The sequence below is a fragment of the Aedes aegypti genome, chromosome 1 (assembly GCF_002204515.2).
Source record: "Aedes aegypti strain LVP_AGWG chromosome 1, AaegL5.0 Primary Assembly, whole genome shotgun sequence".
In the NCBI taxonomy this organism is placed as follows: Eukaryota; Metazoa; Arthropoda; class Insecta; order Diptera; family Culicidae; genus Aedes; species Aedes aegypti.
In genome coordinates, this window is record NC_035107.1 from 91,535,179 (window position 1) to 91,669,843 (window position 134,665).

Here is a 134,665-nt window from a genome sequence, read left to right on the forward strand (position 1 = left end):
TGAGGTCTATACTAAAGATCTGAGAGGGTTTCGTCAAAATTTTATCGTGCAGTTTTTGCCAAACGACGAATAAAGATGGCAATTTTTAACAACCATTTTTAATTTTTTTCATCAATTTTGAAAATTTCCATAAAATAAAGTCTCAGCCGTCGCCTCTCAATTTCCCAATTGAGGGTCAATTTGAGGTCTATACTAAAGATCTGAGAGGGTTTCGTCAAAATTTTATCGTGCAGTTTTTGCCAAACGACGAATAAAGATGGCAATTTTTAACAACCATTTTTAATTTTTTTCATCAATTTTGAAAATTTCCATAAAATAAAGTCTCAGCCGTCGCCTCTCAATTTCCCAATTGAGGGTCAATTTGAGGTCTATACTAAAGATCTGAGAGGGTTTCGTCAAAATTTTATCGTGCAGTTTTTGCCAAACGACGAATAAAGATGGCAATTTTTAACAACCATTTTTAATTTTTTTCATCAATTTTGAAAATTTCCATAAAATAAAGTCTCAGCCGTCGCCTCTCAATTTCCCAATTGAGGGTCAATTTGAGGTCTATACTAAAGATCTGAGAGGGTTTCGTCAAAATTTTATCGTGCAGTTTTTGCCAAACGACGAATAAAGATGGCAATTTTTTAACAACCATTTTTAATTTTTTTCATCAATTTTGAAAATTTCCATAAAATAAAGTCTCAGCCGTCGCCTCTCAATTTCCCAATTGAGGGTCAATTTGAGGTCTATACTAAAGATCTGAGAGGGTTTCGTCAAAATTTTATCGTGCAGTTTTTGCCAAACGACGAATAAAAGATGGCAATTTTTAACAACCATTTTTAATTTTTTTCATCAATTTTGAAAATTTCCATAAAATAAAGTCTCAGCCGTCGCCTCTCAATTTCCCAATTGAGGGTCAATTTGAGGTCTATACTAAAGATCTGAGAGGGTTTCGTCAAAATTTTATCGTGCAGTTTTTGCCAAACGACGAATAAAGATGGCAATTTTTAACAACCATTTTTAATTTTTTTCATCAATTTTGAAAATTTCCATAAAATAAAGTCTCAGCCGTCGCCTCTCAATTTCCCAATTGAGGGTCAATTTGAGGTCTATACTAAAGATCTGAGAGGGTTTCGTCAAAATTTTATCGTGCAGTTTTTGCCAAACGACGAATAAAGATGGCAATTTTAACAACCATTTTTAATTTTTTTTCATCAATTTTGAAAATTTCCATAAAATAAAGTCTCAGCCGTCGCCTCTCAATTTCCCAATTGAGGGTCAATTTGAGGTCTATACTAAAGATCTGAGAGGGTTTCGTCAAAATTTTATCGTGCAGTTTTTGCCAAACGACGAATAAAGATGGCAATTTTTAACAACCATTTTTAATTTTTTTCATCAATTTGAAAATTTCCATAAAATAAAGTCTCAGCCGTCGCCTCTCAATTTCCCAATTGAGGGTCAATTTGAGGTCTATACTAAAGATCTGAGAGGGTTTCGTCAAAATTTTATCGTGCAGTTTTTGCCAAACGACGAATAAAGATGGCAATTTTTAACAACCATTTTTAATTTTTTTCATCAATTTTGAAAATTTCCATAAAATAAAGTCTCAGCCGTCGCCTCTCAATTTCCCAATTGAGGGTCAATTTGAGGTCTATACTAAAGATCTGAGAGGGTTTCGTCAAAATTTTATCGTGCAGTTTTTGCCAAACGACGAATAAAGATGGCAATTTTTAACAACCATTTTTAATTTTTTCATCAATTTTGAAAATTTCCATAAAATAAAGTCTCAGCCGTCGCCTCTCAATTTCCCAATTGAGGGTCAATTTGAGGTCTATACTAAAGATCTGAGAGGGTTTCGTCAAAATTTTATCGTGCAGTTTTTGCCAAACGACGAATAAAGATGGCAATTTTTAACAACCATTTTTAATTTTTTTCATCAATTTTGAAAATTTTCCATAAAATAAAGTCTCAGCCGTCGCCTCTCAATTTCCCAATTGAGGGTCAATTTGAGGTCTATACTAAAGATCTGAGAGGGTTTCGTCAAAATTTTATCGTGCAGTTTTTGCCAAACGACGAATAAAGATGGCAATTTTTAACAACCATTTTTAATTTTTTTCATCAATTTTGAAAATTTCCATAAAATAAAGTCTCAGCCGTCGCCTCTCAATTTCCCAATTGAGGGTCAATTTGAGGTCTATACTAAAGATCTGAGAGGGTTTCGTCAAAATTTTATCGTGCAGTTTTTGCCAAACGACGAATAAAGATGGCAATTTTTAACAACCATTTTTAATTTTTTTCATCAATTTTGAAAATTTCCATAAAATAAAGTCTCAGCCGTCGCCTCTCAATTTCCCAATTGAGGGTCAATTTGAGGTCTATACTAAAGATCTGAGAGGGTTTCGTCAAAATTTTATCGTGCAGTTTTTGCCAAACGACGAATAAAGATGGCAATTTTTAACAACCATTTTTAATTTTTTTCATCAATTTTGAAAATTTCCATAAAATAAAGTCTCAGCCGTCGCCTCTCAATTCCCAATTGAGGGTCAATTTGAGTCTATACTAAAGATCTGAGAGGGTTTCGTCAAAATTTTATCGTGCAGTTTTTGCCAAACGACGAATAAAGATGGCAATTTTTAACAACCATTTTTAATTTTTTTCATCAATTTTGAAAATTTCCATAAAATAAAGTCTCAGCCGTCGCCTCTCAATTTCCCAATTTGAGGGTCAATTTGAGGTCTATACTAAAGATCTGAGAGGGTTTCGTCAAAATTTTATCGTGCAGTTTTTGCCAAACGACGAATAAAGATGGCAATTTTTAACAACCATTTTTAATTTTTTTCATCAATTTTGAAAATTTCCATAAAATAAAGTCTCAGCCGTCGCCTCTCAATTTCCAATTGAGGGTCAATTTGAGGTCTATACTAAAGATCTGAGAGGGTTTCGTCAAAATTTTATCGTGCAGTTTTTGCCAAACGACGAATAAAGATGGCAATTTTTAACAACCATTTTTAATTTTTTTCATCAATTTTGAAAATTTCCATAAAATAAAGTCTCAGCCGTCGCCTCTCAATTTCCCAATTGAGGGTCAATTTGAGGTCTATACTAAAGATCTGAGAGGTTTCGTCAAAATTTTATCGTGCAGTTTTTGCCAAACGACGAATAAAGATGGCAATTTTTAACAACCATTTTTAATTTTTTTCATCAATTTTGAAAATTTCCATAAAATAAAGTCTCAGCCGTCGCCTCTCAATTTCCCAATTGAGGGTCAATTTGAGGTCTATACTAAAGATCTGAGAGGGTTTCGTCAAAATTTATCGTGCAGTTTTTGCCAAACGACGAATAAAGATGGCAATTTTTAACAACCATTTTTAATTTTTTTCATCAATTTTGAAAAATTTCCATAAAATAAAGTCTCAGCCGTCGCCTCTCAATTTCCCAATTGAGGGTCAATTTGAGGTCTATACTAAAGATCTGAGAGGGTTTCGTCAAAATTTTATCGTGCAGTTTTTGCCAAACGACGAATAAAGATGGGCAATTTTTAACAACCATTTTTAATTTTTTTCATCAATTTTGAAAATTTCCATAAAATAAAGTCTCAGCCGTCGCCTCTCAATTTCCCAATTGAGGGTCAATTTGAGGTCTATACTAAAGATCTGAGAGGGTTTCGTCAAAATTTTATCGTGCAGTTTTGCCAAACGACGAATAAAGATGGCAATTTTTAACAACCATTTTTAATTTTTTTCATCAATTTTGAAAATTTCCATAAAATAAAGTCTCAGCCGTCGCCTCTCAATTTCCCAATTGAGGGTCAATTTGAGGTCTATACTAAAGATCTGAGAGGGTTTCGTCAAAATTTTATCGTGCAGTTTTGCCAAACGACGAATAAAGATGGCAATTTTTAACAACCATTTTTTAATTTTTTTCATCAATTTTGAAAATTTCCATAAAATAAAGTCTCAGCCGTCGCCTCTCAATTTCCCAATTGAGGGTCAATTTGAGGTCTATACTAAAGATCTGAGAGGGTTTCGTCAAAATTTTATCGTGCAGTTTTTGCCAAACGACGAATAAAGATGGCAATTTTTAACAACCATTTTTAATTTTTTCATCAATTTTGAAAATTTCCATAAATAAAGTCTCAGCCGTCGCCTCTCAATTTCCCAATTGAGGTCAATTTGAGGTCTATACTAAAGATCTGAGAGGGTTTTCGTCAAAATTTTATCGTGCAGTTTTTGCCAAACGACGAATAAAGATGGCAATTTTAACAACCATTTTTAATTTTTTTCATCAATTTTGAAAATTTCCATAAAATAAAGTCTCAGCCGTCGCCTCTCAATTTCCCAATTGAGGGTCAATTTGAGGTCTATACTAAAAGATCTGAGAGGGTTTCGTCAAAATTTTATCGTGCAGTTTTTGCCAAACGACGAACAAAGATGGCAATTTTTAACAACCATTTTTAATTTTTTTTCATCATTTTGAAAATTTCCATAAAATAAAGTCTCAGCCGTCGCCTCTCAATTTCCCAATTGAGGGTCAATTTGAGGTCTATACTAAGAACTGAGAGGGTTTCGTCAAAATTTTATCGTGCAGTTTTTGCCAAACGACGAATAAAGATGGTTTTTTAAGATACTCCGGATTTGAAAACGACAATCCGAAATGGCTATACAGTTTTACCCTTATGCTATTTTTCCATGTATCGCGCCTAATCTTACTGTTCGCCAATAAAAAAAACTTTAAACATTTTTTCCCATTGAAAAATGTTATTCTGTACAAAGTCACTCCATTTTTTAACACCGTAAAAAACTGGGTGTTAGATTCCCACCAACACGGAAAATAAAAAAAAGGTGATGAAAAATGGGTGTTAGATTCACAGTATTGTCCTCATATTGATTCCTCATCAAAGGAATTCAACAACGCAGACGTCTACGACTTCTTGGAAATCGGAACGCTGAATCAGAAAAGTTGACCGCAAGTTTAAATTATTTGGTGAAAACTGCAGATAAACAGCTTAAAAATGGTTGAAGCAAACGGAATTGAGCTGACCGAACAGGAAGCTGAGTTGTACGATCGCCAAATTTCGTCTGTGGGGATTGATTCCAGAAAAGGTGAGGATGTTTCCATTGTTTTGTTCATAACCTGACTTTTCTCATGTATTGCAGATTGCGAGCCGCTCGTATTTTGATTGCCGGTGTCAATGGTTTTGGGAGCGGAAATAGCCAAGAATGTGATTTTATCCGGTGTGAAAGCCGTGACGTTGTTGGACGATCAGGTTGTGAAGGAAGCTGACTTCTGTTTCGCAATTTTTGGCTTCCCCAGGATTCTTTGGGAACGAACCGTGCGGAAGCTTCTTTGTCTCGGGCTCAGCAGCTGAATCCAATGGTGGAGCTGAAGGCGGATACCGATGAAACTGCCCAAGAAGACGGACGATTTCTCAAGGGATTCGATGTGGTGTGCGTTATCGGTGCTAATACGGAACAGTTACTTCGCATTGGACGGTGTATGCGAGAAGCCGGTATCAAATTCTTTGCAGCTGATCTGTGGGGAATGTTCGGATTCAGTTTTGCCGATCTACAGGAGCACAACTTTGCTGAGGAATGTCGTAAAGCATAGATAGTGTCCAAACCACACGAAAAGACCAAGACTGAGTTGGTTACTTCCACGGTAAAGCGGACGCTATCTTACCCGGCCTATCAAGTCCTGTTGGACTTTGACTACAAGGCCCAATCGTATGCCAGGAACTGAAACGCTCAGGACCGGCACTGCCTTTGCTGCGCGTATTGCAAAAGTTCCGCGATGAACGAGAAACGTGACCCACTGTACTCGAGCGGGAAGCCAGATCTACAGAAGTTGCTGAAGATTCGCGACGAAGTGGCTGCCGATTTGGTCCCGGAACAATGCCTTCTTGCACGTTTTCGCCCAAAATCTCGCCAGCTGCGGCCATCGTCGGTGGAGCAGTGGCGCATGAGATCATCAAAACCGTCTCGCAAAAGGAAGCCCCACATCACAATGTGTTTTTGTTCGATCCGGAAAGCTGCTGTGGTTTCATCGAGTCGATTGGCGTGGATGCCTTAAAAGGCGCTTCACTGTAATCCGCAACGGAAATAAACTTTTAAGCCGTAATATACTTTAATATCTATCAGTAATCTATTCAATAAACATAATGATCTTATTTTCACGGAACATTCTTAACCAAACCGAAACTTTTTGCTGTTTTCATTAGTATTATGATTTTTCAACTCAACTTTATTGATATCTCTGTTTGTTTAGAGACTTTGACCACTATTTTAATGCAAGTCTAAAATGTCTAAGTCTCTCTTTTAACCAAAATAATCCCTAAACTAATTTCTCACAGTCGTTAGCTACTAAGTGTAAACATTCTTGAGGCTCATGGCGAAAAAACTTTCAGAAACTCTTTGATTACACATTTTTATGCGCAGACTATTCTTCAGATTATTCGGACATTTCTGCTTATTGATTTTTCAGGACTTGGGTGGTTGTCAAAGAAGAGAAGAAACAATTTTAGTCAGTAGTAACAAGCTATACGTGTAACACCGCGTGAAAATTGCTCACGTAAAAATTAAAATTTCCGAGAGTTTTTCGCGTATACGTTTTATTGTCTCCATTTAATATTCGGCGCACCCTTCGCTGCGAGTCTTCAATCCAGCACTAAACATTTCTCAACCAATCCTTCGAGGAATTCATCAGAAATTCTCGGATGCTCAAAAAATTCTTAGGTACTCCGATTGCTACTACTTTAATAATTTTCACAATGAATTCCTTAAAAAAATTTCCAGGGAATATTTCAGTATTTCTTCTTCCAAGATATGCTTCACCGAATTATCCCATTGTTCTTGAAATAGGGGGAGCCGGATCCTATTCTTTGGCACTTTTGATTACTTCGGGCAGTGGGGTTTTTGGAAGCTACTAGAGTTCATATTTGAAAAAAAACTATGCGCCGTGTGAAATCGCCTCTTTTCCGTAATGTTTCATACTGTTCGGCCGAGAAAATCCCCCCATTCCAAAGTGGGAAGTGAAGTGCCCGCAAGTAGCTCTGCATCCCTATTTTCTCAAAATTCTTTCCAGAAAAAATCCTAGTTATTCCAGTGTTTTTTGAAGAATCTCTTCCTGATTGTAAATTTGAATAAAGATGGTATTTTAGTAGCAAAAACCGAACCTTTGAAGAATAAAGAAAAACATCACTATTTCAACACCATAGTAAAAAATGATCAAACAAGATTACAATAATTTCAATATAATACGTGGATAATTCGTTTAGTTGTCCATATCTATGTTGTTCTTTAAATATGTTTCAAGTTTTCAACAATGCGAATGTCCTTAAGCGCAAAATGTTTGAAATAGAAAATTAATTGGCAACTATTGTTACAGCCGGTCGAAGCAAACCAGATTGCCATACTCACTTCCAGTGGACAGCATAACTTTCTCATGTTAAGAATCACCAAACCAGAGAATCGTAGTCTATAAGTCAAAACGAATTAAACATTTTTTCAAATAAGACCACAAATTTTGTTTTTTGTATGATTTTCGTAATCTGATTGATTAAATACTGTCATTCAGGATCAACAGCCGCAAATCTGATAATTGTTGAAAACTCCTGATCTAATACTTTAAATCTTTAAAAATCCAAAGAATTACTTCTACGTAAATTTATATGCTTTAAAATAGTTAAAAAAATAATTAAAAATACTGAGCTAACTGACACATTTGTAATGCTTCGGATGCTACATCTTATGTTAACTTGACGGTTGACATTGCCAAAAGCACCTCGCTGGTGCTGAGTACCTCGCGTTTTGTAACCCGGTGTTGTACACATTGATAAGAAAGCACACTATGAATTGTTAAAGAGTTCCCCGATATATCTAAAATTTGACCCAAACTTTCTCACACAAAGCTCAATTTATAAATTAGAAAATGCAAGGTATATGTCGTTATTTATGACTTTTTTTTTTCCGATCAGACTCTTCAGGGTCTGAGATTGAAATAAAAAACAACCTTTGAAAAATGTAACTGTAAAAACATCTGAAACTCTTACTGATAAGAAATGAACCTAATCTAATTTTACTGCTGCGTTAGTTGAAGTAAGATGTGTAATAATGGTTTCTCCAATAAATAATGCTTTGGTTATCCTTAATTTTTTTCGGTCGCTTTGGGGGGGGGAGGGGTTTGACCCCCAAATCCCCCCTGGTTGCGCCCATCTTGCCTCCGAAGGATCGAAGGATACATGGTTTTTAAGGCTCACGTTTCGATGTTTTCAAAAGAAATTCCCCTCAAATGAAAATCATGCTAGGGTATTGTTCAGGGAATCGATTGAATAATTCCTCAATTTTTTAAATAAATATCCTTCAAGATTTTCAAGTGTCCAGGAGTTTTTTTTTTCAGAAATTACTTCAAGGATTTTGTTTTACACATATGTTTTTTTTAAATATTAGAAAACAATCTTTATAATTTGACAGTTCCTCGCAGATATTTCTGAAGAATACCTAGATAAATTTATTTGATTTTGTGTCTTTTTCATACCACTGTTTTGTAGTTTGTAAAAAATGTTATCAGAAATTTTCTTGGAAACATTTAAAAAAAAAACACATTATTTTGTGTGTAGTTTTAACGGCAAAAATGCCTCACTGGACAGTTCAATCTATCACGATTCCAGACTTAATTTACGAACATTGAGCAATCAAACTATATTAAATTGCATTGCAAACTGGACATTCTATAAGTGGAAATCCGCAAAATAGAAGTCGCGGGATTAACATTGGATCGGCTGGGGTATCTTCAACCTGCACTTATACGTCATCTTAATGTGAAATAAGTCGATCGATCGAACGTGGTTGTCCGACATTCGCGTTTGATCATTTGCGGATTACCGTCTGCGGTTAGTACCATTCGCAGTATGCGTTTCGCGGTGTGGTTTTTCCTACGAGTTGCACTGAAAATTGTTCACTATAATATTGTTCATCGGTGGATTTACCCTTCTTTTGAAACAGGCGTCCTTCAAATTGCTCTGTTAGGGATAGATGAAACTTCTCGGTCCAAACCGCGAAATGGTACGACCGCGAATTGACATGCCAAACCAAATGGTCTAACCGCGAAATTCGTACGCGAATGAACAAACCGCGAAATGGGTAATACCGGAAGTGGATTACCGGAAATGTTATACAATCGAATCTCAATTTCGTAATCCAAACATGAAAATATATTGTAAGTTAAAGTTGTCTGGGACTACTTGTGTTTATTGAAGTGTTTGTGACTGCATAAAGTGAATGACTACAAAGTTTTAAGAGATACATAAAAATTGCTCTCCAACGCTGTCTCTAGTATGGGCCTCTTTAGTCTTATGAGAGGTTTAGGATTGGATAGTGGTAGAATTGCTACTTAGTTTTGTTGCTGCTTTATAGAATTGGTGTTAGAAAACTCTTAAAAATAGCATAAAATTAACTTTGCTACTGGGATACAAGTCCCATATAAAAATTGAAAAAAAAAAAAATGTGATCGGCTGCTGCGCCGGAAAATATGAATCATAGACTGATGCAAATTTTGCAGTTTTTGCTCTCCTATGCTTAAACGGTGTTTAATTTAAATGATGAAAATAAATTCTTCCAAAATATGAAGTGATTTGGAAGAAATTTGATTGTGCATACGCCCATTTGAAGTTTACATGGAAATTACTATAGAAAAGGCAAATTCTTTTTGTCAGTCCTCTAACTTCTTTCTATAATTATCTATGGATAAGTCAACACATATTCTCCTTATGTGAAATCTCTCAGCTAGCAACTTTGCGGAAAGGACCACATTTTGTTAGGGCGTGAGGTATAATTTGGTTAATATTTGATAACAAGTCAAATCATGCTGAGATGATCATTAATTAACTTTCAGAGCAACCTGCACTTTGCTGTAAGAACATAGTAACCTGATTACTTTGATCTTATTATCCCCGGATAAAAATAAAGTGCCTAATTTCAGCGCAGTTAAAAATGCTTGTGGGTGGATCTTGTTAACGGAATTCCAATTAAAATTAGAAAATATAGGTAATCAAAGAAATGTCTGGTCGGTTTTTTGACCAAATCCTTCTGAATTTATCTCTCTCCTGATTCTTTTACTTATCGGTTTCTTTTCTCAGGAATATTATACTTTTAAAGTTCCTGATTTTTTAAAAATTGCATTTCAGGCTTTGACGTTGAATATTCACCAAATAAAATCTGATGATGTAACACGGGTGACGCCAGATAGCACTACCTGATTAGCCTTTGAGCAGAAATTAAATGTCTGGCAGCACCAGGTCTAGACGCTACGCATTCTTCGTTGCAGACGTGTGAGTGCAACGAAAGTTTATTTTTGTCGCGTGAAGTGGAACCGTTTTCCAAGCGTTTCGCTTACCTCCCGGCATAGGCCAGGGGAAGTGTTCACCTAGAGTGAATTTCTGTCAAAGAAAAAAGTTAGATTTTGTATGAGATTTTGACAGAAAAATGAATGACAAGTTCAATCCACTTCTCCTGCCCTATGAACTGATTCCTCGTGGTTTGTGTGGGTGTGAAGAAGAAAGTTCAATTTATGTTGAAGCGCTGATCCATCTTTTAAACCCCCCAGTCAGGTACAGCGAGTGGCTTTCTTTCGAGGAGGCCCCTCTGCCGCGAATTTGGTTTCCGTAGTTTATGTGCTAAAATTTTACGTTGCTGGTAAAGTTTTTGGTGATAATTAAACAAGTTAAGTTTTGTTGGCGTCGTTCCGCCTGAATGTGCTAGGTCGGTGATCTAATCGCTTATTCGTAAGTGAAATCAAGCCAGTGAAAATTTTGGTTTGGAAGAAGCACGCGACGCAGTTGCGGCATTTATTTTGATAAACGAAACCATCACACGCAGAAACTTAAATGACGAGATTGCTGAATAAGTTTGCTATCTTCGTCGCCCTGCGATTGGCGGTCCGTTTTTCGTGCGAACTCTGGTAATGTCCCGGACGAGTAATTGGCCAGATGTTTGGAAAGTTGCTCAATCGGCCTTGCATTTGGGTAAGTTTTTGAAGATGGGTTGCATCGGGCGATGCCATAGTAAACGCGTCGAGCGAACGCGTCGCGCGTGTGCGAGCCCGCAAAGCAAAGAATATCAACAACAGGAAATCCTTTGATCGCATCGCGTTTTCGCGGACCCAGACGCGTTACTATGGCCTCACCGTCAGACGAAAAAAGATGTACAGGGGGAAGTGGCGGTGGGTGGGTGGCGTCCAGCGGGCGACGTGGAAGGAAGATTTCAAAAATTCTGGCGAAACGGTGTTTATTTGTGGTAAAGGGCAAAACGCTTGGTGATGAACCGCGATGAACTCAAATCACGTGGGGTTCGTGTCTTGGATTAGGTTTGATAAAGGTTTTTTTGAACCAAGGGGCTCTTTCAATGTGCCTGATTTAAAAAAAATATAAAGTAATCGAAAACTCATGTGTATTAATTGGTTTAGTGATTTCTAAATACTGAAGCGGGAAATTAGGGGACATAATGAACTTACGGACCGAAGTTGGACATCCTCTTATTTTTCTGAAATATGATAGAGATCCCCAAGCAATACCACGAACCACCAAACGCCTCAATGCTTTACACAAGTCGAATTTCCTCCAAATGAAAACGCATCGATGTTGTTTGACGTCATTGAGCTTTCGGTCAACGGCAGGCCAACAAAGGAAGTGGTTGTTTTGCAGCATTTCTGTTTATATCTGGGATTTCTCACAGCAAACAAAAGCCAATGTTGGGACAGTTCTCACAGCAAACAAAGAAAAATGTTGTCACATTGCACTACTATACGCAGGCAACTGGATGGGTCTATATATGATTGAAAACCGATTTAGTACTATCCAGGAGGCCAGGAGAAGTGGATAAACTTGTATTCATTTTCTCCTGTCAATTTTTCAAACAAATCTACTTTTCCTCTGCTTTAAAATTCACTCTAGGTGACCAACTTCTCCTGGACTTGGACCTTTTGCACGAGTTCACTAATTTGACATTTGAGCGGTGCCGTATTCACTAGCTAACCAATGGTAACGTAAATAACCATGGAAACCGCTCAAACGTCAACTGAGCTGAAACTCGTACATGTCCATTCCACTAGAGTTTGTAAATCCTTGACAAGATAACGCGTATATCGACCTAACTGTAAGGCCGTTTCGTGTCGTATACCTAGACACGAACACTGTAAGACGGACTTCCAATTGAGGTCGAAATACGCGTATTCTTCAACTAATGATACAAACTCTAGTGGAATTAAATGGCATAAGTACTAATTCGGTTTTTCATCTACTTATAGGTATTTGCACTAAACAGCTCGAAGATTTATATCATGCAAATTCATCTACAATTCCATCACTGTTTTAAAATCTGTATTATACACGAACTGTTTGACCACGTCTTTTGCTCTACTGCATTATAATTGAGAATAATGAAGTAGTAACAAGTGAGCGCACTGAATTATTGAGTTGCGTCCTTGCGGTATTAGGTTTTGCTGTTATAGCGAGCTTCAGTCACGAAAAAGAATAATATGCGTGTTTAACCTTTTTGAGAGAGAGAGGCGAGGGAACTCGCGCTCTTATTCTGGTTCGTGGCCCTAGAGCTGGAAGAATTGAAGAGTGATCACACATGTTTGAGAGCATATGTGAGCATCGGGTACTTTGTATAGGCCTAAGCCGGTGTATTAATTAATTTATGGCTATGTAGTGGAGTTATGGCTAAAGAGAGGCGAGTCGAGCTTTAATTATGCTCTATTCAAGGTTCCGAAGTCGTTTTTTACACGTTGTACAACCGTCAACTCCGACATTTTGGCTTTCTTACTCAGATCTTTAGTATAGACCTCAAATTGACCCTCAATTGGGAAATTGAGAGGCGACGGCTGAGACTTTATTTTATGGAAATTTTCAAAATTGATGGAAAAAAATTTAAAAATGGTTGTTAAAAAATTGCCATCTTTATTCGTCGTTGGCAAAAACGCACGATAAATTTTGACGAAACCCTCTCAGATCTTTAGTATAGACCTCAAAATTGACCTCAATTGGGAAAATTGAGAGGCGACGGCTGAGACTTTATTTTATGGAAATTTTCAAAATTGGATGAAAAAAATTAAAAAATGGTTGTTAAAAATTGCCATCTTTGTTCGTCGTTTGGCAAAAACTGCACGATAAAATTTTGACGAAACCCTCTCAGATCTTTAGTATAGACCTCAAATTGACCCTCAATTGGGAAATTGAGAGGCGACGGCTGAGACTTTATTTTATGGAAATTTTCAAAATTGATGAAAAAAATAAAAATGGTTGTTAAAAATTGCCATCTTTATTCGTCGTTTGGCAAAAACTGCACGATAAAATTTTGACGAAACCCTCTCAGATCTTTAGTATAGACCTCAAATTGACCCTCAATTGGGAAATTGAGAGGCGACGGCTGAGACTTTATTTTATGGAAATTTTCAAAATTGATGAAAAAAATTAAAAATGGTTGTTAAAAAATTGCCATCTTTATTCGTCGTTTGGCAAAAACTGCACGATAAAATTTTGACGAAACCCTCTCAGATCTTTAGTATAGACCTCAAATTGACCCTCAATTGGGAAATTGAGAGGCGACGGCTGAGACTTTATTTTATGGAAATTTTCAAAATTGATGAAAAAAATTAAAAATGGTTGTTAAAATTGCCATCTTTATTCGTCGTTTGGCAAAAACTGCACGATAAAATTTTGACGAAACCCTCTCAGATCTTTAGTATAGACCTCAAATTGACCCTCAATTGGGAAATTGAGAGGCGACGGCTGAGACTTTATTTTATGGAAATTTTCAAAATTGATGAAAAAAATTAAAAATGGTTGTTAAAAATTGCCATCTTTATTCGTCGTTTGGCAAAAACTGCACGATAAAATTTTGACGAAACCCTCTCAGATCTTTAGTATAGACCTCAAATTGACCCTCAATTGGGAAATTGAGAGGCGACGGCTGAGACTTTATTTTATGGAAATTTTCAAAATTGATGAAAAAAATTAAAAATGGTTGTTAAAAATTGCCATCTTTATTCGTCGTTTGGCAAAAACTGCACGATAAAATTTTGACGAAACCCTCTCAGATCTTTAGTATAGACCTCAAATTGACCCTCAATTGGGAAATTGAGAGGCGACGGCTGAGACTTTATTTTATGGAAATTTTCAAAATTGATGAAAAAAATTAAAAATGGTTGTTAAAAATTGCCATCTTTATTCGTCGTTTGGCAAAAACTGCACGATAAAATTTTGACGAAACCCTCTCAGATCTTTAGTATAGACCTCAAATTGACCCTCAATTGGGAAATTGAGAGGCGACGGCTGAGACTTTATTTTATGGAAATTTTCAAAATTGATGAAAAAAATTAAAAATGGTTGTTAAAAATTGCCATCTTTATTCGTCGTTTGGCAAAAACTGCACGATAAAATTTTGACGAAACCCTCTCAGATCTTTAGTATAGACCTCAAATTGACCCTCAATTGGGAAATTGAGAGGCGACGGCTGAGACTTTATTTTATGGAAATTTTCAAATTGATGAAAAAAATTAAAAATGGTTGTTAAAAATTGCCATCTTTATTCGTCGTTTGGCAAAAAACTGCACGATAAAATTTTGACGAAACCCTCTCAGATCTTTAGTATAGACCTCAAATTGACCCTCAATTGGGAAATTGAGAGGCGACGGCTGAGACTTTATTTTATGGAAATTTTCAAAATTGATGAAAAAAATTAAAAATGGTTGTTAAAAATTGCCATCTTTATTCGTCGTTTGGCAAAAACTGCACGATAAAATTTTGACGAAACCCTCTCAGATCTTTAGTATAGACCTCAAATTGACCCTCAATTGGGAAATTGAGAGGCGACGGCTGAGACTTTATTTTATGGAAATTTTCAAAATTGATGAAAAAAATTAAAAATGGTTGTTAAAAATTGCCATCTTTATTCGTCGTTTGGCAAAAACTGCACGATAAAATTTTGACGAAACCCTCTCAGATCTTTAGTATAGACCTCAAATTGACCCTCAATTGGGAAATTGAGAGGCGACGGCTGAGACTTTATTTTATGGAAATTTTCAAATTGATGAAAAAAATTAAAAATGGTTGTTAAAAATTGCCATCTTTATTCGTCGTTTGGCAAAAACTGCACGATAAAATTTTGACGAAACCCTCTCAGATCTTTAGTATAGACCTCAAATTGACCCTCAATTGGGAAATTGAGAGGCGACGGCTGAGACTTTATTTTATGGAAATTTTCAAAATTGATGAAAAAAATTAAAAATGGTTGTTAAAAATTGCCATCTTTATTCGTCGTTTGGCAAAAACTGCACGATAAAATTTTGACGAAACCCTCTCAGATCTTTAGTATAGACCTCAAATTGACCCTCAATTGGGAAATTGAGAGGCGACGGCTGAGACTTTATTTTATGGAAATTTTCAAAATTGATGAAAAAAATTAAAAATGGTTGTTAAAAATTGCCATCTTTATTCGTCGTTTGGCAAAAACTGCACGATAAAATTTTGACGAAACCCTCTCAGATCTTTAGTATAGACCTCAAATTGACCCTCAATTGGGAAATTGAGAGGCGACGGCTGAGACTTTATTTTATGGAAATTTTCAAAATTGATGAAAAAAATTAAAAATGGTTGTTAAAAAATTGCCATCTTTATTCGTCGTTTGGCAAAAACTGCACGATAAAATTTTGACGAAACCCTCTCAGATCTTTAGTATAGACCTCAAATTGACCCTCAATTGGGAAATTGAGAGGCGACGGCTGAGACTTTATTTTATGGAAATTTTCAAAATTGATGAAAAAAATTAAAAATGGTTGTTAAAAATTGCCATCTTTATTCGTCGTTTGGCAAAAACTGCACGATAAAATTTTGACGAAACCCTCTCAGATCTTTAGTATAGACCTCAAATTGACCCTCAATTGGGAAATTGAGAGGCGACGGCTGAGACTTTATTTTATGGAAATTTTCAAAATTGATGAAAAAAATTAAAAATGGTTGTTAAAAATTGCCATCTTTATTCGTCGTTTGGCAAAAACTGCACGATAAAATTTTGACGAAACCCTCTCAGATCTTTAGTATAGACCTCAAATTGACCCTCAATTGGGAAATTGAGAGGCGACGGCTGAGACTTTATTTTATGGAAATTTTCAAAATTGATGAAAAAAATTAAAAATGGTTGTTAAAAATTGCCATCTTTATTCGTCGTTTGGCAAAAACTGCACGATAAAATTTTGACGAAACCCTCTCAGATCTTTAGTATAGACCTCAAATTGACCCTCAATTGGGAAATTGAGAGGCGACGGCTGAGACTTTATTTTATGGAAATTTTCAAAATTGATGAAAAAAATTAAAAATGGTTGTTAAAAAATTGCCATCTTTATTCGTCGTTTGGCAAAAACTGCACGATAAAATTTTGACGAAACCCTCTCAGATCTTTAGTATAGACCTCAAATTGACCCTCAATTGGGAAATTGAGAGGCGACGGCTGAGACTTTATTTTATGGAAATTTTCGAAATTGATGAAAAAAATTAAAAATGGTTGTTAAAAATTGCCATCTTTATTCGTCGTTTGGCAAAAACTGCACGATAAAATTTTGACGAAACCCTCTCAGATCTTTAGTATAGACCTCAAATTGACCCTCAATTGGGAAATTGAGAGGCGACGGCTGAGACTTTATTTTATGGAAATTTTCAAAATTGATGAAAAAAATTAAAAATGGTTGTAAAAATTGCCATCTTTATTCGTCGTTTGGCAAAAACTGCACGATAAAATTTTGACGAAACCCTCTCAGATCTTTAGTATAGACCTCAAATTGACCCTCAATTGGGAAATTGAGAGGCGACGGCTGAGACTTTATTTTATGGAAATTTTCAAAATTGATGAAAAAAATTAAAAATGGTTGTTAAAAATTGCCATCTTTATTCGTCGTTTGGCAAAAACTGCACGATAAAATTTTGACGAAACCCTCTCAGATCTTTAGTATAGACCTCAAATTGACCCTCAATTGGGAAATTGAGAGGCGACGGCTGAGACTTTATTTTATGGAAATTTTCAAAATTGATGAAAAAAATTAAAAATGGTTGTTAAAAATTGCCATCTTTATTCGTCGTTTGGCAAAAACTGCACGATAAAATTTTGACGAAACCCTCTCAGATCTTTAGTATAGACCTCAAATTGACCCTCAATTGGGAAATTGAGAGGCGACGGCTGAGACTTTATTTTATGGAAATTTTCGAAAATTGATGAAAAAAATTAAAAATGGTTGTTAAAAATTGCCATCTTTATTCGTCGTTTGGCAAAAACTGCACGATAAAATTTTGACGAAACCCTCTCAGATCTTTAGTATAGACCTCAAATTGACCCTCAATTGGGAAATTGAGAGGCGACGGCTGAGACTTTATTTTATGGAAATTTTCGAAAATTGATGAAAAAAATTAAAAATGGTTGTTAAAAATTGCCATCTTTATTCGTCGTTTGGCAAAAACTGCACGATAAAATTTTGACGAAACCCTCTCAGATCTTTAGTATAGACCTCAAATTGACCCTCAATTGGGAAATTGAGAGGCGACGGCTGAGACTTTATTTTATGGAAATTTTCGAAATTGATGAAAAAAATTAAAAATGGTTGTTAAAAATTGCCATCTTTATTCGTCGTTTGGCAAAAACTGCACGATAAAATTTTGACGAAACCCTCTCAGATCTTTAGTATAGACCTCAAATTGACCCTCAATTGGGAAATTGAGAGGCGACGGCTGAGACTTTATTTTATGGAAATTTTCGAAATTGATGAAAAAAATTAAAAATGGTTGTTAAAAATTGCCATCTTTATTCGTCGTTTGGCAAAAACTGCACGATAAAATTTTGACGAAACCCTCTCAGATCTTTAGTATAGACCTCAAATTGACCCTCAATTGGGAAATTGAGAGGCGACGGCTGAGACTTTATTTTATGGAAATTTTCGAAATTGATGAAAAAAATTAAAAATGGTTGTTAAAAATTGCCATCTTTATTCGTCGTTTGGCAAAAACTGCACGATAAAATTTTGACGAAACCCTCTCAGATCTTTAGTATAGACCTCAAATTGACCCTCAATTGGGAAATTGAGAGGCGACGGCTGAGACTTTATTTTATGGAAATTTTCGAAATTGATGAAAAAAATTAAAAATGGTTGTTAAAAATTGCCATCTTTATTCGTCGTTTGGCAAAAACTGCACGATAAAATTTTGACGAAACCCTCTCAGATCTTTAGTATAGACCTCAAATTGACCCTCAATTGGGAAATTGAGAGGCGACGGCTGAGACTTTATTTTATGGAAATTTTCGAAATTGATGAAAAAAATTAAAAATGGTTGTTAAAAATTGCCATCTTTATTCGTCGTTTGGCAAAAACTGCACGATAAAATTTTGACGAAACCCTCTCAGATCTTTAGTATAGACCTCAAATTGACCCTCAATTGGGAAATTGAGAGGCGACGGCTGAGACTTTATTTTATGGAAATTTTCGAAATTGATGAAAAAAATTAAAAATGGTTGTTAAAAATTGCCATCTTTATTCGTCGTTTGGCAAAAACTGCACGATAAAATTTTGACGAAACCCTCTCAGATCTTTAGTATAGACCTCAAATTGACCCTCAATTGGGAAATTGAGAGGCGACGGCTGAGACTTTATTTTATGGAAATTTTCAAAATTGATGAAAAAAATTAAAAATGGTTGTTAAAAATTGCCATCTTTATTCGTCGTTTGGCAAAAACTGCACGATAAAATTTTGACGAAACCCTCTCAGATCTTTAGTATAGACCTCAAATTGACCCTCAATTGGGAAATTGAGAGGCGACGGCTGAGACTTTATTTTATGGAAATTTTCAAAATTGATGAAAAAAATTAAAAATGGTTGTTAAAAATTGCCATCTTTATTCGTCGTTTGGCAAAAACTGCACGATAAAATTTTGACGAAACCCTCTCAGATCTTTAGTATAGACCTCAAATTGACCCTCAATTGGGAAATTGAGAGGCGACGGCTGAGACTTTATTTTATGGAAATTTTCGAAATTGATGAAAAAAATTAAAAATGGTTGTTAAAAATTGCCATCTTTATTCGTCGTTTGGCAAAAACTGCACGATAAAATTTTGACGAAACCCTCTCAGATCTTTAGTATAGACCTCAAATTGACCCTCAATTGGGAAATTGAGAGGCGACGGCTGAGACTTTATTTTATGGAAATTTTCAAAATTGATGAAAAAAATTAAAAATGGTTGTTAAAAATTGCCATCTTTATTCGTCGTTTGGCAAAAACTGCACGATAAAATTTTGACGAAACCCTCTCAGATCTTTAGTATAGACCTCAAATTGACCCTCAATTGGGAAATTGAGAGGCGACGGCTGAGACTTTATTTTATGGAAATTTTCCAAATTGATGAAAAAAATTAAAAATGGTTGTTAAAAATTGCCATCTTTATTCGTCGTTTGGCAAAAACTGCACGATAAAATTTTGACGAAACCCTCTCAGATCTTTAGTATAGACCTCAAATTGACCCTCAATTGGGAAATTGAGAGGCGACGGCTGAGACTTTATTTTATGGAAATTTTCAAAATTGATGAAAAAAATTAAAAATGGTTGTAAAAATTGCCATCTTTATTCGTCGTTTGGCAAAAACTGCACGATAAAATTTTGACGAAACCCTCTCAGATCTTTAGTATAGACCTCAAATTGACCCTTAATTGGGAAATTGAGAGGCGACGGCTGAGACTTTATTTTATGGAAATTTTCAAAATTGATGAAAAAAATTAAAAATGGTTGTTAAAAATTGCCATCTTTATTCGTCGTTTGGCAAAAACTGCACGATAAAATTTTGACGAAACCCTCTCAGATCTTTAGTATAGACCTCAAATTGACCCTCAATTGGGAAATTGAGAGGCGACGGCTGAGACTTTATTTTATGGAAATTTTCGAAATTGATGAAAAAAATTAAAAATGGTTGTTAAAAATTGCCATCTTTATTCGTCGTTTGGCAAAAACTGCACGATAAAATTTTGACGAAACCCTCTCAGATCTTTAGTATAGACCTCAAATTGACCCTTAATTGGGAAATTGAGAGGCGACGGCTGAGACTTTATTTTATGGAAATTTTCAAAATTGATGAAAAAAATTAAAAATGGTTGTTAAAAATTGCCATCTTTATTCGTCGTTTGGCAAAAACTGCACGATAAAATTTTGACGAAACCCTCTCAGATCTTTAGTATAGACCTCAAATTGACCCTCAATTGGGAAATTGAGAGGCGACGGCTGAGACTTTATTTTATGGAAATTTTCGAAATTGATGAAAAAAATTAAAAATGGTTGTTAAAAATTGCCATCTTTATTCGTCGTTTGGCAAAAACTGCACGATAAAATTTTGACGAAACCCTCTCAGATCTTTAGTATAGACCTCAAATTGACCCTCAATTGGGAAATTGAGAGGCGACGGCTAAGACTTTATTTTATGGAAATTTTCAAAATTGATGAAAAAAATTAAAAATGGTTGTTAAAAATTGCCATCTTTATTCGTCGTTTGGCAAAAACTGCACGATAAAATTTTGACGAAACCCTCTCAGATCTTTAGTATAGACCTCAAATTGACCCTTAATTGGGAAATTGAGAGGCGACGGCTGAGACTTTATTTTATGGAAATTTTCGAAATTGATGAAAAAAATTAAAAATGGTTGTTAAAAATTGCCATCTTTATTCGTCGTTTGGCAAAAACTGCACGATAAAATTTTGACGAAACCCTCTCAGATCTTTAGTATAGACCTCAAATTGACCCTCAATTGGGAAATTGAGAGGCGACGGCTGAGACTTTATTTTATGGAAATTTTCAAAATTGATGAAAAAAATTAAAAATGGTTGTTAAAAATTGCCATCTTTATTCGTCGTTTGGCAAAAACTGCACGATAAAATTTTGACGAAACCCTCTCAGATCTTTAGTATAGACCTCAAATTGACCCTCAATTGGGAAATTGAGAGGCGACGGCTGAGACTTTATTTTATGGAAATTTTCAAAATTGATGAAAAAAATTAAAAATGGTTGTTAAAAATTGCCATCTTTATTCGTCGTTTGGCAAAAACTGCACGATAAAATTTTGACGAAACCCTCTCAGATCTTTAGTATAGACCTCAAATTGACCCTCAATTGGGAAATTGAGAGGCGACGGCTGAGACTTTATTTTATGGAAATTTTCAAAATTGATGAAAAAAATTAAAAATGGTTGTTAAAAATTGCCATCTTTATTCGTCGTTTGGCAAAAACTGCACGATAAAATTTTGACGAAACCCTCTCAGATCTTTAGTATAGACCTCAAATTGACCCTTAATTGGGAAATTGAGAGGCGACGGCTGAGACTTTATTTTATGGAAATTTTCGAAATTGATGAAAAAAATTAAAAATGGTTGTAAAAAATTGCCATCTTTATTCGTCGTTTGGCAAAAACTGCACGATAAAATTTTGACGAAACCCTCTCAGATCTTTAGTATAGACCTCAAATTGACCCTCAATTGGGAAATTGAGAGGCGACGGCTGAGACTTTATTTTATGGAAATTTTCGAAATTGATGAAAAAAATTAAAAATGGTTGTTAAAAATTGCCATCTTTATTCGTCGTTTGGCAAAAACTGCACGATAAAATTTTGACGAAACCCTCTCAGATCTTTAGTATAGACCTCAAATTGACCCTTAATTGGGAAATTGAGAGGCGACGGCTGAGACTTTATTTTATTAAAATTTTCAAAATTGATGAAAAAAATTAAAAATGGTTGTTAAAAATTGCCATCTTTATTCGTCGTTTGGCAAAAACTGCACGATAAAATTTTGACGAAACCCTCTCAGATCTTTAGTATAGACCTCAAATTGACCCTTAATTGGGAAATTGAGAGGCGACGGCTGAGACTTTATTTTATGGAAATTTTCGAAATTGATGAAAAAAATTAAAAATGGTTGTTAAAAATTGCCATCTTTATTCGTCGTTTGGCAAAAACTGCACGATAAAATTTTGACGAAACCCTCTCAGATCTTTAGTATAGATCTCAAATTGACCCTCAATTGGGAAATTGAGAGGCGACGGCTGAGACTTTATTTTATGGAAATTTTCGAAATTGATGAAAAAAATTAAAAATGGTTGTTAAAAATTGCCATCTTTATTCGTCGTTTGGCAAAAACTGCACGATAAAATTTTGACGAAACCCTCTCAGATCTTTAGTATAGACCTCAAATTGACCCTTAATTGGGAAATTGAGAGGCGACGGCTGAGACTTTATTTTATGGAAATTTTCGAAATTGATGAAAAAAATTAAAAATGGTTGTTAAAAATTGCCATCTTTATTCGTCGTTTGGCAAAAACTGCACGATAAAATTTTGACGAAACCCTCTCAGATCTTTAGTATAGATCTCAAATTGACCCTCAATTGGGAAATTGAGAGGCGACGGCTGAGACTTTATTTTATGGAAATTTTCGAAATTGATGAAAAAAATTAAAAATGGTTGTTAAAAATTGCCATCTTTATTCGTCGTTTGGCAAAAACTGCACGATAAAATTTTGACGAAACCCTCTCAGATCTTTAGTATAGACCTCAAATTGACCCTCAATTGGGAAATTGAGAGGCGACGGCTGAGACTTTATTTTATGGAAATTTTCAAAATTGATGAAAAAAATTAAAAATGGTTGTAAAAAATTGCCATCTTTATTCGTCGTTTGGCAAAAACTGCACGATAAAATTTTGACGAAACCCTCTCAGATCTTTAGTATAGACCTCAAATTGACCCTCAATTGGGAAATTGAGAGGCGACGGCTGAGACTTTATTTTATGGAAATTTTCAAAATTGATGAAAAAAATTAAAAATGGTTGTTAAAAATTGCCATCTTTATTCGTCGTTTGGCAAAAACTGCACGATAAAATTTTGACGAAACCCTCTCAGATCTTTAGTATAGACCTCAAATTGACCCTCAATTGGGAAATTGAGAGGCGACGGCTGATACTTTATTTTATGGAAATTTTCAAAATTGATGAAAAAAATTAAAAATGGTTGTTAAAAATTGCCATCTTTATTCGTCGTTTGGCAAAAACTGCACGATAAAATTTTGACGAAACCCTCTCAGATCTTTAGTATAGACCTCAAATTGACCCTTAATTGGGAAATTGAGAGGCGACGGCTGAGACTTTATTTTATGGAAATTTTCGAAATTGATGAAAAAAATTAAAAATGGTTGTTAAAAATTGCCATCTTTATTCGTCGTTTGGCAAAAACTGCACGATAAAATTTTGACGAAACCCTCTCAGATCTTTAGTATAGATCTCAAATTGACCCTCAATTGGGAAATTGAGAGGCGACGGCTGAGACTTTATTTTATGGAAATTTTCGAAATTGATGAAAAAAATTAAAAATGGTTGTTAAAAATTGCCATCTTTATTCGTCGTTTGGCAAAAACTGCACGATAAAATTTTGACGAAACCCTCTCAGATCTTTAGTATAGACCTCAAATTGACCCTCAATTGGGAAATTGAGAGGCGACGGCTGAGACTTTATTTTATGGAAATTTTCAAAATTGATGAAAAAAATTAAAAATGGTTGTAAAAAATTGCCATCTTTATTCGTCGTTTGGCAAAAACTGCACGATAAAATTTTGACGAAACCCTCTCAGATCTTTAGTATAGACCTCAAATTGACCCTCAATTGGGAAATTGAGAGGCGACGGCTGAGACTTTATTTTATGGAAATTTTCAAAATTGATGAAAAAAATTAAAAATGGTTGTTAAAAATTGCCATCTTTATTCGTCGTTTGGCAAAAACTGCACGATAAAATTTTGACGAAACCCTCTCAGATCTTTAGTATAGACCTCAAATTGACCCTCAATTGGGAAATTGAGAGGCGACGGCTGATACTTTATTTTATGGAAATTTTCAAAATTGATGAAAAAAATTAAAAATGGTTGTTAAAAATTGCCATCTTTATTCGTCGTTTGGCAAAAACTGCACGATAAAATTTTGACGAAACCCTCTCAGATCTTTAGTATAGATCTCAAATTGACCCTCAATTGGGAAATTGAGAGGCGACGGCTGAGACTTTATTTTATGGAAATTTTCGAAATTGATGAAAAAAATTAAAAATGGTTGTTAAAAATTGCCATCTTTATTCGTCGTTTGGCAAAAACTGCACGATAAAATTTTGACGAAACCCTCTCAGATCTTTAGTATAGACCTCAAATTGACCCTCAATTGGGAAATTGAGAGGCGACGGCTGAGACTTTATTTTATGGAAATTTTCAAAATTGATGAAAAAAATTAAAAATGGTTGTTAAAAATTGCCATCTTTATTCGTCGTTTGGCAAAAACTGCACGATAAAATTTTGACGAAACCCTCTCAGATCTTTAGTATAGACCTCAAATTGACCCTCAATTGGGAAATTGAGAGGCGACGGCTGAGACTTTATTTTATGGAAATTTTCAAAATTGATGAAAAAAATTAAAAATGGTTGTTAAAAATTGCCATCTTTATTCGTCGTTTGGCAAAAACTGCACGATAAAATTTTGACGAAACCCTCTCAGATCTTTAGTATAGACCTCAAATTGACCCTTAATTGGGAAATTGAGAGGCGACGGCTGAGACTTTATTTTATGGAAATTTTCGAAATTGATGAAAAAAATTAAAAATGGTTGTTAAAAATTGCCATCTTTATTCGTCGTTTGGCAAAAACTGCACGATAAAATTTTGACGAAACCCTCTCAGATCTTTAGTATAGACCTCAAATTGACCCTTAATTGGGAAATTGAGAGGCGACGGCTGAGGGTTGCCTCCTTTCCGTCCGTTACCAAAGTCAGGGATTTGGGATTAACCTCTAACTCTTAGACAAGATTGACGCATCCTCCAATAATCGAGAGCTGTCCTGGCCACGTCCTTGCGAAAGCTGGGGAATGGGAAAGGATGATTGATTGAACACCTACTTAAGAAAGATGCAGAGAACTCTACGACCTCTCATAGGTATTATTTCACGTAAAAAATATATCTACAATCAAAACTAAAAAAAGCTTAAACAACTCTAAAACTCGCATTACCAATATTATTGAACACACCCTACCACTGTATAAGCCATCCTATTGAAATTTATTTTAATTCGCCTGATAAATCTGGAATGATAATTTCGGACATCCAAATACACATTTAAACAAACGTCAGTACCGAAAAGCTATGCAGTCATTTATTGAACTAATTATAAATATATTTTACCTGCAAAATACAGAAATAGGTATAGGTGTCGGTGGTATTTTTTTTTTAAATTCAGTCGGTGTATGATAAAATAGACGATGTTCGAGCCACACTGAGCTCATGTCGCACCTCCTCACTCTAGCTGATGTCAGAAGGACAACAGTGCCCAGGCTGTACTACCAGCTAAGTACGCAACCCTTAGCTGGCGGTCTTTATCTTCTTGACCCGTGGAAGCATGAGGTAGGGGCTTGTGAGGACCAGAGCTATGTTGGACGCTCTTTCCAGTTTGTCGACTCACCATTTTGCAGTCTATTTTTTTTATTAACGTGATTTTAGCCCTGGGCTAGTTCATCTCGGGACCAACGGCTTTACTTCCCTTCCGAAGGAAGTCGTCACTTGATTTTTTTTAGTGACTATCTCGGAGATGGGATTCGATCCCAGGTCCTCGGCGTGAGAGGCGTGTGTTCTAACCATTACACCAGGTCCGTCTCCATCAGCCTAGTTTGTTATTGCACAAAAGATAAATAAGTAATAAATAAATAAAACAATGAATAATAAATAAATAAATAAATAAATTAATAAATTAATAAATAAATAAATAAATAAATATATATATAAAATAAATAAATAACGAAAAAATAATAAATTAATAAACAATAAAAAATATATTATACAATATTAGATGTATTTACAATTATGCTATGTACATATATTTAAGCATTTGTAATGTATGTTTTTTACATTTCAAGCGTGTGCTAGAATAAGGGCGTAAGTCGCATGATCGATTTCTCTTCGTAGATCCTCTCTTCTGTGAATAAAGGTGACAAGATGCGGGTTTGTTGTCATTTTTTCACTTCAGGACGCTAGGCAGTAATGCTATCTTGCCTCCTGAGGTAAAAAACTGCTGACAAAATTGCGTGTTGTCACCTTTATTAACAGAAGAGAGGATCGATGAAGAGAAATCGATCATGCAACTTACGCCCTTATTCTAGCACACGCTTGATTTATTTATTGTGCATGTATTTAAAATTATTCAATGCGCAAATCAAAATCAATTGATTCAATGCACACTCAATTGATGTCTTCAATTATTTAATTTGCATGCAGACACATTATGCACACAAACTCTTCTAGTGAATTATTTGGTATATTATGTTCAAAGTATTTTTCAGCACATTTTGTGTGCCACCATCTAGTGCAGCGATCACAACGAATCCAGTTTATAACTCGACTATTATTGGAGTTTGCGGTAACTGCCGCGCATGAGTCTTCTTTGCGAAAGCATTTGGGACACGTGTTCTTTACGGGATCCGTAGTCTCAATCAAAAATTTTATGAAATGCTTGCGACATTCGATAGCATCAAATTCTTGATCAAACAGTATGTCGTTACTGAGATATCGTTGAACATTGTTAATAACATGGATCCCACAATTGTCATTATCATTTTAATGATTTACTTCTCTATGTTCCACTTTGAATTTGCACACAAATTTCACCAAACGTTGAAATTGTTTGTTTTTACATGTTATGCACTCTTTCTTTAAAACATTTTTTAGCTTGTCAAACATGTACTCTGGTGTATGTTTCATTTGAGAATCAAAATAGACAAATTTCTCATTTTCTGTATCTATTATGGCGACGGAATAATGAGCATTTCTTAATATTGGACAGATAATCTGTGAGTGATTGAAATTCGTTATAACTATATTCTCAATATTATCATTAGTGTATGATGGTTTACGGAATCCAAACAATGATCCACTTTGATGACACTCTAATCGTGCGGCTGATGGTTTATATTTGTGACATAGTACATAAAGACTATATTCGACAAGGAAATTGGTTAACCAACTTTTATAGTCATTCATCCATAACGATGCCATGTCCCCATATTCCAATAATTGTTCTCCTTTTTGTAATATTTTTATTGTATTACAATAATTAGGACGTACTCGAGTGTAATAAACTGTTTCATTTAAAATATCATTTATGCTGGTTGTAGATGATGTATTGTTGGTCAAATTAATTGTGGATGGTTCGTTGAAAACGTCAATTTGATCACATGAGGCTTGTTCTTTCGCAGTAGCAAAACTATTATTTATTTCAGACGATAAACACGACTCTTCCACAATTGTTGATAACCTATTTTTTGTTTCCTCAAAAAAGTCTAACAAAATCATTTTAGTTTTTTGAGGAGACTTGTTTGTGATACCGTGGTTTATTTGTGTAACATCAGAGGTGACCCCATTTAAATCTGAAGGCACTTGACGTTCTGGTGTTTGGTCCAAAGTCTTCAGGAAAATGAAGAATAATAAGAAGAAGAGTATACGTAACCTTGTTTTTATTGGTAACCTCTAAATTCAACATGTTGAGTGTTATCAAGGTGAAAACTCATTCTACTACTTAAAACCAAGATGGCGTCAAAATCCAAGATGGCCGCCAGATTTTTTTACTCAAAATAATACTCCTATTCTTCATCTGACTCGAAAAATACACCAACTATTGAAAACTTGTATCTTTGTTGTACCAAAAATGATGTTTGCATTGATTGCACTCGCCATATACGTCAAAATCGTGGAACATGTTTTAGAAAATCGTTCATTTCATAGGGTAAATACCATTGCACACCTAGTTTCTGTAGCCTATCTTACGCAATTTTCCCTCAGCTTTCTGATGGTGATCTCAGAATTCAAAACGAGCGGTGCGCTAATGGTGAAAAAACGATTTTTCTAACAAAATTCAAGATGGCGGCCAAATTCAAAATGGCCGCCGGATTTTTTTTAACTTCAAATGAAAGCTATATCCTTTCTCTATACGATGCCATTAAGTTTGGTATGTGTTCCAAGGGAAATATGAGACATATCACGTGAAGAAATACCCAAGATTTATCAAAAAATGGGCTTTTTTGCAAACTGTTTAGCTAGCTGGCGTACGAGGGGTCCACCAATTTGAGAAAACAAAAAGGACCACCCTTAAGTTTTATCGAAAGCTAGCGATCAGTGACATAAAATTGGAATTCTAACGATGGGTGCCGATGGCGGCCTGGTTTCAGCGAGAATTGCTCACTTGTAGAAGCATTGCAAACTTCATCGTTCATATCATTTTTTTGTTTTTGTTGAGTGTAATAGTGTTCCATACTCTCAATCGGAAATAGTTCTCGGTCTAAAGGCCCTAACGCAATGATAGCGGAACGGCAACGGAATGCGGAACCGGTTCGCCAGCATGAATCACAACATCTCGACTGAGCTGACAACGAATGAAATTGGATCAACACTGAGTCGATAAGCTGATTATAGTTCATGCTGGCGAACCGGTTCCGCATTCCGTTGCCGTTCCGCTATCATTGCGTTTGGGCCTTAACTTTCTCTTCTTAGATTTTGGTGTCACATTTTCATATTTCAATGACCTTTTTTTATAAGTTTCTTTTGATTTTTTCAAATCCGAGATACGCATATTGGTTAGAGATTTTTTCTCTTTTGTAGAATTCAACGGTGAACATGTAATAGAGCTTGGGTTGCTTATTGAGGAAGGGGTAGCTTTAATAGTTTTGTGGTTAGAAATGCTGTTCCTTTTTTTTATGTTCCGTGTTACTCTTGAATTGGGAATAGAGAGGTTGAACTTTTTTATTTTAGTTTCCACATCTTTTTTGAATATGTGATTGATGTGATCATCCAGTCTTATAGGCGGATTGCCAACAATGACTGAATTTCTAATATCTGTTTTCGTGTCCTTGTGGTGTGCCTCTATTAGTCCATTGTTTGCTCTAATGGCCACTTTTTGTGATTTTTCTTGCAACGATACAGATGTTTTATAAGAAAGAACGGGGGAGAGCATTACAATATACGTTATGTATTTTTGTAGTATATTATGAATGAAGTCCGACAGTTTTGGATTATGTTTAGCAAACTCGTCGATACTTGAATTGCTCTTGTGAAGTAAAGCCTCAAAATCGTTATATGCTATTCTGTAGAATGGGCTTGCTTCATAAATAGTTTTCAATTCCGAAACATCTTCGTTCATCAATTCTTTCTTAAAGCCATCTTCACTGTATGTTTCTGGCTCACAAATATCGTTATCCATATTAGTTCCATATTTGTCCACGATTGTTTTTAATAATGTGTATGAAGATGTGTTGTCATGGATCATGAAGCTCCATAATGCTTCTAAAAGACTATATACATCATCTATTTCGTACACATCAAACAATGTGGACAATGCTATTTTGCAAATTAAACTTTGTCGGTTTTTTTGTTTGGAATAATATTTATCAACATCGTCATATATGGCTTTTGACAAGTGCGACGTGCATAAGCGAATGATAACGATATTGATCGGTGTATTCGGATTTTCTTTCCGTCTTTGTAAAAGTCGGTGACATTCAAGTAAATAGTTTACTAATGTTAATAAATTTACTGCCTCTGATATAGCTTTCATGTAGGCGGCAGAGAAATCTATCACTATGGTATGAAAGATGGAATTCAGTGGTCTTCTGGTAAACGTTTTGACAAAGTTTACAACTTCTGAAAGAAAAATTTGAATGTTAGCAGAATGCTGATCAGACGTGAAGAATTCTGCCAATGGAAAACTCGTCATTTTAATATCAGAAGCATGGCATGGAAATCTAGTTATTATGCTGTGCATCAAAAAAGTTCCTTGTTTACCGAATTCTCGCGGATCGGACCAGGCTCCTCCTGTTGCATCTAAATGGAAATCTAATGGGCCATATTTTTTGCTCGCTTGCAATATTACGTCAACTTGCGGCCTCGTAATCAGTATCATGTTGAATGGTTTATATGATAAACGATGAATATAAGTATCTGGTTCAATTGACATCAATATCAATGATTTAAATTGATCTTTATCTTTTCTTAAATCTGATCGAGCTTCCGCAGCTATTTTACGTATCGTATCCACAGATGTACATTTACCAAGATCATTTAGTTTTTTTAAACGATCTGATGGAAGTTTAGTCACTTGTTCTTGGCGAAAATCCTTATGCCTTTTACCAAGTAAATCATTTTTTATTTCCACCCTCTCTTTACCACGAATTTGAGCCGCCATACGATCAGTATGGTTGATGTTTTTTATATCTTGCATTATTCGGAATTCGATGTCAGCAGCATCTTTTATTTTAAAAGTGCTAATTATTATGAACCGTTTGCACGCTTCATGCATGCATACTGCATGTATCTTAATAGTGCGATATTGTTTCTTCAACGGTAGAGAATCTTTTTTATTTACAACGTACATAACGCACTCAGGGTTAATACGTCTTATCAAATCTTGATATCCTGTGATTTGTCTCTTGTCATTTGTATTATTTGTAAATTTCCTGCAATGATGTAATTTTTTATATGATATTAGACGTTTAGTGACAGGATCAATCAGATCATTAAATTGTTCTCGAGTGATACAGAATTTGAGGCCAGAACCATGGAAGTCTTTAATGCAAAATTTCATTTTTCTGTTGTTACGGCAAGACAAATTTTCATCTTTAGACGTATGTCCAATTGATTTGTCAAGCTTACCCTCAGCATCATGCAAACAAAATTCTCTGATTATTTGGCTATTCAACAAGAAATCATCACTGCTGTCCTTAATCTGAAGATTGTTTTTTGTTTCTGTATGTTTTTGATCAATTTGAATGCAGGATAACTCTCCTGTTGACTCGTTGAGTGCGTAATCTGAGCCATGTAAATTAAATTCTTCAATTACATTACTATTGAGAACTAGGTCCTCAATGCTAATCAATGTTTTATGTAATGATACGTCCTCGTTTGATTGATTTATTTGGGAAACTTTCTGAGCATGATTTTTGTCAAGCCTAGATTTACTAGTGTTTTGTTCCGACATACAGTCAAACAATTCGTTATTTTCAAAAACGTTATTCTCGTTGGTTTGATTGATCTCAAGAACTGGTGCAATATTAATTTGCAATTTGTCAGTGCACTGCATCTGCGGATTTAGATCGATCTGAAGATAACAATCTGAAGACTGTTTGTTCTCAATTGATGTATATTCATTGCATTCCATTACATCCGTATCATCAATCAGTTTGTTATAAGAAACTAACCGTTGAAAATGGCGATTGATTAGTCTTAATTGTTTTTTTTTTCATCTGTTCTTTCATGTTCATTCCCAATTTTAGTCGACATTCTACGAATATGGTGGAATTCATTTTTAGCGGCAACACTATTGTATTTCGGTATTTTTCGTAAATCATATGTAAAATCTGTTTGCCTTCTGTACAATTTAAATTAACCTGTTTTTTTGCAATTTTTGTTGGGTTCCAACTGTTAGGAGCAGTTGGCACTCCATAATTTTTTTTGTTAAGAGAATTCATATTTCATAGCCGGTACTTTTCGACATCCTTTACAGAAGCGAATTGTACCAATTTAAAACGCAAGGGAAAAAACGGTCCACCACACCAGAGCCCCGCTTGGCGCGGTAAGAGCATTGCTCAATATGTTCTGCTCGCGGCTGAGAATTTATTAAACCCCCTCCACCAGCCATCAGGCCCATCCCTCGGCACAGAACTAACCATATGTTGGATGTGGGGTTTCCTTCTTAGTCGCCTTTTACGACAAGGTCAGGATTCCTGTGGCACTATTCTTTATTAGTAATCTAAAGTTGCTTGAAGAAAAGAAGAAGACGATGCGAGATGATGCTTTAAAAATCATCAAAGGCATGGTAATTGAAGTGATATTTAAAATGCTTATGCACAATTTGAAACAACATTTCATTAAACACGTATTGCTCTTCGAGACACGACGTTAAAAGTTTCGCATATTTTAATCATTGTCAATTATATGCTTCTTAAAAATCATGTCCCGGACAGCAACCCGTTTTTAATTGAATGTTGTTTTAAATTTTATACAAGCAGTTTAAACATCACTCCCATTGTTTAGCTATGGTGGATTTTAAACTATAACCTCTCGCCGTGTTCTTCATCATGTAACGTTAGATTGCCAACACGCCGATACCACACGGCTTGAAAGATAGATCAGTCCACGGATAGATAGATAGACGATCGTACAATTCGTTGAAAAATGGGTTAACCAACGTGCGAAGTTCGATTTTTGATCAACTTTGCCACGTCGCAGCTCGGATTCGACTTTTGGCATTTTATTTTCGATAGGTATTTCACACTCAATAGAGATAAATTCGTTGCACTTACCCTCTCGGGAGCACCGACGACTTACCTCGTGATCGAGCGCGAGTCACCAACAGCCGTGCACGTCACAGCCACCAGCTGAACGAAGGGATGGAATGCCGACAGCTGTACATGCCAAAGCTACCAGCCGCACAAACTCGATGCCGACAACCAACGTCACCAGCGCAGGAATACTGCCAGTAGCCGTGCACACCTCAGCCATCAACGAAAACTCGTCTCGAACGCCGATAATCGCGCACGTCGCGATCACCAACGCAGGATTTCACTCTGGGCCTGGATTTAAAATAAAAGCATGAAACGAGCTCACCAATTGATGAGTTAAAGCATATTCTTAGGTTACTTGGCGACATTGTTAAGTCTATTGATTCGCAATGTTGATTGTATGAACTCATCATTCGATTTAGAGAAGAAAATTTTGCATAGGGTCAGGCGGGGCAAGATGAGCACCCTAAGGATAAGCGCGATTTAAGCCTACTTAAACGTTCTTACTTTGGTAAAATTGGTAACCATTAGGGTGCCAATGAAAATCGATTTTTCGAATTTCAAAAAAAGGTAGGGCTCAAAAGTTTTGTCTCCTCGAAAAAAGTCCCCATGCAAAATTTGAGCTCAATCGGACTTCATTAAGTGGACCCCCAAAGCGGTCAAAGTTTGGCTTTTTTGACCCATGAAAAATCTCCAAAGGGGGGGGTACATGAAATTTCCGAAATCGAAATTTTTTTTTTGATGCCAGATGTCTTAGAAATGCATGAAACGTCGAGATCTGGTGTTATTTGGAAAATTTTTTTTTTTTGAAAAAATCGACCTTTTGGGACTTAGTAAATTTTTGAGTTGGGGGAGTGAATTGAATTTGAAATGAACGATTTGAATTCAATTGCTGAGAAATTCAAGGCAATAGTATTGAAACTTATCCTATATGATTGTTGGCTACTGAAAGCATATGATATGTGATATTTCATTAGGGTGGTTCATTTACTTTGCATTAGAGTGGTCCTTTTTGTTAAAAAATAAAAAAAAATAAAAAATAGAATTTTAATTGAATATTGAAGACAATAGTATTGGAACATCTCTCACATTATCGTAAGCCATTTTCTACATTTAATATGTGGTATTTTATTAGGGTGGTTCACTTATTTTCCATTCGGGTGGGCTTTTCTGTCGAAAAATCATAATTTGAATGGGATATTAAAAACAATAGTATTTTATCACCTCTTTCATCATCGTAGGGCATTTCCTTCATTAGATTCGTGATATTTTTGTTTAGAGAGGCTTTAAATTCCTCTGAATTCACGCGCCTCTAGTTCTATTTGATATGCGACATCATCGTAAGATACTGTTAACATATTTCATTAGGGAGTTTCTCTTATTTTCCATTAGGGTGCATCATTTTTCGTATAGTTTGAAACCATGATTTCTCGAAAAAGTCTCGCCCACTTTCCTTTATTATAGTATCATTGTAAAAATTTCAACCTTAATATCTACAGACCGAAAGATTATGGTGTGGACTACTACATAATATTTGCGTAATGTTCGACGAAAAATGTAAAGGTAACTTAGTTAACAACAAAAGAGTTTTCTAGAAAGCCTCTCATTGTTAGAAAGGTCTTTTGAAAAGTTTTGCGTGATTTTCATTCGGAATGCAACACTTCACTAAGCTGAACCAGTTTGGAGTCCTCGTCTCATACAAAATCCGCTTGCTACTTCGTGATTTCAGATGCACTCATCTCAGAGATCAAGCATTGAGCCTCGTGACCTTTCCAATTTAGTTTTGCGAATTCCAAAGGAAATTCTACAGAAAATTCTGAAGGAAATTCTAGAGGAAATACTGAAGGAAATTCCAACGGAAATTCCAAAGGAAATTCCAACGGAAATTCCAAAGGAAATTCCAACGGAAATTCCAGAGGGAATTACGAAGGAAATTCCAGTGGAAATTCCGAAGGAAATTCCAGTGGAAATTCCGAAAGAAATTCTAGAGAAAGTTCCGAAGGAAATTCCAGACGAAATTTCTCAGGAAATTCCAGAGGAAATTTCGCAGGAAATTCTAGAGGAAATTCCGAAGAAAATTCCAGAGGAAATTCTGAAAGAAATTCTAGAGAAAATTCTGAAGGAAATTCCAGAGAAAATCCCGAAAGAAATTCCAGAGATAATTTCGAAGAATATTCTAGGGGAAATACGGAAGGAAATTCCAAAGTAATTTCCGAATGAAATTCCAGAGGAAATTCCGAAGGAAATTGCAGAGAAAATTCCGAAGGAAATACCGAAGAAAATTCCAGAGGAAACGAAAATTATAGAGGTACTTCCGAAGAAAATTCCGAAATAATTTCAAAGCTTCAAAAGAAATTCCAAATCAAATTCCGAATCAAATTTAGCATGAAACTCCAAAAGGAATTCCGAAGAAAACTCTAGAAGAAATTCCGAAGCAAATTGCAAAGTAAATTTCGACGAAAATAACGTAGAAAATTCCAAATCAAATCCCGAAGGTAGCTCCAAATGAAATTCCAAAGCAAATCCCGAAAGAAATTCCAAAGCAAATTCAAAAGGAAATTCCAGAAAAATAAATCCGAATGGATTTTTGAAGGATGTTCCGAAGCAAATTCCAAAGAAAACTCGGACGAAAATTGCGCAGAAAATTCCAAATGAAATTCCGAAGCCAGCTCTAAAAGAAATTGCAAAGGAAATTCCATAAGAAATTTCAAAGGAACTTCCGAAGCGAACTCCAAAGGAAATTCCGAAGGCAATTCCAGAAGAAATTCCAAAGGAAACGCCGAAGAAAATTTTGAAGAACTGAAGAAGGAAATTCCGAAAGTAATTCCAAAGAAATCCAAAATAACTTCCTGAAGCAACTTACTGAAAGAAATTCATGAAGAAATTCCAAAGGAAATTCTGAAGTAAATGAGATATGAAGTTCCGAAGAATACAAAGAAATTTTAAAGGATACTCCTAAGAAAATTCCGAAAAAACAATACGAAGGAAATTCCAAAGTAAATTCCGCGAAAATTCAACGGAAAACAGTCCAAAGGAAAAAATTCCAATCAATACTTCTAAATAAAATTTCGAAATCTCCATAGGAAATTCCAAAGGTTATTCCAAAGGAAATTCCGAGGAAACTCTATAACAAATTTGGAAGTAAACTTCAAACGAAATTCCGAAAGAAATTTCAAAGAGAATTTTGAAGGAAGTAATAAAGGAATTCCTAAGAAAATTCTGAAGAAAATTTGATAAGTAGCCCCAAAGAAAACTGCAAAGGAATTTTAAAGGATACTCCTAAGGGAATTTCGACGGAAATTCCAAAGTTAATTCCGAAGGAAACTAAGAAAAATCCAACGGAATTTCCGAAGCAAATTTCAGAAGAAATTCTGACGAAAATTGCGTAGAAAATTCCAAAGGAAATTCTGAAAAAAAACCCAAGGAAATTCCGAAGAAAAATCCGTGGAAAATTCCAAAGGAATTTCCGAAAACTCCATAGGAAATTCCATAAAAAAATTCAAAACAAATTCCGAATGAAATTCAAAAAGGAATTTCTAAGGAAATTTCGAAGAAAAGATCACAGCTCCAAAAGAAATTCCAAAGGAAACTTCGATGGAATCTTTCGAAAATACAAGGGAAATCCCGAAAAAAAAATTTAAAAAAAAAAAATGAATAAAATTGCAAAAGAAATTCTGAAGCACATTCCAAAGGACATTCCGACGACAATTCTGAAAAATATCCAAAGCATATTCAAAAGGGAATTTCTAAGGAAATTCCAAAGAAAATTCCAAAGCAAATCCCGAAGCAAATTGCAATGAAAAAAGGAAGTTAATGGAAATTTCGTAGAAAATGTTTAAGGAATTTTCTATGGAATATCCAAAGCAAATTTGTAAGGAAATTCTCAAGAAAACTCTGTGGAAATTCCAAAGAAAATTGTAAAGGAAATTTCTAAGAATATTCCGCAGTAAATTTCAAAGGTCCAAAAGAAATCCCAAATGAAATTCCGAAGAAAGCTCCAAAGAAAATTTCGAAGGAATTTCCAAAGTAAATTCCAATGCTTCGAAAGAAATTCCAAATAATATTTCGAATACAATTCTGAAGGAAGCTCCAAAGATAATAACACAGGAAATTCCGAAACAAACTCTAGAAGAAATTCGGAAGGAAACTCCAAAGCAAATTTCGAAGGAAACTCAAAAAGAAACTCCGAAGTAAATTTCGAAGAAAATTCCAATGAAAAGTTCAGAATGAAATTCCGGAGGACACTTCATAGGAAATTTCGAAGGAAATACCACAGAAAATTCAAAAGGACACTTCTAAAGATACCGAAGAAAATTACACAGGATATTCCGAAGCAAATTCAGGATAAATTTCCGATTTTGATAAAAATTCCGTAGAAAAAAAAGAAAATTTCGTAGAAAAGTCAAATAAAAATTTTTAAAAGGAATTTCGAAGGAAATTCCGATTAAAATTCAAAAGGAAACTCCAAAGAAAATTCCGTTGAAAACTCCAACGAAAAAATTCATATGAAATTCCGACGAAATTTCTTGAAGGAACTTTGTTACATCTTTGAAGAATAAACGAGAACTGATTGTCAAAACTTGAATTACCTACGTTGTCACAACCGAATCGCGTGTACTATAGCAAGCAGAAGGCAACGTACTTTTGTTTCGGGAATGAAGGAGCCCAAGGCTGAGAATCTCTTTTGAAAATATAAACTAAACACTTTTGTTGCCCTTCATCGTCGCTCATCAAGCTATTGTCATAATTTGTATACGTCAAAAATTATTTCATTCCTTTTTTATCTGTATTTTGATTATGGCAGTTAGAATTGTGCTTCACTGAATTCACTGATGATTGGAACGTTTTATTTTAACTATTCAAAAGAAACCCTTAATGAAAATAGCTTAACGAAGAGTTGCATGCCAATAAAGAATCATGATTCAAAACTATACAAACAAAGTTGATTTGTTAGATCTATTGAGAATATTTTACAAATTAAATGATCACCCTTATGCAAAACTGAGGACAATAGCCCCAATGAAATATCACATATTATACATTAACAGTGGCCTACGATGACATAGGAGATGTTTAATTACTCTTGTATTTACTATTCCATTCAAATACTCAATTTTTTTTAAAGAATCACCGTAATTGAATATAAGTGAGCCTTCCCAATGAAATATCACGAATCTAATGAAGGAAATGGCCTACGATGATGAAAGAGGTGATAAAATACTATTGTTTTTAATATCCCATTCAAATTATGATTTTTCGACAGAAAGGCCCACCGTAATGGAAAATAAGTGAACCACCCTAATAAAATACCACATATTAAATGTAGAAAATGGCTGACGATAATGTGAGAGATGTTCCAATACTATTGTCTTCAATATTCAATTAAAATTATATTTTTTATTTTTTTTTTATTTTTTAACAAAAAGGACCACCCTAATGGAAAGTAAATGAACCACCCTAATGAAATATCACATATCATATGCTTTCAGTGGCCAACAATCATATAGGATATGTTTCAATACTATTGCCTTGAATTTCTTAGCAATTGAATTCAAATCGTTCATTTCAAATTCAATTCTCTCCCCCAACTCAAAAATTTACTAAATCCCAAAAGGTCGATTTTTTCAAAAAAAAAATTTTCCAAATAACACCAGATCTCGACGTTTCATGCATTTCTAAGACATCTGGCATCAAAAAAAAAAATTTCGATTTCGGAAATTTCATGTACCCCCCCCTTTGGAGATTTTTCATGGGTCAAAAAAGCCAAACTTTGACCGCTTTGGGGGTCCACTTAATGAAGTCCGATTGAGCTCAAATTTTGCATGGGGACTTTTTTCGAGGAGACAAAACTTTTGAGCCCTACCTTTTTTTGAAATTCGATGGCAAAATTTTTTCCATACATTCCATTGGCACCCTAGTAACCATCCTTAGCTTTTATATTATTACTTTAGCCTCCAACCATTAAAAGTTTCAAAAATTAATAAATAGTTTTCTAAATAACATGTTAAAAAATAGCTTTTTTATCATCGGCCGAAAATACTCCGGGGCAAAATGGGAACCTCAATAAAAAGATGAAATTTATTAAAAAAAACTATTATTTTTTTTTGTACAAAGCGGATACCGTAAGTCAAACCCACAACTAAATGTGGTTCAATAATTTATCACTTTTACTTAATTTTGAACATGGTGCTAATCTTGCCCCAAGGGTGCAAACTATTTTAATATAATCAAAACAATTGAAACATTTTTGTAATCTGATAAAAGTTTTGCTCCAGATGATCTACAGAAGATTGTTCTACAGTGAAACCTCCATGAGTCGATATTGAAGGGACCATCGACTCATGGAAACATCGAGTCATGGAACAGCAATCCTTTGGAAAGCTGCTTCTAGGGACCATCATAGTAACCATGAAAATTTGTTTTTAGTATGGTTCCATGAGTCGATATCGAGTCATGGAACATCGACTCATGGAGGTATCACTGTATAACTATACGGCCAAAAACATATGAATAAATTTGCTTACACAACTAAAATATCACTTTTAAATGATCAAATCTTATATTAAAGGATAAATTTTTGGACAACGATGTATTTTTGACAATATATTTACGTTGTGTTGTTGATTTTTTGGTTGAAATGTATGGCCGTCATACCAATTTAATGATATTCATCAGAAGCTCAAATATTTGTTTGAAAACTTCGGTAAGAACGACACAAATAAGGGGTGCTCATCTTGCCCCACGTTCCCCTAAGTAGTTCGACGGTGACTAATTGAAAACATCAAACAAAACAACAGGGTGTCGATTCAATTTGAAAAATAAATTTCCCTGACTATCCCTGACCTTTCAGTCGTTTTTCGGGAAAATTCCAGACCACTGAATTGGTACTGAAGCTTAAGCATAACTCACCAAAAAGAGTCAAACATTAGATAGATACATCAAATAAAGATGAATCAGTCTGTGAATTAAGACACCATTCATTTGTTACGTAACGCTAAAATTAGTTATTTAGAGGGGTCTACCCTCCGTAACGCTTTTTCCATGGACAACCATTTTTAATTTTTTTCATCAATTTTGAAAATTTCCATAAAATAAAGTCTCAGCCGTCGCCTCTCAATTTCCCAATTGAGGGTCAATTTGAGGTCTATACTAAAGATCTGAGAGGGTTTCGTCAAAATTTTATCGTGCAGTTTTTGCCAAACGACGAATAAAGATGGCAATTTTTAACAACCATTTTTAATTTTTTTCATCAATTTTGAAAATTTCCATAAAATAAAGTCTCAGCCGTCGCCTCTCAATTTCCCAATTGAGGGTCAATTTGAGGTCTATACTAAAGATCTGAGAGGGTTTCGTCAAAATTTTATCGTGCAGTTTTTGCCAAACGACGAATAAAGATGGCAATTTTTAACAACCATTTTTAATTTTTTTCATCAATTTTGAAAATTTCCATAAAATAAAGTCTCGGCCGTCGCCTCTCAATTTCCCAATTAAGGGTCAATTTGAGGTCTATACTAAAGATCTGAGAGGGTTTCGTCAAAATTTTATCGTGCAGTTTTTGCCAAACGACGAATAAAGATGGCAATTTTTTACAACCATTTTCAATTTTTTTCATCAATTTTGAAAATTTCCATAAAATAAAGTCTCAGCCGTCGCCTCTCAATTTCCCAATTGAGGGTCAATTTGAGGTCTATACTAAAGATCTGAGAGGGTTTCGTCAAAATTTTATCGTGCAGTTTTTGCCAAACGACGAATAAAGATGGCAATTTTTAACAACCATTTTTAATTTTTTTCATCAATTTTGAAAATTTCCATAAAATAAAGTCTCAGCCGTCGCCTCTCAATTTCCCAATTGAGGGTCAATTTGAGGTCTATACTAAAGATCTGAGAGGGTTTCGTCAAAATTTTATCGTGCAGTTTTTGCCAAACGACGAATAAAGATGGCAATTTTTAACAACCATTTTTAATTTTTTTCATCAATTTCGAAAATTTCCATAAAATAAAGTCTCAGCCGTCGCCTCTCAATTTCCCAATTAAGGGTCAATTTGAGGTCTATACTAAAGATCTGAGAGGGTTTCGTCAAAATTTTATCGTGCAGTTTTTGCCAAACGACGAATAAAGATGGCAATTTTTAACAACCATTTTTAATTTTTTTCATCAATTTCGAAAATTTCCATAAAATAAAGTCTCAGCCGTCGCCTCTCAATTTCCCAATTGAGGGTCAATTTGAGATCTATACTAAAGATCTGAGAGGGTTTCGTCAAAATTTTATCGTGCAGTTTTTGCCAAACGACGAATAAAGATGGCAATTTTTAACAACCATTTTTAATTTTTTTCATCAATTTCGAAAATTTCCATAAAATAAAGTCTCAGCCGTCGCCTCTCAATTTCCCAATTAAGGGTCAATTTGAGGTCTATACTAAAGATCTGAGAGGGTTTCGTCAAAATTTTATCGTGCAGTTTTTGCCAAACGACGAATAAAGATGGCAATTTTTAACAACCATTTTTAATTTTTTTCATCAATTTCGAAAATTTCCATAAAATAAAGTCTCAGCCGTCGCCTCTCAATTTCCCAATTGAGGGTCAATTTGAGATCTATACTAAAGATCTGAGAGGGTTTCGTCAAAATTTTATCGTGCAGTTTTTGCCAAACGACGAATAAAGATGGCAATTTTTAACAACCATTTTTAATTTTTTTCATCAATTTTGAAAATTTCCATAAAATAAAGTCTCAGCCGTCGCCTCTCAATTTCCCAATTGAGGGTCAATTTGAGGTCTATACTAAAGATCTGAGAGGGTTTCGTCAAAATTTTATCGTGCAGTTTTTGCCAAACGACGAATAAAGATGGCAATTTTTAACAACCATTTTTAATTTTTTTCATCAATTTTGAAAATTTCCATAAAATAAAGTCTCAGCCGTCGCCTCTCAATTTCCCAATTAAGGGTCAATTTGAGGTCTATACTAAAGATCTGAGAGGGTTTCGTCAAAATTTTATCGTGCAGTTTTTGCCAAACGACGAATAAAGATGGCAATTTTTAACAACCATTTTTAATTATTTTCATCAATTTCGAAAATTTCCATAAAATAAAGTCTCAGCCGTCGCCTCTCAATTTCCCAATTGAGGGTCAATTTGAGGTCTATACTAAAGATCTGAGAGGGTTTCGTCAAAATTTTATCGTGCAGTTTTTGCCAAACGACGAATAAAGGTGGCAATTTTTTACAACCATTTTTAATTTTTTTCATCAATTTCGAAAATTTCCATAAAATAAAGTCTCAGCCGTCGCCTCTCAATTTCCCAATTGAGGGTCAATTTGAGGTCTATACTAAAGATCTGAGAGGGTTTCGTCAAAATTTTATCGTGCAGTTTTTGCCAAACGACGAATAAAGATGGCAATTTTTAACAACCATTTTTAAGTTTTTTCATCAATTTGGAAAATTTCCATAAAATAAAGTCTCAGCCGTCGCCTCTCAATTTCCCAATTAAGGGTCAATTTGAGGTCTATACTAAAGATCTGAGAGGGTTTCGTCAAAATTTTATCGTGCAGTTTTTGCCAAACGACGAATAAAGATGGCAATTTTTAACAACCATTTTTAATTTTTTTCATCAATTTTGAAAATTTCCATAAAATAAAGTCTCAGCCGTCGCCTCTCAATTTCCCAATTGAGGGTCAATTTGAGGTCTATACTAAAGATCTGAGAGGGTTTCGTCAAAATTTTATCGTGCAGTTTTTGCCAAACGACGAATAAAGATGGCAATTTTTAACAACCATTTTTAATTTTTTTCATCAATTTCGAAAATTTCCATAAAATAAAGTCTCAGCCGTCGCCTCTCAATTTCCCAATTGAGGGTCAATTTGAGGTCTATACTAAAGATCTGAGAGGGTTTCGTCAAAATTTTATCGTGCAGTTTTTGCCAAACGACGAATAAAGATGGCAATTTTTAACAACCATTTTTAAGTTTTTTCATCAATTTGGAAAATTTCCATAAAATAAAGTCTCAGCCGTCGCCTCTCAATTTCCCAATTAAGGGTCAATTTGAGGTCTATACTAAAGATCTGAGAGGGTTTCGTCAAAATTTTATCGTGCAGTTTTTGCCAAACGACGAATAAAGATGGCAATTTTTAACAACCATTTTTAAGTTTTTTCATCAATTTGGAAAATTTCCATAAAATAAAGTCTCAGCCGTCGCCTCTCAATTTCCCAATTAAGGGTCAATTTGAGGTCTATACTAAAGATCTGAGAGGGTTTCGTCAAAATTTTATCGTGCAGTTTTTGCCAAACGACGAATAAAGATGGCAATTTTTAACAACCATTTTTAATTTTTTTCATCAATTTTGAAAATTTCCATAAAATAAAGTCTCAGCCGTCGCCTCTCAATTTCCCAATTGAGGGTCAATTTGAGGTCTATACTAAAGATCTGAGAGGGTTTCGTCAAAATTTTATCGTGCAGTTTTTGCCAAACGACGAATAAAGATGGCAATTTTTAACAACCATTTTTAATTTTTTTCATCAATTTCGAAAATTTCCATAAAATAAAGTCTCAGCCGTCGCCTCTCAATTTCCCAATTAAGGGTCAATTTGAGGTCTATACTAAAGATCTGAGAGGGTTTCGTCAAAATTTTATCGTGCAGTTTTTGCCAAACGACGAATAAAGATGGCAATTTTTAACAACCATTTTTAATTTTTTTCATCAATTTCGAAAATTTCCATAAAATAAAGTCTCAGCCGTCGCCTCTCAATTTCCCAATTGAGGGTCAATTTGAGATCTATACTAAAGATCTGAGAGGGTTTCGTCAAAATTTTATCGTGCAGTTTTTGCCAAACGACGAATAAAGATGGCAATTTTTAACAACCATTTTTAATTTTTTTCATCAATTTCGAAAATTTCCATAAAATAAAGTCTCAGCCGTCGCCTCTCAATTTCCCAATTAAGGGTCAATTTGAGGTCTATACTAAAGATCTGAGAGGGTTTCGTCAAAATTTTATCGTGCAGTTTTTGCCAAACGACGAATAAAGATGGCAATTTTTAACAACCATTTTTAATTTTTTTCATCAATTTCGAAAATTTCCATAAAATAAAGTCTCAGCCGTCGCCTCTCAATTTCCCAATTGAGGGTCAATTTGAGATCTATACTAAAGATCTGAGAGGGTTTCGTCAAAATTTTATCGTGCAGTTTTTGCCAAACGACGAATAAAGGTGGCAATTTTTTACAACCATTTTTAATTTTTTTCATCAATTTTGAAAATTTCCATAAAATAAAGTCTTAGCCGTCGCCTCTCAATTTCCCAATTAAGGGTCAATTTGAGGTCTATACTAAAGATCTGAGAGGGTTTCGTCAAAATTTAATCGTGCAGTTTTTGCCAAACGACGAATAAAGATGGCAATTTTTTACAACCATTTTTAATTTTTTTCATCAATTTTGAAAATTTCCATAAAATAAAGTCTTAGCCGTCGCCTCTCAATTTCCCAATTGAGGGTCAATTTGAGGTCTATACTAAAGATCTGAGAGGGTTTCGTCAAAATTTTATCGTGCAGTTTTTGCCAAACGACGAATAAAGATGGCAATTTTTAACAACCATTTTTAATTTTTTTCATCAATTTCGAAAATTTCCATAAAATAAAGTCTCAGCCGTCGCCTCTCAATTTCCCAATTGAGGGTCAATTTGAGGTCTATACTAAAGATCTGAGAGGGTTTCGTCAAAATTTTATCGTGCAGTTTTTGCCAAACGACGAATAAAGATGGCAATTTTTAACAACCATTTTTAATTTTTTTCATCAATTTCAAAAATTTCCATAAAATAAAGTCTCAGCCGTCGCCTCTCAATTTCCCAATTGAGGGTCAATTTGAGGTCTATACTAAAGATCTGAGAGGGTTTCGTCAAAATTTTATCGTGCAGTTTTTGCCAATCGACGAATAAAGATGGCAATTTTTTACAACCATTTTTAATTTTTTTCATCAATTTTGAAAATTTCCATAAAATAAAGTCTCAGCCGTCGCCTCTCAATTTCCCAATTAAGGGTCAATTTGAGGTCTATACTAAAGATCTGAGAGGGTTTCGTCAAAATTTTATCGTGCAGTTTTTGCCAAACGACGAATAAAGATGGCAATTTTTTACAACCATTTTTAATTTTTTTCATCAATTTTGAAAATTTCCATAAAATAAAGTCTCAGCCGTCGCCTCTCAATTTCCCAATTAAGGGTCAATTTGAGGTCTATACTAAAGATCTGAGAGGGTTTCGTCAAAATTTTATCGTGCAGTTTTTGCCAAACGACGAATAAAGATGGCAATTTTTTACAACCATTTTTAATTTTTTTCATCAATTTTGAAAATTTCCATAAAATAAAGTCTCAGCCGTCGCCTCTCAATTTCCCAATTAAGGGTCAATTTGAGGTCTATACTAAAGATCTGAGAGGGTTTCGTCAAAATTTTATCGTGCAGTTTTTGCCAAACGACGAATAAAGATGGCAATTTTTTACAACCATTTTTAATTTTTTTCATCAATTTTGAAAATTTCCATAAAATAAAGTCTCAGCCGTCGCCTCTCAATTTCCCAATTGAGGGTCAATTTGAGGTCTATACTAAAGATCTGAGAGGGTTTCGTCAAAATTTTATCGTGCAGTTTTTGCCAAACGACGAATAAAGATGGCAATTTTTAACAACCATTTTTAATTTTTTTCATCAATTTCGAAAATTTCCATAAAATAAAGTCTCAGCCGTCGCCTCTCAATTTCCCAATTGAGGGTCAATTTGAGGTCTATACTAAAGATCTGAGAGGGTTTCGTCAAAATTTTATCGTGCAGTTTTTGCCAAACGACGAATAAAGATGGCAATTTTTAACAACCATTTTTAATTTTTTTCATCAATTTTGAAAATTTCCATAAAATAAAGTCTCAGCCGTCGCCTCTCAATTTCCCAATTGAGGGTCAATTTGAGATCTATACTAAAGATCTGAGAGGGTTTCGTCAAAATTTTATCGTGCAGTTTTTGCCAAACGACGAATAAAGATGGCAATTTTTAACAACCATTTTTAATTTTTTTCATCAATTTTGAAAATTTCCATAAAATAAAGTCTCAGCCGTCGCCTCTCAATTTCCCAATTAAGGGTCAATTTGAGGTCTATACTAAAGATCTGAGAGGGTTTCGTCAAAATTTTATCGTGCAGTTTTTGCCAAACGACGAATAAAGATGGCAATTTTTTACAACCATTTTTAATTTTTTTCATCAATTTTGAAAATTTCCATAAAATAAAGTCTTAGCCGTCGCCTCTCAATTTCCCAATTGAGGGTCAATTTGAGGTCTATACTAAAGATCTGAGAGGGTTTCGTCAAAATTTTATCGTGCAGTTTTTGCCAAACGACGAATAAAGATGGCAATTTTTAACAACCATTTTTAATTTTTTTCATCAATTTCGAAAATTTCCATAAAATAAAGTCTCAGCCGTCGCCTCTCAATTTCCCAATTGAGGGTCAATTTGAGGTCTATACTAAAGATCTGAGAGGGTTTCGTCAAAATTTTATCGTGCAGTTTTTGCCAAACGACGAATAAAGATGGCAATTTTTAACAACCATTTTTAATTTTTTTCATCAATTTTGAAAATTTCCATAAAATAAAGTCTCAGCCGTCGCCTCTCAATTTCCCAATTAAGGGTCAATTTGAGGTCTATACTAAAGATCTGAGAGGGTTTCGTCAAAATTTTATCGTGCAGTTTTTGCCAAACGACGAATAAAGATGGCAATTTTTAACAACCATTTTTAATTTTTATCATCAATTTCGAAAATTTCCATAAAATAAAGTCTCAGCCGTCGCCTCTCAATTTCCCAATTGAGGGTCAATTTGAGATCTATACTAAAGATCTGAGAGGGTTTCGTCAAAATTTTATCGTGCAGTTTTTGCCAAACGACGAATAAAGATGGCAATTTTTAACAACCATTTTTAATTTTTTTCATCAATTTCGAAAATTTCCATAAAATAAAGTCTCAGCCGTCGCCTCTCAATTTCCCAATTAAGGGTCAATTTGAGGTCTATACTAAAGATCTGAGAGGGTTTCGTCAAAATTTTATCGTGCAGTTTTTGCCAAACGACGAATAAAGATGGCAATTTTTAACAACCATTTTTAATTTTTTTCATCAATTTCGAAAATTTCCATAAAATAAAGTCTCAGCCGTCGCCTCTCAATTTCCCAATTAAGGGTCAATTTGAGGTCTATACTAAAGATCTGAGAGGGTTTCGTCAAAATTTTATCGTGCAGTTTTTGCCAAACGACGAATAAAGATGGCAATTTTTAACAACCATTTTTAATTTTTTTCATCAATTTCGAAAATTTCCATAAAATAAAGTCTCAGCCGTCGCCTCTCAATTTCCCAATTGAGTGTCAATTTGAGATCTATACTAAAGATCTGAGAGGGTTTCGTCAAAATTTTATCGTGCAGTTTTTGCCAAACGACGAATAAAGATGGCAATTTTTAACAACCATTTTTAATTTTTTTCATCAATTTCGAAAATTTCCATAAAATAAAGTCTCAGCCGTCGCCTCTCAATTACCCTATTGAGGGTCAATTTGAGGTCTATACTAAAGATCTGAGAGGGTTTCGTCAAAATTTTATCGTGCAGTTTTTGCCAAACGACGAATAAAGATGGCAATTTTTAACAACCATTTTTAATTTTTTTCATCAATTTCGAAAATTTCCATAAAATAAAGTCTCAGCCGTCGCCTCTCAATTTCCCAATTGAGGGTCAATTTGAGGTCTATACTAAAGATCTGAGAGGGTTTCGTCAAAATTTTATCGTGCAGTTTTTGCCAAACGACGAATAAAGATGGCAATTTTTAACAACCATTTTTAATTTTTTTCATCAATTTCGAAAATTTCCATAAAATAAAGTCTCAGCCGTCGCCTCTCAATTTCCCAATTAAGGGTCAATTTGAGGTCTATACTAAAGATCTGAGAGGGTTTCGTCAAAATTTTATCGTGCAGTTTTTGCCAAACGACGAATAAAGATGGCAATTTTTAACAACCATTTTTAATTTTTTTCATCAATTTCGAAAATTTCCATAAAATAAAGTCTCAGCCGTCGCCTCTCAATTTCCCAATTAAGGGTCAATTTGAGGTCTATACTAAAGATCTGAGAGGGTTTCGTCAAAATTTTATCGTGCAGTTTTTGCCAAACGACGAATAAAGATGGCAATTTTTAACAACCATTTTTAATTTTTTTCATCAATTTCGAAAATTTCCATAAAATAAAGTCTCAGCCGTCGCCTCTCAATTTCCCAATTGAGGGTCAATTTGAGATCTATACTAAAGATCTGAGAGGGTTTCGTCAAAATTTTATCGTGCAGTTTTTGCCAAACGACGAATAAAGATGGCAATTTTTTACAACCATTTTTAATTTTTTTCATCAATTTTGAAAATTTCCATAAAATAAAGTCTTAGCCGTCGCCTCTCAATTTCCCAATTGAGGGTCAATTTGAGGTCTATACTAAAGATCTGAGAGGGTTTCGTCAAAATTTTATCGTGCAGTTTTTGCCAAACGACGAATAAAGATGGCAATTTTTAACAACCATTTTTAATTTTTTTCATCAATTTTGAAAATTTCCATAAAATAAAGTCTCAGCCGTCGCCTCTCAATTTCCCAATTGAGGGTCAATTTGAGATCTATACTAAAGATCTGAGAGGGTTTCGTCAAAATTTTATCGTGCAGTTTTTGCCAAACGACGAATAAAGATGGCAATTTTTAACAACCATTTTTAATTTTTTTCATCAATTTTGAAAATTTCCATAAAATAAAGTCTTAGCCGTCGCCTCTCAATTTCCCAATTGAGGGTCAATTTGAGGTCTATACTAAAGATCTGAGAGGGTTTCGTCAAAATTTTATCGTGCAGTTTTTGCCAAACGACGAATAAAGATGGCAATTTTTAACAACCATTTTTAATTTTTTTCATCAATTTCGAAAATTTCCATAAAATAAAGTCTCAGCCGTCGCCTCTCAATTTCCCAATTAAGGGTCAATTTGAGGTCTATACTAAAGATCTGAGAGGGTTTCGTCAAAATTTTATCGTGCAGTTTTTGCCAAACGACGAATAAAGATGGCAATTTTTAACAACCATTTTTAATTTTTTTCATCAATTTCGAAAATTTCCATAAAATAAAGTCTCAGCCGTCGCCTCTCAATTTCCCAATTGAGGGTCAATTTGAGATCTATACTAAAGATCTGAGAGGGTTTCGTCAAAATTTTATCGTGCAGTTTTTGCCAAACGACGAATAAAGATGGCAATTTTTAACAACCATTTTTAATTTTTTTCATCAATTTCGAAAATTTCCATAAAATAAAGTCTCAGCCGTCGCCTCTCAATTTCCCAATTAAGGGTCAATTTGAGGTCTATACTAAAGATCTGAGAGGGTTTCGTCAAAATTTTATCGTGCAGTTTTTGCCAAACGACGAATAAAGATGGCAATTTTTAACAACCATTTTTAATTTTTTTCATCAATTTCGAAAATTTCCATAAAATAAAGTCTCAGCCGTCGCCTCTCAATTTCCCAATTGAGGGTCAATTTGAGATCTATACTAAAGATCTGAGAGGGTTTCGTCAAAATTTTATCGTGCAGTTTTTGCCAAACGACGAATAAAGATGGCAATTTTTAACAACCATTTTTAATTTTTTTCATCAATTTCGAAAATTTCCATAAAATAAAGTCTCAGCCGTCGCCTCTCAATTTCCCTATTGAGGGTCAATTTGAGGTCTATACTAAAGATCTGAGAGGGTTTCGTCAAAATTTTATCGTGCAGTTTTTGCCAAACGACGAATAAAGATGGCAATTTTTAACAACCATTTTTAATTTTTTTCATCAATTTCGAAAATTTCCATAAAATAAAGTCTCAGCCGTCGCCTCTCAATTTCCCAATTGAGGGTCAATTTGAGGTCTATACTAAAGATCTGAGAGGGTTTCGTCAAAATTTTATCGTGCAGTTTTTGCCAAACGACGAATAAAGATGGCAATTTTTAACAACCATTTTTAATTTTTTTCATCAATTTTGAAAATTTCCATAAAATAAAGTCTCAGCCGTCGCCTCTCAATTTCCCAATTAAGGGTCAATTTGAGGTCTATACTAAAGATCTGAGAGGGTTTCGTCAAAATTTTATCGTGCAGTTTTTGCCAAACGACGAATAAAGATGGCAATTTTTAACAACCATTTTTAATTTTTTTCATCAATTTCGAAAATTTCCATAAAATAAAGTCTCAGCCGTCGCCTCTCAATTTCCCAATTAAGGGTCAATTTGAGGTCTATACTAGAGATCTGAGAGGGTTTCGTCAAAATTTTATCGTGCAGTTTTTGCCAAACGACGAATAAAGATGGCAATTTTTAACAACCATTTTTAATTTTTTTCATCAATTTCGAAAATTTCCATAAAATAAAGTCTCAGCCGTCGCCTCTCAATTTCCCAATTGAGGGTCAATTTGAGATCTATACTAAAGATCTGAGAGGGTTTCGTCAAAATTTTATCGTGCAGTTTTTGCCAAACGACGAATAAAGATGGCAATTTTTAACAACCATTTTTAATTTTTTTCATCAATTTCGAAAATTTCCATAAAATAAAGTCTCAGCCGTCGCCTCTCAATTTCCCTATTGAGGGTCAATTTGAGGTCTATACTAAAGATCTGAGAGGGTTTCGTCAAAATTTTATCGTGCAGTTTTTGCCAAACGACGAATAAAGATGGCAATTTTAAACAACCATTTTTAATTTTTTTCATCAATTTCGAAAATTTCCATAAAATAAAGTCTCAGCCGTCGCCTCTCAATTTCCCAATTGAGGGTCAATTTGAGGTCTATACCTGGGAGGGAGAAACCGATACAAAATTTATGTACGTCATAGTGAGCCGAGATTCTGCTGTCACGAACTGTCACTGTGAGCCCAGATCTTAGAGAATGGACAAACTTGATAAAAGCGCGTAATGGATCAAAACATTTTTTTGCATTTCAACAAAGTTGACAACAATCGGTTGAAAATCAATTCCTGCACACCCAAAAGCAATGCTACGATAGCACCTTATAATTTGATCAAATATAAAGTATTGAAACACGTATCTTTTTACTCTTTCTCAATCAAAATTAAAATTAAGTACACATAAAACTATGGCCCTTTTTCCAAGTTTGTCCAGAAAGATCGAAGGTACACAATAAAAGAAAAGTAGCGATTCTTCCAAAGCCTGCCTTGATTGTCATTGGTGAGCGGGAGTTATCTTGCAGTTTGGAAAAGTGTTGAGTCATATTTCGTGTGTAGTATCTGTGCCTCCCTCCCAGGTCTATACTAAAGATCTGAGAGGGTTTCGTCAAAATTTTATCGTGCAGTTTTTGCCAAACGACGAATAAAGATGGCAATTTTTTACAACCATTTTTAATTTTTTTCATCAATTTTGAAAATTTCCATAAAATAAAGTCTTAGCCGTCGCCTCTCAATTTCCCAATTGAGGGTCAATTTGAGGTCTATACTAAAGATCTGAGAGGGTTTCGTCAAAATTTTATCGTGCAGTTTTTGCCAAACGACGAATAAAGATGGCAATTTTTAACAACCATTTTTAATTTTTTTCATCAATTTTGAAAATTTCCATAAAATAAAGTCTCAGCCGTCGCCTCTCAATTTCCCTATTGAGGGTCAATTTGAGGTCTATACTAAAGATCTGAGAGGGTTTCGTCAAAATTTTATCGTGCAGTTTTTGCCAAACGACGAATAAAGATGGTTATTTTAGATACTCCGGATTGAAAACGACAATCCGAAATGGCTATACAGTTTTACCCTTATGCTATCTTTTCCATGTATCGCGCCTAATCTTACCTGTTCGCCAATAAAAAAAACTTTATAACATTGTTTCCCATTGGAAAATGTTATTCTGTAGGGTAGAAGTACCAATTATGGCTATAGTACCAATTATGGCAATAGTGGGAACAAAAAGAGATTTTTCTTATTGTTTCACTAGACTATAATGGCTTATATTCACAGGAATGATTAAACTATTTGTTTTTGATGGTAACTAAACCTTGAAAAGAACATTCGTGCAATAATCATCGAAAAATGAACATTTGAAAATTTTGCCTCACATATATGTCACCTTCTTAGCAGTTGGCTAAGGGACCTCCGTTACGAAATGTATGTTTTCATCCGGATAAACTGTTTCAACCGATGAATGTATGTTACCTAGTGAGAACAAATGAATAAATTTAGCTGGTATGCAATCAATTCTACTGTTTTAAGTTGGAAATCGTGTTATTTCCACTATGTCGATAACTGGTACAAAGAGTGTATGAGAGCCCAATTATGGCAGTACTCTGGAGGCGGTTTGTTTACATTTTTTGATCAGTAAAATAAAAGAATTTAAACTATTTTACGGGTGACTTCCACGACGGGACGGTTCGGTAAGGCATTATCTTCATGTTTTGTACTCAATTACTAAGATTTTTCAATCACACGTTCGAAAACGTTCGCGAGCGGAAGATGCTAATTTCATGATAGAGAGGGGTTTTCAGCGACACTCGATTTTTGAATTTTTCCTCTTTTTTCGTTAAAAATTGGCACTGGAAAGGTAATGTGAGATCATTAATGCTGTTTTGTATCATAATTTGCATTTACACTACATTTTTACTTCTTTTTCGAAAATTAATTTTCTCCCATGAACCCATTGCAAAAAAATGATTTAACATCTATTTAACCCAAATTTTTTGGAAAATTTTATGAACGATATCTTCATCACATATTAGCGTTGCATTATCATTCGCTCTTCATGGCGTTTGAGTTCATTTCGTGCAAATATTCGATAGTCCATAATTGGTACACTTTTATGTCGAATGCTAGGAACGCTATTGCCATAATGGGTACAAAGACAACACTTTTTAAAATCCATTTTTAGAAGCTTAAAGTCAATTTAGTACTAAAACTGTTTAAATCAACAGATTCGCAAGGCTTTAAACTAGTAATTGACACCAAAAAGTCATGCTTGCGTTTTAGAAACGCGGTTACAACTTGATTTTTATTACTACTGTTGACATATTGCATCCATAATTGGTACACCTACCCTACAAAGTCACTCCATTTTTTAACACCGGTACAAAAACTGGGTGTTAGATTCCCACCAACACGGAAAATAAAAAAAAGGTGATGAAAAATGGGTGTTAGATTCACAGTAGTCAGTGTAACCGGTTCTGAACATCTACGGGGCATCAGCTCAATGTGATGGATTTTACTAGTAAAATCCATCACATTGGCATCAGCTTAGCTGTCATCATCATCATCATTGTGCATTTTCACTTACGTTCCTATTTACTTAATTGCGGAACGCGCTGAAACAGCACCATAAATAGAAAATAATCTGAAACTGTTGGCGATACGTTTCGAATATCAATCGGGGTTTTGTGCATAAATTAAGAATATTAGATGTAAAAAAGTGTGTTTTCTAGTGAAAGTGGCTTGATTGAGTAGTGTTCTGTAGTACCAACGAATCGGATCCGGAAATGAGCGAACAGTTGCTCTGCCGAACCTGCTGCAAGCAGCAGGAACCGGGCCGCTCGATCTACGTGCCGGTCATAGCCTGTGGCCAGAGCGGAGTGGCCATCTCCGAGATGATCTACGAAGTGTCCGACATCCTGGTGACGCTGGATCCGCTCCTGCCGCAGCAAATCTGTCCGGACTGCCTGGTGAAGCTGGTGGCGGCCCACGGTTTCCGGCAGATGGTCATCAGCTCCAATACCAGGCTGCAGCGGGAGCACCTGGTGGGGATGCCCCAGGAAGAGGGGGATGGGTAAGTTTTTCAGGGTTTCAATTGGATTCAGGATTAATGTATTCGCTCCCACCGGAAAAAGGTTACAAACAACCTGTTCTCGCTGAACTTCTTCAAACTACCTAGGCACAGTGTTTTATATTATCCATCTCGTGCGCTTTTTTAATACCGCTCAAACTTTTGATGTTCAAGGAAAAGCTTTAGAATATGTTCTAATGATTTCTCTAGACATTTCTACTGGAATACTTTCAGGGACTCCTCCAGCCATCCCTCAGAAATTTCTAAAGAATTATATCAGAAATTCGACCATAGATATTCCAAGACATGCTAAGAGGAATTTCTTCAAAATTTTCTTCGGGAAATGCTTTGAAAATCCAACACAACGACCTTCAATAAATTTCATAAAGATTTCATTCAAATATCTTCCAGCATTTACTCTAGCAGATCTTCCAAAGAGTCAAATACAAGAAGTTAATACCGTGCACCCCCGCTAATTTGAACGGTACCTCATGCAAACCATCGGGAATCATTTTTAATTTGAACATCTAATCACCCTAAAACCGTGTTTCTGGTTACCTCTTTCACTGTTTTGTTTTGATTCTGCGTACCGATCCACAGCGTTCCATTTCACTTTACTCCGTTCCATGAGCTAGATGACGTTTGAACAATTTTCAATCTGAACGATGTGCAAATTAGCGGGGTACAAATTAGAAAGTGTCCAGATTAAAAGTGGTCAAACCAACGGGGGTACCCGGTATATATTATAATTCTCAATACTTCTAACATTCATAATGTGTAGTTTTTTGAAAATGTTGTTTGATTTCTTCACCTTCAATTGGTGCATCTCCCTCAGTGAACAAACCGTTTGATTCTCCCCCTCATGGTCTTGCTCAACCAGCAAGCGAAAACAGCCAAGCAAACAAAACAAACTGCCATGCGTCTCCATCGTATTGCAGAGAATGTTCATTTCAGCCGTGCACTCTTTCTTGTGCACGAAAATAGCGTGTATGGACACAGCAGGAATGTGCATTTGTATAGTGGTTATCACGCCCAAATGGTATGGGTGCCCTAGTGTAGAAGTAGTTGTGAACCTTAGAGGAAAACAATATGCACTCTGTCTCAAAAAACACCCAGAATCCGGGTGTAAATCTTTCAAATTGGGTAATATTTCTATATGCATTTTGATGAGTCTGAAAAGCGTGTGCAAGTTTCTTTGAGGAAAACAAAAACAAACTGTGTATGACGAGCGTATGCTAGTCTACGTGTGTTCAAATGTCACTAAGGCTGTGAACCGTTTCACCAGTTTGTTTAACTTTTAGTTAAAATTTGACATTTCGTTAGTTATTTTCCCCTCAAATGGTTAAATTGAACATCGCGGTCGACCCATTTGAGCTTAGACAGTCGAGTACTTATTTCAGAACTAAGTTGACAGATGGTTAGTTATTCTCAAATTCACAAGAGCAGAAAATAACTTTCGAACTGTCAAGTTTAACCATGCTCCAGAGCAGGGTTATTTGTAACCGGAGGGGAAATAACTACCGAGCTGTCAAATTTTAACTAAAAGTTAAACGAACTGGTGAAACGGTTCACAGCCTAAGCTCTATTGGCATTTCTAGAGCAACAGTGGCGTTGTATAGGTAAAATCTGGTTCACTCAAATTTGTGCACCCGAGAGAGAAATTGCCCATGACGCTCGCATTGGTTTCGGGTCGTCCATTAATTACGTAAGGGCTTATGGGGGGAGGGGGGGTTTGAGATTTCTTACGCACCATACAATTTATTTTTGATTTTTATACAAAAAATCTTACCATGGGGGGAGGGGGGGTTGAAAAATCCCAAAAAATGTCTTACGTAATTAATGGATCGCCCCTTTGCAAGAATTGAGAAAGCGCGTGCAACTGGCGTCACGACGTCTGCTGTTGGAAGAGAAAGCGTCAACGCGATACATGCTTTGTGTGTATGTATGTTGCATGGAGCTTCCAGGTGTCGCGCGATAGTAGGCGCAATTTTTGGAATTTTGGAATTTTGGATTGGAAGCAAAACTAGATGTTATAAACATATTGGCCAAATTGATTATGTTTTATCTTATTAAATACACAAAATTTATGTGGCTTTGAATTGATTTATAAACTATGTGTGAATATAGTTTTTCTTGCTCAATAGACCGACAACTGATAAATTGCGGTGGGCGTAAAGTGGGTCTCAGCGTTCAACAGTCAGTCATCATTTCACTTAAAAGCTGTGATGTATCAACAAAAGTATACAAAGAGATGTACCAGTGCTGGACATCGTCGAAAAGCTAAGATATCGTGATACGATTGACAAGCTGTAAATAATAAGAATTATTATATAGAATAACAACGTTAGGAATAATGGAGATTCGGAATTTCGCGAAAGCCACGAAATCCACGGAATTTATCCTTCATCGCGAAACATGGAAAATAACGCGTAAATAGTTGAATTCTGAAGGGTAATATGATAATCTCAGAAAAGTTCAGATTTTTGCTCATAAGAATGGTTTATTTATTTGTAAGCCGAGTTTCATATAAAAAAATGTGCTAATCTTTTAGTTTTAAGTTAAACGTCTTTCTTCTTGCTTTAAATTTTGTATTGTTAATATGATATTAAACTTATTATCTCAGTTCGCAAAATACGAAAAATGCTTGAATTTTACGCATATAAAAGTCATTTTTACTGTAAATATACATTTTTATGTCAAATATTATCAAACTATGGGACCGCGTTTAATACGCAAAATTTTTCTTTCATCGCCTTGATATCAGCGAAATTTTGAGAATTTTTCTTGTCCCTAAACATTGTATATTGGAATCATCCAAAATTCTTAAAACTTACAACTAGTGATTGAAACGAAGAAAACAAACAAAAAATACGTCCAATGAGCAACAAATATAATAGCTTCCAGACACTTCAAGATTGCATACAGTATTGGAAATTATATTTTAAGCTGTTAATAATAAGATATTACATTTTAAGCTGAAATACATTTTAAAAAATCAATTGAAAAATTCGTATTCATAATTCAAAATGAACGGTTTGTGCGAGTCAGTGCACAGGTAATCAAATTCCTCACGGAACGCCTCTGAATCCAGGGCAATTACCGTGCACCCCTGCTAATTTGAACGGTACCTCATGCAAACCATCGGGGTTCATTTTTATTTTGAACATCTAGTCACCCTAGAAACGTGTGTCTGGTTACCCTTTTGGATGTTTTGTTTTGATTCTGCGTTTCGTTTCGCTGAGTTCCTTTTCACTTCACTCCGTTCCAATAGCTAAATGACGTTTGAACCATTTTTAATCTGAACGATGTGCAAATTAGCGGGGTACAAATTAAAAAGTGTTCAGATTAAATGTGGTCAAACCAACGGGGGTACCCTGTAATAAACATGTTCGCTTAACTAGCATTTTATAATAGCCACATCAGTTGAATAAGAGTATGTGTTGTATAATGTGACGATCAAACGTTGCATATAACCTTGACATCGCTTCAGTTCCTCATTTGTATGTGTTTTTGAAAGTTGATTGAATAAGAGTTTAAACAACGTTGGTTATGAATACACATTATCAAGATTTTGGTTATCTTACAGCCTCTTGATATTAATAGAAGAAGAGTCGTTACAAACAAATTAGATTTTGTTGTTCCATATGAGACACATAGTTGATTAACAAACTTATACCGGGTACCCCCGTTGGTTTGACCACATTTAATCTGAACACTTTTTAATTTGTACCCCGCTAATTTGCACATCGTTCAGATTAAAAATGGTTCAAACGTCATTCAGGTCATGGAACGGAGTAAAGTGAAATGGAACGCTGTGGAACGGAACGCAGAATCAAAACAAAACAGCAAAAGGGGTAACCAGAAGTATGATTTTCTGTTGTTCGTAGGGTGACTAGAAGTTCAAATTAAAAATGAACCCCGATGATTTGCATGAGGTACCGTTCAAATTAGCGGGGGTGCACGGTATTGACAATGCTCTTGACACTTTAACAAATTCCATTGTTGAAGCCAGGAGCATTGCAATTCCAAAATGTGAAGTAAAATTTGAATCCGTGACTATAGACGATGATGTTAAACTCTTGATCCGCCTTAAAAACGTGAGGAGAAGGCAATTTCAACGCACTCGCGATCCTGCTATGAAAATTATATGGCAGGATTTGCAGAAAGAAATCAAGAAACATTTTGCACAATTAAGAAATAAAAGATAAAATAAAAAAAATAAGTTTTCTCAATTGAACCCTGGCTCTAAGCCCTTTTGGAAATTATCTAAAATTTTGAAAAAACCTCAGAAGCCAATACCGGGTACCCCCGTTGGTTTAACCACATTTAATCTGAACACTTTTTAATTTGTACCCCGCTAATTTGCACGTCGTTCAGATTAAAAATGGTTCAAACGTCATTTAACTCATGGAACGGTGTAAAGTGGATTGGAACTCAGAATCGAACCAAAACAGTGAAAGAGGTGACCAGAAACACGTTTCTAGGGTGACTAGATGTTCAAATTAAAAATGAACCCCGATGGTTTGCATGAGGTATCGTTCAAATTAACGGGGGTGTACGGTACCTATTATTTTATGCTATAAAACGCAATTGAATATTGTTCAAGATGTTAATGATGAAAAATAAATCGCTTACATATTGCATAGGTACTGCCATCCGTGTCAAAAGCAATACATTATTCTGGAAAAAGAGTACCTATGATAACCCTATTTGAACCTTTATACCTCGAATATCCAAGAGCACAATTCTAGAGCCCGGATGAACCCAGAAAAAGCTTTCTCCGTGTCTGAAATTTGACACGGAGAAAGCTCCTTCTGGGTTCATCCGGATTTTGTTACCCATGCATCGTGAAACGTCAACAAATATTTCGCCTTGAACAGACTCGTAATACACGAATTATTCCTGTCAATTTCTGTCAGTCTTAGTGTCATAATTCGAGTAACTTTAAATGCTTCAATATCCTGAGAGCTTTCTTTATATTTGTGCCTAGTTTTCTAGAAAGCTTGATATTCACCATCAGCAGCTTCAATTGTATTCGATAATTGATAATTCGTTAATCTTTGGTAACCATAAGATCTAATGTATCATTCCTGTTTAATCACATTACCCTCGGTTTGTTTTTTAAATGTTCCAAAACATATTTTGAACGGAAACAAGACGCTAATAATGATTTCTCTGTTCCAACGATTTTATGTACGGAGATGAACCATACTTAGTGATGAAAGGATGATAATTAGAATAAGACTCTAAATACGTTCTTTAATCAACGAACTTTATCAAACTTACATACCGTTAACTGTGAAGAAATTCATTGATTCAAACAATTATTGAATTTTTCCTTAGTACCGAAAATACCGGTACTCAATGTTTTCCAGTACCGGTATTTCGGTACCAAAAATGGTCGGTATTACCGGTACTTTCGGTACCGGTACTCCCGGTACCAAAACCCTAGATGGCTCCCTTCTAGAAGGTAGAGCTGGTGCAGGAGTATATTCTCGTGAGCTAAGGCTGAATCAGTTTTACTCACTTGGTAGAAACTGCACCGTTTTTCAGGCGGAAATATTTGCTTTTATGTGTGGAGTGCAATCAGCACTTCAACAGCGCGTAATGGGTAAAGTCATATACTTCTGTTCAGATAGTCAGGCTGCTATAAAAGCTCTCGCTTCGGCCAACTCAAGGTCGAAGCTTGTTATCGCATGTCGAACTCAATTGAGGAACTGAATTCAGTCAACTCGGTAAACCTTGTATGGGTACCTGGCCATTCTTCCATCGCTGGAAATGAATTGGCTGATGAGCTAGCTCGCGATGGAGCATCGCATGACTTCATTGGCCCTGAGCCGGCTATTCCAATTTCAAAGAGCTGGGTGAAGCTTCAAATAAACTCTTGGGCGGCAACTCAGCACAAGCAATATTGGAATAGTTTGGAGTCATGTCGTCAAACAAAATTGTACATTACTGAGCCATCTCCAAGGGTGGCGAAGTATTTAACAAATCTGTCAAAGCAGAATTGCAGTCTCTTGGTCAGAGCGTTGACAGGCTACTGCCGACTCAACTATCACATGGCAAATATTCAGCGTGCTGACTCATTTGTGTGTGATAGTTGTTACTCAGATTATGGAACTTCGTATCACCTGATATGTAACTGTCCAGTTTTTTCGCAAATGCGATTCCAATTACTTGGTAAACACTTATTAAGTGAAACTGAATTCAGAAGCCCGGACCTTCAGGACATTTTGTTATTCTGAACCCGCTGTGGTAATGAGGTATAGGCTCTCTTTACGCTCATGCGTTTTGCAGTGCTCTTTTTAGGGCGCTGTTCGAACCCATTGTGGTATGGAGCTACATGCTCTCATTTCGCTTATGCGATCTTCCCTCTTCAAGGGACCCCACTCCTATTTCCTCCCATCTTTCCCTTCCCTTTCCTCTCCCAACGGGTAGATGATGAAATAGGCTCAAATATGGCGATGGCACAAATCTCCCAACTGGTGGGGAACGTGCCTTTGGAGCCGGCCTTCTGATACCTGATACCTGATACTGCTACCCGTGTCAAAAGCAATACATTATTCTGGAAAAAGAGTACCTATGGTAACCCTATTTGAACCTTTATACCTCGAATATCCAAGAGCACAATTCTAGAGAACCAAACAACGATTTAAGATGAATCGATTGGTCAACACTAGCGAGTGACCAATCGATCAAATTTTCATCTTGGACGGCTGGTTGGTTCTCTAGATTTGTGCTCTTGAAGATTTGAGGCGTGGTGTCGAGCCATCTGCATCTCAAACTTTGGTATCATTTCCAGGACCGAAGATTGCGAAATGGTGGTGATAAAGGAGGAAGCTTTCGACCCGGACCTGCAAACGGAGGAATCGAATCTCTATAGTCTACCGGAAGAGGAAGAAGAAGTAGATGATGATGAAGAAGAAGTAGATGATGATGAAGAAGAAGAATGGACGAAAGAGTTAGTGACAGAGAAGGTCAAGAAGCAGAAGGCTAAAGCTGGCAAGACCAGAAAGGCCAAGAAGCAGCAGCCTAAGAAAAAGAGATCGACATTCACCGATATCGTCCTGAAGGAATGTGTGGAACGGAGAGGAGATCGGTATTACTGCGTGATCGACAGAAGCAGCGGGTGCCAACGGTCTTCAAGTTTGGACATAGATATAGGGAACTTCGTGAAGCACTGCCGTTCATCGCATTCCATCGTGGCGATGACCAAGGGACTGTTCCGACACCCAGACCGTGATAAGGAGAAAACTTCGGTTTCTCCTCGCCAGAATAAGGTTAAGAAGCGAACCTTCAGGTGCATCGCCAAGGAATGCATGATGCAAATCGGGGAACGTTACTACTGCATAATCGATAGGAATAGTAAGTGTAACTATTCGCTGTTGAACGTCGATCTGGGGAACTTCATACGTCATTGTCGAGAGATGCATACAACGGCCGCAGTTGCCAAAGGCTTGTTCAAGGCTAAATCCAAAGAGGAAGAAAAGCTGCTGATTGAGAAGATAGAAATGAAGAAGCTCAAAACTCCGGAAACCCTTCGGGTCCATGCGAAGGGCGGCGTCGAGATTTGCGGCAAGGCTTTCATCAAGAACATCCTCAAAATGGTTGTCCAGCACAGGCTCCCGTTGGACTGCTTCAAGTGGGACGCGTTCCGCAGTATTTTAGACGTCCTGGCCAAACCTTGGGACATTGATATAAATGCTCGCTCAATTACCAGAGCCATTAGTCTCATGGCGGAAAGGATTGCCACTGGCTTACGTCTGGAGCTGCAACACAAGCTGGTATCGATTCTGATTGAATCTACGGCGAGACATGGTCAGCATTACCTAGTGCTGAGTGCCCAATTCGAGCAGGACCGTCTCATTCAGACGCGATTCCTTGGCGCCATTCAAGTTCATTCTCATGAAACCATTGAACAACTCCATTCCAGTATATTTGAAATTCTAGAAAGGTACGCCCTGGAGCACGGTCAAATCTACGGAATAGTTGTCGAGAATGGAACCGACATGTTCCTCCTGAGGGGCAAGCTACCCAAAGCTTTCGAAAAGACAGTGAATCTCGAAATCGGCGCCGATTCCGACGGAACTGATCTAGCCCGCCTAGAAGAACTTTTAGAATCCCTTACAACCCTTCTTCGGAACCAGTTCACCGTCCTAAGAGGACCGCTCCGACACCTCCATCTTGCTCTGAATGCTATCCTACCGGAAACAGACCCCAGCATCAGTCGGATCCTTAAATTTGCCCATGCTCTGCATGACTCTCGCCTCCGTCAGCTTTTCGCTGCCAATGGTGCCTCGTATCCAGGCACGAACACCGCCTACAGGTGGCCAGCCAAGTACCACATGATTCGAACCATCTCCAGACAAAAGCAGTTCATCACGCAGCTGGTGCAGGACCATCCTGAGCTAGGTATGACATCCCTTACCGTTCCAATTCCATGAACTTAATCCTTTCCTTCCTTCCTAGATTTCGGCGAATCTGACTGGCAGTACGTCACCGATTTCCTCGAGGCCTTCCAACCGCTCTACACCCTGGCCAAACGCATGACCCAATCCCGCAATTACGTCTTCTCCGAGTTCTACATGCAGTGGTTGGTGACGATTAAAGAGTTACGCCGAAGCGTGCGCTTTGGCAACAATCCACTTTTGAAAGTGCTGACCGAATCGTGCGCGCGACAGGTTGCCGATCTGCGACAACAGGTGGCACTCACGGCTGGATTGCTGCTGGATCCGCGCTTCAACTATATCGAATCGGTGGTGTTCAGCGGGGAGCAGCGGGACGAGTTGAAGGTAAGTGAGAACATACTTTAGGTTCTACTATCGATGTGTAATCGCAGAAACATAATATGGATCTCGTCGGAACGGAACTGATGATGGAATCTTGATAAGTGATGCCCTACATGTTCTTTGAATCTAGATGGTGGACACTGATTTTGAGTTGAGCAAACAAATGCTAAAAAACCTGACTTAATCCACCGATGGTGAGACTGAACCCTTCTTACATTTCCATACAGGTATGAGATAATTATTATTCATCATTCATTTGGAACCTTGTACCAGTACAGTGGGGTTTCGCTCGTTGGGGTTCCGCTAAATGGAATGACTCGATGGTTGGATGTTCGCTGGTTGGAAAATATTCCAACTAAAAGCACTCAAATGTCAACAGAAAATGTCAAACTGACTTTGACGTCTGAGAATCGTCGCTTTGAAGTCTCCATATATAGAATAAATGCGTATGTAATGTGCGTTTTGTGGCGATTTGCTGTCCAGATGCGTTCGTGTGGAGCATTTTCACCAGCTGTCAGTCTTTCCTACTAACGAGTCGGATTCGCTAGATGGAAGGCAGTCGTGTTCCAACCAGCGAATCCCCGGTGTATAACTAAACTTTAGGATGTTGTGACTATGTTCTATCTGCCCTAATAGTTTAATGGTTTGCGAAAAAGTCCAGGAAACTGAACGTCAAAAGGCGGATATCGAACTTTATTAGTTTTCATACGCTTATTATCATAGTTTAAGAGGGTCTATAAACTCATGTTGCCATCCTGTAAAATAATATCGAAAAATGAAAAATTGATGTCCTAAAATGATTTTGCCAGCGATTTTTTTAAGATTTATGTGCAGGTTTAAATTAAAAAACCTGACTTAATCCACCGATGGTGAGACTGAACCCTTCTTACATTTCCATACAGGTATGAGATAATTATTATTCATCATTCATTTGGAACCTTGTACCAGTACAGTGGGGTTTCGCTCGTTGGGGTTCCGCTAAATGGAATGACTCGATGGTTGGATGTTCGCTGGTTGGAAAATATTCCAACTAAAAGCACTCAAATGTCAACAGAAAATGTCAAACTGACTTTGACGTCTGAGAATCGTCGCTTTGAAGTCTCCATATATAGAATATATGCGTATGTAATGTGCGTTTTGTGGCGATTTGCTGTCCAGATGCGTTCGTGTGGAGCATTTTCACCAGCTGTCAGTCTTTCCTACTAACGAGTCGGATTCGCTAGATGGAAGGCAGTCGTGTTCCAACCAGCGAATCCCCGGTGTATAACTAAACTTTAGGATGTTGTGACTATGTTCTATCTGCCCTAATAGTTTAATGGTTTGCGAAAAAGTCCAGGAAACTGAACGTCAAAAGGCGGATATCGAACTTTATTAGTTTTCATACGCTTATTATCATAGTTTAAGAGGGTCTATAAACTCATGTTGCCATCCTGTAAAATAATATCGAAAAATGAAAAATTGATGTCCTAAAATGATTTTGCCAGCGATTTTTTTAAGATTTATGTGCAGGTTTAAATTAAAAAAAGGGGAATTTTAGAGATTTTTGAAAATAATGATTTTTATCTCTGTAATTTATAATTCGATTGCTATATGATTGTGAATGATATCCGAGCTTTCAATCGACGAAAAAAGAGCTTAAATTGGATTTAAAATAGCTGAAAAATTGATCAAAATGTAAAAAATATGAATATTTCAGAGAATTTTTTTTTCCAGTACTTTAAAAAATTCTTCCAATGATATCTCTGAAACTAGTAATCCGATTTCAATGAAAATTTGAAGGCTTATGATTGAATGTCAGAGCTTTCATTAGCCGATAAAAGAACTTAAATCGGTTCAAAAATGGCTGAGATATCGATCAAAATGCAGACAGTTGAAAATATAAGAATATGCTTTTTCTAGTACTTCACGATACTGTTTGAATCATAACTCTGTAATGAAATGTCCGATCGCAATGAAATTCAATAGCGTTCTATGGGAATGTTGTAGCTTTCTTTTAGAGCTAAAAGTGTTTAAATCGGTTGACAAACGGCTGAGATAATTGAGTGACATTTTTTGTAACACACGCACACACATACACACACACATACACACACACACATACACACACACATACACACACACATACACACACACGGACATGTGCTCAGTTCGTCGAGCTCTATCGATTGGTATATGAGACTTGGCCCTCCGGGCCTCGGATCAAAAGTCGGTTTTTCAAGCGATCTTTATACCCTTCTTATGGTTGTAAGAAGGGTAAAAAGGGGAATTTTAGAGATTTTTGAAAATAATGATTTTTATCTCTGTAATTTATAATTCGATTGCTATATGATTGTGAATGATATCCGAGCTTTCAATCGACGAAAAAAGAGCTTAAATTGGATTTAAAATAGCTGAAAAATTGATCAAAATGTAAAAAATATGAATATTTCAGAGAATTTTTTTTTTCCAGTACTTTAAAAAATTCTTCCAATGATATCTCTGAAACTAGTAATCCGATTTCAATGAAAATTTGAAGGCTTATGATTGAATGTCAGAGCTTTCATTAGCCGATAAAAGAACTTAAATCGGTTCAAAAATGGCTGAGATATCGATCAAAATGCAGACAGTTGAAAATATAAGAATATGCTTTTTCTAGTACTTCACGATACTGTTTGAATCATAACTCTGTAACGAAATGTCCGATCGCAATGAAATTCAATAGCGTTCTATGGGAATGTTGTAGCTTTCTTTTAGAGCTAAAAGTGTTTAAATCGGTTGACAAACGGCTGAGATAATTGAGTGACATTTTTTGTAACACACGCACACACATACACACACACATACACACACACATACACACACACATACACACACATACACACACACATACACACACACATACACACACACATACACATACACATACACACACGGACATGTGCTCAGTTCGTCGAGCTCTATCGATTGGTATATGAGACTTGGCCCTCCGGGCCTCGGATCAAAAGTCGGTTTTTCAAGCGATCTTTATACCCTTCTTATGGTTGTAAGAAGGGTAAAAAACACTCCCGATCAGCTTCAACATCACCACCTCTATATCTACCTGCAACTATGTACCAACTTCGTTTGGGATTGATGGTCAAGCCTATCATCGCTGCGCTTTTCTTACGGTGCTAATAACATTTGCTAGTGATCCTTTTGTGTGTATGAGTGAGATCTAGTGATGACATATGCGTTGGTAACAATGAAAACACTCATGTTTTTCAAAAAGTTTGGAATGGAGCTCTGCACAAAAATCATCCTCTCTCTTTTACTCTGCCAAGAAACCAGTAAACAACAAGGCCAGTAAACTTCAAAATCCTATACAAAATCAAAACAGTGCAGAGCCCCATGGGGCACTTCACTGTTTTGATTTTGCTAGCGATTTTGACGTTTACTGGCCTTGTTGTTTACTAATTTCGTGGAAGAGTGAAAGAGAGGGAGTTATTTTTGTGCAGAGACCCATACACGGAGAAAACGGAAAACCCATATTTGAGTATTTTTTAACTTACTTTTGAGTTATTTTTCTCTCCCCATTTTATTCGCTCCTTCTATTGTTGTCAGAGAGCGAAGAGCAAAACAACCCAAAAACCGAACCTTGGTGCGTTACCTCAAATTTGAGTAAGCGGCACAGTACTGGAAGTTGAGTTATTTGATCTGCCGGTTGAGTGAAAAGAACTTAGCCAGTATGTATTTTTTCGCACGGCTGCAAATGAAAACAACTTCTACCCCGTCAACCCAAAATTAGGTTAACGCACGAACCCCCGGAATTGAGTGGAATGAACTCACTTTTGAGTACTTCATTTTCTCCGTGTAGGTTATTCTATGGGAGTAGGAATTGCTGTTTGCTTTTGAGATGCAAATGTTGAGCAAACGTCCTCCAAATGCGGTAACACAAACTAATAAAAGGACTCCTAGCAACGATTACATAAATCACCGCCGCCCTAGCAAGAAAAATCTATCTTTGACATCGCATTTCTTGTGAAAAATCTTACCGCGTTTGGTGTTCCCGCATTTGATATTTGCATTTCAAATGCACACAGCAATATCATTTTTCTGTGGGAGTATTGTAATCGTCTCTATACCTATATTTTACTGCTTCGCATCGAAAAATGGGTTAACCAACGTGCAAATGCAAAGTTAGATTTTTGACCAATTTCGCAACGTAGCGACTTGCTTCGCTATAGTGCGCAATCGAGTTGCGACGTGTCAAAATTCGAACTACGCACGTTGGTTAACTATTTTTTAGCGCGAATTTGTTTGGAATTTGGAACAGATGAGTCTTGTAGTGTCCGGAGCAGGGATGCGAAAAGTACTGTAGCAAACATTTATCAACTCTACATTTACATGTTTCTACACGATCAACAGGGCAGCAGGGACGCTAGTCCAGGGGCTTAACGAACCTCCCAAGTTCCGATTATGGCATAGTGGTCGCGATACAAACGGCGAGGCATGTAACTACGAGCAGGAATGCTTCGAGCACATTGGGACCAACTCCAGTACGGCCCCAATTATGTATACCAGGGCATAGAGCCAGGGTTCAATTGAGAAATCTTATTTTGATTTTTTTTTTGTTTCTTAATTGTGCAAAACGTCTCTTGATTTCTTTCTGCAAATCCTGCCATATAATTTTCATAGCAGGATCGCGAGTGCGTTGAAATTGCTTTCTCCTCACGTTTTTAAGGCGGATCAAGAGTTTAACATCATCGTCTATAGTCACGGATTCAAATTTTACTTCACATTTTGGAATTGCAATGCTCCTGGCTTCAACAATGGAATTTGTTAAAGTGTCAAGAGCATTGTCAATAGAGCGCTGCATATGACGAGCCTAACCTCACTTATTTGACAGCTGCTGGTCCTGTTGTTTACGTTTCGGACTTAGTCGTTTTTTCCATCATTTTTCAATCTTCGCATTTCTATCACCAGCATGCTGATGGTGACGATTTTCCACGGTAGGAAGATAGAATAATACGATCCGTGGGTATCTGCAGTGGATTTGACCTCTCCTCGCAGCAAACTTTCACGAAATTAAGAATGATTCGAAAAAAATACGAAGTCCAAACTGTAAACAACAGGACCAGTACCTGTCAAAATTGATGCGTGACGTCACAGTGCAGTTGAGTATATCTATCAAGTTTTGTTTGTAAAAAATGTTAACATCAAGATTAGAGTCAATATATGTTTCATATATCAAGCGTGTGCTAGAATAAGGGCGTAAGTCCCATGATCGATTTTTTTTCATCGATCCTCTTTTCTGTAAATATTGTCGCACCGCCACCAAACCGGATCGCGCCAGTGAGACTCGCGACGTGCCTCAACTCGCCGCATTTTAAAATCAGTTTTTTATCCATTCACATATTAGCTGCAACGCACGGGACCCGAGAAAACAATAATGGATCATTAAAATAACCAAAACGGCCGCTATGGAAAGCATAGATAGCGCCACCGTAGCCTTATGTGTTTGACAGAACAGCAATGCTGTCACAATGTTAAATCCCATATCCTTTCTTTTGATGCGGTGAGCACTGACAAAAACTACCTTCAATGATCCATTTCCATTGTTTTTGGTGTTCGAGAAATGTTTAAAAAATTAACTCAAATTTGCAAATATATAGGTACTGGCAGCGCAATACTATGGATAAGTAACGGTATATGCCTATCGTATCTACATAATACCTACAGTTTCAACACTAAATAAATCGCACTCGCTTTTCGGTGTGTAGTGATATTCTATGGATATGGGTTATGAAAGGGGTCCGCGTGGTCTGTAGGGATTTGAATTCTAAAACTTGTAACCAACTCAGTTATTGGGTCACCAAGTGGCTCGGTAGCTTAGTTGGTAAAGCGCTCGTCTAGCATACAAGAGTCCTGGGTTCAAATCCCAGCCGAGCACGGGGATTTTTTTCATAATTCCACCCATAATTTGTCCATCTTTACCATGCGTAATGAGTGAATTAATTCGCCGATAATACCAGATACCCCCGTTGGTTTGACCACATTTAATCTGAACACTTTTTAAATTGTACCCCGCTAATTTGCACATCGTTCAGATTAAACATGGTTCAAACGTCATTTAGCTGATGGAACGGAGAAAAGTGAATTGAAACGCTGTAGAACGGAACGCAGAATCAAAACAAAACAGTGAAAGAAGTAACCAGAAACACTATTCTAGGGTGACTAGATCAGGGTTGGTGTACGGCTGTCAACTACAAACAATGCTCGCCTAACAATCATCTCTCGGGCGGGCCGTCCCAAACAGCATCATCTTTCACGCGGGCCGACCCAAACAGCACAGGTCGAAACGCGGGCCATGCCAGACAGCAAATGCTGATGCATTTCAACACTCGAACAGCGGGATGCCTAGCAGCGTTGTGAGCCAAACTAATACACCCCACAAAACATGAACGGTAGGCGAACCTCGTTGCGTATACCCCCCCTGGACTAGATGTTCAAATTAAAAATGAACCCCGATGGTTTGCATGAGGCACCATTCAAATTAGCGGGGGTGCACGGTAGTCGAATGGTGCCGAAGCCGTAAGTCTCCCTATTAAATGACACAAAAAAGCGTCTGTGAGCTTGTTGTCATCTCAAAGCAAAATATTTATAAAAGCGGAGAAATGGGAGAAAAAATGCAGCAGAACCTGGGGAATAAAAATATGAGAATCAATGTCACGCCTTCCTCGAGCTATGGAACGAAGAACCGTTTGGACAAAAAGTTTTAATACCTATATCTTTCTAACTTGACATAGAAGCTAATTTCGGAAGGTTGTGCATATTCTTTCATATGAGAGTAAAGGCCCAAAAGCACTGACAGCGGAATGGCTGCACACTTTGAAGGAGCGTGCACTCGATGAAAAGGCGGATGGGACTGACGCGATTCACGTTAGTAGTCCTACGCCAACAAGTATTCCAAGTTTGTTTTCAGTCGTTCCATTTCTGGTTGTCCCCTCATCTCTTCATGATGCCTTTTGAAAGTGATGATCATTTTTCATCATCGATAAGCGACAAACAAAACGAAACTGCAAACAAAGTGAAGGTGTCGGGGAAATTGATTCGAGTTTTATCATCATAGATTAGATGAGGAATCAAAAAATGCGTTCAAATTGATCTATTGCAAGTAAAAGTGAGTGATAATAGATAAAAGTGAACAGTTTACTGCAGCTGATAAAATGGATAAAATAAGCATGGCAGCCTCACCATCGTCGTCCGCTTTGCTGCGCTGCCGAACGTGTCGGATGGCGCCACTTCGTCAGTATCAAGTCTGTCCGGTCGATGCGATACTAACGGAGAACGACGGGAAAACCGTGGCGGATATGATCTACGAGCTGACGGAAATCCTGGTCACCATCGACCGGAACCTGCCGCAGTTTGTGTGCTTGAGCTGCGTGGAAGATCTCCGGTCGGCGTACGGCTTCCGGCAGCGGTGCCTCGAGGCGAATGAAGCTTTCCTGGCGGAACTGGATGAGGATGGATTGGCAACCCCGGGGTAAGGAGGATGATGATGAGATTCTTACAGGGCTGGAAGCAGGTCTCTTCTTAAAACACGGTCACACGGTTCGTGTGAATACTGACCAGTCGCTACCAGCCAGGGATTTATTACTGCGATGTTAAACTCTGATTGGTTTTCAGTGAGACCTCCGTTGATGCGGCTGACCCCAGCATGCTGGTTCTGAAGATGGAACCATGCGATGCGGAGCTGATGGACCCCGAGGAAAATGAGGAGCTTCTCGAGGCGTTAGCTGACGATGGGAACAGAACGACGGTTTCCAGGAAGAAACGGAAATCGTTCACCTTCAATCAGATTGCTGTCCACTACATAGTGGAGCAAGACGACGGTCGCCATCATTGCGCCATAGACGAGCAGAGCGGATGTGGCTATTCGCAGGGGGTTCTCGAGTTGGGTAATTTCATTCGACACTTCCGTATGAAGCACAAGTGGGAGGCTGAGAGGAAAGGTTTCATACCGGGAGTGCCACCGAAAGAGATCCCCCAGGCAATAGAAGCGAGCAAGGACGCTGTGTCTCCTACGAATAGTCCGAAGCGCACCAAGAAATCGCCCGCAACTTCTATGTCCAAGTTCATCAAAAGGTCCGGGAACACGTACCGATGTGCGATAGATGAGCAAAGGGTTTGCTCCTATTCGCGAAACCGGCGGGATATGTCTTGTTTCTTTCGGCACTTCCGAACTGCACACCCGAAGGCTGCGGTGGCCAATAATCTGTGCAATCAGCCGAAGCGAAAAGCGCGAACGGTAAGGATTCCTCCACCGGAGAAGGTCGAAACGGAATCCAAGAAGGAGCTTTCGGATGAGCGTCAGAAATCGAACAATTCCAATGAGACCAACTACTGTAAAATAGCCATCCAATACGTGAAGTCTGTCAATGGCAAGTTCCAGTGTGCAATAGACGAGAGCAGTGATTGCAGGTAAGGATGACTCAAAAATAATGTTCGAAAAGAATGAACAATATACTTATTAATAGCATTTTTGTAGAACAAATCAACTTAAAAAATGTTCAGAGGTTCCGCCAGATCGCTTTAAAAACAGTCATTTTTGATAGAATGATTCTAAGATTTTAGATAATTTCAAGCTTTTACCCAATAACATGATAGAGTGTGTTTTTGCAACTACCTTGACAAATTTTCACGTCAGAGTAACAACTAATCCTGCAAGTGCGGTAATCAACATGCCGAGGGTTCCTGCAAGACGGAACCAAAATGTACAACTTGTGGTCAAGCTCTTCACGATCTTACCGCATGCCCGAGGTACATAGAGCGGGAGAAACATACCATTAACTCGCTAAAACAGTCTAGGTGATCTTATGCAGTTATGCTAAAAAATATTGCAACGTTATGTAAAGCACGCTTTACATAATGTTCCTGTTCAACAAACTTTCCATTCCCTTCTGGTAAAATTAAGAAGTGACTCAGCTGGAGACTTTCCGGTACTTCCAGGAATATCTAAAATCCCAGTTGTTCCAATTTCTCGCCTAGAAAATCATCAAACTCGTCAGCAGGAACATAATGATGTTTCCGGAAAACTGACTCTTTCTGGGATAGTGGATATCATCTTCGAAACGATGGAAGTCTCACCCGCTACAAGACAGCTTATTACCATGGCACATTCTTTGGTGAAACCTTTTTTGAAGCAACTGGGCTTCCAAATGGCCGATTCTTGAATCTTTCATATCTTTCGATGGATAATTTAGCCAATGAAGTCGGAGATATAATCGAAGTGCTACAGTGGAATTGTAGAAGCATTCTTTAAAATATTGATGCGTTTAAATTTTTGATTCATATCACACGCTGTGATGTATTTGCTCTTTGTGAAACATAGCTTACTTCGGATAAAAATGTCACTTTCCATGACTTTAATACAGGGTGTCCATCCATCCGGGAAAGCCGGGAAAAGCGGGAAAAAACCCGGGAATAACAAATGACCGGGAAATATCTGGGAATTAGGAGAACACACCGAGAAATCAATCCTCGAAGGATTTCCTGAAGAATTTCAGGAGGATCTCCGGAACGATTCTCGATGAATTTCCGGGAGAATGCCAACGAAATTTATGGACTTATCTCGAAGGGATTTCCGGAAGAATTCAAGAAGAATCATCGAAAATAACCTGAAGAATTTCAGCAGGATTTCTGGGAGAATCTTAAAGAAATTACCGGACAAATTCCAGAGGTTGCACGAAAGAGTCCTTGAAATATATTCCGAAGAATTTCAACTGGATGTTCGGGAGAATTCGAGAAGATTTACGCAAGAATTGAAGAGGCATTGCCGAAAAAAAGGTTTTATGGAAGCTGCTCAGAAGTATTTCTTGAAGAATTCCAGATTTTTTTGAAAAAGAAGAATCCTTGAGAGGCATTTTAAAGATTTCCAGCAGGATTTTAGGAAGAGCTTTAGAGAAAAAGTCCTAGAAGGATATCCAGAAGAATTTAAAAAGTAATTCCAGAAAAGCCCTATGAACGTTTGCGGAAGGATTCCAGAAGCTTTTTGTGAAGAGTCCTCAAGAAACACCCGGAAGTACTCCAACAGAATTCTTTTAAAAAGCTTAGAAGTAATTTCAGAAGAACTCCAGAGAAATTTTCGTAAAAATCCCAGGCGTATTTCCGGAAAAACCAGTTTGTTAAAATTTCATGCCCTATGGGAAAAACTAGATTTTTTTTTTCCACAAAGGGTACGACTGTTTGTCAATCGAACTTCGCACTTTTTGGTGAGTTGGTAGACAGTTTAATTAATTCTTTAATCAGAGAATTTATTTAATTTATCAGACAGATTAATCTTTTCAAAATATTAGAAGTACAAAGAATACAAGAAGGGTATTTAGGGATTCCTGGAAAGGTTATTGGCGAGATTCTTGTTAAATTTCCATCTAGATCATAGCCAATTTTTAAATAGATCTTTGCTGGAATCCTTACGGATATCGAACTGATAATTGACCAATTTCTTGAAAGTTCTTTCTGAGAGATCACTGAAAAATTTAGCAGTCGATTGCTAACATGGTTTTTAGTGGGTATTAGAATAGATCCTTGGCTGATATTGATTGAAATTCTTAGTAGAAAGCTAAACCAAAAAAATATTTGGCACATTTCTAGTCAATTTTTTTTTAAATCATGGTCAGATTAATTAAGATTTCCGTTAGGAGGATTTATTTCATTATTGATGATACTGATTCTTGGTGAAGCCTTATCTCGATTACTAATTGGAGTAGTCCTTGATCTATAATAAAGGTCTTATGAGGCCCCTGAAGAGATTTTATATGGATTTCTTCATATTTACAGCGAATCCTTCTTATCATCTCCAACAAATTTCTTCAATTATTCTTTTGATGGGCCTTTAGGTATTCTAAGCAAGTTTTTTGATTCATGCTAATCTTGGAAGACGCAATTTTGGATTTATGACATAAGTATTAGCCAACTTCATAGAAGATGAAAAAACGTATTTGGGGATATCGTTTCGGTTAATCTCTCCTTGGTTTCAACATAGGTTCCACCAGATCAAGAATTTCTCAAGGAAGGGCCATGTCTTACGCACAGTTCCAAAGGCATTCTCAGAAGGTAATAGATTGGCAATTGAATTTTGCCCTTTTGTCGAAATATAGTCTAAATTTAGGTACACAGAGCAGACATTTGTTCGTATAATTCCGAATTCTCTCTGAACTTTCTATGAATTCTAGTGAGTGGACGGTCTTCAGATATTTGAACAAACGGTTTATATCTTTTTGTCCGAAACGTTTTCGAAATTTCAACCTTTGGAAGCTTATAGCGTTTTATAAATAGGTATAGTTAATAATGGTTCGTAAATAACTAGAATATCAAGTCCAAAGATCATTTTGCCATCAGTTTGTTAATATTTTGGGCAACCGGGAAAAATACGGTAATTGATTTTGAATGGACACCCTGTTAATACTTTTCGTCAGGATCGAAGGATAGGGTATGGAGGGGTGCTCTTGGGAATCAACAAGCTCCACTCCTTTTACCGTGTACCCCCGCTAATTTGAACGGTACCTCATGCAAACCATCGGGATTAATTTTTAATTTGAACATCTAGTCACCCTAGAACCGTGTGTCTGGTTACCCTTTTGTCTGTTTTGTTTTGATTTTGCGTTCCGTTTCGCAGCGTTCCATTTCACTTTACTCCGTTCCATGAGCTGAATGACGTTTGAACCATTTTTAATCTGAACGATGTGCAAATTTGCGGGGTACAAATTAAAAAGTGTTCAGATTAAATGTGGTCAAACCAACGGGGGTACCCGGTATAGAATCGAACCTCCCCCGCTGACAGGTATTGAAGTACCTAGTTGCATGTCATATCACTGCCCGAGTGTAGCTAGCTTATATCTTCCGCCAAATGCTAGAATGTCACAAAGACACCTTGCAGTGATATACGAAGCAATGCCTGCGCCATGGTTGATCCTAAGAGATTTCAATTGGGTCCTAAAATTTTTAATGAAACCTTGTTTTTATTCAATAACACGAAAGAGCATCTTACTGCAACTACTTAAGCATTTTTTCCCGCTCCAATAACGGCTATATCATGTTTAACTTTATTTTAAAAATTGGGTCCATAAATGAACCTTGACACTTAAGATCATGTTTGACGTTCGCTTAGTCGACAAAAACACCACAGGGGTTTTAGTTTTAACACTGGGGTTGTTCCTATCTGACATTTCGGAAGGGACACGGAAAACAAAATACACCCAAAATTTGAGTTTAAGCCAAAATCTAAAAAAAAAATGTTTTTTGGGTTCAAACCAACGGAAAACATTAGAAAATTAAGTAAACATATGTTATCGGCCTAAACTTAAGCGTTTGGCACTAAAATTGGGACATGGCTTTAGGACCCTATTACAGCCTGGGGGTCACCGAGAGACGACAACCGCGCAACCCTTATTTATGATCTCTGCGATTACTTCAATTTGGCTATACCCCTTCTAGCACTAAACCGAATAGCTCCTTCCGCTTTTTTTACTAGATCATCTGATGTTCCATACAGCAGTGCTGAAAAAGTTCGCATCGCGAAGCTGCTCATGAGTGTATACCAACGCATAACAAACATCACAGACTCGGGAACTAACTAGGTGTGAGTAAGTCCGCACCCGTCTGCTCGGGAGAACATGTCAAAAGAAGTACAGTGGCCTCTCCACATCTCAATATCGAAGGAACCATCGAGATAGGGAGAGATCGAGACATAGAACATTTTTTTAACGAATACTAGATTGAAAATCACTCCGTTGCCAGGAAAATAAAAAACAAACAGATGTCATTTCGTCTTCGCAAATTGTTTTGAATCTCTAAAATCTAGTCTAGTAACCTTTGATAATGGGCATATCGACATACGGAGAGAAAATTGAGAACGAAAATCACATCGAGATAGGGAGATATCGAGATAAGGAGGATATCGAGATATGGAGAGTGAAAAATGTATGCAGAATGAAGGGACCGAAAAAATCATCGACATAGGGAGAGCTATCGAGATGTAGAACATCGAGATGTGGAGAGTCGACTGTAGCAACAAGCTCGGGAGCGTTTACTCGCGAGTAACCGAGCAAGGTGTGATTTATTATGGTTTTGACAGACAAAATAATTGTATAACCATCATATCGACAGCAAACTACTAGTTTGTAGTCAAAAGCCCTTGAAAACCAGAAATCTCGGAAGGGAAGCAGCATTTTTCCCAAAAGCACAATATGACTCTGAACAGCTCTGAACAGGTTCGCGAATCACTTTTAGCTCCAGTTACTCGGGAGCCGACAGATGCGAGTAAACCAGCGCTCTGACGCTCGGGAGCGTTTTTGTTCCAGTTCAGAAGAAATGTTCGTCACTTTCCATCACTGCCATACAGCGCACTACTTCCGACATTAGGTTTAACGTACTGGGAAGGCAGCGCTAGTAAAAAAGCGGAAGGCGCTATTCGTTTTAGTGCTAGACGGGGTATATTTTAAACACTGGGGATGCAACACGAATAAGACCTCCAGATCCTCCAAGCATGTTGCACGTGGAAATTTATTTATTTATTTATTATCGTCAATCAAAGTAGACTACATGTTAACACTTAAATCTATATACTGCTATATCTTACAGAGTTAAAGTATATGCTTAGGTTACTACGCGACATTGTTAAGTCTATTGTCTCGCAATGTTGATTATATAAACTCATCATTCGGTTTAGAGGAGAAAATTTTGCATAATTAGTACGACGGTGATTAATAAAAAACAAGTTACGATTCCTCAATTGCCGGGAAGGAGTATAAAAATTTAAACTGTTTAATAGGTTAGGAGAATCAATACGATGCGAAACAATATCGTTCACGAATGAAACCATAACGAATTCGCGGCGCTTTTTCAATGTCTGAATATCAATGAGCATGCATCTTGATTCATAAGATGGAAGAGGGAAGGATGTCCAGCCCAATTTACGAAGAGCATATAACATAAATTGCTTTTGAACTGATTCAAGACGTTCTTCATGCGTCTTCATAAAAGGAGACCATGCTATACTACAATAAAGTTAGAATAAAAGCGTTTGATAAAACCGAGCATATTTGTTGCTTTATGTATAATGGTGTTGTAATGATCGATAAAAGTGAGTTTTGAGTCTAAAATTACGCCTAAATCTCTGACCCTATCGCATTTTTCAACGATTTGATTTCCTAAAACTACAGTTGTTTCTTCTGTGTTTCGCTTTCTGCTAAAAGTAATTAAATTACATTTTTTTAAATTTAACTGAAGTAGGCTTTTACTACACCATTCATCGAAAATAGATATTTCACTCAGATAGATGTCAATGTCGTTAGCATACTTGATTTCCATGAATAACTTCATATCATCGGCATAGATAAGAATATTTATATGCTTAAGAATGTAGGAAATATCATTTACATATAACATGAAAAGAAGAGGTCCTAGATGTGAGCCTTGAGGAACTCCTGATGTAACATGGATAGGATTCGATTTTTTACCATTATATCTCACTATTTGTTGCCGATTTGTTAAATATGATTGCATCCAGTTCAAAGATGGTTTATCAAATCCTATATTTTCTAACTTGAAGAGTAACATAGAGATGTCAATGCGGTCAAATGCTTTGCTGAAATCAGTATACAGAGCCTCTACATAGTTACCGTTGTCCATAGCATTCAAAGTATAATTGGTTAATTCTAGTAAATTTGTAGAAGTGGAACGGCCTTTAAAAAATCCATGTTGTGCATTTGTAATTATGTTCCTTAATTGCCCAAACAATTTTCTATTAACAATGGATTTAAAGAGCTTCGGAATACAGGAAATTATAGCAATTCCACGATAATTACGAATATCAGTTTTCTTCCCAGATTTGTAAATAGGTACTAAAAATGATTTCTTCCAGATTTTAGGAAATTTGCCGGATTTTAGTGACATATTGAACAGCCAAAACAAAGGAGATGTTAATTCAACAGCAAGCTTCTTCATAAATACTGGAGGGATTTCATCAGGTCCTGCACTTTTTGTGGCATCCAATCCTTTCAAGCCTGATAAGATGTCTTGTACACTTATCTGGTGCACACTAATGTCATTTGAGGGGGCAGGGAAGAATGAATAATAATTTAGGTCCCGATCCTCTTCTGAAAATGTCGTATAGATTTCTAGGAAAAACGTTGAAAAGAGGTGGCAAATTTCTTCCGGGTTGTTAGCGTCTTTATCGTCAAGTTGCATTTTTGATGGTAGATTGTTTGATTTTAATCTTGTTTTAGTATAATTAAAGAAACTTCTTGGGGATGACTTTATATCGCTCTCAATTTTTCTATTATACTCTTCAAGTGCAGAATTGGTCGAATAATTCACATAAGTCCAGGTATTTCTGCATATTATCATCACTTCCATGTTTTTTATGAACTTTGTGAGCCTTTTGCTTTCGATTTTTTAAATTCCTGATATTTCTATTGAACCAGATGGGATTTTTTGAATTACCAAAAAGTTTTTTCCTTTTGAGAGGTACCTCTTCACGAATAATTTCCATTAGTAAACTGTAAAATATATCAACAGCTTTTTCGACATTATTTTCTTCTCTGATCAGTGATTGCCAGTCAATTAAGTTTATTCTATTTTTTATGTTTTCATAATTTGCATTATCGTATTCATAGATATCCTCATATTCGCACACTGTGGGTCTGCAGTTATTGTGAATAAATAATGAGTATTCCAGTGCTGTATGAAATGCTTCATTTTTCCACAAGGGTGCAATACTTTCATTAACGTAGAAATCTTCTTGGATGTTTGTCAGTAGAAAGTCAAGGTAACAATTTTGCCGATTTTTTACATGATTAATTTGGTTCAAGCACAAAATGTGTTCGTGACACCGCTCGGCGAGAGCTCAATGGTAGTGATCACCTGCCAATCAAAATATCAGTTACCAATGGACCACTGCACGAAATCATTACCGGGTATCCCCGTTGGTTTGACCACATTTAATCTGAACACTTTTTAATTTGTACCCCGCTAATTTGCACATCGTTCAGATTAAAAATGGTTCAAACGTCACTTAGCTTCTGGAACGGAGTAAAGTGAAATGGAACGCTGTAAAACGGAACGCAGAATCAAAACAAAACAGTGAAAGAGGTGACCAGAAACACGATTCTAGGGTGACTAGATGTTCAAATTAAAAATGAACTTCGATGGTTTGCATGAGGTATCGTTCAAATTAACGGGGGTGTACGGTATTTGACGTTTGAGCGGAACCGTGTTATGTATGTGACCACGACAACGAGTGTATACGGCACCGCTCAAACGTCAAATTAGTGAACTCGTGCATTGATCCATGGACCAATAACCAATAACATGTGACCATGGAAACCAGTGAAATCAGCACCGCTCAAACGTCAAATTAGTGAACTCTTGCATGGACCGATGCACGAGTTCACTAATTTGACGTTTGAGCGGTGCCGAATTCACTCGTTGCCATGGTCACATAAATAACACGGCACCGCTCAAACGTCAGATAGTGAACTCGTGCATCGGTCCATTGATCTATGGACCGATGCACGAGCTCACTATTTGACGTTTGAGCGGTGCCGTGTTATTTACGTGACCATGGCAACGAATGAATTCGGCACCGTTCAAACGTCAAATTAGTGAACTCGAGCATTGATCCATTGATCACATAAATAACACGGCACCGCTAAAACGTCAAATAGTGAACCCGTGCATCGGTTCATTGTTCCATAACTTGCGTCAGACACATCAGATCGATGTCGCGTATGACCTTACGAAACATATCGACTGGAAATTATACGCTGAGAAGATCTCCGTAGGTGAGCAATCGGTATGTTCACTTCCTCTGCGTGAAGAATACCAGTTTTAATCCGCGTTGATCATCAACAGTGCTCTACAAGCTCAGCGTAAGCCGGTCTCGGATTCTTCGGTACGAAGACGATCTCACACTACGTGGTGGGATGACGAACACACCAGAGTCTATCGTGAATGATCCATCGCGTTTAAAGAATATAGAAAACGTGGCACTCGGGATAATTTCGAGCAGTATTCTTTTCTTGATCGCAAATTCAAGAACCTCGTGAAAGCGAAGAAACGCGGTTACAGGAGAAATTTCGCCAACGGGCTAACACGAGAAACGGCGATGCGAACTCTCTGGACGGTCGGTAGAAGAATGCGTAACGCGGTATCGGTAAATGAGGATCAAGAAAGCTCTCCTCGATGGATATTCGATTTCGCGAAGAAAGTTTGCCCGGACTCCGTCCAAATACAAACGATAATTCGTGACCATCCACTCGAACGAAACGAAATGGGCCTACCCTTTTCGATGGTAAAATTCTCACTTGCTCTTCTTTCATGTAATAAATCTGCCCCAGAAATGGACAGGATTAAGTTTAACTTGATCAAAAACCTCCCAGACGCACAGTGCGTTGCTCCATAGACAAAAATCAAATTTCAAGTTATTTTATTCTGCGATAATAAGTATCCACAAGTATTTAAAGATAGCATCAGCTATTGAAACAAGTATTTATAAGACATACAAAGCACTAAAATTACTAGGGGGGCTGGGGGCAAGAAGGACACCTTAAGATATATAGGTTCAAATCATGGTTGATTAGCACAAGTTTTGAAGATTATTCCAGTGTAGCGGCAAGCTCACCTCTTGTTCTAAATGATGTTATCGATAGATTTCAAAAATATAAGAATTACATGATGATTTGAGATTTTTGAAAATGTCCCTTCTTATGAGGTTTTTCAACGAGGCACGGGGCAAGAGTGCCACTCGTATGGGGCAAGAAGCCCACCAGAGCAAAATGCCACAAATTTTGTATATTATTATTTCCCCACCTAAACGATAAATTCTAGAGTAAGTAAAGATAAAAACTGAGGGATAAAAGTTGACTTATAGTTAAAAAGTTAGATTTTACGAAATTAATTTAGTTCTCATCTTATTTGACTGTAACAATAAAAGTGAAAAATTTCAGAAACCATTTTGAATGTCCAAGATGGTTTATTTTGATTTGATTTAGTAGGAAGCATTGATTTAATGCAATATTAAACAAGAAAAATAAATGTTCATTTGATTTTATATGAGAAAATTGCGGTGTCCCTCTTGCCCCATAAGACATACTGTTTCTATAAATGTAAAAATTAATGTCAAAAGAACTTTTTCGAAAAAATTTCCTCACAGCTATATTAAACAATTGAAAATCATCAATACTGTGTGGAAAAATAAATATGTTTTGTATTTATTGGGAGTCAAACCTTGTTTTCCAGTCTTACATTCTTATAATATTTCGCATTTTTTGCGTTGGTGAGTTAAATACATTTTTCTATTTTTTTGTACTAAACATTTTTAACTGTAATATTTACATAACCCTCAATTAGTACTCAATTTATTCTTATCCTGCGTTAAACATCAAAAATTTGATTTGAACTACGTGAAATTAGAGGTGGCACTTTTGCCCCGGGTGTCCTTCTTGCCCCATGTCCCCCTACAACAAGCTTCGAAAGCATCCATTGTCGGAGTAGCAGAAAAACTAAATTTTGTCGCATGTTTTCAGCATTCCTTTCAACTAGTACGGAGAGTTTTGAAACCAATGTATTTAATCAAAATCCAAAAGAGAACATGGCTGGAGGTTGGTAAAGTATATTTGATGGGATAATAACACCAATTTTAACTTTGAATATGAGAAATCGACACGTCGAGTTGGCTATGAAATCAAACTTATGAAATACTAACATGCAACTTTGATAATCGATTCAAAAAAAGTTCCACCGAGTTCCACCCTAAATCACTCACAAACATGGTTTTTAGAGTGTCCTGTAAAAGGTCTGAAAAAAACAGCTGCAACTCCCTGCAACTCTTCGAGATTTTTGACTATTTTTAGGGGTATTCCTTAACCAGCACAAGTATGAAAATGAGTTGTTTGTGATGGAAAATCCGAAAATCTTGCAACACTATGTGGTCTCGGCTCAACCAGACATTACACCAGAGCAAGTTTATGCCTAAAATAATATATTTCAAATGTAGTTTCCAAGATTTTAATCAAATTTCATATAAAAAACTGAAAAATTTAAAAAAAAATGCGATTTTTTGCATAAAGGCGTATAAGCCACTTTTGCAGCTACGAGTGATAAGAGACATATTTGCAAATAACTTCTTACATCATTATGAGCAATGAAAGTACAAATGGCATGGTTTTTCTTGTAAAAAATATGAATTGGCGCTTGGGACAGTTTTGCGATTATGCGTATATTATATGTCATTTATGCAAATTGAAGCTCTTTTGACCAGAAACAACTTTCCCTTTCATACCAAGGTGCTCAAATGGCTTAATCTTCTAGTTTTGATTTTTGTTCCGAAGCTCCATACATTCAACGCACTGTGAGACGTCGCGAAGAGGCGCTTGTTGAACTTATTCAATTTATTTTTGGAGAGCAAATCAGAAGTGCCAGCAACGAATCAACTTCATGCGTACACTCACAGGAACGTGGTGGGGAGCCCATCCGAAAGATCTAATAAAGATATATCGCACAACAATTCTCTCGGCTCGGTCCTCGAATATGGTTGTTTTTGTTTTCAATCCGCCGCGAGAACACATCAAAAACCAGCGTATCCAATATCGCTGTATCCGGATTGCGCTAGGCTGCATGAACTCGACTCATACTATGAGTTTAGAGGTATTAGCAGGAGTACTGCCTTCATCAGATCACTTCGCTGTGAAGTGTCAAATTCATTGGTGATTGAGAATTTTGAAAAGCTAATCGACTTATACTACATGACTCTGGAGGTTAACCCTTCTTTTAATATTTCCAATCGTAGATGTTTCCCAGTCTTCTCCAATAACACTGTAGTGTTTGATCTGTCCATGAGGCAAGATAGGTATCCGTGGAACTCCAGATCTGCTTCGCTCGGAGCACATACCAAAAAGTTTTGCAAGCAAATTCGGCCATGTCAGTTGCCTCAAAAAGTTTTACACCGACGGGACAAAACAAATGATTCCACTGGTTTTGCTGTATTTAATGAGGTTCATAGCGTTCGAAACCCTTTTTCCGTATATGTCGCAGAATTGGCGGCTATACACTACTCATTAGAGCGAATTGCCTCTCTTCCCTCTGATCAATACTTCATTTTTACAGATAGCCTCAGTTCTATAGAGGCTATTCGTTCAATGAGGCTGGTAAAGCACTCTCCGTATTTCCTTAGTGAAATACTCTGAGTGATTTATCGAATCAATCAGCACGCCTTGATCAGTTGGCAACAAAAATGGGATGCAGGAGACATTGGCAGGGTGTTACATTCAAGTCTCCCGCAGGTTCAAAGAAGTCTTGGTTTAAAGGGATGAACATGAGTCGCGACCATGGTCGCGACTTTATCAAGATAATGTGTCGGCTGATGTCCAACAACTACTCGTAAGGCTCGCATCTCTATCGAATAGGTCTCGCAGATAGTAATCGATGTGGTTGTGGAGCTGGTTACCAAGACATCAACCATACTGTCCCGAATACGGATTTGCCAGATCAAATCTATGTACATCTCTCAGGGCCCTGGGAAAACCAGACAAGGAAGATATTAGAGATGTGTTGGGTAGACTGAACTTTGGCTACATGTTACTTGTTTACAATTTTTTGAAGCAAATCGACGTTTTTGTTTGATAATATGCTTTTTTGCTCCACTTGTCCACCTAGTATACCCCTTCCCGTTATTTTTAATGTCCACCTTTCCCTCTAAACTCCCCGTCTCCTAGTTTGTACCGTTACAGGTTGTCGTCATGTCCACTCTGCGTTGACCAGCAGCAATAACGCCTTAACAACATGCTGCTGTTGAAGGTCAACAAGTAAGCCCAAAATTCCCATCCCCAAAAATGATTGTATTCCTTAACCTCGACCAATCCGAGAGTTTTACGCTTTCCCAAAAATAACTTAGTTCTATAAGAAACAAATTATGATTTTGTAAATACATCTTTTCTTTTCTTGAGCCTGCTAAATAAATGATTAAGTAAAAAAACATTTTCAAGAATGTTGATTTGTTCTACAGAAATCCTATAAATAAGCATATCATTTATTCTACAATTGAGTGCCATGACTGTTCAGAAACTTAATTTTCCTGGGACATCCTATCGCAGGTATGCCCAACGCAGCAACTACGACGCTGGCAACTTCATCCGGCACTTCCGCAAGCTTCATCCGTTGGAAGCTTTCGAGAAGAATCTGGTTCGGAGCGATATGCACAGCGCTATGATAGCGGAAGAGCAGAAGCGAATCGCTAGGAAGCACACGGTCAGTATTGTCCCGACTGAAGTGCTGGAAGCGTGCATCCAATTGATGGCCGTGCACAATCTGCCGGTGCAGTGCTTCGGATGGGCCGGAATGCAGACCCTGTTGGACCGGTTGACGACGACCTTGGAGTTCAAAATCAACGACCACTGTATGGTGGAACATATCCAGAAGTCGGCGGAGCGGATGATCTGGATTGCGCAACAGGAGATGAGGGGCAAATTGATCTCGATTCATGTTGAATCCATGGCGCATGGGAAGATTCATTATCTAATTGTGAGCGCTCATTTTACCAACACTCGTAGGTTGGTAACTCGAACTCTAGGACAGATTCGAGTTACAGAAGCGCTCCCTGCCAGAGATGCGAAGGCCAGATTTCTGGAACTGCTTGGCAGATATCAGCTTCTTACCAAACAGATTGTCGTAGTTGTATTGGGCAACATTGGAAGTGTCCCCGGAATCCCCGAGAAACTGCAGAGCCTCTTTGCTGATTCCCTGATCAAACCGAACTTCAAATTTGGCGCCCCGAACAAGGAGGAGGCGCTCATGGATTCACTCGCAGAAGAACTCCGAGGACAGTTTGAGGTCGTTCGAAATGTGGTCAGCGTCATCCTGACCACTTTGAACGAAATGTTCTCTGATACAGATCCGGCCTTCGTCCGAATTGACCGTTATCTGCAAGACTTAAGAAGTCCTCAGTACGAGGGCTTCTTCCTGGAACACAACGCTCCTTATCCGCCTACTTGGCACTCACAATGGATCTCCAAGTTCCAATCCGTACGATGCATCGTTGAACAGGAACAACTCCTTATGAAACTAGCCCAAAAGCATCCAGAACTCGGTATGTCCCCCCAGTTCTTCTCAGAACCACTATTCCAAGAATACCTTACCTCTTCCAGCGCTAGAAGAACCGGACTGGCAGCTCCTGCGGGAGTTCCACCAAGCACTTCTCCCTTTGCACGCCTTCATCGAACGTCTGGAGCGAACCAGCGACGAACACGTTCCCTTTTCCAGCTTCTACCTCGAATGCTTGTCCGTGGTGAAAACCGTGCGCCGCGGTATGGCCTCCAATCGGTTCTCGAAACCGGTCTCGGATGCCCTCGGGAAACGACTGCTGGCGTTACGGGAGCGGAAAGTTTTCCAGGCGGCGCTCTACCTGGACCCGCGCTTCCAGCACTACCAGTCGGCGGTGCTCAGCCCGGATCAGCAGGCCGGCGGCCAGGTAGGACCTTGATGTGCGGGGGTTTAGGGGCAGGGGTGAAGGGGTCGTTCGGTTGGGTGGGATGGTCCATTTCCGTACAAAACTTGATTCTCGATGCTTCTTGGGAGGATTCTAGAAGCATCCACAATATTTTCAGAATGCTTTAAGAATCCTTCTAGAATCATTAGAGAATCCTTCAAGGATGCTTCAAGGTTCCTTCCGACAATCCTGCAGTATGCTTAGAGAATCATTACATAATGCTATTAGAATCCTTCAAGGCTGCTTCGAGAATACTTCCAAGAAGCCATAATGATACTTCTAGGATTTTTTATTTTCCAAAATGCGTTGAGAATCCTTTAAGAATGCTTTATGAATCCCTCCAGGATGCTTTGAGAATTCATCTACAATTCTCCTAGGACGCTTTCAGAATCCTTCCCGGATTTTACTAGAATTCTTCAAGTATGGTTTGAAAATCATATCAAAATTATTTCGGAATCTTTTCAAGGTGCTTCGGTAATCAATGCAGAAATCTTTCAGCAAGCTAAAAAAATACTTTCAAGGTGGTTCGAGAATCATTTCATGATGCTTTTGGAATCCTTCCAGAATACTTCATGAATTTTTAGCAGATGCTTTGAGCATCCTTCCTAAATAATGATCTCAGATTTCTAAGCTCATTTCAGAATTCCTGAAGCATGCTTTCAGAAACCTCCCAGGATGTTCCTTTAGAATGCTTCGAGATTCCACCAAGAATTCATACAAGTTGCTTCCGACAGCGAATCCGAAACAATGCCAACGCATCCTAGAAGAGATGTAAATGGATTATCGAGGCATCCTGGAAGGATTCTAGAGGCATCAAAAATTCATTTAAAATGCTGTGAGAATCCTTCCATAATAATTACACAATCTTTCAAGGATGCTTTACGATTATTTCCAAGAAATTCCTGCAGGATGCTTCGAAAATCATTCTAGAATGCTACGAGAGTTCTTCCAGGATGCTTTGAGAATTCTTTCAGGATTTTTCACGAATTCTTCCAAAATGGGTTGATAATACTTTATGAATCCCTCCAGGATGCTTTGAGAATTCATCTACAGTTCTTCTAAAACGCTTTCAGAATCCTTTCCGGATTCTACTAGAATATGTTGGAAGATAAAATAATCATAGTAGGTGTTCAGACTGAACGTCAATCAAAGTAGCCTAGATTTAAATTTGAATAAAATTGTTCTCTTCTGTTTCTGCCACTGCCAAGAGTAGTTCGTTTTACTGCATAGGTACTACAATAGGTTATTGGCCCAAGTATTTTTTCAAAAGAAGATTGGCCCAAGTTTTTTTTTGTCAAAAGAAGATTCTCGAAGCAGAAAATGTCTCTCGGTGGAGCTGGTGACAACCAAGCGGAACGGATTCCGCAAATCCAGCAGCAGTTTCAAAACTACTCAAGCCTTCCCCCCCATCGAGCGGTTGTGCGGTCGTGAAAACTGGCCCAGGTGGAAGTTTGCGGTGGAAACTTATCTCGAGCTGGAAGAGCTGTGGGAAACAGTGAAGCCGATTCCCAACGAGGATGGAACGCTGCCGGCGATCGACGAGAGGAAGTGTAGAAGAGCACGTGCGAAAATTGTTCTCCTTCTGGATCCCATCAACTACTTGCACGTGAAGGATGCGAAAACGGCCCGTGAGGTTCGGGCGAAGCTTGAAGCATCATTTGAGGACACCGGCTTGACACGTCGGGTGGCGTTGCTCAGGAAGCTTATAACCACATCGCTTTCGTCGTGAGATAGCAGGGAAACGTACGTAACGGAAATCATTTCCACCGCTCACCACCTCCGCGGCGTGGGATTCGGAATTTCCGAAGAGTGGATCGGATCACTTTTGCTTACTGGTCTTGCGGAAGAGTACAAGCATGGCGATGCTTGAGCATGGCGCTGGAAAATTCTGGCATCCCCATCACCGGCGACAGCATCGAAACGAAGCTGCTCCAGGAAGTGCAAATCCCATCGGACAAAATGGCGTTCGTTGGAAAACCGGTCAGCTGCGCAGCCTAAAGGTCCGAAGTGCAAGCGCTGCCATAGGTAAGGGCACATTGCTAGGGAATGCCAGGTGAAAAGCCAGGCGAGGAAGGGATCAGTATTTAGCACGGTGCTAACAGCGAATAGTTGCCATAGCAACGACGATTGGGTGTTCGATTCTTGCGCATCGGACCACTGCACCATGAATAGCCGGTTACTGGTGAATGCGCGACCGGCTAGTGGCGTACACAGCCAATTCAGATTACCGACCCCAGTAAAATTTTACTGGGTTTTGGAACTACGGTTTTTTCGGTAATTTTTACGATTGCCGAAAAAAACCCAGTAAACCAAAATATGTTTTGATTGATGGAAATTACAGACTTAGTCAGTAAAATTGTAGAGCGTTTTTACTGGCTTTCCAGTTTCCCATGCTTCGTGCTCTGCTTCTTCGGATACTGTTTTTTTTTCAGAAATCAATACAAATTAAAACCCAATCGACATGTCATCGACATGCATTTTTCGTGAGAATAAACATCTACGGTATGCCCATATCTCAGTGGAAGTAATCGAAAAATGTGTGACAAAATCATTATTTGGTTGGTTTACATACAAGAGGCAAACTCAATGATGCAGAGGAATTTACCTCTTGTATGGAAACCAACCGAATTTACCAACGTAAGCAGTTAAATCGCGCTGTGCCTTTTTGGTTGCTTAAAATGGTTGAGTTTCTCACTAAATTTCGACTACTTACCACGAGAAAGCGCAAAATAGGCGCAGGAAAAGTTTGGTTGCCAAAGCCGTGTCTCCCAGCGCCGGACGATTTTACAGCAGGTGATTCTCATTTGACACTTTCCCGCATGCGCATCAGTTTGTTTTGATTTGATTTTGACGACAAGTCAGTAAAAAAACATCAACTACTGAATAGTCGGTAATTTTTTTTACTGACTTTTCAGCCTGTTCGGTAATGTTGCAAAATTGGGTCTGACAGCTACCGTAGTTCAGTAAAAAGTAAAAACTATTACTGAACGTCAGAAGTTTTCAATCAAAAAGCTGAAAGTTCGGTATTTTTTATGATTTACAAATCGTACCCAGTATTAAAAATTACCGAACAAGCAAATCGTGATTGAGTGTGTAGTCATGGCAGCCGATAAAGGTGTGATGGGAATAGCTGCCGGGACCGTAAAACTTTTTCCAAAGTGTTGCCCGGAAAATCCACCGATAGATGTGAACAACGTCAAGTTCATTCCAACGATTTCCAGCAATCTGCTCTCGGCGAGTCAAATCGTGCGACGAGGTCATGAGGTGCGATTTTGCGATAATGGCGTGAAGGTAATCGATTCGAATGGTGATGTCATTGCAACCGGTACCCACGATGTGTCGAATGGACAATTTCGTTTCGACGAGTGTGAGGAACAGAAGGCTCTATCACTCGCAGCTTCGCCAGTCAACTTGGACGTCTGGCATATGAGAATGGGTCACCTCAACGTACGCAGCCTGAATCTTCTCAAGAACGGTCTTGCTACTGGGGTCGAATTCCAGGAAACAGCGATCGACAACTGTTCGGTATGCGCCATGGGTAAGCAAACTCGTCTTCCATTTCCAAGCAGTGGTCATCGTGCATCCGGCGTGTTGGAGCTTGCCCATACGGACATTTGCGGACCAATGCAGGAAACGTACTACGTGTCATTTGTGGATGATTGGACGCGGCGCATATTCGTCTACTTCCTGGAGACGAAATCCGAAGCTAAGGTGCTGAACGCATTTGATCAGTTTCGTGCTTTAGCGGAGAAGCAAACTGGCGCCAAATGGAAAGCCATCAGGAGCGATAACGGTAAAGAGTACTGTAATAAATCGTTTCATCATTCACCAAAAGTCCACCGAATACACACCGGAGAAAAACGGAGTGGCCGAGTGTGTCAATCGAACCGTCGTCGAGCGTGCAAGATGCATGCTCTATGAGGCGAAACTACCGAAGTCTTTCTGGGCGGAAGCGGTAGCAGCTGCAACGTACGTCACGATTTACCACCAGAGGAGGCATGGATCGGTCGGAAGCCCGATCTTTCCCATGTGCGAGTATTTGGTGCGAAAACGATGGTCCATATTCCCAAGCAAAAGCGGAAGAAGTGGGGTGCGAAATCGACAGAGTGCATCCTGGTCGGTTTCGACGAGCTGACCAAAGCCTACCGGCTGTATGATCCGGTGAAGAAGGACGTAATCAGGAGCCGTGACGTCGTTTTCCTGAACGAGCTGCCTCAAGCCGAGGTGAAGGCTAAACCAGCTACTCCAAAGAGCAAGCCACCGCGAGTGCGGACGTTCGTCAATTTGGACTTCGATGCCAGTCCGATAGAACCGATTCCGCGAGATGAACCAGTCCGGCCTACACGTGAAGAAGAATCATCCGATGAAGGTGCGTCTGGATCCGACGAAGATTTTTATTCGCAAGCTGAAATCAACGGCGGCGAATATGTACTCAGAACGTGCTGAGGGTGACGTGACTATTACGGCGCTCCCACCGCGACAATCTTCAAATCCACCGGAGTCACAGGTGTTGAGTCGTAGCGGTCGGGAGCGCGCAATTCCTGGCAAGTACAATGATTATGTGTTATCAAAAAAAGCCTTTCCGTTGCTTCTACACAGCAGTCCGACCAAGCCGGTCAGAGCCATTGGCTACAAGGATTGAAAGCGAGTAAACGTCCGGCGAGCAAGTCGGGCGATCCCCAAACCCGAACGGAGGCGTTGTGAAACGACGACGCGTCGCAGTGGCAATCCGCCATGCACGATGAGTTTCGAGCGCTGATCGACAACGACACGTGGGAGTTGGTGCAGCTTCCGGCCGACAAGGCCATCGGCTGCAAATGGCTCTTCAGGAAATGTACATCCGTAAGTTGGCCGAATGGTTCGGCATGCAGCAAGCGAAACCTACAGCAGAAGGAGGAGATGGATCAGCTGCCGAACAACCATGACTACATGAGCTTGATTGGAGGTCTCCTGTATGTAGCTGTACACACGCGGCCATACGTATCCGTGAGCGTGTCGATTCTGGTGCAAAAATCCAGCTGCACGAATTCGCAAGATTGGGGAAAAGTTAGCGAATTTATCGGTATTGGTATACCACCATAAATCATAAGTTGCAGCTTGGTGCTTCCAGTGCTGGGTTGCAAATGTTCGTCGATGCAGATTGGGCTGCCGACGCTCGCAACCGGAAATTGAATTTCGGCATGATTTTGATGTTCGGTGGAGGACCAATTTCGTGGTGTTCACGAAATTAAACGTGCTTTGCTTTGAGTTCGACCGAAGCGGAGTTTGTGGCGCTCGCTGAACGGTGTCAAGAGCTAATACCTATGGACCAAGCAACTGCTGAAGGAGATAAGTGAAGCAACTGAGGTTCCAATCCCCGTTTTCGAGGACAACCAAAGTTGCATCAAGCTGGTGGAAAGCGATCGTATCGAACGGCGCAGCAAACACATCGATACAAAGTTCTTTTTTGTTCGAGACCTGCAAGAGAAAGGAGAGATTAGATTGCAGTACTGGCCGACGAAGTCAATGCTGGCCGACTTGATGACGAAACCCCTCCAAATGGTTCGTCTGGAGAGATTACGACTAGGGTAAAAGCACCGGTTTTGGCCAGCCGAAGAGAAAATGTCAATAAAAAATAAATGAGAAGCCGTATTCATACTACAAATATGTCAATTGCAAGCTATCAATCCATATTACGTGTGTAAAATATCAAAACTAAGCTAAAACAATTTTTTCGCTTTGAAAATCCCGTTGGTCAATATAGGTCAACGGAACCACCCAAGTAACTACAAGCATTATACCATTGCATTAATTTGGTCGAAAGTCAACATTTTGTGCATTAATAATGTTATCATGCATTTATTCAATAACTGTCAAGCAATGATGCATTTGATTAAAATTGTAAATGCTTTGTAGCATTATTTTAATATAGCATTATGCTAAGCGTTTAGAGTGAATATACAGTTATGCTGTCATGCAATATTACATAACCTCATTAAACGCACTCGAATCTGTAATTAATAAGTAAGACGATCGAGCACGTTCGCACTCGCTTATTGCGTTTTGTGGGATATGGAAGAATAATGAAATAACTTTCTTTCATCTCGAACCCCCATTTCATGATCTAAGGATATATGTATTCATTCAAATTTTTTTGTATTTTATCTATGAGACTCTTTTATTCATAAGGAGCGAGAGGAAATGTCGATCAATTTCTCTCCACTGAAATCTATTTAATGCACTAGGGCTTTGTTTTGTGGGATAAGTTCAGTTATTTCCTCTACGAGAAAGAATGGTGATCAAATTCTTTCTATTGATGTTTCATTTGGTGAGGAAAGGAAATCAGTCGCCGAAGAGAATTCTTTCTATTCGTAATAACACACGGCGGCTTCGTTTATAAGGAACTTTTATCCTACCTTATTACATCAGCAGCTTTAGCACAGGACACCAACGCGCCAGGCATCCAGCACACCATCATCCTAATTGTGGGTTCGAATCCTGATACCAACAAAAAAAAATCATTAAGCTGGTAAAGAAAACCATTGAAAGGTAGTCAATGGATTCATTGTTTTGTTTATTTTTAACGCAAGCCCTAAACATACATTATTTTAAGCTAATATACATCATAAACCCTAAATATACAAACATAAATGCTTTAGTAGGGCTTGTGCATTAAAACTGCTTTACCAAGTATTGCATTAATTTGGTTGTTGTGGGGCCCTTTCCCACTTTAATTATGCTTTATAAAGCTCTTAAAGGTTATGTCACTTTAAAACAAAATCTGATAGCACACTATAGAGCAAACATAAAGTATTCATATATAGCTTCGTGGTTACTTGGGCAGTTTTGGCCACAGATTTAACTTCTGTTCCTTAATTGGCCAATCGCATTGATTTCTCATGAGAGTGGCTAAATTAGAAGTGTCCTGGCCAAATCAGGTGTATGGGAGTTAAAAATACAAGGAAAATGAATTGTTTTTCTTGTGTTTTGAATCAATTTGGACGAGTAAATGAATGTAGCTCTAATATGTGAATGTGATCTACTGTCATGCTGATTGGCTATGTAAAACGGTGTATAATCCCCTATGGCTACAATTAGCATATGGCCAAAACCGGTGCTTCTACCCTAGCTGTGGGGATACGTCCGGATCTGCCCGAGGAGGAGTGTTGGAAGATAAAATTATCATAGTAGGCGTTCAGACCGAACGTCAATCAAAGTAACCTAGATTTAAATTTGAATAAAATTTTTCTCTTCTGTCTCTACCACTGCTAAGAGTAGTACGTTTTACTGCCTACTCCCAATAGAATCTTTCAAGTATGGTTCGAGAATAATTTCAAAATTATTTTGGAATCTTTCCATGGTGGTTCGACAATCCTTGCTGAAATCTATCAGGAAGCTAAGAAAATATGTTAATATATGTTCAAGATGTTTCGAGAATCCTTTCAGGATGCTGTTCGAATCTTTCCAGAATACCTATACTTCCATGTGCAAATCACCTTGGAAAGATTTACGAATTATCCTGGAAGGATTCATGATACATCCAGCAATGTTACTGGAAGAATACTCAAAGCATGTAATCAGAACTCTTGAAGGATGCTTTCAGAATTCTTAAAGAACGGTTTCAGAATTTGTAGAGGATGTTTCCATTAACTTTTTAAGTTGCTTTTTAAATCCTTTAAGAATGCTCCGAGGTTCATCGAGGCTTTCCAATATGCTTTAGTAAACTTTACAGGATGCTTCGATAATCCTCCAAGAAAGCTTTTGGAATCGATACAGGAAACCTCCGACAGTCATTCCGTAAGAATCCCAGCGTATCCTAGAAGAATTCCCGAAGAATCCTATAAAAATTCTGAGGAGATTCTCGAAGCATACTTCCATATACGATTCATGCAAGACGGATTTACGAAGCATCCTATAATTCATCTGGAATGATTCAAAAGCATTCCAGAAGAATTTCCGAAGCATCCTGGAAGGATTATGAATGCATTCTGAAAGGATTGTCGACGAATGCTGGAAAAAATCTGGAGGCATCTTGAAAAGTTCCGGAAGGATTCTCGAAACATCCTGGAAGGATTATTGAATCATCCTTGAATATTTCATGATGCATCCTGTATGAATTCTCGCGTAACTTTTATAATTCATAATGCATATCATAGACTGACTGTACATGTCAATGGTTGCTACTCCGTGATAGATCGGAACTGGAAAACCTTCGATGCAAATGTGATGGGAAAGGAATGTTAGTATGAATACCGGGTACCCCCGTTGGTTTGACCATATTTAATCTGAACACTTTTTAATTTGTACCCCGCTAATTTGCACATCGTTCAAATTAAAAATGGTTCAAACGTCATTTAGCTCTTGGATCGCACACGCTCGTTCAAATCTACTCAAAAGAGAGTAACTTTGACTCACTTTTGAAGTTTCAAGTTAGCTGTCAAAAGTGAGTAACCTTATTTTATCAAAGTGAGTAACATTTTACTCAACCATGAAAGAAAACGACCTTACTCATTTTTGAGTAAACACAAACATATTCGACTCACTTTGTAAACGTCAAAGACTTGTGAAAATTTCGCGCGCTCGAACTGACAAATCCTCCGTTGTGGTGAAAATTTTTCCGTCGACGTGATGTCGGACTGTTTTCAAAAACAGTCGAGACAAAAGCCGAGCCGGCAGTTATAGTTTGCTTGAAACTTCGATTCGGAAGTCCAACCAGCGAATTTCAGATTAGTGCTGCGAAGTCAATAATCCTGATATCAAGTGAAGCGAGGTCGGAGTGAAAATGACTAAGTCCTGGTTTTGATCGAACAACCGCAAGAAAAAAATATAAACAGTAAGTTTTACCGTCGTACTTTTTATTGGGCTAATTATCAATTCTTTACAGTCTAACCGGGAAGGCTACTGGCACGGTCAAACTTCATCCTCCATGGTTTCATCAACCCCCCAGAGATTTATAACATCCGGGGATCCATTCCAGAGCAGCGAAATTTTCAACACAAATATCTTTTTTTTACTTGTTATCATGTATTATTCATATAGTAATGTAAGAGATAATGAATAAATGTTATGTTTTTTAAATATTTCTCCTGATTTTATGAATAACATAATAAATTTATTTCCAAAAATATTATTTCCTGAAGTGAGTGACATCTACTCACTTTCGCAAATTTCAGATCAAACGAAGTGAGTAAGTGTTACTCCCATATTGACATTTGACAATGTTACTCTAAAGTGAGTAACGATGGTGTTACTCACTTTTGAGTAGTTCCACTTTGTTCCGAAGTGAGTCGAAATCTACTCACTTGTGAGTAGATCTGAACGAGCGTGCAGTAAAGTGAAATGGAACGCTGTGAAACGGAACGCAAAATCAAAACAAAACAGCGAAAGAGGTTACCAGAAACACGATTTTAGGGTGACTAGATGTTCAAATTAAAAATGAACCCCGATGGTTTGCATTAGCGGGGTGCACGGTAATTGTTGCTTCTGGAGACCGAGAATATCTCTGCATATCCACAATCACCACGGAAAGGGTGTTGATTATTGGAGGAGGGAAAATATTTTCGTCGGTGATGCGAACCACGGATAAGGAGGAAACCGAGGAAACATACAACTCTTACATAAAACTAGATACCGTGCAATTTGAACGGTACCTCATGCAAACCATCGGGGTTCATTTTTAATTTGAACTTCTAGTCACCCTACGAACAACAGAAAATCGTACTTCTGGTTACCCTTTTGGGGTTCATTCACATATTTCATAACGCTAAAAATTACCATTTTTGACACCCACACACCCCCTCATAACGCTTTTTGTATGAATATTTTACAAATTTTGTATGAGCCGTAACAACATGAGGACACCCACCTACCCCCTTCAGCGTTATGAAATTTGTGAATAAGCCCTTGGCTGTTTTGTTTTGATTCTGCGTTCCGTTCCACAGCGTTCCATTTCACTTTATTCCGTTCCGTGAGCTGAATGACGTTTGAACCAATCTGAACGATGTGAAAATTAGCGGGGTACAAATTAAAAAGTGTTCAGATTAAATGTGGTCAAACCAACGGGGGTAACCGGTATGCAAATTCAAAAATTACATCGACATCAATAATGTCGAACTATTCAAAAAATATTCTAAGTAATGACAAAAAATAAAGGTACCTAGGTCCTAGCCAAATCATTCTGGCGTTTAACAATTGGGTTGTTTAGTGATGAAAAAATCACGGGGTTTTGTAGCTTGATCGAAAGAGCATATTTTTCTAAGTGTAACACGATTTTATTGCGCTTTGATATTTTAATTTTGATATGAAAAGTGATTGAACAAGGTTTCATTCCGTCGACTCAATGACATTTCAATTTACATAATGACAGCTCGTCCCGAAGTAAAATTTGCCGAGGGGTGCTTCAAACGCTATTTCCATACTAAGTTAAAACGTGTTTTAAAAATAGTTCCAGGGCACGGAAAATTATAAAACTTTCGACTCTGGCTCAGTTTGTAACGTAGAATCTGAAAATGTAAAGAGCAGGATACCCCTAAACAAGCCAATTGGTTAAAGGCGATGAATATTGAAATATTGGTAATTTTTTCAAGCTTTTTAGATGAAACATCTCGGAATCCAAAGATGGCCGTCACAATGGCAGACTTGTTGCCCTACTCACGTTTTGAAAGGCACTTAACTGTAAAAACAGTGGGCAAACATTCATAATCTTCTTATTTTAAGCATGCGCAAAAAGCTAAAAAAGGAGTGCGCTGTTGTTGGATGCTTCCTTTGTGAGATTAGTGCCTTTGATACGTTAGTGCAGTGGCCGTGCGATTAGTGTTACCAACCATTTAGCCTCATCGAGTCAAAGGGTGTGGGTTCGGTTCCCGCTGCAATCCGGAAAACTTTTCGTCAGAAATGTCCCCATTAAACATTTGACAGTTCAACAGCCGACTAAATTGGTTGAAAAATCGGTCGATTGTTGCACCGACGCTTATGGAAGATTAACACAGCGATCAACTGACTAATCGCTAGATTAAAACGGATGACCGAGGAAATCTGATGTTTAGTAGGTCAACTTGCTTGGATTTTACTTAAAATACCGATTTATCCACCTATTTAGTAGGATTGCGTCGGCCAACCCTATTAAATCGGGTGATATTCGGTTGATCCCTGTGTTAATCTTCCATAAGCGTCGGTGCAGCAATCAACCGATTTTTCAACTAATTTAGTTGGCTGTTGAACTGTCAAATGTTTAATAGGGGTATTTCGACTGTGCCACTGGGCATTAGTGTGGGACAAAATTTAGATTCTCGCTCCAGTCCACTTTTTGGATGGCATTTAGGTCCCATAACAACTGTGCAAAATTTCAGCTTGATCGGAGAAACTATATTTTAGCGCCAGCCGTTCAAAGTATGTATGAGATTTACTATGGGAAAACTTACTTTTACAAAGAAAAATCGCCAGAGGTCGCCCATTGACCTCTATAAAAATTCGGAACACACACCTCGATAGGTATTTCTACGATGAAGAATATTGCCGAAGACCGCGAAACAATCCAACACTTGTGAAAAAAGTTATTCAATGAAAACCTATTGGCAAAGCGACGTTGATCAACACGTAAAGGAATAATAATAATAACAAAATCGAGCAAAATTTCCGAATATTCTATGCCTAATAACTTTTTTCACAAGCATCGGATTGCTTTGCGGTCTTCGGCAATGTTGTTCATCGTAGAAATACTTATCGAGATCTGTGTTCAGAATTTTTATAGAGGTCAATGGGCGACCTCTGGCGATTTTTCTTTGTAAAAGTAAGTTTTCCCATAGTAAATCCCATACAAACTTTGAACGGCTGGCGCTAAAATATAGTTTCTCCGATCGAGCTGAAATTTTGCACAGTTGTTATGGGACCTAAATGCAATCCAAAAAGTTGACTGGAGCGAGAATCTAAATTTTTCATATAACCGTGTCCCAGGCTACTGGGCATTCATCCTAGTCCGATGTCTAGTGTGGTACTTCCTTCATAGGGCAAATCGTCCACTGGAAACATTAACGTTAAAAAAAAAAAACAAAAAAGTTCAAAATGTGAATCAATTCACTACGTTGCGATATTTTCAATCGAAAAAAAAAACAGTCATTCCCCATAGAATACGCAAGCTCATTCTCATCAGTGTAGAATGTTATTGTTCGTTCCGTTTCCGGGTGGTTCCTCTAGCGGTGTCATCAAGATCGCGTTCGATTCGTCATTTTCCGTCATCATTCAGTCAGTGAATGGCCTCAGAATCGTAAACATGTGAACATTATTGTTGTGATTCTCCTGAAATGTTTTAGCAAAAAACTGTGTTTGTGAAGCCTGAAATTATTAAAACTTAGTGATTGAAAGTCAAATTCTACAGTGGAATCGATTCGCATGAAACTGCATTGCGAGGAAACTGCTAAAACCATGAATATCACGCAGCCACCGCAAAACGTTCAGTGTAGAACATGTAGAAAACTGGAGGGCAACCAAGCCGTTCCGGTCGAAGCGGTGCTGGAATATTACGGAAAATCCGTGGCCGAAATGATCTTTGAGCTGACTGAAATTATGGTCACCAATGATCCGCACCTGCCACAGTCCATCTGTTTGGGCTGTGCGGAAGACCTTCGCTCGGCGTACAATTTCCGGCAGCGGTGCATCGATTCCAATGAAGCTTTCCTCCTCAATGCGGGGGCGTCTACAAGGGGGTAAGGTAATGGGGAGGAGATTGGTTACACAGTGCAACATACCAAATGTAAACAAAATTCTGACTCAGGGCTGGTAGCTTCCACCGCTCAGCGAATACTTAACGGATTTATATTATTTTTTGTCAGTATACTCGTGCACATATCTAGTTTCTAAAAGTGGTCAAAGAATCTCGGGAATGTTCACGTGGCCGGAGTTATTGCGGTGGATCACTGGGTCAGGTCGGGTGGTAATGGTTTTGTGATTCTGTGCAATGCAAATTTTAAGTCACAGATAATTTACAGAATCGGCTATGATGTGGCCACTATATCAAGGAGTTTTAAGAAAAACGCATCAGCGTAATCCTTCTGGTAATGAATTGAATAATAATGTTAACTGCATTTGATTGATCCTACAAATGACCATTTTCGTGTCCCCGGGATGCCTCAAATTTATGATAAAGTGCACAATTTGTATCTTAACATCTGTGTCAAGCTTATGGGAATGCATTTCAGTGAACTATTATGTTCGATCTATACTTTTAGAGATCTTAAACGGTTTAATATTTAACAGATCTAGAGCCGGTTCTTCAGGTCATTAAGCCTTAGTGGCCGCGTCTGGTACACTCTAAACAGAGCAAAACTATTCATTTATAATGTTGAATATCAGATCCTAATGATTTATGCAAAATAAAATGAATGCCATTGGAAATAAATAAAGATAACTTGGCATGTCCCAAAAAGTCGCCTTTTTCTACCCGACTTGACCCAGGGACCCACCGCAATAACTCCGTCTACAGGACTATTCCCGAGTTTCTCTAGCCATTTCTAGAAACAAGACATGTGGTCCAAAATACTGACAAAAAATTATTTGAATCCGTTAAGTATTCGATGAATGGTAAGGGTTTTAGTATATTTGCTTTCACTCAGGCCTATACGGGTTAATAGGTATCAGGTATCAGAAGGCCGGCTCCAAAGGCACGTTCCCCACCAGTTGGGAGATTTGTGCCATCGCCATATTTGAGCCTATTTCATCATCTACCCGATGGGAGAGGAAAAGGAAGGGAAAGATGGGAGGAAATAGGAGTGGGGTCCCTTGAAGAGGGAAGATCGCATAAGCGAAATGAGAGCAACTGCAAAACGCATGAGCGTAAAGAGAGCCTATAGCTCATTACCACAGCGGGTTAAGAATAACAGAATGTCCTGAAGATTCAGGCTTCTGAATTCAGTTTCACTTAATAAGTTTTTACCAAGTAATTGGAATCGCATTTGCGAAAAAACTGGACAGTTACATATTAGGTGATACGAAGTTCCATAATCGGAGTCACAACTATCACACACAAACGAGTCAGCACGCTGAATATTTGCCATGTGATAGTTGAGTCGGCAGTGGCCTGTAAACGCTCTGACCAAGAGACTGCAATTCTGCTTTGACAGATTTGTTAAATACTTCGCCACCCTTGGAGATGACTCAGTAATGTACAATTTTGTTTGGCGACATGACTCCAAACTATTCCAATATTGCTTGTGCTGAGTTGCCGCCCAAGAGTTTATCTGAAGCTTCATCCAGCACTTCGAAATTGGAATAGTCGCCTCAGGGCCAATGAAGTCATGCGATGCTCCATCGCGAGCTAGCTCATCAGCCAATTCATTTCCAGCGATGGAAGAATGGCCAGGTACGCATACAAGGTACTCCTGCACCAGCTCTACCTTCTAGAAGGGAGCCATCAGTGTAACATACTATATTGTTTGATATACTTCTTTCCAAATAGCCAGACGTCCACTCTTCCCGTGAAGGGAATTGTGTGGTAAATGTCCTGTAAGGAAAGTGACAAGCAATTGTGAGATCACTTGGAGCAAGGACAATTTTGTCCCAATTCACCAAAAGTGGAAACAACGAAGTGTGTGTAGATCTACGATTCACTGGATTTTTCTCCAGTAGATCCAGTACCCATAAACGGTAAGAGCAAGAAAGTGCTTCTTGTTTAAGATATATGTGTAGTGGCGCAACGTCGAAAAGGGCCTCGAGCGCTGCTGTGGGAGTTGTAGAGAACGCACCAGACATCGCCATCAAGCACATCCTTTGGAGATGGCCCAATTTTGATTGGATTGTTCTCACTTCGCCCTTTTGCCACCACACAAGACATCCATATGCCAATATTGGTCGAACAACTGTTGTGTAAATCCATTTGATATATTTGGGTTTGAGGCCCCAAGTTTTACCAAAGGTTCGCCGGCATTGACCGAAGGCCATGCAAGCTTTTTTGACTCTGAAATCAATGTGAGGTGTCCATGAAAGTTTGGAATCTAGAATGACTCCGACATACTTTACTTGATCAGTCACATTAATCTCAGTGCCAAAAAGACGTGAAGGTCTAATTCCATCGCGGTTTCGTCTTTCCGTAAAAAGAACAATAGATGTTTAATTCGGGTTAACCGAAAGGCCATATTGGCGATACCAACCCTCGACTACCTGAAGAGCACTTTGCATCAGGTCGAATAGGGTGCTTATGCACATACCAACTATCAGAGCTAGATAGTCGTCGGCAAATCCATAAGTTGGAAAACCGCAATTATTGAGTTGCCTCAATAGCGTATCTGCTACGAGATTCCACAAAAGTGGTGACAAGACTCCCCCTTGGGGGCATCCGCAAACACTCAATTTTCGAATCGCTGCTTGACGCAATGTCGAGAAGAGATGTCGGTTTTTGAGCATTTGATGAATCCAATTGGTAATCATTGTAGGTAGCCCATGGTTTCGTGCGGCTTCCAATATGGCATCGAAAGACACGTTATCAAAGGCACCCTCAATATCCAAGAAAACACCCAAGCAGGATTGCTTCTGAGCGGATGCTTTCTCGTTATCGTATAGGTACAACTTTGTGTAAAAGAGTCACAGTGGACTTTCCAGATTGGTATATTTAATTATTATAATAAATATTTATTAATAATTATATTCTATATGATATAAATATAAATATTTTATATTATAATCATTAAGGCGGGATTAAACTAATAAAATTTTATATTAATTAATTTTAAATAATTAATAATTTTGTAATTTTTTAAATTTTATTAAATTTATATTATTTTAAAAATAATGATTAGGGTCGATGTACCAATAGCCGCATAGCTAAGAACAAAAATTCGTATAAAATCGAAAAATAACGACATCTGAAAGCTTTTTATCTTGGTTTTGTGGGAAAAGTATGAAAACTACGAAAACTCAAATGTCTGTATTTTTTATCGCTTGTGCCACTATAGGAATACATGTGCCTATAGTAGCACTATTTCTAATTTCTGTTCCTATAGTAGCACAAGCATCACGGCGTTGGCGAAATACTCATCAAAACCGTATTTTTACAAAACTTTTATATTTTTCATACAAAGTGTGGATCAAAAGCTTTCGTTTGATGTAAAAAAGTTCTTAATTCATCAATTATTTCGTATAATAAAAAAATAGTTTCTCTCGGTAGTGCTACTATAGGAACAATAGGTTTACTATAGGCGCAAGGGAGCTCAAATGTTAAGCAAAAATAATGATTTCGATCATTTATTGAACAAAATCAAGCTGTGTATCAATGGTACTTAGATAAATAGCTACTGACCTTCATGTCAAAAAATGTTTTGAAAAGATTTATAGCAAAACGGTCGTAAAAAGCCACTAGTGCGACTATAGGGGACTGTCCACTAAGGGAACACCGACCCTAATTGATATAAAATTATTTATAACTAGTGGTCCCGGCAAACTTCGTCTTGCCATCAAGTAGGCTATTGAAAAACGCTTTTGATCGTCCCATATAAAATGACAGTTTCGTTCGCGCTTGTTTTTTCAACTTTCCCGGTGAATATCCTGGGATTTTTATACACACAAACACGTCGGAACCCTTAACGAACAAAACTGAGAAAGAATCATTCAGATTCGTTGACCCGTTCGTAAGCCATTTCGTGACATACAAACACCATTCCATTTTTATTTACAGTATTGGACAAAACATTTGCAACTTTTTCGATTTTCCATACAAAATGACCAACTTTGGTACACTAGATCTCAGTTAGGGTAAGTGTACCAGTTATGGCCATAGTGGTTCCCTATTTCGCCATACGTGATAACTTCAATGTCTTAAAATTTTGAAAACTTTTGTGTGTTGTAGTAGATAGATTTAAGATATATCTTGATGTTAAAACATTCAAAAATATTTAAAATGTTGAAGTTATCAAAATTTTACATATGGCCAAATAGGAAACCACTATGGCCATAACTGGTACACTTTCCCTATTTATGGACCGATTCAAATGAAATTTTCACAGAACCTCAGATATAACTTGAATTTTAACATATTGTTTTGAATATTTTTTCCAATCACGAGTTTATGAGTAATAACGGTTTAACTAAAGTGTAATTTTTGACGAAAAATTCAAAACGATTTATCGCAAAATCGCCGAGGCCAGAGACTCGTAACTACATGAAAAGACATTTGGTTCATCCGTAGATGCTATGTCCACACATCCGGAGAAGTGTGTATTGAATAAACATTCTAAAACTTCTTCATCGGAAGAAGTAAAGTCACCATAAGGTAAGCGAATTTCGTTCACTTGGAAACCCTTATATTTTGCAAGGATTTTGTTCAGCCGACTGACTTCACTCAAACTGGAAACATGTGTACAAAGGTTTTTCCAGCCGAATCGTTCAGCAGAACGAAGAGCCTTATTGTAAGCCTTGCGAGCCGACTTGAACGACTCTGATCCAGCTGAACGGCGTTTGTTCCAACTCCTTCTACATTGTTTCCTGAGTCTAGTCAGATCGGAATTCCACCATGGGGTCCCTCTTGTAGTCTTTACAGACCGCAGAGGACATGCTTCTTCAAAAGCTTCCGTAATGTAGGATGTTGTAGTATCAACGGCATCATCCAGATCACTCGGATTTTCAATGGACGGAGAATATCCATGAAATTTGGTCGCAACCAATTCAATATAGAGTTCCCAGTTTGTTGACCGGGGATTTCTAAAACGCAAAATCTGCGCAGTTATATTTGAATGTTCAAAGAAGATGTAGCGATGATCAGATAATGATTCCTCATCTGATACATGCCAATTCGTCAACTCGTGATTGATTCTATTCGAGCAGAGCGTTATGTCTAACACTTCTTCTCTATTAGAAACCATGAAGGTTGGGCGATTGCCTATGTTAAGTAATCCAAGGTTTGTACTACCTAAGTATTCCATCAGACTGGAGCCTCTCAAATTGATATCTGAGCTGCCCCAGATGATGTGATGAGCATTGGCATCACTGCCCACAATCAGCGGAAGGCTTTTTGTTACGCAGTGTACAACAACTCGTTTGAAGTCATCCGTTGGGGATGGTTCATCATGTGGTAAATATACCGAACAATAGACGTATTTACTGTTGAGGTCACCAACAGAAACATCAATCGTGACAGCACATACATCTCTGGTCGTCAACTCAGAAATGAGTGTAGCAACGATTGCTTTATTAACGAGCACGCATGCGCGGGGCATGGAGCGCGAGTTTGCCATTTCAAGTTTGCTGAAAGTAGCAAAAACTGGGTCCACTAGGTTACCTAGATAGAAGTTCCCTCTACGAAAGTAGGGTTCTTGAACTAGTGCCACTTGGGCTGCACCATTTTGCATGAGTCTGCAAAGATTGATTGTTGCTGTTCTTTTATGCTGAAGATTGATCTGAGCTAACCTAACCGTAGCCACTACCCAAACTAGGCAGGATTAAGCTTTTTGAAATCTCAGCATGAAAAAGACCAACAACGAAAAAACCAGATCGGTATCTATTTAAAGTCGCCAAAGGCGAGAAAGCACAGAATGCACTGTGTAAAACGCATAATGCGAATCCATATAGGTGATAATTTAAATTAAATGTCAACATATTCATAATCCCACCCTTATTAAGCCTCAGGATAGAGACTAAAGAAGCAGCCGATTATCTCGGAGAAACACAAGGTCACCTTCACCATTGCTCCGGGTAGCACAGGAAGGACTGAATACTGCGGGGGGCGCCCTGGTACCCCACAGGCTCCGTTAGCGGTTAGGTTTTATTTAGACCCCCCTAACCCCGGCATAACTTGGCATGTCCCAAAAAGTCGCCTTTTTCTACCCGACTTGACCCAGGGACCCACCGCAATAACTCCGTCTACAGGACTATTCCCGAGTTTCTTTAGTTATTTCTAGAAACAAGACATGTGGGCCAGAATACTGACAAAATATTATTTGAATCCGTTAAGTATTCGCTGAATGGTAAGGGTTTTAGTATTTTTGCTTTCACTCAGGCCTATACGGGTTAATAGGTATAGGTTTGAAATTAAACGTGAAGAATCATAATTGGACGTTCTGTTTAGGGTATACCTAACAACAAATTAAGGTGTTCGATTGAATAGGTATATCTATTGAACAGTTACATATACATATCCCCTTCGATGTCACGAATAGAATGTAAATTAATATACCCCCGTACACCCCCGCTAATTTGAACGACCTCATGCAAACCATCGGGGTTCCAGGGCTGTTACAACCGGCGCTAAAAGCGGGAAATGCAGCGGGAACATTTTTCTACAGTAATTTTGGGTTGCCCTTAGCAACGGGTTTTTTGCAATTTTTAAGGCTCTTTGCCTACAGCAGCGATAGGCGTGAGTTTCACTGGCTTCGCTGACTGCGATTGGCTTTGTTTGGCTACTGTAGAATCAGTCTTCAAGGATCATCATTGCTGCACAGATTTTTTGAAAAGCATGCTTTGAAAATATCAATGCTTCGCGTAGGATTCGCGCCTTTTCAATTCAATTGCTCCTGTGCTCACTTGATCAAAAATAATGCATTATTGATTCAAATCATTTCAAAGCAAACTCCATACTCTAGACAGACCATAGCTAGCATAGAAAAAATTGCTGTGTAGAATAACGGTTTTCAGCTGAAGCACCTGGGTTCGAACATCCTGTCTATTTCCTTGAAGTCCCAGGGCATACCATATCTCCCATACATTATCACCCTTATTCTTGTTTACGGCGTATCGAATCTTATTCGTTCGAATCCGTGTCCCATCTGATTTTGCTGGCGTAAACGGGAATGCAAATCGATTTTCGAACAAAAGTATACCTGGATAAAAACTAATAATTTCTTTAAGTACCAGAAATCGTTTGATACGTTTTTTAATTGAGTGTGAGAATAGAAGCGCGTATTATATGTAAAAACAATTTTTTCCATGATTTTTTTTTCAATTGGTAGATTTTTTTCAGACATTTCAAGAACATTTTTATTGACACAAAACATAGGATAAAATATTGATAAGTAATGAATAACAGAGTGTTGAAGATCAGGGTCCGTATAATATAACCTTGTTCTGAATGGTGCAATAATATTTGGGCTTCGTGAGATGATCCATACCTTCCACAGCGCTACAGAGGTGGTGTTCCTGTTCGATCATGACGCCAATGCCATAAGCTAAATATCATGCTATTTACGTAGGAAAAGACAACGGAAACTGATTCTGGCTGTAATAAAAAGATGATTACATTAACGTGTATATAGAATACATGAGCAAATTCAACGGATACTCAATAACAGCTATAGTAGTGCGTAGAGCAACAAACATAGATGACTTGAATTCTGAATAGGTAGATGTTTTAGAAGAATAACTCTGTTCACACAACATCATGTACCATTTTGAGAAATATTATCACTTGTTAACCATTGACGCGCGCTTCGTGAATTCGCGATGAAAAGAAAACAGTGTGCGTTGCTAGGCCTACCAACAATGCTTGTTATCCCTCTGCAGCTTAGTCTACCTTGATGAATGAGTCACAAATGATTCAGATAAATGATGCAGTATTATCACCGAAATGATAGGATCAAATCAAAGCCTTGTTGGATTGAAAAATAAGGATCGTGCATTCTCTTTCTCGATGTTTTTTGAATCAAATCAACGCAAAGCAAAGGCAATTTTGAAGACTGTTGTAGAATGAATTTCAGATTTTTTCCCAACCCTGATAATGGATACCAAAAGCATTCCTTTCTTTACCTAACGTTATAACGACATGAAAACACAACACACATGTCTGTTTTTGTATTTACAAAATCTTTGAATGGTTCGTCATCATAGGTGTCGACATATTTTATATTTAGTCTTCATCTATGTCAATAGATGACTTTTTCGAGTGGGTTTGCATGAATCGCACGACTTACCAAAGCGAATCCAGATTTCGTAGCTTCTGAATCCCAAACTAATCAAAATTCCTCCCCGTGGCAAGCAACTCGGTCAAACCGATGACCGTACGGACGTGGCCGGCGTCGTTATGGACTCTGTAATGTTTCGAATTCTCGAAATTGTACACTGAAGACAACCACAAGTCGCATTACACTTTACGTAATAACTCGTTTATTCATACAAAATACATCATACCCGTACTACGGGGTGCATGAAATCGTCCGATTGATGAGTTTTCTCGCATAAAACGCTGCTTTCGGAGTTCATTTACATAGGAGAAGGTTTCGACCGTGATTGTTTTATATTATGTATTATATATATGGCGGGAAGAGCACACATGATAGAGACAAATTCTCTGACTGCGTGTCAATTCCCAATATCAGTCATCGATCGATAGAACCGTTCGGTTGATTGCCGTCAGTATAAGAGCACATTGAAGCCTCCTGTATTTTGCCTGTGTTGGTAGCAAAGCTCAAAGCTTTGAGCCAACCCTTTTCCAGTAGAGAAGCTAGGCAAAATACCAGACGCTTCGATGCTTACTGACTTTAAAATGGCTTGCTCAAATATTTCACCACCTAATTAAAAATTTCAATCTTGTCACTCCCTTGCGACGCCTATGCACCTATTCGTTTCCATCATTTGCTTCTATGAGCCATTTTACGAGACGTTTCGGAACAGCTGATCGCCGCAAGGGCGTCAATTGACAGGAGACCTGGGATTAAATCCAGCGTGATTTTCAACAACGCCTCATCTTACCAAACGTGGACATGGAGAAAATGACAAAAATGAGATCCAAAAATGTTCGTTACTGCAACATTACAACTAGTTATTGTATCAGCTACCTCTTTGTTACCCATATTGCACATAAAAAAGCACTTTTGTGATCAGAAATATTTTAATAATTTTTCTCCATTTAAGTTTTCGCCTGGGATGAAAAGCTACGCTAGAAATGCGCACAGTCATCAACCATCATCATCGAAAACTGACGCCGATGATTGAAAAATCCCAGGTCTCCTGTCATTTGACCAGGCTTCGTAAAATGGCTTATAGAGCGCTGCATATGACGAGCCTAACCTCACTTATTTGACAGCTGCTGGTCCTGTTGTTTACGTTTCGGACTTCGGCATTTCTATCACCAGCATGCTGATGGTGACGATTTTCCACGGTAGGAAGAGAGAATAATACGATCCGTGGGTATCTGCAGTGGATTTGACCTCTCCTCGCAGCAAACTTTCACGAAATTAAGAATGATTCGAAAAAAGTACTAAGTCCAAACTGTAAACAACAGGACCAGTACCTGTCAAAATTGATGCGTGACGTCACAGTGCAGTGGAGTATAGACTCCCTTTTCCTTTGAGTCGCATGACCGCTACAGCCATAAAACACAAAAAATAGGAGTTCATTTATACATTACGATTCATCCCGTATACTCGTACAAAGTAAGACGAATCAATCCATAGCAGCTGCCAATACAACATTTATCATAAATTAAGTCGCATAAGATTACAGATTTGTTCGCAAGAAATTTTATGCACTTGCATTGTATGCCATTTTTTATCATATAGACTATGTACGTATATCACCTCCACTTTTGTACGGATAAAGCCTTTTCGCAACATCTTATACGTGAAACTTCGGGCATAACTCCAAATTTCGAACTAATCTATCGAAACCTTTGGGTTTTGCTAGTATGGGTGTGTACTTTCACAAGACAGAATTTTGTTCACATTCGATGGCCTCGAAATTGTTGCACTGTGAGTTTGCAAATAGTACTTGATTTTCATTGGGCCTCATTTATATAGGGAAACTTTGGACGATCCCAATATGCTTATATTGAAGATGGAACCGTGCGATTCGGAACTGATGGACGTTCAGAAAGAGGTTGACCCGGAATATCCGAAAGATGATCCACTTTGGTCGGACCACAAGAACACTTCTACAAAACGGCGGAACTCTAAAGGAAAGTCCACCAAAGTCGCGTATACCAAAATCGCCGCGCAGTTCGTCAAGGAGCGCGATGGCCGTTTTGAGTGCCACTTTGACCCAGACTCGGGTTGTAGATATGCCCAGCGGCTGTTGGATCTGAACAACTACGTCCGGCACTGTCGAACGAAGCACAAAGAGAGGGCTTCGAGACTCGGTCTGGTAGTGGGAGTGCCAGCAACGGACGAAGTTCCGTTTAAGGAACCGGAAGTGGTGGACACAGTACAGACTGGTGAAGAACGGAAACCATCGCTGAAGTATACCATCATCGCGCGGAAACTTATCAAAAAGTCCCAAAAAGGGACGTTCTTTTGTGCGATAGATGAGCGAAGTCGTTGCAGGTATTCGCAGACAAAGAGGTCTTTGCTGAACTTTGTCCGGCATTTCCGGAGGGCTCACGCGAAAGAAGCAACGAAGTATGATCTGTTCCGGAAGATGGTAGCTAAGAAACCAGTACATCTAGTTCTCAAGCGAAGAATTCCTCGTTCAGATGGGGTAAACTTGGCCGAGATCCTTACCCATCACATCAAGCGCTTGGATGGCATGTTCTGGTGTGCCATTGATGAGCAGAGTCCTTGCAAATATGTGCAGGAGAACTACTCCATGAGCAATTTCCTGCGGCACTTCCGAACGGTACATCCCATGGAGGCGATGGTCAGAAATCTTGCCGGGAAGGATGGCCAGGTGCAGATCGAAAATAGAAAGCGATACGCGAGAAAAATCCAGGTCTCTATCGATCAGCCGGTGGTGCTGCAAGCCTGCATCCAGCTGGTGGCTGAGCACAATCTTCCGATCGAGTGCTTCCGGTGGGCCGGTTTCCTCTCACTAATGAGACCTCTGAAGACAGGGCTGGAACTGGAAATGGACAAAACTAGCATGGTCCAACACATCCATCAGGCAGTGGAACGCCAAATCTCCATGATCCGGTATGAAATGCAGGCCAGATTAGTGTTTGTTGAAATTGAGTCGTTCGTTCACGAAGGGAACCATTTCCTGACCGTAAGTGTCAATTACGAACTGAACCTCAGGGTCTTAACTCGAGTTCTTGGGCTTATCAGAGCCACGGACGCAACGCCGGTCAGTGAATTGAAAACCAAGATTCTGGACCTATTTGGCCGCTATCAGCTTCAGGAGGAACAGATCATCGCCATCGTGTTGGGCAATCTGGGAAGTATGCTCGGAACGCCCAAGAAGTTGCAGGAACAGTTCGCTGATTCGTTGATCAAGCCGAGGTTCGTATATGGCGACGTGGATCGGGAAAACACATTGATGGATGCACTTTCAGCCGAACTTCAAGGTCAATTCGAAGTCGTGCAAAATGTGGTCTGCAGTGTTTTCTCTGCTTTGAACGAAGTCGTTCCCAATGCTGATCCAGACTTCCAACGCATCGAGCAGTTCATACAAGACCTGAAAAGTCCCAAGTATGAGGACTCCTTCAACGAACATCAGATTTCTTATCCTACATCCTGGTGTTCGCAACGCTGGACCTACAAGTACAAAGCCATCCGGAGCATCGTCAAACGGGAGCAGTTCTACGTCGCGTCGGCACAGCACCATCCAGAACTTGGTATGTTTCCCTTCTTCACGTCTTCCATCACCACTCTAAACCCGTCCATCTCTTACCAAAAACCTTTTCAGCTCTCGCAGAAACCGACTGGCAGTTCCTTCGAGAGTATCACGATGCATTCTACCCACTTCACAAGTTGCTCAAAACTCTCGAACAAAACCGGGACCGCCAGCACGTGACCTTCTCCGCCTTCTACATGCAGTGTCTGATGGCCATCAAGGACGTGCGGGGCATCGACAATCGGTTTTCCAAGCCGATTATGGCAGCGCTGAGCCAGTGGTTGATGGAACTGCGAGAGCGAAGCATTTTCCAGACCATGCTCTATCTGGATCCGCGGTTCCAGTACTTCAAGTCGGTCGTGCTGACCCTGGAGCAGCAAAACGACGCTCAGGTAGGGGGTTTAGAAGGGCAATTCTCTATCTGAGAACGGGGTTTGTTACTTGACTGGCTATTGCTATCAGAGCAGAAAGTTATTTTGCATAAATTCTCCCAAAGGGTTCCTTTCTTTTTTTATACTAACATTTGTAGACATCAGAGTCTATGCACAGAGAGTTGCGTGGGGACGGACCTGGTGTAGTGGTTAGAACACTCGCCTCTCACGCCGAGGACCTGGGATCGAATCCCATCCCCGACATAGTCACTTATGACGTAAAAAGTTATAGTGACGACTTCCTTCGGAAGGGAAGTAAAGCCGTTGGTCCCGAGATGAACTAGCCTAGGGCTAAAAATCTCGTTAATAAAGTCAAACCAACCAGAGAGTTGCGCGAAGAGACTTCTTTGAATGACTGTTCTTCATCGTCTTCGAAAATATCCCCTATCTGTTTTGCTGGTCTGCTTGGTTTGACAGTTCGATAGGATTTGGTTTCACTCTTCGCGCAACTCTCCATTCATAGATTCTGGTAGACATTATTCTTTAAATCCCTTTGTTAATTCTTTCAAATATGCAATGCATCTACAATTTTCTAGATTCTCTTAAATTCCTCAAATGACGCCTGTAGCAATTCATGTAACAATTCTAGTGAAAACTTTGAAGGAATTCTTGGAAACCTGTGTATGAATTATTACAGAATTCATTGGGGAAATTCTTAAAGCTATTCTTAAACAAGGCCTTTTAACAACCCCGTAGTGGTGACGTCGAGTTTGATTTTGCTCAAACCACCGGTGGGCGGAGCCAAATGTTCGAAGAACCGATCGTACCGTCTGTAGGGATGTTGCACGAACACCGACGTCATCATGTCAAATTGAAGCTTCGACGTCCCATGAACTGCCGATGCAGATGGGTGAAAAGTCAAAATGCGTGAATTTACGCAGCGTCGGTGCCATAGTGATCTATCAAATGCACGCTCTTGAGTTGTTCCTATATATTTCACTATCGTTTCCAACTATCTCTAACCGTTTTGTTTAGCAAATTTACCAGGGATTCTTTGATTACTTCTCAACCAATTCTCCAGAAATATCTTCAGTGAATCCATCACCAGTTTCACCTGTGATTCAAAAAATCCATCCATGGATTGTACCCGGATTTGTACTACAGGGATTCCATCAGGAGTTTTATCAGGAATTTCTCCAGGTAATCCTCTTGTAATATATTTAGGAATTCTTCCAAAACAGCTTCATGATTCCACCAGGTGTTCTTCCAGAAATTTACCGTCAAACGGGGTGACTTGCAACACTTTTCAACTTCAATCAACCAAAACCATGATCTAAACGTCATCTAAAAATCTAAATTCCTCGTAGAACTTTGAATGGCCGGTCCGCCCACAGAATGGCATGACAGAAGATTGAATCGAATTATTTTATCATATCAAAAGTCATCAAAAAGGTGAAATTTTTTAAATGTTCTTGTGCGGGGTGACTTGCAACACTCAATGCTAATTTAGTTTTTGCCAACAAAATGTTGATATTTTTTATTAGTCACACTTGTTAAGTATTGTTATTCATGTGTTTAAAGCATTCGAACCAGTACAAGAGCATGTTGAATACCTTTTAGTAAGAAAATAATTGACCTATTTTTGTATGGAAAAAAGCGGCGTTAAATCATCAAGGTCCAATATCATAACTGAATAATATTTTTAACGAGTGTTTGTAGTTGATTAATGAATCATTACTCTTTTAATTATAAAGTAGACCTAACACAAAAGTTTTCAACTTTTATAAAACTCTAAATTGCTTAGAAATAAAGTGTTGCAAGTCACCCCACATAGGTACATTTATATAAAAATGATTTTTATTAAAAAGTTATTGTTACAATTTCGTAAAATAAAATTTGTCATATTATCACTTATTAGTTATAGAAACACCATGTAAAGTATAACATTTGTAAATTATATCTATCTCATGATTTCAGGTCACGATTTTGAACCTCTATGAAGTATCAGTTTTCAAGACATTTAAAAGAATTATGTTTAATGTATAAACATATTTATAATAACAGCTTTAATCGTGGCCGTTACTTGAATTGTGAGTCACACGTATTGAAGCACCGATTTAAAACAAATTTTCTTTTGAAATTTGGGTTTTAAAGTGAAATTTAGCTGTAAATTACAATGTGTTGCAAGTCACCCCGCCGTTGCAAGTCACCCCGTTTGACGGTAATCAACATTTTGTCCAGTGATTTAACAAGAAATTCCTGTAAGAATTCATTTATAAATTCCTTCTGAAAGTTCACCTGGAATTCCTCATGGGATTCTTTCAGGAGTTCCTACAGGGATTCCATCAGTGATTCCTCTGAGAATCAGGAGTTCTTCTTCTTCTTGGCGTTACGTCCTCACTGGGACATATCATGCTTCTCAGCTTAGAGTTCAATGGGCATTTCCACAGTTTTTAACTGAGAGCTTTCTTTGCCAAAGTTGCCATTTTCGCATTCATATATCGTGTGGCAGGTACGATGATACTCTATGCCCAGAGAAATCAAGGAAATTTCCATTACGAAAAGATCTTGGACCGACCGGAAATTTAAACCAGAAACCTTCAGCAAGGTTTTGCTTTGTAGCCGCGGACTCTGATCACTCGGCTAAGGAAGGCCTCTAGAATCAGGATTATTCTAGGAAATTAAACACGATTTCATCCAGGAATTCCATCAGGAGAACTTCTAAAGATTCAATCATAAATTTCACGAAGGTTTCATTCAGCAGTTCCTTCAGAGCTTTTATCAGGACTAGCTCTAGGGATTCCATCGGAAGTTCCTCTCCGGATTCCATCGGAAATTCCTCTAGGAATTCCATCAAGAATTCTTCTGGGGGTTTCATCAGATGTTCGTCTAGGGATTCCATCAGGAATTCTTCAGGGATTCCATCTGGAATTCCTCCAGAGATTCGATCAGGTGTTCTTTCAGGGATTGCACCTGGAACTCAACTACGGATTTCATCAGAAGTTTCTCCTGGGATTCTGTCAGGAGATATTTCAGAGATTCCACCTGGAATTCCTTCATGGACTCTGTCCGTCGTTGCTCTAGGGATTCCATCAGGAGTTCTTCTCGGGATTTTAACAGAAATTCCTCCAATGATTCCATCCAGAGTTCCTTCAAGAATATCTTATCAAAATTCTTGCAAGGATTCCTTCAGGAGTTCCCCAGGGATTTCACCAAGAGCTCCTGTAGTGATTCTATCGGGAGTACCTTTAGAGCTTCTGGAGATTTCATCAGGAGTGGAAAGTCAAAATGCGTTTTGATCCTCCAGGGATGCCATCAAGAGTTCCTTCAGCGTAGAAACTGGAACTTCTCCAGGGATTCCATCAGGAATACCTCTAGCAATTCCATTAGAAGTTTCTCCAGCGATTTCATCAGCAGTTCCTTCAGAGATTCCACCTGAAATTCATTCCAGAGGTTCAGGGGTTTCTCTAGAGATTCCATTACTAGTTATTCTATGAATTTCATCAGAAATTCCTCCATCGATTCCATCAGGAACTCCTTCAACAATATTTCCTCCAAGGATTCCATCAGGAGTTCCTCCAGGGATTCTATCAGGAATTCCAATAGAGATTCTATTAGAAGTACCTTTAGGGCTACCATTAGAGTTCTTCTGAGGATTTCATCAAGAGTTTCTCCAGAAATTCCACCAAGACTTCTTTCAGAGATTCTAGCTAGCATTTTTTCTGAGATTCTATTAGGACTTCCTCCAAAGTTTATATCAGGAGGTCACCTAAGAATTCCATCATGATCTTCTAGGGATATCATAAGGAATTTCTCTAGGCATTCTATCAGGAGTTCCATCAGGAATTTTATCAAGAATTCCTCCAGAGATTTCATCAGGTGTTCCTATAGTGATTCCATAGGGAATTCTTAAAGGGATTTCGTCAGGAGTTCCTCCAATGATTTCACCTGGAGTTCCTGCAAGAATATCTTTAGGAATTCGTACAAGGGTTCCATCAGGAATTCCTCAGGATTCCGTCAGGAATTTCTTCAGGAATCATCATTAAATTCTTCAGAAATTTCAACAGGAGTTCCCTTAGAGATTCCATCAGGAGTTCCTCTAGAGATTGAATCAGAAGTTTCTTCAGATATTTCACCTGGATCCTCGAGGGGTTACATCAGAAGTTTCTTCTAGGGATAACATCAGGATTTCTTCTGGGAATTACATCAGGAGTTCTTCTGGGGATTTCAAGAAGAGTTCCTTCAGGGGTTTCATAAGCATTTTCTTTAGACATTCCACCTGGAATTCCTTCTGGGATTCTATCAAGAGTTTCTATAGAGATTCCATCAGGAGTTCCCCTGAGTCTTTTAATAGGAGTTCCCAAGGATTTCCATCAGGAGTTCTTCTAAGGATTTTATCAAGAGTTCCAATAGGGATTCAATTTGGCATTCCTATAGGGCAAAACAACAGAAGTCGTTTTTGGCATTTCATCACGAGTTCCCAAGAGATTCCATAAGGAGTTCTTCTAAGGACTTTATCAGGAGTTCCTCTAGGGTTTCCATTCGGAGTTCCTACAGAGATTCCACCTAGAATTTCTATAGGAATTCTATCAAGAGTTTCTCTAATGATTCTATCAGGAATTACTCCAGGGATTACATCACAGGTTTTTCCAAGGATTCCATCTGAAGGAGTTCTTCGATAGATTATATTGGTAATTTCTGCAGGGATTCCATCGGAAGTTCTTTCATAGATTCCATTAGAAAAACTTTTAAGACTTTATTATAAATCTTCCTGGGATTCCATCAGAAGTTCTGTCAGGGATTCTATCAGGAATTCTTCTAAAGGTTCCTTCAGGAATCCCTCTAGGGCTATTCTGGGCTAATTTATTATGAATTCTTTTCGAAATTTATTAGGAGATACTACCCGAACTTCTAGAGAATACTTCAAGAGATTCATCCAAGAACTCTTCAAGGTAGTCTGGAATTCCTTAAGGGATTAGTGAAGGGATACCTCCCGAAATTCATCAAGGAATTCCTTCAGCAAAATCTCCAACGATTCTTGAAGATTATCAGGATTTCCTCCAGGGATTTTATCAGAAATTTCTTATAAGTACAGTCGACTCTCCATAACTCGATATTCATGGGACCATCGACTTATAGAATTATAGAATATACCGGCACAGAAAATCGCAAAATCGAAGGAACAAATTTCTGTATTTCCAATACATATATAATCACTTTTTCAAGAAAGCAATATTATTTTGTTGATAGTATTTTACAAACTATTATCTGAAAACTATTTTTGACAAGCTCGAAAAATCACGTTATTTTTACTGACTTATTTTATCATGTTTTCTACTTTTTTACAACTTGGAAGTGTTCATTCATCTCCAAACAAGAACTAGAGCAAGTTTCTCCAAAAAAGAATGATTTTAAAACAGATATCGAGTTATGGAGAGAAATTTACCTCTCACGTGACATCGTCTAGTGGAGATATCGAGTTATAGAAATACCGACTTATGGAGAGCACGATGTATGGAAATTTGAAGGGACTGAAAAATCCATCGAGTTATAGAGTATATCGAGTTATAGAATATCGAGTTGTGGAGAGTCGACTATATTCCATTACCGGCATTACTCAAGAGATTCCTTCCGGAATTTCTCAAAGGATTCGTCGCGGAATTCATCATGGGGCTCCTCCCGGATTTCCTTAAGGACTCAATCCCAGAAATCCTCAAGAGATTTCTCCGGATTTTTCAAGGAATTTCTCCTAGAATAACTCAAGGTATTCTTGGGGGTTTTCAGGAACCCTCCAGCGATATTACCAGAAAAAAAAATAAGAAATCTTTGAAAAAATTGAAAAACAATCTGGAGGAATTCTAGGAGGCAGCCTGAAGAAATTCCTTGTTTTTTTTTTGGACAGATCTTTGAAGGAATCAGTGGTTGAAATCCACAATAATTTGTAGAGGAACCTCTAAAGGAATCCTTGGAAAAATTCCACCTGAAGGTATGCCTGAAGAATGTTCCCTTGAGAAATTTCTGGTTGAATCTGTGGATAAATTTCTAAACGAATCATTGATAACATTCGTGGTAGAATCCCAGGAAGATCTTTTGGTGGAATCCTTAATATAGCTTATGGATTCCTGGAAAAACTTCAAATCAGTATAACTAGAGGAAACGACTAAAAGATTATGGATAGAATGTTTGAAAAAAAAAAATCCCTTGATCATTCCCATATCAATGACTGCTCAGAATATTCCCCGAAAGAGACCCGTCATGGTTTCTGAGTTTTGCCGGAATATATCGTAGGAATTATAACTGGAATTCCTCTTAAATATTAATTTCTTCCGGTACTTAAATGCTGGAAGTTCTTCTCTTCCTTACTGCGATTATTTCCAGAAAATCACGAAAAGATTCTCCCTCACAGCCATAGCATTCGAAAAAATAATAATCACATATTCACTAGACTCTCGGCAAGTCTAAAAACATGCGAAGAAATATCGTGTTGCTGCAACCAACCTTGACAGTCGGTCAAACGGTTGTATCAACATAAATCGGTTTGACTAACTTGGGGGTGGAGTCAATGTTGGTCAAACCGTCTGAGCGTCTGTGGGCTGCATTATAATAAACCATCATTCAGTAGTTGTCACCAGGGATGCCAAGTCAATTTTTCAAAAATCTGGAAGATTTTGAAAATTTGTCTGGAAAAGTCTGGATTGCTTATCTCATATATAGAGAACCTTACAAATTATTTACAAAACCTTACAAATTCGTTTCAAATTTTATCTGGATCTTCCAGATTTTTGTAAAATGGGGCCTCAAAAATCTGGAAGGTTGGCAACGCTGGTTGTCACTCAAGAAAACCACACGTAATTTCTTTTATCCACTGCTCTAACCGCTACTCTGCATCAGGTTATGGGCCGCTCGGCGGAAAAGTGGTGACGCCATTAGTAAAAATATGTTTTTTTCGATAGTTCGCGGTAAAATCGGAAGACAATTGAAGTAATCGCGAGTTTTTCGGTCGGTTTTCGCGAGTGTCATGGAAGGAAATCGATTTTCCTTGCAAAAGCTGGGTAACAGCAATTACCCGACGTGGCGCTTCAAGGTCGAGCTACTGCTCGTTCGAGAGGAGCTCTGGCGCTACGTGGACCCGGGAGTGAAGCTCGATGAGGAAGCCGATGCGACGTGGAACGCGGGCGACGCCAAGGCGAGGGCCGCAAAAGACACGTGGACGGCGCTGCAAAATCACCATTAAAAGACGAGTTTGACGTCGAAAGTGTCGCTACTCAAACAAATTTGCGACAAGCGCTTTGCCGACGGTGATGACATGGCGAAGCACTTATTCGAGATGGAGGAATTGTTTTCTCGTTTGACAAACGCCGAACAGGAACTCGGGGAAAATCTCACTGTCGCGATGATTTTGAGAAGCCTCCCCACCTCGTTCGACACCCTCACAACGGCCTTCGAAACCGGTCAGATGATGACCTAACACGAGCTGGTCAAGACGAAATCCTCGACGAGACAGCAAAGCGACAGGGTGCTGGATCAAGCTCGGTGCTACGGGTCGGACATGGCAGCATGAAGAAGAAGAAGAATCCATTCAAGTGCCACTATGGACCAATGCACGAGTTCATTATTTGACGTTTGAGGTTACCAATGGCTTTTAGGGCGAGATCACAGGTTATGCGAGAAATATAAAGGATGATGCGGTCAAAATTTGGTCAATGTCAACTTGAAAAATTTCAACTCTTTGATTCAACCGTAACAAATGTAATTAAAGCGTTTGTGGAACGTTTGTCGACAGCCAGGAAGCCTGGATCGGGGGGAAATCTAAAACCGGAAGCTACTGTGATAACAAAGAGAGTAGCCGATAGTTTCAAGCGGAACCCCAATCGAGAGGAGAGACTCCGAGATGCCGCAAACATCGTGCCAAAATACGAGCCGGATTGTCGTCACACAAAAAGGTAGTGACTCCAAATCGCAATGATAAGCAACATACGACGGCTAAAGCGCGACCTCGGAGGCTGTACACGACGATGCTGACGTAGCTTGACTGCGTGGTAATGGGCGACGAAACCTACGTCGAATAAAAGCAGCTTCCGGGACAGGAGTTTCCTACAGCAAAAGAAAGAGGAAAGGTACCAGCTATTTTCAATCATATGAAACTGGCGAAGCTCGCAAAGAAATATCTGGTTTGGCAAGCAATCGTATTGCTATTTGCATTTGAGATGCAAATGTTGAGTAAACGTCCTCCAAATGCGGTAACACAAAATAATCAAAGGACACCTAGCAACGATTACATAAATCACCGCCGCCCTAGCAAGAAAAATCTATCTTTGACATCGCATTTCTTGTGAAAAATCTTACCGCATTTGGCGTTCCCGCATTTGGTATTTGCATTTGAAACGCACACAGCAATACCTGTGGCTTGAAAATTTGCATTTTCATAGCAACCGGGACTGTCAACCAATAAATTTACGTAAAAGAGTGTTTGAATAAACGTTCGCTGCTATTCCTGAAGATACCCGGATGTTCCGTACTGTTTTGGCCGGATTTTGCATCTTGCCATTACGGTAAAAAGGCCATGGAATGGTACGCCGCCAACAACGTGCAGGTGGTTCCCAAGGACAAGAACTCTCCCAACACGCCAGAGCTCTGCCCAATTGAGAAGTATTGGGCTATTGTCAAGCGTAACCTAAAGAAGAATAGGGGGCGTCCACAAATTACGTAACGCTATAGGGGGAGGGGGAGTAGGCTCAAGCGTTACGGCTCATACAAAAAATTGAAATTTTTCATACAAAAAGCGTTATGGACGGGGGGAGGGGTCGAAATTTTCCAAATTTCGTGTTACGTAATAAATGGACGCTGCCATACCAAAAAAAAAATGCTAGTGACGAGAAGCAGTTTAAGGCAAATTCGGATTTGAAAAAGCGAAAGCCTAACTGAATATTTTTCCTGAATTTCATACAATACTCCAAGGATCTCTCCAAAAATCATCCAGGGATTCCTCCAACAGTTTTTATTTTAATTCTTACAGAGTTTCTCCCATGCATTTCTGCAGGAATTTCATCAGAAATTATCCTCTCAATTTCTTCAGGAACATTAGGAATTTGTCTATAAAAAATCCTCCTGTAAAGACTCTACATTGATTGTTTTAGGAAAATCTCTTCATGGATTCCTCTAGATATTTTACCTGGAATACTTACAGAAATTTCTCCATGGATTCCTCCAAGGATAATTCTCCAGAAAAATTTCTACAGGGGGTTTTCCCGGGATTTCTCTAGTTATCCCACCAGCAAAATCTCCACAGTGATTCTTCCTGGGATACCTCCAAGGATTCTTCAGGTATTCCTCCAGAGATGCCGCCTTCAGAAGTCCTTCAATAATTAACTTAGATAATTCTCCCTGCATGAGTTTCTCCAGAGACTCGTCCAGGAATTGCTATAGGAAAATCGTGACTGGGCTTTCTGCAGAGATTTCTCCAGCTTTTTCTTCAGGAATTCCCTCAAGGATTGCTCCAGAAAATATCTAATAGGTAGGTTGCTTTAAAAAAATTCCAGAGATGAACTTTTAGAGAATCGACTTATATTGTGATGAAACATTCAAGTAGGCACAAGCTCGCTAATTCGTCTTTTTGGCCCTATAGGGCTATTATACGGCTAATACAGGGCATGTCAGCTGTATAATAGTACTGTATTAGCACGCAGGGCGAATTAAAGTGCTATTTCATCACTTGGGTATGTTTTTCGTCTACGCAGTCTTTATTACAAAAAAATACGTTGAAAGATAAATACAGTGTAGTCGAAAAGCCTATTTTATGTTCTAGGGATTTCTTCAGGAATTCCTCCAGAGATTTCTTCGGTAATTCTCCCATGATTTTTTCCAGGAGTGTCACCGGGGATTCCTCTAGATCTAGAGAATACTCTAGATTTCAAGAGGTTTCTCCATGGATTGCTCCAGGAACTTATCCAGGGATTTCTCCAAAAACTTCTTTAGGAAGAATCTTTAAAAAAAATCCGCGGTGAATACCTTTTGAGTCCTCCTCTTTTTGATGAAATCCCTGGAGGAATTCATGGGTGCATCTCTGTAGGAATTTAAAAGACACGTTAATACTTCAAATGGGCATTTTGCCCGTTGAAGGAAGCACCACACTAGACAACGGACTAGCATGCAACGCCCAGTGGTACAGTCGGAGAACATTCCTCACGAAAAGTTTTCCGGCCTCTTTAGCACGATGCGGCTAAATGCCTGGTAACACTAACCGCACGGCAACGAAGTCCATAAATTTATACAGGAATTCTTCGAGGAGTCCCCGGAAGATTTTTGGAGGCCCAGAACGAATCTGGAGAAATTTCAAAGGGAATTCTTGAAAAAAAAAATCATTTGAATAATTCATTGAGTGATTTTCCTGGAAGACATCCTGAAGGAAACTATTGAGGAATCTACAGGAATTTGTGAAGTTTTTTCTTCTAGAATTCCTAGATGAATTTTCGGTGGAGTCTTCGGAAGAATTGCTGGAGCGATCTCTGTAGAAAATCTCAGAAATAATTCTTAGAGTAATCTCATCAGGACTACCTGAAGAATTTCTGAAGAAATCACTGGAGAAATATCATAAGTAATCCTTTAAGAGTCGTAGTGTAACATGGAGAAAGACTTAAAGACATCTCTGTAAATATCCCTATAGAGATTTTTCTAGAGGAATCCTTAGAGGAGTTGCTGGAATAATTTTTGAGGGAAAACTTTTGGCAATATTGCTATTGGTAATCAGAAGTACAATTTGCTGTTGTTCGTAGAGTGTCTAGAAGTTCAAATTAAAAATAAACCCCGATGGTTTGCATGAGGTATCGCTCAAATTAGCGGAGGCGCATGGTAGCATAAAATTAAATTTGCTTCTTGCGATATGCTCCTTGTCTCTGCAGACAATACCGTACTAGATCGCAAGGCAGCAGAGGAGGTCTTCGTGCCTTTGAAAAGGGGTGACAGCGTGTATGGGCTTTACCATTAATTCTAGCAAAACGAAATACTTGGTTGCAGGTAGAAACATAGCTTGATCGAAAGTATTACATCGAAACCCAACGATTGAATGGACGTTTCCTCACTGTATTTCATATGCGATTCAAATGAAAGTGACTTATGTATAGTATATAAAAGATATAACAGTGGATTACAGAAAGCTTTGTCTTCTTTTTCAAAAGTACGAAAATGTATCGAGTTAAGATTAAGATCAACTAATCAAGCGACTTATGAACTTATTACAACCTTCTCAAAATTTCGTTATCCCTCTATCTTCGTTCCAGAGCTACATCCTCAACATCTGGAACCGCATCAACGCGCTCAAACCGAACTCGGAGGCCAACCAGATCGACGAGGACAGCATCAAGCAGGAGGACAAGAAGGACGACGACATGGACGATTTCCTGTCGGAAATGTTCGGCGACCCGGCGGAGGGTTCGTCCAAGTCCAAGGCCATCCCGCTGAACAGCACCGTGACTCCGGTGCTGCAACAGCTCAAAAGCCTGGAGATTGAACCCCGGCAGCCGCACGACTACGACGTGTGGAACCACTGGTTGCAGCGCAGCATGAGCCACGCCGAGCTGTTTTCCGTGGCCATGGTGGTGATGTCGCTTCCCACCAACAATATCTGCCTGGAACGATCGTACGCAGCGCTAGTGCTAGCCGATCGAAGTGACGGCCTGTCGGAGCAAACGTTGGACGAACTTCTGCTGATCCGGCTGAACCGCAGTCTGTTCGAGAAGGCCGTGCTGACCATGTACGACTGGAAGAAGGTGACGCGGTCGCAGGAATGATAGGACTAAAAGTAAGTAAGTGATGTACGTCTAATACGCAGAGATAGATATATATGATAGGTCATGACCTAGTAGTCGAATCAGAGGTAAGCGAATTTTCCACAATGTAAATAAATCACAGTATTTTAAAACTTGGACAACGAAAGGATGATATTGTTTGAAGTACAGTTTTGAAGACGTCTTTAATTACTATAAAAAGTACATTTTTTTATATTGATCTAAATTCTTGATGCTCCTAGATTGCTTGATGCAGGGTGTTACAAATGGCCGGTAAAATACGGGAAATACCCGTGAATTTGGAGAAGACACCGAGAAAGTATGTGTTTTGAACATAAGAATACCGGATTGCTTCAATTCCAAATAATGGAAGAAAATGTTGACAGGGGGCTTTCAAAAGGCTGCCCGTCAACTGGTACTTTGCATAATGACTAGTTGGACTGATTTGGTAGAGAAATAGTTAACGATTTCTAGTGTACCAAATTCCTTTAAAATAATCGTTGATTTCCTGGGTAGTTGTTGTGTACATTTTTCTAACATTTTTTACCTATTTCTTGTGAAATGTTTTGTAGATCTTTGGCAGCCAATTATTGAAAAACAAAAAAACAAAAAAGATTTTATGGAACATCAATAAGATCCTTGAAACGTCTCTAGAAGGGTTACATAGGGATTCCTGTCAAGATTCTTCGTGAGATGCTTGATAGATTTCCATTTAGATTCATGACAATTTTGTTATGAGATCTTTGCAGGAATCTTAACGGGAATAAAGGCGATAATTGACCAATTTCTTCGAAAGATAACTGAACATGTTATAAGAGGATTGCCAATAATGTTTCTAGTGGATTATATTATTATTACTTATCTTTATTTAAGTGTATTTTCGCCCAAGGCGAGTTCACCATTCTACAGAATGACCAGCGCACCGGGAAATCGGGAAAACCGGGAAAAAGCCGGGAATTTCGAATCACCAGGAGAAAACCGGGAAATATACGGGAATTTCAATTAGTACCGGGAAAATTTTGCATACCAAGTAATGTTTTATCTATACCAGTGCTTCCCAAACTTTTTCAACCTTCGCCCCCTAATATGTGATTCACATATTTTAATTAAGCGCTGTACGCCAGAAAATTTCCTTGACTCGCATATCCATAGAATCGTAATACAATAACTTTTATGTACATTTAAAAATATTTTCTTAAAAATCGATAACCCACAGTTACTATGAATGATTTATTGGACTGTAATTTATAGTATCGAGTTTAACAATATCTTGCGTGCATTACAGGCTACTGAATCAGTCATTCCATCATCTGCCGTTTCTAAAATTACTGCAATAATTTTCAGAAATTGTGAATGATAAATGTTCGATGTTTCTGGGAACGCATTTTTATCCAATCCAAATACCCTGAAACATATATGAAAATCCAGAATGTTTTTCAACTCATTGTTCAATGCAATTTTTCTAACACCAAGAAAACTCGATTTTTTTCGGAAGTTCTGAAAGTTCAAATCTGACGCATCTCTGAAAATTCTTCAAATGTATTTTTAAAACACTTTTCAAAAATACATTTGAAGAAATTACGTCTTTAGAATCGTTGGAACCCGATTTTTGTTTGCTAAATTTTTCAAAATTTGTTTTCAAAACGATTTGTACCATAATAACTAATGAAAAAGAGTGCAACCGTAACATCAAAATGGGCACATTAGATTTTTTTTTGTCCGTTCTAAAAACTCATGATATTAAAAAACCTGAATGCATCACACAATCATCAAGTGTTGTCTATCATCATAATGAAAATGATAATGATTAGAGATATAACGGTTTAAGGTAAAATAGTCCTGGAAATTGTTAAGTTTGGAATTTATTAACCATCAGATATGTGTCCTCCAAAGGTTATGAGTAATTATTTTCAAATGCTCCCGTGTTAGCTTTTTAGCCCCCTTTCTAGATTTTTCGCCACCCAAATTCTGTTTTACAAATTTTCGCTCACTTGAGCCTGAAAATCGCCCCAGGGGGGTGAATTCGCCCACTTTGGGAATCACTGATCTATAGTTTAGTGGGTTTTTACTAATGTTTTTGAATTCGAATCCCAAGTTAGTCAATAAAGCCAAGAACATATTCTTTATTTTTTATCAGAAATAATTGCCCTGATAAAATGTTCTAGATTTGTGGGGATAAAACATAACAAAAAATTATATGCTGAAGACCATGGAACGAAATGTTGAACAATTGATATATTCATTTTTATGTCTACCAAACCTGTGACCGTTTAAAATTTAAACTATGATTCATTCAAAGATTGACTCGATCCCATGATATAAGCAAGGGTCAATCTTTTTTTAGCACTGAACTTTTTCATAACAAATTTTACGATTACCTAAAATGACCGTCGTAAAATATCGTTTCATAGATCAAACTGAAATTTAGCAGAATCAGTATAAGCCCAGAAAATTTGCGCAGCAAAATATCTGATTTCCGTCTACCCCTAATAGAAATGGTTTATGGGCAGTAAAGGCGGGGTTTGGTATTAGAGGGTTAATGGAAGATCTTCAAAGTATCTTTTGAAGCAACATGGTCTTTGAAGCCACTTTGTTTACAATTTCTACTTGTTTAAATTCTTGGTGGGGATTGCTCATCAAACCTTCCGGTCCGCCTCATAGTTACGTACTATTTGGTGCTGGGTGTAGTTCTTGTTTTTCCAGCTGTATTGAAAAGCATGAGCCATAGTCTTTGGCATACAATCGGATCTATCTTTAGCAGAAAAGAACCGAAATGTCTATCGACGACCGGTGATTGCTAGCAGATATAGTGGAGAGCTTGTCTTGAAACGTTCATCGCTTCAAGCTAGTTGAAAAACTGAATACACTGATTGCCTGTCGATCAGAGCCGAACTAGGCATAGATCGTTTACATACATCTGAATCTACATGCCTCCGATGTATTACATCGTTCCAGGTGGGAGTTATCTGATATGTGAATATGGTACCATAACAGAATTTTCCATCTGAACGAAGTGATAAATCATAATATTCCGCAAACTGTATCACACATCTACAGAATGTATTGCGTGAAGTTAAGACACAGCAGAGTATTGGGTACATAGGACCAAGTCCCTGCCGGGTGGCGCGAAACTGATGAGCGATAGACAATAGAATCAACAACACTGCCATAAGGGATAGTAAGCATGTGACTATTGTCGAAACTATGATTAGGAGGCAAATCAACATCCCAAGATCAAATTTTTGTTACAACCCAATGTAGGTATTATTAAATTAGGCTGTAGAAAATGATAAATATCTGATCACTTAGGAACCTTGCAACAGGTAATAAATGCTCGTAGTCTGTTTTCTTCGAATACACATGTATAAATTGTTAAAATTGCCGAATCATACGCGGAATTTATTAAACGGATCATGAAATTAGGACTGAAATCATAATGATGATAGATTATCAACTTTCCTTTCGTCTTGCTATTTGTTACCGTTAGAATCACCAAACTGATTGGTTTCCCACTACTTACACCAATACAACAGCACGAAAACTGAAGTATTATAATCGCGCGTTGGAACTTTCAATATCCATATATTACATCAATATTGAATTCTTGTATGTAGCCAGTATAAATAACAGAATCATCAACTTCTTGAACATTCTTTAACTGAAAACAGGATGCTTGTTTTATCAAACATGCTCAATCTGCACCTAAAATCTCGGATCCAAATAGTTTTCTAAATAAAAATTGTGTCTAAATAAAACGTGTAGGCCAACAAAACATAATTGAGTAGGAGTTTACAAGTTACTTAGCACATGAAAAGCAGTTTAAATTAATCTATTACTAGATCAACACTAATGCTCACATTTTTATATTCTCATTTCATCATGGTCCTCATTGCTCGAGCGGAGACGAACACCCTGGAGATGGAAAAAATCGACAGCGCTACGATAAGGAAACGTAACAGATGAGAAACTATCGATACATTTATCAATTATAAAACCCCGTTTTAATGTTAACACTTTGTTTCTGTTTTTTCTGTTTTTTTCGTTTCAGCAATCAAATAACCGAACCAACTCTACTATCTTTTCATTTCTTCTTCGTTATACTTATAGTTCTTCTGGCACTGAACCGAGTGGTGCGCCTTCCGCTTTCTTACTGGTGCTGTTTTTCTGTTTTTTTGGCATAGTGTCGGAGGTGGTGTACTGTATTTGCTATACAACGCGCTACTTTCGATATTGTGCTTGGCGTGTGGGGAAGCAGTACTAGTGGTGAAGCGGAGGGCGCCATTCGGTTTAGTGCCAGAGGGACTATATCTATTTAATGTATCTGAAGCTTGTGGGACCGCTTTAATTCCGGCGCCTGCTTGTGGAAGATCCCGGTGTGCTAAACGGTATAGGACATGTTAACGGGGGAGGCTTGGTAGGTCCTCACCCAGCCCGTGTCTAGATGGGCGGATAATTGTCTGCCAGGGTGTGGATTGAGCAATTACAATTACAATTTCTACTTGTTTAAATTCTTGATGCTCCAGATATTCCCTTGAGAGTATTCCATAGTTCTGAAATTCCTGCACAGATTCCTCTAGGAAAAGCTTCAGAAATTCTCCTTAAAGCTTTGGCCTTCTTAAGTTCCTGTAAAGATTCCTTTAGTAATTCTCGCAGAAATATATCATGAAATTTCTCCAGTGATTTGTCAAGGGATAAATTCTTCCATAAATTGCACTAGAAAATACTATAGCAGTCCCACATTGATATTTCCAATCATTTTGGCTCTCTACTTCCTTCGACATAATCATAAGACAATAAATTTTCTTCGGCATTTTAAGCTGTTTAAGGTTAATATGGCCTACCATCTGAAAAAAAACTGGAAAATCTAGAATTATCAGGAAATTTCATTCAACTTAGAAAAACCCTGGAATACATAGGGAATTTCTGCCACAATCAGGCTCCAGAGAAACTTTCAGAGACTTTATGTGGAATAGTCCACAAGTTCTCAATGATATTTTTCTCGAATCCCAATTAATGCTTTAGGAGTTCTAGTGATTTTTCCAGAGATTAGTTCTGGAATATTATTCAGCAGTATAATCAAGCTGAATATCAAGTTGAACAAGCTATTTTCCATCTATAGTTTTCACTTCTGTTCAGCAAGCATTAATGACATTGTTTAAAGGTTATTTAAAGCTTTAATCAAAGCAATACCCACTGTCGAAAAATTGTCCCGTTTGGTTCACAAAAATATACACACCGAAGTTTGGGTCGTACACGAAATTAATGCTTATTTAAACACTGTTTCATTGAACTCGTCGAACAATAGCTTCAAACGCACACAGGCCTATCTTTTGTCGAAAAAAATACTCCTAAATTCGTCATCGATGAGCTTGTGTACCAACAACCAAAAAGTTGAACTTGATCACGAAGATTTCTTTTTCACATTCTTCATTAACTGAACAAAGCGGTAGAAACAATTGATTTGCTACTGTAATCATTATCAACTTAATTGACAACAATTAAACAGCAGTAATTAAATATTTTCGAGGATCATATATCAATACAAAAATCACAACACACTTTTGACAGCTAACTTAAGTGTTTTCGCATAGCACTATAATCGCTTGTCCAGCCTCAATGCTACCTTTAACATAGCCCTTATTATGTTTGAAATTGTTAATTGCTGTATGCATCGATAAAACCCAAAACTATCCACCTATAAATATTTTTACATTGTTTTGGTTTATTGTTAAATAATGGATGAATGAGCGATTGTTGAGCTTGCCACCTGTTCTAAAAATAGAATTATCGTTATTGAAAGAAGCTTGAATAAGCGCATGCTAGACCTTTATTCAGCCTTCCATATAGCTTCAATTAAGCTTGAGGCTGAATGAAATCGCCAGAATTAGATGTTTAAAAGCTGAATAAAAGTGTGTGGAGGCTATGGACAGCTTTTGTTCAAACAAAGGCTGATTTGAATCAGTTATACAAGCGTTTAAGCAGCTTCAAATTTTACCTGGACAGACACCATCTTCAGCCATTCAGCTGCACGGACTGTAACTTAACACTAGACAACGGACAAGCATGCTCCAGTGGCACAGCCGAGAAACTGCTGAAGCGGGAATCGAACCTACACCCCATGACACGATGCGCTTAAATACCTGGCGAATCTAATCGCACGGCCACGACGCCCACGCCCAAGCCATTTTTTTCAATTTTAATCTGTTTTAAACAGTTTTAGGCCATTTTTAGCCGCTTTATGTCATTTTCAACAATGTTAAACCATATTAACGATCAATGCTCCGTCATCGTAATCATCGTCATCATCAAAACTTGAAAAGCAGTTTTGCTGTTCAAAACTAAAAATTATTCGATGAAAATGTGTTCACTGTGTTTCGGTAGGGGAACAGAATACAGTGAACACATTTTCCTGTAAATTTTCTTGATTTTGAACGAAAAAACTGCTTTTCTCGCATAACTTCTGATCTCGCCCTAAAAGCCATCAATATCTACCTGCCCGTGATGTTGGTTTGGATGCTTATTCCTTCATTTGCTCAGAAACAACAAGCTACGCTCGTGGTTACCAATGGCTTTTAGGGCGTTATCTCAGAGTATGCGAGTTTTGAAAATTCAGAAATCAATGACGGATCCTGCCCCCTTAAGAACTTCTAGGCCATTTGATGCAGTTTCTGAGCATTTTAAGCTATTTCAGACCGTTTAAGCCGTTTTAAAACCGCTTTAGGCCATTTAGGGCTAAACGACTTAACATGACCGTTCAGCCGTCTATGGCCATTTTAAGTCGTTTTAGGCAATTGTTGTGCTCTTTCAAGCCATTTTAAGGTGAAAATGTATCGAGGCCAAACCCCGAAATTTCATGAGCACAAATTTAGAGCACCAGACAATCGTTCACGTCGAAAATTTGATCGATTGGTCATTTTAAGCTAAAACGGCTATTTAATTAAGACGTTTAAGGTTTTTTAAGCTGTTTTTGGCAATAGTAAGCCATTTTAAGCTATTTAAAGCCGTTTTATCCATTTTAAACTGTTTAAAGCTATTTTAAGCCGTTTAAGGCCTTTTCAAATCGGTTTAGCGAATAATAATCCGTTTTAAACATTTTAAGCCGTTTTTTTGCTATTTTGAGTTATTACGAGCTGCGTCAAGCCATTTGAAGACGTTTTAAAGCCGTTTTGGGTTATATTAAGCCGTTTGATGCCGCCCAATTTCCGCAATTTTGAGGCATATGAAGCCATTTAAAATTTGGTAAGTTAAGCAGTATAAGTTTTGCCGTTTTGCGCCATTTCACGACGTTTTGAGCTGTTTAAGGCATTTTAAGCTGGTCCAAGCCATTTTGAGTCGATTTAGGCCATTTCAAGCCGGTTTAGGCAATTTTAATTGTCTACTTATAGGTATTCTACTAAACAGCTCGAAGGTTTATTATCAATTTTAATTGATTTTAGGCCGTTTTAATTAGGTCTTTTTGATCCATTTCAAACCGTAAACCATGTTTACCCATATGCTTAAACCAGGTTTAATGCCTAAGCGGTAATGAAGAAACCGCTTATAAGATGTTTTGGAAGAGCTGTAAGAGTAATTCGTGGACGAAATGATGGAGATATTCCTAGAAAAAAAAAATCTTAATAAATATGAGAGAACCCTGGTAAAATTTTTTGAGGCTATTCTTGAGACAAACCGTTGATGAATTCATGGTGATGATGATGATGATGATGATGGTCCCGCCACATACCCCTACAAAGGTTTGAGCTAGACGATATATCTTTAAGATAATTATTATGATCAATTTAATCAGATATTGCAAAACGAAACGGTCTGATTATTTTTTACAGATATAAATAACATAGAAATTTTCATACTATACAGCAACAAAGAAATTTTGTAAACACCATTGATCTTAACCACAGCTGTTCATAAGCATAACCAGTAATCATGAAATTCCAACAAAATCCAAAACCTTGTCAGGATTGAAAACTCCGCAAGACGATTTCAAAACTATCGACAACATTTGCATTTTCAAGAAGTTTCCGACATTCAACCAGCGAGCCTACTAATAATCCAAGGAATCCTTCAACAGTGCAATTGTCCAATTTTGTTTACAAATCATAAAATAGTCATTTATACCTGTATACCGCGCGCGAGACTCAAAATTTTGTAGACTTCACAGAAAAATAGGTTTTAAGCTAAAGCTACGTCAACAATATAAAAATCCATCATCATCATCAGGGTGAACATAATAGTTTGTCTATACCCTAATGAAATAAAACAAATAAATTATGCAATCAAATAATCTGATTGTAAAAACATCGTCAAGATACAAAATTAGTCATTATTAAAAAATTACCATTTGGCTGCTCAAAATACAGCTTTTACGTGTGAAATGCATAGTCTCTTGAACTGTGACAGAGTCGTTGCACGCTTTATTTGTATTGGCATAGAATTGAAAACATTTATTCCTTTGTAGTATAATGAGTTTTGTGAAGCACCATGCAGAAAATTGGGTGTTCTGATTTCGTCCGCGTTTCTTGTGTTATATCTATGAATGTCACTTCCTCTTTCAATTCTGTCACACAAATATCGAGGCAGCAAACCGTTGACTACTTTATAAACGAACACCATTGTCAAATAAACAATTCTTTGCTTCACTGACAGCCATTGTAGAGCGTCTAACAAAAAAAGTGAGGAAGTGAGTCTATCACATCTTAAAATCAAGCGCATAATTTTGCAAGCGCTGCAATCTCGATATTTGTGTTTCATTAGCCAAAAACAAAATGGAAGGGCAAAAATCCAAGTGAGGAGAGATGATTGATTTGTATAACAATATCTTACTAGCAATGGTTAATTCGTTTTTTAATCGACAAAGAATACCGTACTTCTTGGCTATTTTCTTGATGACATTGTTAATATGAGCGGCAAATTTAAGCTTATCATCAATAATCACGCCAAGATATTTAATTTCTCGAACGCGATCAATTGCCTCATTGTCAATTTCAACAGAGACTTGTTCATTATTACGATTCCGCGAAATGATCATGAATTTTGTTTTACGTATGTTCAATTTCAGTTGTTTAAACTTCAACCATCTACTTAAATAACGCTAATCTTCATTCAAGTTTGAAACGGCTTGTTCTAAATTTTTAGCTGCAATGAATAACACGGTGTCATCCGCAAACAAGTTAATATCACAAAATCGTAAAACTCGTCTCATGTCATTAATGTACATAATAAATAAAATGGGCCCTAATACACTTCCCTGTGGAACACCAAGATTACTTTCCACGGGACTGGAAACCGAATTATTAAAAACAGTCCGTTGAGTTCTTCCACACAAATAGCTTTCGAACCATTTGTATGCAGAACCCGAAATTCCAAAGCGCTCGATTTTTTTCAACAATAAGGGCCTAGAAATCGTCTCGAAGGCGCGTTTCAGATCCAGAAATACAGCAAGTTTCTTTACACTCCATTTTTTCTTTCCATTTGACTAAAACCAAGTTCAATGCGGTTTCACAAGAATGTCCTTCTCGATATCCCGATTGCTCTGGTATCAGCAAGTTATTATTATTCAAATATTTTATCAGTTGGCCTTTAACAACAAGTTCAAAAATTTTCTCTAATGTGTGCAACATGTTGATGGGACGAAACTCTTCGGCTTTAATCGTTCCAGCAACCTTTTGTATATGAATCACTAAAGATTCCTTCCAAACCTGTGGCTCGTGCCCGGTTCTCAAAGATTCATTTATAAGGTCCAACAGATTGTGTCCAATGACATGAAAGCAATCTTGCACAACTCTAGCATTAACATTATCTACTCCAGCCGTTTTATCTAAAGAAAAACATATACTTCTTAATTCATCAAATGTAATCGGGTGAAAACATTCAAGTTTACATCTACTATTAACCGGCTGTTTGATTTCGTCAGGTTCAGCAACCAACTCAATAGATTGGTTGATCGATGAAACGCTATCGACAAAATATTTGTTAAAATTACATGCAATTTCTTGTTCTGACTGTTCTAATGTGCCATCGAAAGTTATGGATCGCGGATTACAATTATTAGGTTTCAATAAAGACTTTAAAATTTTCCATAACTCCTTGCTGTTGTTCTGATGCTTATCGATTTTCCTCTGAATATATTCACAGCGGGTCTTTTTCAACGTTTGTGAATATATATTTCGCGCTAACTTGTACCTTCTCCAGTTATTACCATTATTTCTCCTTAAAAACTTTTTGTACAGTTTATCCCTCTTGCGTTTAAGACGAAGTAGCTCTAAACTGTACCAGCTGTTTGAGTTTTCTAGAATTCATGGAGGAATCCATATGGCAGATAAAATGGAAAAGTCGGCTACTAGAGAACTACTAGAGAAATCGGTGAAAGAAGGTAGAAAAACCTCTGCAGGAAGTCTTGGAATAGTACATGAGAAAATTTCCAGATTAATTCTTGTGAAAATTAGTGGAGGACTGCCTTTGATTTCTTGTAATGGATTCCTTTATTTATTTCTCAAGAAATATGGACGAATTCTTGAACGAAATTACTAAAAAAAGGATATCTCTAGGAAAAATCAAAATATTCCAGAAGAGTTCCTGAAGCTTTTCCTCGAAGAATCCGGAAAAAGATTCCTGGGGAACAAACACGTAAGAGTCTCTGAAGCAGTGCTGCAAAACGGTGAACAGAGTCTGTTCATGCACGACAGAAAAATGCTACCGATTCTTTGCTCACGATCGCCCGAACACATATACTGTAGAGCAGTGCTTCCCAAACTTTTTCAACTTTCGCCCCCTTGAGGCCAACATTTATCTGGAATCGCCCCCCTGATATGTAATTTAAATATTTTATTTAATTAAGTGCTTTACGTCGAAAAATGTCTTCGAATCTCATATCCACAGAATCATGATACACTAACTATTAGGTACATTTAAAGATATATTGTTGAATATTAATATTCCAAAATTATAAGGTATGATTTACTAGATTGCAATTTATAATAGCAATTTTAACAATATTTTGCGTGCATTGCATGCTGCTGAATCAGTTTTCGATGCAAGTTCGGCCTAGTTTAAACTTTTTGAATGTAATATATGCATAGGCACCAACTTCCCTCCCCTTGGTTATGCGACCTTGCCGCGATGGGAGGGCATAATCCATTAGCCCATGTGATGGAAACCAAAAACGGAACCTGTAGTGGTGGTATCACATTTTGGCATTTTTTGCTTAAAGCCGCGTCATAATTCATATGGCATAGACGCAATAATATCTCGGATGTGATCCAACGGACATTCTGCGTCATTGATAGAATTGATGCCCATTTCAAATAATTAATCTATTCGAAGTGGACATTAATACTATTGGTGACGTTCAGTTTGCCTTTTGCTAACCAGAATGATCCGTAGCCACTCTTACTATTAGCTAGCTAGATACATCGTTATCATATACGACGTAGGGAATGACTAGTAGATTCACTGAGTAGAAATAAGTGGCGACAAACTTATTTTTATATGGTTTTTACATTGCCATAATAAGAAATACCTCTTTTGTAACAGCGGTATAAATAATCTAATTCCAGCTTCATTTTCGCAAAATTTACAAGTAGAAAGTAGGCGTTGTGAAGCATTGCATTTGCCACCGAAAAGTGAATCTTGTAGGAGACTGTTATAGAAGCCTAAGGTAACTTTACTCTTCAATATTCACTATAAAAATGATTATGGAAAGTAAGACACTGAGATCGATCATTAGGGTACACTTGCTAGTTTCGAAAAATTGTTGAACAGACAAGGAAAGCGACTTTTTTCTTTAAGGATATATGAACGTAATGACCAATAAATACTTTTAACAACAAAAATGAAATTAACTAGAACTCTTACTAAACATCCTAATTTTGTTAAGACTTGACGACAATTGGCATTTAAGACTCTAATCTTACGTAAAAGACAGGAGTAATCAGAATAGCACTTGAATGACAAATTATTCAAAACCATTTCGACTACGACTAGACAGTATAATAATAAAAAAGCAGTGTTCATGTGGGCGCCATTGCCTAGTCCGTCTGAGTATTGGTCCTGGTAGAGGGGAAACTTGGCAAAAGCCAGACCAGGGTTCAGCCTTGACAAGTTAAGCTGTCAGGCAGCTCCAACTAAATACCATACAAAAAAAAAAAAATATATATATATATATATATATATATATATATATATATATATATATATATATATATATATATATATATATACACTGTGTCCATTTAGCTTAAGACCACCTACATTTTAGAACAAATGAAACAAATTTTGTCGAACTTCAAAGTAGTTGTGAATGTTTTATTGAGTACTTCAGTTGTACAGTATTTTGTAATGATTAACTTACGACTAATGAATAAATCTAATTTTTTAGAGCAACTTTATTGATTTCTGCTGTCCATTTTATTTAGGACCATTTCATATATTGTTCGCTTTTACACAGTAAAAGCTATGTAAACAGTGAAATTAATGTGTCCATAATCGGTCACCTTACCATTCCTGTTAATAACCTGGAACATTCGGTTCGGCATACTGTTAACCAAGTTTTCCAGTACAGTCTTCTCAATATTTCCCCATGCCTCCAAAATAGCTGATTTGAGCTCATCAACAGTGGCGTACTGCTTACCTTCAGCATAAATCCTGCGTACAAGGATTCCCCAGAGGTTTTCCACAGGATTTAGGTCTGGGGAGCGCGCTGGCCAGTCCAGCAGATCGATTTTGTGGTCCTTTATCCACTGTTTGGTTTCCTTGCTTGTGTGGATAGCAGCATTGTCCTGCTGAAAAGTGAACTTTTTGCGTCGAAATCTGCGCAGGAATGGTAGAAGACGCGTTTCTAGCACCTGGATGTAGTCCTTGCTGTTCATTTTGAACGACGTGAACGCAAGGTCCAGCTTTCCAGATGCACAGAATCCTGCCCAAACCATGCATGAACCGCCACCAAAATTTCTTGTGGTGAAATATTGTTCTTCTTTCCGCAAATCTCTCCAGTATCCATTAAATCCGTCGGGACCATCCAGATTGAACTTCTTTTCATCACTGAAGATCATCTGGAAGTAAACAAAAAAGAAAACATACTTTTTAATAAACATTCCTTAATCACGCTGAAAAATGCTTTAAAATAATACGCCCTTTTCACAACTTACCATGGTCCACTGTCGATTCATGTTGGCTTTTGCAAAGTTCAAGCGTCTCTCGATGTGGGATGGAGTAAGGTTTGGAGCTTTTGCCTTTTTGGCCCTTTTTATGTACGGACTTTGGACCAAAACTTGACGAATAGTCTCCCGGCAAACGTTCAAATTCAGCTCCTGCTTAATCTGCTTCAGCGATTTTTGGGAGTTCGAAGCGGTTCTAACGATTTCACGTTTCTCTCGTCCGGAAAGTTTCGATTTGCGAGGTTTCTTCCGATTTTTGCCATATCCGGAAGGATTTTTCAGATAAGTTAGGACCACTTGATGTGACCGGCCAATCCGACGAGCAATTTCTATGATTCCAACTTTATCCCGGTGAAATGCTTCTATTTTGCCTTTCTCCTTATCCGTCAGTGCTTTTCCCTTCGACATAATGAACTTTTTCTTCTTAAAAATTTCAAAACACACGTAAAACACTTGTGGTCTTA

The 134,665-nt window shown here is 37.9% G+C and overlaps 1 protein-coding gene across 6 annotated transcripts; it reads left to right on the forward strand.

The window, feature by feature from the left end:
* The first annotated feature begins 52,686 nt into the window (after nt 1-52,686).
* LOC110676020 lies at nt 52,687-121,198 on the forward strand. Of its 6 annotated transcripts, none has more exons than XM_021842401.1 (5): nt 68,964-69,464; nt 69,608-70,402; nt 83,074-84,065; nt 84,124-84,446; nt 107,150-107,376. In XM_021842401.1, the coding sequence occupies exons 1-5, from the start codon at nt 69,148-69,150 to the stop codon at nt 107,231-107,233; spliced, it is 2,511 nt and encodes an 836-aa protein (XP_021698093.1). In that variant the 5' UTR covers nt 68,964-69,147; the 3' UTR covers nt 107,234-107,376. The 6 variants fall into 6 exon arrangements, with proteins under 6 accessions (XP_021698065.1, XP_021698093.1, XP_021698053.1 ...); XM_021842361.1 differs by lacking the exon at nt 107,150-107,376 and adding an exon at nt 120,544-121,198 and having other exon boundaries at nt 68,968-69,464; XM_021842373.1 differs by lacking the exons at nt 68,964-69,464; nt 69,608-70,402; nt 83,074-84,065; nt 84,124-84,446; nt 107,150-107,376 and adding exons at nt 52,687-53,177; nt 59,977-61,586; nt 61,644-61,966; nt 120,544-121,198.
* Nucleotides 121,199-134,665: the final 13,467 nt, after the last annotated feature.

Coding starts and splice junctions, on each gene's coding strand:
- LOC110676020 (XM_021842361.1), top strand. CDS start 69,148: ATGGATAAAATAAGCATGGCAGCCTCACCATCGTCGTCCGCTTTGCTG. Junction 69,465..69,607: donor GATGGATTGGCAACCCCGGG/GTAAGGAGGATG, acceptor ATTGGTTTTCAG/TGAGACCTCCGTTGATGCGG. Junction 70,403..83,073: donor GACGAGAGCAGTGATTGCAG/GTAAGGATGACT, acceptor ATCCTATCGCAG/GTATGCCCAACGCAGCAACT.